Raw genomic sequence first — 144179 nt, 5'->3', positions numbered from 1 at the left:
CGCTGTGAGACCTGTACCTGCTTCGGTTCAATGAACTACTCTCGGGTTCACATGCGCTCCATCACACGCGCACACACATGCATCCACCCGAATCTCCTAATTGCACACACACTAACATGCACACTACTTCCACTGAGGTGTCCTGCAATGTATCATATACGGAAGTGTGTGTGTGTGTGTGTGTGTGAGATGAAGCAAAGACATGCATATCCGAAGTGAATATCTCAGGTAACCACAGTATGATGTTCTTCAGCTGTGGTCTGCCACAAGATCAAGTTGTCTAAGCATACAATTCCTCTCTTGCTTGACCCACACTTTGGATTGGACCTCTGTTGGTGAGTGTTGTGAAGGCTCTCCTCTATGCTACAGCAATGCGTGTGATAACACAAACGACGTAGCCACGAGGAGAAATTGTTTCCTTTCATTCAACAGTGTGTTCTGAAGATCTAGATAGTGTCAACACTGTGCAGAACAGAGGCAGCCTTTGATTCGAGAACACGTGTGTTTGCCATATTTATACATTTGTGAGGACTTTCATTTTCACGGTAGTGAGGAAATGCATTTATTGCATCATTTTCCACTTAGGGCTGCATTGGATAGGCATCTCTATAACAGTGATCTGTGCTTTGTTTATATTACAAATGTATGTGCTTCTAAATGTTTCTTTCCCCTTTTCTTGGCATGCAATACATGTAATGGAATTCCGTCCATATGCATTATACTAAATGGATAATAATGTGAGAGAAAACTCAGAGAGCACATTAATGCAGTTAGGAATAATCTGCCTTTATGGTGAGCTTATTTGTAGGCTGGTTAAACTGAAATCACCAATTTCCCCACTGTGTACAGCAACTAAAATAATTCTAATTGAGCAATGGATAATTGATATGTCTCATGGCATACATTCTGGTCATTTGTTACTATATGTTTTCATTTCAGTTTGATAAAGTGAGCAGGAATACAAAAGTACTACAAAACTGTTTTTTGGGGGGCAAAAATGAACATCAAATTTGAGAAAAAAAATTGGCAACACCCGCTCAAGTTTCTTTTTCTTTGACTAAGTGTAATTGTAAGTGTAAAGTAATACGCACCTCTTCATGGCTTATGTGATAAAAAGTTGACGTAAAAATTCAACAAGAACTTTAGCCTGAATGTGAGGAAAATGTTGAAAGCAATAATCATCCCTATGAAGTTTTCCTGTACGAAGGGTATCTTATTTTTATAAGCAGTTAAGTATGTTTTTGCTGCTGATGATCCAAGTCACTTGATTGAATATCAAGCAAAGTGTCCATTACATGGTGAAAACACCATCTACAACCCCAATTCCAATGAAGTTGGGACGTTGCGTTAAACATAAATAAAAATAGAATACAATGATTTGCAAATCATTTAATTGAATACACTACAAAGACAAGATATTTAATGTTCAAACTGACAAACTTTATTGTTTTTAGCAAATCATTAACTTGGAATTTTATGGCTGCAACACATTCCAAAAAAGCTGGGACAGGGTCATGTTTAGCACTGTGTTACATCACCTTTTCTTTTAACAACATTCAATAAGCGTTTGGGAACTGAGGACACTAATTGTTGAAGCTTTGTAGGCGGAATTCTTTCCCATTCTTGCTTGATGTGCAGCTTCAGCTGTTCAACAGTCCGGGGTCTGTTGTCGTATTTTACGCTTCATAATGCGCCACACATTTTCAATGGGAGACAGGTCTGGACTGCAGGCAGGCCAGTCAAGTACGCGCACTTTTTTACTACGAAGCCACGCTGTAGTGACACGTGCAGAATGTGGTTTGGCCTTGTCTTGCTGAAATAAGCAGGGGCGTCAATGAAAAAGACGTTGCTTGGATGGCAGCATATGTTTCTCCAAAACCTGTATATACCTTTCAGTATTAATGGTGCCTTCACAGATGTGTAAGTTACCCATGCCATTGCCACTAACACAGCCCCATACCATCACAGATGCTGGCTTCTGAACTTTGCGTCCACAGCAGTCCGGATGGTTCTTTTCCTCTTTGGCCCGGAGGACACGACGTCCACAATTTCCCAAAACAATTTGAAATGTGGACTTCTCGGACCACAGAACACTTTTCCACTTTGCATCAGTCCATCTTAAATGAGCTCGGGCCCAGAGAAGCCGGCGGTTTTTCTGGGTGTTGTTGATAAATGGCTTTTGCTTTGCATAGTAGAGTTTCAAGTTGCACTGACGGATGTAGCGCCGAACTGTATTTACTGACGTTGGTTTTCTGAAGTGTTCCTGAGCCCATGTGGTGATATCCTTTACATATTGATGTCGGTTTTTGATGCAGTGCCGCCTGAGGGAATCGAAGGTCACAGGCATTCAATGTTGGTTTTCGGCCTTGCCGCTTACACGCAGTGATTTCTCCAGATTCTCTGAACCTTTTGATGATATTATGGAGTGTAGATGCAATTATACATTGAGGAACATTGTCCTTAAACTGTTCAACTATTTTCTCACGCACTTGTTCAAAGAGGTGAACCTCACCCCATCTTTGCTTGTGAATGACTGAGCAATTCAGGGAAGCTCCTTTTATACCCAATCATGGCACCCACCTGTTCCCAATTAGCCTGTTCACCTGTGGGATGTTCCAAACAGGTGTTTTTTTGCCACCTGTCCCAGCTTTTTTGGAACGTGTTGCAGCTAAAAAATTCTAAGCTAATGATTATTTGCTAAAAACAATAAAGTTTATCAGTTTGAACATTAAAAATGTTGTCTTTATAGTGTATTCAATTAAATATAGGTTGAACATGATTTGCAAATCATCATATTCTGTTTTTATTTATGTTTAACACAACGTCCCAACTTCATTGGAATCGGGGTTGTACTAAATTGTACTCTGCATTGGTGTGCAGACGGTGCATGTGGTAGCTGGTCTCGGGTGAAGGTCAGACCTTGAGTGAGCAGAGACCAATAACTTGACAGCCAAGGGCCCACTAAAGCTTTGGAAGAGGAACATCACTTCCTTTCCCACTCGGTGTCTCTCTGTATCCCTCTAGTGGAGGTCTGTGACAGAACATGGAGTGCTGACAGGAGAAGATATGGACAGGACCAAAATTCATGGACCTAACTCAAGACAGACCAAAAGGTTCACATACATCATTCCTAGCTAGCGCACCTTAGCAAGTATCGCATTGAGAATAGAGGATTATGGGTAAAACCTGACCTAAATCCTCCAACTCTCTTCAAGTCATCTTGTGTCTAGATGTGCTTGTTCTAAACTACACTGATGCTCGATGTGGCCTTTGTTTGTTTGCAGTCATTTAGGGGAAGGGAATGATGAAGTGAGTTTACAAAAGTTTACCAAATAGTTTCAATCTGCAGCTGATGTTAGCAACACACGATGAACTTTGGAACCAGAATGCATCTAAACACTGGAATAGGGATTCTAGTGCTTTCACCCCACTGCACCCACATCTGATTACTTCAAAGTGTAATGGCTTCTGTATGTTTGTAGCTTTACAACATGAATACACATTGGTAAAATGTATAGACTTTTGATGGTGGGGACCATTGTTGTTATATTATTATTATCGTTCATCCATCCATCCATCCATTTTCTTCCGCTTATCCAATGTCGGGTCACGGGGGCAGTAGCTTTAGCAGGTATGCCCAGAATTCCCTCTCCCCAGCCCCTTCATCCAGCTCTTCCGGGGGGGCATCCCGAGGAGTTCCGAGGCCAGCCGGGAGATATAGTCTCTCCAGCGTGTCCTGGGTCGTCCCCAGGGTCTCCTCCCGGGGGATGTGCCCGGAACACCTCACCAGGTAGGCGTCCAGGAGGCATCCTAATCAGATGCCCGAGCCACCTCATCTGGCTCCTCTCAATGTGGAGGAGTAGCAGCTCGTGACCAAAGGTGAGGGTAGGAACATAGATCAACCGGTAAATTGAGAGTTTCGGCTTAGCTCCTTCTTCACCACAACGGACTGATACAAAGTCCGCATCCCTGCAGATGCTGCCCCCATCCACCTGTCTATCTCTCGTTCCATTCTTCCCCCACTCGTGAACAAGATCCCAAGATACTTGAACTCCTCCACTTGGGGCACGAGCTCATCCCCAATCCAGAGAGGGCATGCCATCCTTTCCCGACTGAGGACCATGGTCTCAGATTTGGAGGTGGTGATTCTCATCCCAGCTGCTTCACACTTGGCTGTGAACCGCTCCAGTGAGAGTTGGAGATCACGGCTTGATGAAGCCAACAGAACCACATCATCTGCAAAAAAGCAGAGTTGCAATACTGAGGCCACCAAACTGCACCCCCTCTATGCCTCGGCTGCGCCTAGAAATTCTGCCCATAAAAGTAATGAACAGAATCGGCGACAAAGGGCAGCCTTGGCGGAGTCCAACCCTCACCGGAAACGAGTCAGCCTTACTGCCGGCAATGCGGACCAAACTCTGACACCAGTCGTACAGGGACCGAACAGCCCGTGTCAGGGGGTTCGGTACCCCATACTCCCGAAGCACTCCCCCCCCCCCCACACACACATGTAGACTGGTTGGGTGAACCTCCAATAGACCTTACCAGGGAGTTTGAGGAGTTTGATCCCCCTGTAGTTGGAACACACCCTCCTGATTTTAGCAAATGGGTGCAATATAAAGAGTGAAAAATTTAAGGGGGTCTGAATACTTTCCATACCAACTGTAAATGTTCATGGTCCTGTGAACACACATTCCTTCTTATATATATATATATATATATATATATATATATATATATATATACACACACACACACACACATACACCCACCCACACACATATTTGAGTTGCGAGTTATGTGTAAACTGAATAATATTTAAATCAAATCATAGATTCCCACGCAACCAAAAACACCACCAGTTTGGGCTGCTCCAATTTTTTGACAACCTATATCATTTTTAGCATTAGCACTATTTGTGTAACTTCTTTCCAGTGGAAGTCCCATACGACAGAAAGGACTGCAGAGTTAAAAGTGGGCCGACATGCTGGTTCTGATTAGCTTGTTTGCTTTCTATGCACCCGAGACACGGAAGTTCCCCTGCAAGGGCTCAGTGTCAACAGGCCACCCTTCTCTGGTTTGCAACAAAGTCTGCCATGGTGTTGGAAATACAGTTTCAGGCAGGTATGAAAAAACATATGCAAACAAGACAGAGGGACACAAGTGTGGACTCTATTACCGCCCTACTGTTGTGTCTCTTCTACCAGACAAGGTTAAAACCCCGACTAATGTTGGAATCTGGTAAAACATGCCACAAAAGAGCCACAAATAACCACTAATAGAACTACCCATTATCCTTACCACTGGAATGTGCATCTAATGCACAGCGACCAGAGCCAGACCCAGTTAACATACTTGTGGTGGTGAACGGTTTAAAGCTGTTGGGAGTGTGTATTTGTGTGTGGTTTTTTTTGGTTACAAGAGCTATGGCTGGGAACAAATGATGGGAAGAGTATTTGGAGAAAGATGACGTGAAGGCTAATTGCTACATGTATCACGAGCTAATCAGAAAGCTGATGTAACTTTATTGGCGCTCTCTTGCTAAATAAATAAATTATATACACATATATATATATATATATATACATACTTATATATATTCTCATTCATTCATCTTCCGTTCCGCTTATCTTCACAAGGGTCACGGGCGTGCTGGAGCCTATCCCAGCTATCTTTGGGCGAGAGGTGGGGTAAATGGTAAATGGACTGCACTTATATAGCACTTTATCTACATCATCACACCGCGCAAAGTGCTTTACAAAGCCTCACATTCACCCACTCACACACACACACACACCAATGGGTGACTGCTGCTATGCAAGGCGCTGCCAGGCCCACTGGGAGCAAATTTGGGTTCAGTGTCTTGCCCAAGGACACTTCAACATGCGGACAATCATAAATAAATAATCATAGATTTGAACTGGTGCCAGCAACTGAGCCACAGCCACCAACCCTGAAGTGGTGGGCAGCCAATCACAGGTCACATATAAACAAACAACCACATTCACACCTGCGGGCCATTTAGAGTCTTCAATAAACCTACCATGCATGTTTTTGGGACGTGGGAGGAAACCGGAGTACCCGGTAAAAACCCACGCAGGCAGGAGGAGAACATGCAAACTCCACACAGGCGAGGCCGGATTTGAACCCGGGTCCTCAGAACTGTGAGACAGATGTGGTACCCATATCTATGTGTGTGCGTGTGTGTGCATTACACGCACACACAAAATGGTAAAAACCATAGACTAGCAAATGGAAATTTGCCTAGACACTATATGGTAATTATAAACTGCTACATTAACACAGATGGAGCAGCAACACAGAAAAATAGAGCATACAACAATATTCACGGGCAAATATTCTTTTTGCTCTGTGGGAACACTGATTTACTTTTACTGGAGCTTAGTTGGACACGGGGACGTCCTCTACTTCTTCTTCTTCCTCTTAATGAAATGCTGCTTCTGTTCCAGCAGACCTGAGTGATGCCTGGCATTTTGCGGCTCAACGTTGTATTACACTGACGGCGCACGACTCTAAATTTAGACTTTTCTGTATACTGTAAAATCCCATAAAAATGATTGCTTAAAAATCGGCCATATAGTGGGGTCGCTAACAATGAAATGTGATACAGCGGGTGTTCACTGTTGTGGCACTTCAAGTCTTATAAATGAGCAGTAAAGGTTAAAATAGTCTACAAAAATAAAGGCTAAAGACTGCAGCTGCATCAGGGCTCCATCCTCCATGGACAGTGATAAAGGTGATAAATACTCCTCGGAAGCTGTTCTCTTTGAATAAACAGCTCCACAAGGTGGTCAGACAACATACTGCTTCGAGCCTTATCAACAAACCCGACTAACCAATCGCAGACAGGCCTGGGATACATCATAATCGTCGTTTTGTTGCATCCTTACACTTCCAACATCCTGGCATCATCTCGCATTCTGCTCATCGTGTTCTCATGCGATCTTGCCCATGCCGGTCCCACCCGCCCTCTTATTCTCTGTGTTTATTTTGCACTGTCGGTGAGATGGCGTGAGGCGATCACTGTACGCCTGCAGCCCGAGTGCACAAACGGGTGACCACAGATTCTCAAAAGGGACAAAGACATTCTCTTAACCGATCATCAGGAAAGTTAACAATTATTACTATATTCAATGGTCCATACAAATTTATATTAGTTATATTCCATCCAGCGGCACGGTGGGCGACTGGTGAGCACATCTGCCTCACAGTTCTGAGGACCGGGGTTCAAATCCCAGCCCCGCCTGTGTGGAGTTTGCATGTTCTCCTCATGCTTGCGTGGGTTTTCTCCGGGTACTCCGGTTTCCTCCCACATCCCAAGAACATGCATGGTAGGTTGATTGAAGACTCTAAATTGCCCGCAGGTGTGAATGTGAGTGTGAATGGTTGTTTGTTTATATGTGCCCTGCGATTGGCTGCCGACCAGTTCAGGGTGTAGCCCGCCTCTCGCCCAAAGATAGCTGCGATAGGCTCCAGCACGCCCGCGACCCAAGTGAGGATAAGCGGTACAGAAAATGGATAGCTGATTTAACTTATTGGTAAACTACACTCAAAAAGCAAAAAGGCGTTACTTCCCGAATCTTAGAATGTCACATATATGCAAATGTATAATCTCACTAATACAAATATTTAAGGGATCAAATTCCACATGATTGACAAATGTCAATTATTCTCCATTCCTAATCCCCACACTGTTGGCAGGGTGACAAAATGCATAGCTCTATTTTCTAAAGAGGGTGTCCCTCTGCTGATTTGCCCAACTAACAGTCAATCAAGGTAAAAAGAAACAGAGGTTATTCCCAACTGCACACATTTTGCTCGAGACATGATTATTGCGGTGCTGTTTGTTCCATGTGTGCGGCTTACCAAGTGATTTCCTGCCTGATCAACCCTGAAATCCTACAAAGATGTTCATTTCGGTAATTCAAAGTCTCAAACCACAGCCTCAAACCAACTGTCAATCTTCTCCAAAATCACTTTGGACAGTGTGAAGCTCATATTTCATTGACACAATGTCTGCCTGTAATCACGCCAATGAGCAGTGACATAGTGAAGCAGTAAAGGGTTCATCACTTGAAGTCATGGAGATAAAGGAATGCATCATTTCAAAAGTTGAGATGATGAATTATGTCATTGCACTTCATCAAAACAAACATGAAATGACAACACAGAATATATGGCTATTTGTGAGAACTTCGGTGAGGTATGAAAGAACAGTTGAAGATGTGGTGGCACTTTGCAGAGGAGTGGAACAAGGCGATGCATGTGGTCCGACGGATGAGAATCGCATAACGATAGCGTTTAAGGAAATGGTCAGTTTTGATGAATGTGTGTTGAGGACACATCTGGCTAACAGATGGTAACCCAAAACCCCAAGATTTTCAATGTTTTTTTTGAATGATTTGACACAATATGCATGTGGTTGGAGAAAAGTCAGACGAACGAAACTGCTCAGAAATGAAAATCATAGGACGTGCACTTTAAAAATATGCTTCTGGGAAGCAATTAATAAGAGGGCCAAAAGGAATTGCGCTGCACAGCACAGAGCAGATGCAGAAATAACAGGAACTGAATTATATAGACTCTTCGACAGCGTCTTAGTACAATTACATCAATTACTGTCAGGAGAAAAATTTATGACAAAATACTTAGGAAGCCATTATTCTAACAATTGTCACATCGATTATTGGAGTAATCAGATAAAAAAAATTATTTTGCATTATTAAACAAAACCAATACAAAATATAACTGGTGCTGGGCAGAATTCTTGCATTTCTAAAGCCATCACTGTTCAGGAAAACAAAAAAAACATTGTTTGAAAACCATTGTATGGTCAAAGAGAGCAAGTAATTTTTAACATTTTAATTTCTTCTTCTTTTCCTTTGGGCTTTTCCCTTTAGGGGTCGCTACAGCGCGTCATCCTTTTCCATGTAAGCCTATCTCCTGCATCCTCCTCTCGAACACCAACTGCCCTCACGACATCCATCAACCTTCTCTTTGGTCTTCCTCTAGCTCTCTTGCCTGGTAGCTCCACCCTTATCATCCTTCTACCAATATACTCACTATTTCTCCTCTGGATGTGTCCAAACCATCGAAGTCTGCTCTCTCTAACTTTGTCTCCAAAACATCAAACCTTGGCTGTCCCTCTGATGAGCTCATTACTAACTTTATCCAACCTGGTCACTCAGAGAGCGAACCTCAACATCTTAATTTCCGCCAGGGGGAAATTTAAGGTGGAGGTGGGACTGGATCAGGGATCAGGGCTGATCCCTGATCCAGTCCCACCTCCACCTTAAATTCATCTGTCACACCTACAGCACACCTGACCGCTGTTCTGCTGCCCTCGTACCTGGCCTCGTATTGGCCTTCTCTGCCAATATAGACTTTTGCATGCAGTACCACAGTTCCTCTCTGGGTACTCTGTCATAGGCTTTCTCTAGATCTACAAAGACACAATGTAACTCCTTCTGACCTTCTCTGTACTTTTCCATCAACATCCTCAAGGCAAATAATACATCTGTGGTACTCTTTTCAGGCATGAAACCATACTGTTGCTCGCAAATACTTACTTCTGTCCTGAGTCTAGCCTCTACTACTTTTTCCCATAACTTAATTGTGTGGCTCATCAACTTTATTCCTCTATAGTTCCCACAGTTCTGCACATCACCCTTGTTCTTAAAAATGGGCACCAGCACACTTTTACTACATTCCTCAGGCATTTTCTCACGCGCTAGAATTCTATTGAACAAGCTGGTCAAAAACTCCACAGCCACCTCCACCTCCACAGTAAGGTCATCAGGACCAACTGCCTTTCCATTTTTCATCCTCTTTAATGCCTTTCTAACTTCCCCCTTACTAATCATTGCCACTTCCTGGTCCACCACACTTGGCTCCTCTACTCTTCCTTCTCTCTCATGTTCCTCATTTATCAACTCCTCAAAGTATTCGTTCCATCTAGCTAGCACACTGCTGGCACCAGTCAACATATTTCCATCTCTATCCTTAATCACCCTAACCTGCTGCACATCCTTTCCATCTCTTTCTCTCTGTCTGGCCAGCCTGTATAGATCCTTTTCTCCTTTTTTAGTGTCCAACCTGGCATACATGTCATCATATGCCTCTTGTTTGGACTTTGCCACCTCTACCTTTGCCCTCTGTCACATCTCAATGTATTCCTTTCGCCTCTCCTCGGTCCTCTCAGTGTTCCACTTCTTCTGAGCTAACCTTTTTCCTTGTATGATTTCCTGTACTGTGAGGTTCCACCACCAAGTCTCCTTCACTCCTTTCCTGCCAGAAGATACATCAAGTTCTCTCCTGCCTGCCTCTCTGAGCATCTTGGCTGCAGTGGTCCAGTCTTCTGGAAGCTCCTCCTGTCCACAGAGAGCCTGTCTCACCACTTCCCGAAAAGCTGCACAACACTCGTCCGGTCTCAGCTTCCACCACATGGTTCTCTGCTCTGCCTTCGTCTTCCTTATCTTCCTCCCCACCACATCATCTTACACACCACCACCTCTCTCCTACCACTACCTTACAGTCGGTAACCTCCTTCAGATTACATTGTCTGCACAAGATGTAATCCACCTGCGTGCCTCTACGTCCGCTCTTGTAGGTCACCCTATGTTCGTGCCTCTTCTGGAAAAAGTATTCACTACAGCCATTTGTATCCTTTTTGCAAAGTCTACCACCATCTGTCCCTCCAAGTTCCTTTCCTGGATGCCGTACTTACCCATCACTTCTTCATCACCCCTATTTCCTTCACCAATATGTCCATTACAATCTGCACCAATCACGACTCACTCTCTGTCTGGGATGCTCAGAACTACTTCGTCTAGCTCCTTCCAGAATTTCTCTTTCACCTCTAGGTCACATCCTACCTGTGGGGCATAGCCACTAATCACATTATACATAACACCCTCAATTACAAGTTTCAGCCTCATCACTCAATCTGATACTCTTTTCACCTCCAAGTCATTCTTAGCCAACTCAACTCACTTCTAGCCTTACTGCCTTTCCACCTGGTCTCCTGGACACACAATATATCAACCTTTCTCCTAATCATCATGTCAACCAACTCCCGAGATTTTCCTGTCATAATCCCAACATTCAAACTCCCCACATTCAGTTCTAGGCTCTGTGCTTTCCTCTTCTCTTTCTGCCGAAGAACCCGCTTTCCACCTCTTCTTCTTCGACTTCGACCCACCGTAGCTGAATTTCCAACGGCGCCCTGCAGGTTGACGGTGCCGGTGGTGGATGTTGTTAACCCGGGCCACGACAGATCCCATATGGAATTCTTTGGATGAACGCTCATATTTGTTTGGCAAAGTTTTAAGCCGTATGCCCTTCCTGACGAAACCCTCGCCTTGGGACCGGGCTACAGTTTGCACTGGCTTGTGCCCCCCATAGGGCTGCATTTTTAACATTTGAATTTGGTCAATTAAAAATAAATAAATAAATAAATAAATGAACAGACCAATGTGGGGACTGACCAATAGTATCGATTTGTGACAAATATAAAATTGATCAAATTTGGACATGGGAGACTTTAAAAGGAAGGGCTCGGTCTGGTGAGTGACGTGGGAGTCAACGAATGAGAGTAGAATTGCCTGTTGTGAGCTCAGGTTACCGGCTGGCTACGGACAGCCGTTTACCATTGAATTCACTTTAAAATACATCAGATGTAAGATGGGCTCATTTTGAAGCCACATGAGAGAGAGGGGCCAGCTTTAAAAACCGTCTTCCCAGGAAACCTCTTGTTTTTCTTGGACTTTTTCCCTACTCCATCCCTTATGAAGTAAATTGTAAACAGGAGAGAGAGAGCATGTGATACTGAAGCTGTTGACAATGATGAGCGGGAACAAGTGGGCAGCATGAGTGATGAGTTCCGTCCATCTCGGTTTAATCTAGCTGGGGATCCAAAGCACTGTCTTCATCTTGTTTTCGGGAAACAAGCAATGTTGCAAACAAGAGGGTGAGGATAATGGAGATCCTGGATGACCTGCTTTGACAACCGGTGGAGAAGACTTAACTTGACGATGAAGTATATGGATACAAATAAACAAGGCAAACTGACGGCCTGCCAACATAACCTCGGCGGTCGAACAGCTGTTTCAGGGGTGCTGGTTGACATGATTTATTAATGTACCAATTTTCTTTTTCCAAAGGAAACAATGACAATAGAAACAATCTGTCACCACCCTACCACCTTAAACTTAATTGTGCAGGAAAGGTCGTCACTGTTAAAACCGAAAACAATAAAACAGATAAAGGACGAACAATGATGCTCGCTGAAGTGAGGTCTCATTGAGTATGTGGAAGATCACACGATCGTTTTTGTATGACAGATTAGTATTTATGAACAAGGTATTAGCATTCTCTCCCAAACTATGGTTACCTTTGAAAGTGTACACCCATATAGATGTTTGACTTTAGTGATTTCGTTGATCACGGAAGAAAAAGCAATGATTGATCATATTCAGATATCATTAGCATCTGTGTGCTGGTGTCAAGTCACAAATATGGAGCATATTTGCATGAATTAGACTTTGAATGCTCTTTGAATTTAAGTTATTGTGAGGTCCACATCAGTTTGTATGGAATTTGGTTTCATGACAGTTGTTTGAACAAAGTTTTGTGCGACTTCAAGATTATTATTATTACTATTACTATTTAAGGTTGCCTGTTTCAGCAAAAGCAATAAGATTTTTTTTCCTGTAAATTGTATTTCTTCTTCATTATCTGTCTTAGATCTGTTTTTTTGCGGTGCATTTTGTACATTTCAAGGAAGAACAAAATGTCTCAATGGATCACCACTTTGACTCCAGCTGGTCCCTACCAGAGAGGTGCAGTGGGTGGGTGGGGGGCAGTCATGTTCTGTCCTTGGCTTGAAACACCAGACATCATGACATGTCCCACAGAGACTGCAGACGTACGGTTCATGTTTCATGCTGACAACGTGCAGACACATAAATGCATGCAATGTGATCAAGGAATGCATGTAGGGATCCTTTCTACAGTATTTTTTGGGGAAAAAAAGATCATTGTGGTTTTCACCATCAGGATGGAGTTCAACAGATTCCGCAAAGTAGCTCACATCATTGCCAACACCATTATCTTTGTCAGACTAGAGAACAATACAGTATATAGTATGTTAACAACAAACAACTCCAGGCCCAAAACCCCCTCTGATGTCAGTAATTGATTGTCCATCCTTATAGGGGGCTCATCTTTCCTCCCCTGCAGCGATGATGTAATTCACTTAGGAAGAATGTAGCCAACGTGGCTGGTATTGGGAGGCACGCAACGATGAGTAAAACAAGGTATGCGTTTTCCGGCTAGGTCAGAGGTGTGGGAATGGTCTGGGAATGTCCGGCCAGGGTCAAACCGTTGACACAGATGGACAGAGCGCAGCCGCCTCTTCGAGCAAATGCAGCATCCTGTTCGTGGCTACAGGAGATACAGAGGTTAACTCTTTGGATGTCAGAGTTCAAGAGGGCAGGTAACCTCACCTGTCATTCTCTTCAGTTGCAGCCAGTGGAACAAACCTGCTCCAATGCTTAAGGACAAATGGTTACAAAGCATGCCACGCTACGCTGCATATGGCCACTGGTGCAAGAGATACTGGAGATACACTATATAGACTTGATTCTTAGAACACACCTCTTAATTGATTCACCAAACAGTGGTTGGACTAGTCTAGTTGGTTCCCCCTGAATCTTAATTTTCCATCTTCTAGCCTACCTTTATGGATTTTGCTTTGTGCACTTGGAACACAAAAGGGTATTGTCTCTCTGCTACCAAAGTTGGAAGCATACAGTTGTCCAAAGTATCTCAACTTTGGATTGATTAAGGGGTGTTCTATCATATTCGACCTTGGCATTTGCAGGGAACACGGACTACCTGAGGTTGAGGTACATCACCTTCTACAGTAGGATATTAAGCAGTGTTGTGAAACTTCACGTGTCCACGTCCTGCCCCTCTCACCGAACCGAACTGGTCCGACATGTGCCGGTTCAGGGCGCCAGAGATAAACAAAAATAAACACACACAAAAAAAAGGCCAGCTGTCACACAGATAATTGCAGCGCAACCAGCAGCAGATCCTTTTTCATCACCTCTGCCACAGGCAAACTCTCACAGGAGCACAGAGTAAACACGGAGAAGCCAGTGAAAACTGTACTCGCATTGCAGAGTGAACAAAAGTTACGAAACAAAACAAACAAACAAAAAAAACTATGAGGCAAATACCTCTTTGGTCTAGTCAGGTTCTGGAGACAGCTCTTGATCTTTATCTTCTTCTCTGCAACTTTCAATCTGACACACTTATGAGATTTTACTGTTATTATTCATTTTACTACAAAGCAGTGTCTTTCATCATTGTGTTTGTTTTTCCCGTTATGAGGGCTTATTAAATTGGTACCAAAAGCTCATTTAATTTGAAAAGTCCTGCAGTGATAAACAGGAACATGCATTGCAGTTCAACCCAAACACATACACACGGGGGGAACTGATTAGATATGCGTCCAGTGTGTTTTATATCCTATATTGTGAATTTTGTGATGCACAGCATGTAAAGTCTGGTGCCACTTGACAGCTACATTTTATTTGCTTTCCAGTATAAAAACAGCATCTCAGCTTTCAACCTCGAAGGACTTTGTGGCTTACACAATAATGGACAACAAATTTTCTGAGGAATTCCTGTGTAGTGGTGCCAGAAAAGCTGGAGGTGCTCCGAGCTCAGAGGAGGCATTACGGTAATTAAGGAGTTAGGGAGCATAGAAGACATTGCATTCAAATGGATCCACGCCAACCTGTCGCTTTCCCCATTCTCATCACTGCAACTTTTCAATATCTGCTCATCGCTATTTAAATTGCTTTTTCTTCCGAGAAACTGCAACAGATTTTCAAGTCAGGAACCGAACAAACTGCAATTATTTATCAACATCCTCATCATTGTGGGGAATGAAATGGTCTTTAGGGAGCGACAATTTGCACCTCTCAGACTAGGCGCCAATCCAAAAATTGGCCGTATTTTATGATCAGCATCTGTTGCAAACTTCTTTCTGGTCATGTTCCTGTTTATCAATTTTTCTAATGAAATGTCAGACAGGAAATAATGTCAACAGCTTCACAAAAGCAGAGAAAAGTGCACCTCTTGTTTTGAATACATTTTTATTAGTAGGAAAATCGAAAAATTTGAATGCCCTACTTATTTTAAAATTCAATATTTTCAGGAAAAAATTGCCTCTTTAGTCGTACAAAACTCCAGAGGTCAAAAAGACCAACATGTTGCATCTTGTGATACTCCCGCTCAGCTAAAGACCAAACTCAAGTCTTTTGCTTTTTGTTTGGCTTTTTATGATCCCACCAGGGATGGGTAGCAGTTGATGTGGACCTATGGCCACCACAAACGCACACATGTCCTGACCGCGACTCACCTCACAAGCACAAGTAATCTCCCTCAGCACATTTGTCACATGTCATCATTCAAGGGTGAATAGTTTTAATCTCTATATTAACAGCGGTTAACTCAATTTCTTACCTGTCAGACGAGTGTAAATGTTAAAATGGGACTTTTGCCTGTAGCTACAGTTAAATGATTGTATGTAGTGAGAGTTTGACCCTGGGATTATTTCAATTTCCATTATTTTTTTTATCGGATTTTTTTCCCTCCCCTTTTTGGAATCCAAACAAATCTGATATTTACTTGCATCTTGGAATCGATTGTGTTCGACCTTGGAGTAAAATGAATAGGGAGGGTCCTCCCACAACTCACAAAGTAAAAGTGTGCCTCCCTCCATCAGCAGCATCTGTGACCTTCTGCTTCCAGCCAGCCCCTCCCTAAGGGTGATGTTGGCTAACGATGCCTGACAGGCCCTCAGATCAAGTGTCCCTTTTACCCTGCAGGAGGAGGCTGTGCCGAGGTGACCTGTAGACTGAACAGGAGTCATCTGACATGGGAGATCAAACAGTGGCACATGCGCCTATGTCAGCACTCACCTATCTGCGACATCTGAGGGGTTAAAGCCCCCCAAAAATGTTTGAAACGACACGACTCGCATCTTATACTGTTACTCGATTCACTGTTTGGTTTTGGATCACATTCAGCTCGAATAAATCTATTTCTAGAGCTACTCACGCTTCAGTCAAAATAATCCACAGCAGGAAAGCAGATTGGGTTACTTATTTATATATCTTATTTTTGATTGCATTGATTTCACAAAGTATCAGAGTTCAGTATGGGATTTGCACCACTGGACTGAATCTCATCACACAACCACTTTCTCTTTACTGGAGATACTCCAGCTTTTTAAAATTACAACTGTGGTTTTGATAAATATATGTATTCATTCTTGCTTGGAATTTTTACCATTGTGATGTGAAAGCAAATTACACTGTGCTGAGTGAAGAAAAAGATGTTCAGCATGTTGAACTCTTCCATGACAAAAAAGAAGAAAAATGTTGCCTTATTTCTTTTCCTGCTGGGGAGCGTGATTAAATACAGACAGAACTGGCCTCAAACTAAAAATAAAACATTATTATCTGGAGATCAGATCATCAGTTTGATAGCTACCATTGCCATAAAACGTTTACCCTCAATACATGAGTGGAGTAATTCAACCCTAAAATAACAGCCTTAACATCTTTTTGATGGCAAACTGGCTCATAATAAGGAGAATCTGTCATTGTCATAGCGACCAAGCGCTCTTTATTTGTGAGTCAGCTCAGACAACTCCCTCTCACGTCATGTTATTGTTCAGTCGTGTTCACTGCTTGTTTAAATGATATTCCAAGACATTATGACCCTGACATATTTTGTTTGCACCTAGCTTGTTCATTGGCTTATATTCTTTAGTTTAGGAATATATCTTTGTAAACAAATGGTAAATACAATGCTGCCGATGTCAATCCGTTTTAACTTTTTACACACTTTGCAGGGAAAAGGCAAAAGTCACTTCTTCTATGGACACTTTACAACTGCAGGGGGAATTCTAATTGTGGTTAAAAGTGGTTCTTAAACTTTTCATCCCAAGTACCCAAAGTAAGTAAATAAATAAATAAATACATACATACAATAAAAAAAACATACCCGGTACTTGACTCTCCAAGCACTGCCACAATGTACTTGAAAGGTTCAATACCACTGAACTGTATTTAAAAAAAATGCACTGTACTGGATTACAAAAAACAAAAAACAAAAAAAAACAAAAACAAAAAAAAGTTCAACCACCCGTAACAGGATGCACAGTTTGAACATTTTATTCAGTCTTTCATATACCACGAGAGGGAGCCTGTCTACCACTCGTGGTACCCGAAACACACTTGAAGAATCACTGCACCAAAGGAACCAAATATTTCAGGAAATTACAGTATGCCTTAAAAGTTAAACACGAAAAAAATGGAGGACCAACCATCATTAGAGTATATGATTTTGTAGGAAATTTAATACACTCTATACACATCTCGTTCATTATTACACTGCCTGGATAGGTAGAGGTTTCATGATGGCCACGGTTTTACTCTGGAACAAATTAATAACATTATAACTGTTGTTTTTTAAAAACAACATTTGACGTCAACCAACATCACAGAACGGATTGTGATCTGTATTCCTTAACACTGCCTTGGGATTCACACTTTCATTTTCAGGTCCGGACCATTGTGTGTGACGAAACTCAGATTTGCAAATAATCATGGTACCACATGGGTTACATATGTTCACTGTTTTTTTGTGTGTGTGTTTATATGCTTGTATTGTTACTAGCTGACATGTTGTGTTCACATTTCAGCTGGACTAACTTAAACCGCACTAGAGTTTGTTTGCAAGCAGACCAGACCCGCCCTTTCAAGCGCTCTCGAGCTCTAAGTGTAGTTGTTTTTGCACTTCGTTCCCATATTCTACTGAACCTTGCACTTAAAATCAAGGTAGGTACTGAAGTTTGTGCCTAGTGATTATAGATTGATATGGTTTCACTTTTGATGTAGAGTGGAGGTTAGGGAAACAATACCATGTTCTAATCACAGGTGATTGTGAATGGCTTTTCTTCCTCTATCTTCAGCCCAACAGCACCACTTAAACATCTCATCTCATTCCGGGTCACTGCAAACGGCGCAGAGCACAACTGCTTTGTGCACCAGCTTTACAAACCAACATGCACATGCTGGTAAAAGGAGTTACAGTATTTAATCATAAATCAACTGGCAAGTGCACACATAGCCACTAGGTGATGCTCAAGCACCTGCCCTTTTTCCTGAACCAAAAAAAGTTGGAAAAACATTTTTTTTTTCCTTCAGTCATCAATTAAAAAATAAAACAATTTCACAGGCATTTATTTAAGCCCTTGGGTGAATTGTACACATGATCCCGCCTTGCCCGCAGCCCTCCACCTTCTCCTTCCAAAAACAGGGATGTGTTGACTTTTTACATCCACCGTAGCCCCCCTTCACCTCCTTTGTTAATAGTTGTATCATTGACTGTTTTGATTGTGTCAACAGAAATGAATACACAAGTTAAATACATACTACTGTTTTTTCTTAATTGTATGAATCATTTTGGCAATGAGGGTCCAATTTCTGGCTAGAGCACCTGCCCCCAAAAGGTTTTGTGCGCGTTCCTGCAAGGCAACTTCTACTGTAACATGTCAGACTATTTTAAATGTTACTGTGCTTCAATGCAAGGGGAAGAAGCCTCTTATAAGAGAGAGGGCCCAGCCCACATGTTTGTACACCAGGGAAAGCGTGTGCGTGTTTCAGTTTACGATACAAAATGAGTGGAAACATGTTATTGAGCAACATCCACCCTGTCCTCCATCAGAACACTGTGGGAAGGTGAAGTGTCATCTTCAACGGGACACAAATGAGCACTAAGGAGTCTTAATGGAGGACAACCTCACTAAAGACAAAGTACACATAACACAGCAGCTGGCTTCAATCTGGTCAAAGGGATTTTTTGCCCATTTGTAGAGAATATAAGAAGGAATTCTGCATGTGGGTTACTTTCATATAATTTGATCAATAACAGTAAAGACATGGCCCACTGAATTTGCTTTTGATAATTAATTTTACTGATATTGAGTGATACTGAGTGTTGGAATTATTGGCAGTTATCCATCAAAAGGTCAAAATTGTTTCTTAAAAACATTTTTCAATGGCAAAATGTCTTTACCGTTAGTTAGTCATTATTTGCAACATGTTTCCTGAAGATGCCAATTATTTATTTATATATAGGATTTTTTTTGTGCTTAATATGCCTTTTCCCTTCACACAAATGCGTCGAATGTCTTCAGAGTCCCTTTTGTTTGGCACTTTTACAAATGTTTGTCATGCAAGCTGTCTTTACCGTTAATGCCATTGCAGAGAGCCTCATTATGTTGTTGCAATACACCAGAGGTTTCTGTTGGCTGTAGTGTGCCAGGATGAGGCAGCATTCACACAATAGAGAGCAAAATAAGTTGGGCTATTTCTGAGATATGAATATGTATGAATTTGTGAAAGTGTTGGAACTATTGCATGTCTTTACCGTTATTACAATTCTATAAAGACAAGAGTAATAAGTGAGTATTTAGGATCATTTATGCACTTGTATCCGCAGCGTTTGAAGGGCAACGCATGCAGATTGTTCAACTCACACAATTTTTATGAAGCTCTTCGTCTTTACCGTTATGCAAGAATTGTATTTCAGTGGGCCACCACCAAAATTAAATCGTCAATAATGTTTTGAAAATAGCGCTTTAAGCGTAGCTGTGTCAGCATGGGAGACATTTACCCATATAAAACCAAGGCGGCAAAAACAAATTTTAAATTTGATATTTTTCTTTTTTTTACAGTTATTGATGAAATGATGTAAAAATGCCCCAAATAATGGATAGTACAACAACGCTACTCTTCATACTGCAAGGTCTGTTACTAATTTCTTACATCTGAAAACAAAACACAAAGCTTTTTCTTCATTTATTTATTTATTTTAAAAAAAAAACTATCTGAATATACCCATTCCTGGAGAGAAAAAGTCTTACAATGACCCATACAAGTGTAACAGCAGATACACTGTTGGCTGCATAATGTTTACTTTTAAGGACTGGCAACGGACACTACTTTTTATTTAAACTCAACATTACATATGTTAATGTAAATAACGAAAAGAGATGTGATATTTAAATAGCCAAAATTTGATGAAACGGGGAAAGATTGTGTTTTAATGACCAAGTCTACAACCACAGCAAGGATAGTGCTCATATCTATATTGGCTTGAGCAACTTTAAGAATGATTAAAATCCCACTGAGGAAGAAGATGGAACAAATGCAAAGAGAATTGTTCTTTACACACCAGTCTGCCAGAGCCGTAAGACTAGAGTTACATATAATGTGTAGTTGCATTTGCGTTTTAGGGTTTGAATAAAGTCTAATCAAGTTGAGACTAGTCACTTGCCATTAAAAGGCATCACAACAAAAATATCCCAAGAGGCACGTTCTTATGAGAATTGAAGTTGACGCATGCCCACACCAGATCCATGGGGTTTCTCAATTCATCACATTTTGTGGTAGAAAACAAACATCTGGTCATGAACAGCTGCTGAGCCAGTGTATCAGTGTGAAGTCACCGAGGTTAATTGCACCTTCCGATGTTGTTCTTTGTCTCAGCGCTACATAAACATGCATAATTACACTCTAAGGGCGGGTGTTTTCTATCAAGGGTAGTGTCGTCACTTTAATATGGGTTTCACACTTTTATTTACTGTGACCACTGGAGTGCTTCAACAGAGCAAACATACAGTGCAATGTGAGAAACAAACACTGTACATGCATGCTCCAGTATGCACAGTTGGATCACAATAAGGTGCTTCTTTGAGGGGAACAACCATCCAGGTACAAATTAGTCATCCTTCTCACACGCATAGTGACTGACAGTTCAACTTATAGAAGTGCAATTGTGCATGCAGAAAAAAAAGAAAAGAAAAAAAACTCATCTCCCCCTTAGCTTCAGTGCAGTGGGATGTACAATACATAATTTGATACATGTTAAGTCAATTTGTGGATGCATTGTACTCGTAGTAGTTTTAATACAACATTTTACTATACTACAATGTTTTTGATAAGAAACACTTCTACTCCATTACAATGAGCTACATTCGGCTCACTACCTTTATTTTTATCTACAGTAGCTATTATTGCTTGCATAAGCTATTTGTTTTGAATTATTAGGAAGACTTGTTACATGACTTTCACCAATCCAACGTCATCAGAGGCAACGTTTGACTCCACTGGACCAGAATACCGATGTCATGCGCTGTCATCTGAGTCTGCTTAAAAAGCTTAACATTTCAGCCTTTCACCAGCGTAAACAAAGTTCATTGAAGACCATTACTTGTGGCTGAATTTTCCTGAGTTTATTTTATAAATATTTCAGTTATTATTGTTTTAGTGGGAGGCGGCACGGTGGACGATATGGTTAGAGCGTCTGCCTCACAGTTCTGAGGTCCGGGGTTCAATCCCCGGCCCAGCCTGTGTGGAGTTTGCATGTTCTCCCTGTGGCTGCGTGGATTTTCTCCGGGCACTCCGTTTTCCTCCCACATCCCAAAAACATGCATGGTAGGTTAATTGAAGACTCTAAATTGCCCGTAGGTGTGAATGTGAGTGTGAATGGTTGTTTGTTTGTATGTGCCCTGCGATTGGCTGGCAACCAGTTTCAGTTCAGTTTATGCAATTTCATAAAACACATGAAGTACACATGGTTAAAAAAGCCAGAATTAGCCAGAAGGCTAGTTTTCATCTGTAGTCCCCTGGCCATGATGTAAAAAAGCAGTAAAATACATCTACAAGACAATATAATACAGGATACATAATCAAACTATACTATTAAGAGAGAATAAAACCATAATTTTTTTGATCATAACAAAAAGACAACATAACATACTTGTCTTTTAGTGTTGGCAGCTATAGGTGTTAACTAGCCACATTTTCAGTTTTTTTGTGAAGGCCTTGTATGTTGTAAGCAGTTTAACCTCCTTAGGTACTGAGTTCCACTCACCAGCGCTCCTCACTGACCAGGCTGACTTACTGAAAGTGCTCCTGCGCAGAGGAATGAGACAGTCACCTCTGACAGAGCCTCGAGTGACACGCTCAGAGCTGTTTCTTTGGCTGATGAACTCAGCCAGAGGAGCTGGGGCCAAATCATGCAGTACTTTATAAATCAAATTTAAATCTGCAAATATGTGAAGACGGTCCCAGTTTAAAAGACTGTATTTTTTTTAAATTGCACAGTGATGATAGTGCCTTGGTTTTTTATCCATCACTTTAATTACTTGTTTGTACAAAACTTCCAAAAGTTCAGGGTGTACCCCGCCTCCTGCACGATGATAGCTGGGATAGGCTCCAGGGCGCCCGCGACCCTAGTGAGGAGAAGCGGCTCAGAAAATGGATGGATGGATGTTTTAGTGGGAGTAATATTGTTGGGAGTATCTCACTTTTCACATAGCTATTGTATATTTATATCTACAGTATTTGACGTTCATCCTCTGATAAAAAAAAAAAAAATAAATCAGATGTTACACACCGGTTTTTCAGTACTTGAGCATTTTTTTCACTGAATAATTATTTGGAGGATGAGTTTTTTTTTATTTTACTTAAGTCATGCTATTCTAAATTAAAAGTGCTATTTAGTACTTAGCTATTTAGCTTGAGTAAAATTTGCTGGCTACTCTACCCACCTCCAAACATAACTAAATATGTGCACTACAGTATGTATTTGGAGCTGGCTTATGTGACCTGATGATCATACAAGGTTCACACTGAACTTAATATAAACATTTCAAAACATGTACTGTAACCTCTACATCGTGCATGTCATTACACCTACAACATATGATCAGATGACTAGGTGCATATTCACGTTTGACCTAAATGGGGCTTGATCTAAACTGGAATATGCAGAAGCTGCATAAGTAAAACAATATCTTGTCTCAAGTGGGCAGATTGTAAATTGCAACGACTGCTGTGACCGTTGTCTTATTAGCAGCAAAAAAAAAAAAAAAAACTTTTTTTCCCCACTCAGCCCCCCCTGTCATGAGCTCACAAAATAAGCAAATACAATGTTCCGTAGCTGTATCGCGATTCACCTATTGTGGATTATGTGTATTGCAGATTTTTTTTCATATTCATATCGTGCATATAGTAATTCGCCATATCGTGGGATTTTGAGCGAATGCTGTGATTTTTTTTTGTGGTAAAATAAACGCTTCTTAGTTTAAAACAAAACTGTAAAAAAAAAAAAAAAAAAAAAAAAAAAAAAAATAATTATTAAAATGAATATTGCAAGGAATAAAATGTGCACAGTGCAACTGTGCATTACTGTATGTTTAAGAGTTTAAAATGTGTTTACAGGTAGAGAAATTGTATGGTAGAGGTTAATAGCAGTGTGAGGAAGATTAATAAGACTGGTGAGGTTCATACAGCTTTAAAATATGTATAAATAAAAAAAGATATCTGATTGTTACTTTCACCTATAGCAGGGGTGGACCAGAACCTATCCCCTGCGATAAACAAGGGGTTACTTACAATGCATGCAATGTATTAAAAGCATAAAATGTGACTTTTTATTTTTACTTGGATTTTCTACATTTCTTTCAGCTTTTTTTAATGCTATACAGCAGTGCAAACAAGCTAGAGCTTGGTGGTGAGTGAATATGAGGAACATACATCAGCGCCAACATAAATATAAAGCTGTACTCATGTTTAGTGAGCAGGTTTTGGATATCCTCAAAGTTATCACCCTGTTAAAACTGAACGTGTCCCTGAAGATAATCCAAAACAGACACATTGTAACAAAATATAGTAGCATGATGTGGAAGCCTTAATAGCCATTATATATTATGAGCGTCATCCAAGGCAAAGCGTACAGATTCAAACTTTATCTCATCACATAAACATCGTGCATGCAGTGTAGGAGCCGCTTTAAAGACAATCTCGGGTCTCGTAAAGTGTTGAATATGGTAATAATGTGAGGGCCCCTGTGTGAGCAGGGCCTTTGACAATGTCCAAACTCTCCTCCTTCTGACAAGTTATTGCATACTGTGAGTGTTTCCATGCTGCCCCTAAGGTCCTAACATGGTAAATATAAAGTACGTACACCAGTGTGTTCTTATGAAATCCAATACAAGAGATGTTGAAAAAAAATCATGCCTTTACAATTAAGCTTTAATTTTGTCGTTTCAGACAAGTACTGTATAAGAAATCTGTATTACAGTTGCTACAGAAAGGTATTACGGTAGTTAACAATATGGGTGGTATAGAGCTATTATTTATTAATATTTTAAACTGATTATATTAACTATTATTGTTACTTATTATATTGTCATAGCCATTTATTAATTCAGTAATTATATAATTCCGGTGCATAAGAACCTGTAAATTGCATGCACATAGCCAAGTTTATCAAGATCATATGGGAATCTCTTCAATAAAGATAGGAAGAAAGACACAATGGAAAGAGAATGACAGTAATTTGTGACAATTTTTGTTTTTTTAAGCTCATGAAAGTCTTCACTGATGACCACAGTGTGATTTTGTGGTCAATCCTGGCTCCAAATGCAATGTAGACTGGCTTTAGTAGAAAATTCACACAGAATTCAACCCATTCTTACGACACACACAATCACGGACCGTTGACACACGTGAGGCGAGGCTTGTTTATGCAGAGCATTCCACTGTGACACTTCCTCGGACTTTAAAGAGCCCCCTGGCAAGCCAAGCTGCGCCCCCTCCCCAGCACACATCCGCTAGGCCAGGGTAGGGGGTCCTATTTGCTTTATCACTTTTATTTGGATTCTACAGTCACTATCCAATAGTGACCAGGAGTGCTGGCCTCTCAGTTTGTTGTTGTACTGTATGGGCAGCCTTTTGAAGCGGCGGGTAAGAAAGCGTGTGCTCCATTTACAGCACAGCAGAGACTGTCACTGCTGCATGCAAATATGGTTCTCATCTGAGGTTCAACATGTTGAATACGAATGGTGGCCCAGACCCTATGCATATTCTAACTTGGCATCAGAAGCTGAGAATCAATTTCTGAAAATAAACAAGTGACTGTCTTACGATCTTTACAGAATAGAGCAATGAAGTTCCTATTCTGTCCATTATCATGAAAGAGCTCAACAACCCACAAGTTTAATTATATTCCATACTTCACCAAGCTTGTATTGCGGATTATAGATCATATTTTAGGAAACTATTTGGATAGTAAGGTCTTAAAATATTGAAGTCCATCAACACTGACTTTCTGGAGGAAAATTCGCATGGCTCTGTTTTAGTTCAACCTAAATGTGTTTGAAGTTCTTCCACACAAAACTCATCCCATTGTATATCTAAACCAGTGCAGAGGACTACCCTAGGTTGCACTTATTCTAATTGATCAAATCAAGACAACTATTTCCTCAGAGAAAGGCATGCAGTAGGATATATTTATCGATGTGGTGAATAAGTGCAGCGTCACCGTATGAGCAAGAGTAACTGGAGCAGAAAATAGAAAACGCACAAAGACTGGAATAGTTCCTCAGTCGCATAAAACACTTCCACATGGGAGTGAGAGCCAATGGAGCCAAAACAGGACCATGATTAATACCATTTACTGGCACATTGTCAACATGCAGACATTGTCGTGCCAACCACAGCTACGGTATATGGTCATGCCCATGTGTTGCCTTGACATATGTGCCCCCAGTCCCCCCCACCGGGTCCGCTGCCTCTGGTCTGGATCCTTGATGTATGTTGATGAAAGCATGTCATGGGCATCTTAATATTAAGACCCCTAGAAACTGTTGACATTTTGAAAAAAAATGCCACATTAAGGGGTTTTTGACTTTCATTATTTCAAAAGAAACAAAATGTTCTCTTAAAAAGGCTTTTGGCTACAAATGAATACATTTTGTCTGTTGCGCAGGTAAAATATTGACTTATCCTGAAGGAAATATTATACACTGTTAGCGCAAGTGACATGATATTGCATGATGGCAGTAAAGTGCTCCACTACTTGCCTCCAAGTAATTTACAGGCAGCGGAAGATAAATGTTACTTTTTGTTCAAGAGGTTTGTTCTACACTTAAGGATTTAGTTGAATTGGAATTTTCCCAGATGCGGAACACAGTGACATAACCATGAGCTCAGTATGGCCCCTCGTCCTGCAAATAACAACATTGCTCTAAACATCGGATTGCATAGCTAAACATCTGGGTGAAATTGGCCCAGAGTTGCTGCTCTCCTCCGCCTTCATGCTGCACTTACTCCACATGCTGTTTCAGCTCCAACATTCACTTGGAGAACATCAGAGTGCACTTTTATTCTTCCTTGAAGGGACGTTCGCTCTTCATCTCCCGTGGTGCATCTATTAATCTTACTCTAGAGGCCCCTCTATTGTAAGATTAATAGTTGCTGAGTCAGTCATCCCAATGCTCAGGTTGTGTTCATCAAAGTCAGACATTTGACAGAATTTTGAAGTATCTTAATCATTGAGGACCAGGTGAGATCTGTGTGCATTTCTTCCTCAGAACCTATTCAAAAGCAAGAAACCAGAAGCCTCTATTCCTCAACGAGATATGAGGACAAATGCGCTCTAATGACTCTAAAATTGGGAACTGACCCGTCGCCAGACTTCAGTCTTAAGTCACTTCGAAAATTGTGCGGGACGGCTGTGAGCCAACAGGATGAAAATATGTGAGGTTATGTATGCCTACGCATTACACACTGGGCTAAACTCCCCCCCAACCCCCAATAAAACAGTGATAGGCTGTTGCAGATTAGGTTTCCATCAATCAAAAATCATACCATTGTTTTTTTTTTGTTTTAATATTTTTAATGTCTTAGTGGAAAAAGAACCCAACATTACAATTTCTTAACTCAAAATAATAGCCAATACGATAAAATAAAATACAAATTAAAAAAAGTTTGTTTTCAGAGATCTGTGTCTCATTTGGGGGGCACGGCCCACTATTGCCCGCCTATGCCAATGGGTGTGATTAGCAATAACATCAATAATTCCAACTTTTTAAAAAGTATGTAAGCTGTTTTAGTAGCAAAGTGAAATGGGGCTGGGGACCAACTCTATATTTTCTTCAAAGAATGATGTTACGCTTCCACTTTGACATGTATAGATGTAATGGCCAGGGGTCTCAGTACTTCCCAAAGCTGTTTCCTCAAACACACAGCCTGGACAAGAAATTGCACGTGATGTGATCTAAGGGGAAACATATAGACATGTTTCTGTGGAACTTGACGGATAACCGCAAAACCTTCACAGAAGACAGACATGAGAAGTAATCTGATGTCCGAGGTCGAGAGGACACCTGAATGCAACGTCGGCAGTAACTAATAATGGTGAATATTATGGACTGCAATCTCATAAAGTAAATGAAACCACTCCTCTTGCCTTCTTTCATATGACACTTCAAGGGCACGCTTTGGCAACGTAAGGACTCGAGTTGCCCTGCGTTCGCCAAACATATTTGACAGCAGTTCTCTTTAGAAAAAAAACATCTGCACATTTGACACATACATAAACATAGATTAGTTATTATTCCTTGCATAATCAGAAATAAGACATTAAGACGAGTACACAATGTAGGTGTTAATATTGTAATATAATCTGGTTAACTTTTAATTTGACATTTGGATAAAAGTTAAGAATGTTAAAAAATGTGATGTTTGGATAAAGTATCTATCTAGCTAATTTAAGGGCGAGCATTGTACATGATTGTTGTATAAGACAGTATATAGCGGTTAACTTCCTTTTTCTTTATGACAATAAAAAAAAATGTCAAACCGTTACTTAAACATTGTCCGTACAAAAGGTTTTGTTATGGCGACAGTTTAATTTCAATTTATTTTTTTCCCCTTTAAATCCAACAACTTAGCGGTTGACTACAGCCCCTGAACAGACTGTGTTTGACCACGGAGGTTCCATTGTAGCTGATGTTGCACTACTAATTGGCACTTGCGATGAGCAAGATGGCAAGGTGCACGTTACAGTACGAACACGGTCGTTAGATGAGAAAAGTGTAACATTAAAGCACTCATTAACCTTCCCGCAAACAATGGAGATTGGCCAAAAGCCCAGTGAGATTCTTATCACCTCTCTTCCTTCTCCCCAGAGGGCTAAAACAACAGGGATCAACATGTGACCCGTTTTTATTCTGCACAACAGGGGGTCAAAGGCTGAGCAGATCTCAGAGATAGAAAGTGGTTAGCTCACTGATGGCATCTTTGCAATTGGCTGGCGGGAGGGGGGGAGACGCCCTCAGTCGATGGGAGCAAACATCTGTGTTGGACAGCGTCTGCAGTCTATTACAAACTTTTCTAATAAATGGCGATTGCCTTTCTTCCCTGCTGCAAGGTTTTTATGAATTATTGCATGCTCTGACTCATTTTTGCTACAGTAATTAGAAAACATGAATGTGTGTGAATGGGAAAAGAATGAATGAAGTGCGTACTTTTATTGCACATTATGTTGATAGTGGAAAGAGGGATGACGGGATGATGGAATAGCTGCTTGTCGGTGTCCCGTTGCTCCCCTCACCGACTGCATGTGAACTGCAGATGGATAGCCGAGGTTTTAATTCAGCATAGTGACCCCCCCCCCCCCCCAACCCCCCCCCCCCCCCCACACACACACACACAGACACACACAGCCAGCAATGGCTGCATGCACCCTTGTTTATTCTCATGAGGAGCAAGCTGAGAGTCAGCTGTCGTTCTTATCACAGGGAGAGGAGCCATGGGGTCGCACATCTGGCAACCCCTGGCAGTGAAGTCCCGCTGCCCGGCCTCCTCCATCATCTGCCCCGTTTACAGCGCTCACAAATTGAGCTCTTTCGCTGGCTTTTACGCCTCCTGTAAAAATAGAGTTGAGCTAAAGCGGAGCTAAAATCGCAGAGAGGAGGTCTGGGTTTCATCTTAGCGCACATGCTCTCACTCAAGGGCTTTTCCAGAGCTTAGAGTGCAACTTAATCAATTAATAACCACATTAAATCCTCTTTAATCACCTCACTGCTTGGCTGTTTGCGTTTTTTTTTATTTTTTTTTTTAAACAAGACTAATCAGGGCGGTGTTGTCGTTCTTCTAACTTTCCCACATGCCTCTGTTTCCTCCCGTCCCTCCAAAGCCGATGTGGGTCACCCAGTTAGTGAATAAAAGAGCTGTTTTGGAAAGCGGTGCGCCAGCCTGTCGAGATAATGCTAAGTCCTTATCCTAACAGAACCTACCGGGCGAGCGGAAGGCCGCTAATCTCCCCATAGATACAGCCTGCAGACTCTGCAAGGACCAAAAACCCCAGAGTATTGCGAACTGCTTAACACAAAGAAGTAGATTAGTGCTTTAAAAAGGGAGCACTGGAGCGCTATATGTACTGTGTTGAATTTCCCCAAAACAAATGTAAGGTTGTTGGGTCAAAAAGATTTATTGATCTTGCATCACTGGTTGACACAACACAGGTGTTTGACAGGTTTTTACTGTACATCTCTATTGAGACATTCCAAAATCCCATGTCACATTGTATTCTCATTACAATAATTCAGCATATTTGCAAAAGAAAACATGCTTCCCAAGTGGAGTCTTGAAATACTCTAAATTTGGCATCTCACATGGCATTTAATTACTGCAATTGGCTCTCGGGAGGTTTTTGCAAGTAAAAAAAAAAACAACTAATGTGGCTTTGATTACGGTGCATAAACCTGTGCGTGTGCGCGCTTGCATCTTTACATGCCTGGGAAGACTTGCCAACACCGTTCTGGCGTCCAACAGCATGATGATTGGCACTCGCAAAAAGCATCTGGATTTCGAAGCTCAAACTAAATTCAACTTGACTCAAGACAATCAGGAAAATATCAAAGACAACATAGACAATTTTCAAAATAAGCTGACCTTGAAGTGGAGCAGCAGTGCAGTGTAACGTGAGCACAAGGGAGCAGCACACCTTCAATTGATTCGGACAGTTCATTTGTGAATTAGGAAGTCTGCATGTACACTTTTATGGCAGGACAAGAACAAAACTCTCCACTCGAAAAAGCAAGATGGTTTGCAACATTGAGAAATTCAAAAGAAAAAAAAATGGCTAGCAAAGACAATGATTTAGAGATTGAACCATGATTCTAGTAAAAGCCACCATTTTACAGCATCAAATTGCCCCCCCCCAAACAAAAGAATTTTGATGACCTGATTTACGTTAGAATCCACACAGCACTGTTACTCCAAAAAGCCACAGTATATTTTCATTCAAAACACCACTCGACATATTTTGGTTAACTTATTTAGCTATGAGAGGGGCCAAAATAATAGAAACAGCTGTCAGCCGCATCTTTCCAGAAAACTGACAAAATAATAAACAATCAAAATAAATGAAATCTGAGCATTATTATCAATGTCAAAGCCGGTTGGTTCATACAGCTCTTGTAATGTACTTGAGTGTAGACACACATCCACATACGGATACTATTTGAGTATGTATGAAGTTCTCCCACGAGTAAATATAAATATATATTGTCTTTACAGGCACACATTTTTTGTTTTTACAAAATTTTGGGCTTTACTTCTGCAAGTACAAGCTGCTTGCCTTATCACAACGCCCATACTTGGCCTCCGTTCGTTGTGGTAAGGAAAGTCTGACTTGCCAATAACCCAGCAGTCATAGACATGAAATTAAGACACCTGAAAACAGTTTTAAATGTGGATAAAAAAGCAAAATCTGTCCCCCTCAACACATTTTAGAGCAACAATAGGTAGAATTCAGAGATGGTCATTGTAACAGATTAGTCAATTAACCTGGACATGAAAATTCTAACACTTGTGTACTCTTGATCCATTATTCATGTTGCAAAGCAACTCCACATGCAAAAAGACATGCACTACTTGGCCGCAATATGCAGACCAGGCTCAAATAAATGTTTGCGCTCTAAAGAACAAGACAACATAAGCTATAGGCTACAGCTACGTCGACCATTGCTATGACATACTGTAACCGTACCAATTGTTTGATCAGTACAAAAAAGGGATGGGAACAGGAGCTCGGAACATTCAGCAAGAGATTCTCCCCATCCATCGATTTTAACCTTACATACTGATGGGAAGTGCAAAGACTGCGTTTGCCCAAGCTACTGTAACATGCAAGCTAGTGAAATTAGCATGTCAGCATCTTCACACTTTGTTTACATTCACTCGCCTGTTCAAGTTGACATGCAACAACAGAACCAGCCAGCTGTTGGAAGGCTTCTTCATCTTGTTTTATGTGGCGGGTAATGTATAACATGAAGAGCTTTAGTTTGGCCTCACACAACTGTTTTTCCATCTTCTGTTCCATTTGTTCCATGATTTGGCAAGCTTACAGAACTTTGCGTCAGAGCTTGAGACGCAAGGGAAGGTGTGTGTGCAACTTGACAGTGCGCGCTACACAGAGCAGATTGAGAACTGTCTGTCAGAGTTTGACAAACGCTTTCAAGCATTTGTTTTATTGGAGCCAGTCGCTACATTCATGTTACCCTTTCCAGGAAGATGCTGAAGTTGATTCACTAGCATCTAAAATTGCAACATTGTTTCACCTGAACTCTTCTGGAGTGGAGGATGAGATTTTGACACTACAAACTGACATTGAACTTAAGTCCAGGAAATGTGCTGCCTTCTTGACAGCATTATTCGGCTCCACTGATTTATGTGAGTCAGCCTTTTCCCACGTGAAGATTATTAAGTCCAAATACCGTTCCACCATGACTGATGATCATTTGGAACTGTGCTTGAGGCTGGCTATCAGCAGCTACTGTCCAGAATATGAATCGCTGGCTGATTCCATTCAATGCAAGTCATCAGAGTAAGTTAATGACAAAGATGTACAGAGTTATATTGTGCAACATGGGTTCGTTCCGTTATGCAAGGTACACCAACATATACTGTACATATGAAGAATCTTCAAATTATTTCTCAATAAATATATGTTTTGCATTTTTATAATAATAGGTAGACAATTTTAACTCGGTAATTTTATAAGTAGTTCGCATCCTGAAAAAGAGTGCGCAACCCTGGTCTATACCAAAACAACAGTGAATTTAAAAAAAAAAGCAAGCGAGGATTTATGGTACACGAATCAAACTTATCTGATTGCTCTATCACTGAAACAGCAGCTATACCTCATCAAAGACTGTACAGTGGGTACGGAAAGTATTGAGACGCCCTTAAACAGCTCTTCTCTCTTCTTCTCTTTCACTCTTTGTTATATTGCAGCCATTTGCTAAAATCATTTGCCCCCCCCCCCCCCCCCCCCCAATGTACACACAGCACACCGTATTGACAGAAAAAAACGGAATTGTTGAAACTTTTGCAAATTTATTAAAAAAAGAAAAACTGAAATATCACACAGCCATAAGTATTGAGACGCTTTGCTGTGATACTCGTATATTTAACTCGGGTTCTGTCCATTTCTTCTGATCATCTTGAGATGGTTCTACACCTTCATTGGAGTCCAGCTGTGTTTGATTATACTGATTGGACTTGATTCGTCACACACCTGTCTATATAAGACCTTACAGCTCACAGTGCATGTCAGAGCAAATGAGAATCATGAGGTGAAAGGAACTGCCTGAAGAGCTCAGAGACAGAATTGTGGCAAGACGCAGATCTGGCCAACGTTACAAAAAAAATCTGCTTCACTTAAGGTTCCTAAGAGCACAGTGGCCTCCATAATCCTTAAATGGAAGACATTTGGGACGACCAGAACCATTCCTAGAGCTGAGCAACCGGGGGGAGAAGAGGCTTGGAGAGAGAGGTAAAGAAGAACCCAAAGATCACTGTGGCTGAGCTCAAGAGATGCAGTCGGGAGATGGGACAAAGTTCTAGAAAGTCAACCATCACTGCAACCCTTCACCAGTCGGGGCTTTATGGCAGAGTGGCCCGATGGAAGCCTCTTCTCAGTGCAAGACACATGAAAGCCTGCATGAAGTTTGCTAAAAAAAACACCTGAAGGACTCCAAGACGGTGAGAAACAAGATTCTCTGGTCTGATGAGACCAAGATAGAACTTTTTGGCCTTAATTCTAAGTGGCATGTGTGAAGAAAACCAGGCACTGCTCATCAGCTGTCCAATCCAGTTCCAAAAGTGAAGCATGGTGGTGGCAGTATCATGCTGTGGGGGTATTTTACAGCTGGAGGGACAGGACGACTGGTTGCAATCAAAGGAAAGATGAATGCGGCCAAGTCGAGGTATATCCTGGACAAGAACCTTCTCCAGAGTGCTCAGGACCTCAGACTGGGCTGAAGGTGCACCTTCCAACAAGACAATGACCCTAAGCACAGAGCTAAAATAATGAAGGAGTGGCTCAATGACTGTTCTTGAATGGCCCAGCCAGAGCCCTGACTTAAACCCAATTGAGAATCTCTGGAGAGACCTGAAAATGGCTGCACCAACGTCCACCATCCAACATGACAGAACTGGAGAGGATCTGTAAGGAGGAATGGCAGATGATCCCCAAACGCAGGTGTGAAAAACATGTTGCATCATTCTCAAAACGACTCATGGCTGTATTAGCTCAAAAGGGTACTTCTACTAAATACTGAGCAAAGGGTCTGAATACCTACGGCTGTGTGATATTTCAGTTTTTCTTTTTTAATAAATCTGCAAAGATTTCAACAATTCCGTTTTTTCTGTCAATATGGGGTGCTATATGTACATTAATGAGGAATAAAAATGAACTTAAATTATTTTAGCGAATGGCTGCAATATAACAAATTACAGGGGTCTGAATACTTTCCGTACCCACTGTATGTGTTGTTGTAATGCAGGGTTTTGAAGGTTTAGGTGAGCCAGCGAGGACTATTTTGGTATAATACTGACAAGAACAAGAGCAAAAACAACTAATCCATGTGCAAAAACAGAGCCTTTTATTCTAATTTACAGTACAAGACAGGCTAGAAATTAGGTGCCCTAACAGTTATCTACAGGTCTAAATAACAAGAATGTACATATGACTGGGGTTAGTTGTGTTTCTCTAGCAAAGTTGTAAAAGTAGAGATTTATTTAGACCACAAGTAGCTGGATTTCAAGAGAGCTTATTGGCTTAAAGGGCAGTTGTCGCTTCCGTGAAAAAGTCATCTGAAAGGAGGAAAGCCAGTCGTTGCACAGCGACCTGCGAATCACCTTTAACATGTTAATGCTCCTCGTTCTAGTTAAATGGAAACGAGCTTCAACAGCTGGGGGAAAAGGAAATGTCAAGTTGGACCACAAGTCTGAAGAATGAGTTTCAATGGGACATTCTTTGGATATTTGAATGTGAGAAACTATTAGATTCAATTGGTTTAATATTAATATTTCTTGTTGTTTCCCCACAGATTAACATATTTATTGCTCTTGAAGCAGAGAATTCCGCCATAAATCACACACATTCGGTACATGTGTCCTCCCACATTCAGCCCACATTCGGTACATGTGTTTTTAATACTTCAATATTTTCTTATCAACGTCGCTAATGTTTGTGGTCAGTAGTTTTTGAGTTGCTGGTGGGATGTTGCCAACATTTCCTACTGATTCATGCAGCATACATTCAGTAGTCCACACACAGACTCACATGCACACGCGCACGCATGCACACAATCCGATCTTTTATTTATCCAGTCTTTCAATCCAATGTTTCATTCATCCAGTCTTTCATTCCGAGAACACACTGGCAAAGGCTGCAGTCATAAATTCTTCTCAGTAGCCCGCAGGGTGAAGTTCTTGCACTTTTCTATACTTAAACACACAAAATAAATGGCAACTGGGAAGCTGTGGTCAAAATTGCGCCAAACACACAAAATAAATGGCAACTGGGAAGCTGTGGTCAAAATTGCGCCATAGCAGTTTCTAATCTATTTAGAAACTAGAATCCGATAACATGGATTAACTAAAAAAAATGTTTAACTTGTTAAAAACATTATAATCCTTCAAGCGGAAATGCAACTCCACTGTATATATTTTTGTACATATTACACAGAGAACTAGATGGTACACACGCAGCCACGGAAGGAGAGATTGCAAAAACAGTTCTGCACCTCATGAGCTAGTGGGAAGGCAGGGGTGGGGCGGTGCCTTGCTCAAGGGCACCTCAACAGTAGATAGGAAGCAGATTGTAGCATCTCTTCATTTTGTTTTTTTGTCTGCAGTGGGACTCAAATCGTGACCGCCCCCCCAAACCCCCACCCCCTGTTCCAAAACCTACGTGTGTACAGATGAGCTCCTGCCTTTTCTCCAGGTATCGTGGCCTCCCACATTCCAAAAACCAAAAACATCTTAGGTTTACCAAGGCTGTAATCAACAAAATACTTCAGAAAAGGTAAAAGCACCATCTGCAATAATACAGGAAATAGCATGGAGCATTATTTTATTTCTTAATTTTTTTCACTTCCTTTTTAACTGTGGTAAAAGAGGTTGATTTTAAAATAAGTCCACAGACTCGTTTACAAGCTGTCCTCTTGTTGTAACTATGTGAGTCTTGGCCTCCAATAGGCAACTTGGCATGACATCAAGTAGAACACAGTAAGGAGAGGAACTCCCCCATAAAACTTCACTAGGATATCCCTATCTTTGTTTTTTTTCCCCATTTGCACAAACACATCCATCTGATTGACAGTCTTTATAATGTTGTATCATGTTTGAATTAGCGTTTTACTGCGCAGACTGAGATGGGAGAAGATGGCGGGTGCTCAAAGTTGCTTTAGCCACACAGTAGGCTCTTCCTGCCTTATAACAACAAACCTCTGGCTATTGTCTGTGTGTGGTGGCCCTTCAAATGCGCATGATTGTGTTCCCGCTCATGTGCTAACAAAAAAAAAAAAAACGCATGCTGGGTGTGCTGACCGTAACGAATGAGCCGTGTCAGAGCAGCACGGCCCTCTGCTGCCACCCGGCCGGCGTGCCCCGCGGCTCCCTCAGCTTCCCAGAGGCCCAATCTAAACGTCGCGTCAACCCACCCACCTTTTGACCCTGTTAGTAAGCGCGCTGATTAAGACTTCATCAACGCGCTGCGGCCCTCACAGCTGCACGTTGGTACACACACAAGCCTGGCTTTGTCCGTGCACATACACAAGGCTGCACACACCATGCTGACCCACAATCATGGGAACCAGCAAACTTGGTAACCTTTCGACCTTGATGCCAAGTTCCTTAAGCTCCCCTCCCCTGACCCTACTACAGTATGTGTGTGCGAGAGGAAATGAACATACAGACAACACAAAGCCAAAGTTTCATTAAAAAAAAATCAGTGTGGCCTAATGTTGCTTAAATGGAAGACGTTTGGGACGACCAGAACCCTTCCTAGAGCTGGCCGCCAAACTGAGCAATCAGGGAAGAAGAGCATTGGTGAGAGAGGTAAAGACCCATCACTGTGGCTGAGCTTCAGAGATGCAGTCGGGAGATGGGAGAAAGTTCTTGAAAGTCAGCAATCACTGTTGCCCTACACCAGTCAGGGCTTTATGGCAGAGTGGCCTCTCCTCAGTGCAAGACACATGAAAGCCCTCATGGAGTTTGCTAAAAAACACCTGAAAGACTCCAAGATGGTGAGAAATAAGATTCTCTGGTCTGATGAGACCAAGATAGAACTTTTTGGCCTTAATTCTAACCAGTATGTGTGGAGAAAACCAGGCACTGCTCATCACCTGTCCAATCCAGTTCCAACAGTGAAGCACGGTGGTGGCAGTATCATGCTGTGGGGGTGTTTTTCAGCTGCAGGGACAGGACGACTGGTTGCAATCGAAGGAAAGATGAATGCTGGCAAGTACAGGGATATCCCGAATGAAAAACTTTTCCAGAGTGCTCAGGACCTCAGACTGAGCCGAAGGTTCACCTTCCAACAAGACAATGACCCTAAGCACAGATAAAATAACGAAGGAGTGGCTCCGTGACTATTCTTGAATGCCCCAGCCAGAGCCCTGACTTAATCCCAGGTGAGCATCTCTGGAGATACCTGAAAATGGCTGTCCACCAACGTTCACAATCCAACCGGACAGAACTGGAGAGGATCTGCAAGGATTAATGGCAGATGATCTCCAAATCCTGGTGAAAAACTTGTTGCATCATTCCCAAAAAGACTCATGGCTGTATTAGCTCAAAACGGTGCTTCTACTCAATACTGAGCAGAGGGTCTGAACACCTATGGCTGTGTGATATTCCAGTTTTTCTTTTTTAATAAATCTGCAAACATTTCAACAATTTCGTTTTTTTTCTGTCAATATGGGGTGCTGTGTACATTAATGAGGGAAAACAAGAAAAATGATTTTAGCAAATGGCTGCAATGAACAAAGAGTGAACATTTTAAGGGGGTCTGAATACTTTCTGTACCCACTGTACAGTGGTGTGAAAAAATATTTGCCACCTTCTCAAATTCTTATTTTTTTGCACAGTCTCCTGACTTTAATGTTTAAGATCATCAAACACATGTAAATATCAGACAACGATAACCCAAGTAAACATAAAATGCAGTATTTAAATGGGGATTTTATTTATTAAGGAAAAAAATATTGGCCCGCTGTGAGAGAGTAATTGCCCCCTTTGTTAAATCATAAATTAACTGTGGCGCAACACGTTTTGGAAAACTGAGTTCATTTTCACTGACTACACCCAAGCCTGATTACATCGAGACTTATGCAATCAAGAAATCACTTAAATAGAACCTGTCTGACAAAAGGAAGTCGCCCACTAGTGCATTTCAAGTTCATTCTGAAATTTCTCACGAAAGCCCAATATCCCTAACTTTTTGTGAGTAATGTCCATCTTCCTCTGCAAAGGAAATGTCTTTATGTTTTCTAAATAGTTGTTGTAGTATGCAATAATGTGGAACTATACTGCATCATAATGAGGTGTTACTTTATATAGGTAACCTTTATATCATACTTCATACTGAAAGAGCTCTGTGTTATGTAGAGAATTTGTACACCACAGCAAAATACAGCTACAATAATCAACTCTGATCATGCAAAAACTGAGCATATTTAACCTAGCTTGTTGCTGAATAAGGTAACCAAACTATTAGAACCACTGCAGCATTCTGCAGGTGTACCTAATGTTGGTCAGTAAACACTTTAATGATAGCATCATAGAACCACTAAAATCGGAAACAGAGCAACATTTGGAATATATCGTAGCCTGTTGCTTCATTGTGAACGCTAGTGTTTTATTTACAAGCATCCTGATTGAGGATAAGCACTGCAAGGATGTGAGCACTACAACGCGGCATGAGCATGTACTCCAAGGCTGCAAAGAATTATCACGCAGGTCGGCAGGACTTATTTTCAGTTATATCTACTTACATTTTGATAGCAAAGCATTGGCCACGAGTCATTGAATATGCTCATTTCACAATAAAAGAAGAGAAATAGATGTAGTGCACAATCAATCAAGATCAGCAAGAAAATGATCTCAGGCTTTCCTCAGATTATGAGCAAAAGAAAAAAAGAAAAAGAAAAAAACAAACATAAGCAGCTACATTTTCCACTCCCCCATTGGCAATCCTGACGTCAGCAAAGCGCCGAGCCCTCCACCTGGCTTTTTAAAACAGCATGACATTACATTACCCAATACAACTTTATCTCATGTAACCTGAAGACAAATGTGCTCTCACACAGATATACTGGGACGACACACCCACCTGCCACACATGTGAGGCCGGATAAATGGCAACATAAAACACAATGCAGATGCCCCTCCAGCTGAAGGAAGCATCTGTCATCCAATGTCGGGCTTGTTCATATGGCGGGAGAAGGTTTGAGGGTTCACATGTTTTGTCAGTCACTGTCAACTAAAACCATCAGCGGTAGGGATGTCAAAAATACATAAACACAATTAAATAAGAATCTGTGACCTAAGTGAGCCAAAAGGCAAAATCTAGTTTCACTCAGATTCAGAATATAACAAGATCCAATGTAGGCACAACAAATTACAACCTGTTATTATCAGATATGACAGCGGTATGTGCATCTGATCATGCAAAGTGGCAAATGCAAAATCTGGATCAGACCTGATCAGATCACGAGTAAACATGGTCTGGCAGAAACGGAGATTGTTTAATTGACTTGCTTGAAAGACTCTGTTAGGTTATTGAGAATAAATACGATGGAAGCCAACACAATCTCTTTTGATTTGTCTGGATTTCCTAACAATCTTTCCCATACGAATGAATAGAAATATAAATAATCATTTCTAGGGTCAAACCGTATTAAAATAAGGGTCATACAACTATTAAAATAAGTGAACAAAAAAAGAGTTAAACTCAATTGAGATTTTGTGATGAATGCGGAGAGGTCTTGCACATTGAAGTTTCGTGCGACAGGGTGTAATTTCCCAAAAAGGTTGGTTGAAAAAGTTTAATTGTACGAACTCCAGGACAACTTTGCTAATGATATAATGTGTATATATTAAATAATGTATATGTATGAAAAACTGTATTCAACTCAATTTTACCTATAGCGCAAACTGAAAAACAACCTCAGCTGAGTCAACGTGCTCTACATAAATACAAATCAAATACAAAATATAAGACACTTGAACATAATTTAAAAACAAAGTGAAAAACTAAAACAACTAAAACAAGGGCAGATTCTTATGCCAAGGAATACAAATGAAAGCCAAGGACTAAAAATGGGTTTTAAGAAAGGTTTTTAAAAAATGGACAGTTAGGGCGATTGTCTAATTTGCACCGGGAGGTCATTCCATAGTTTGGGACACGCAGTAGAAAAAGCTATATCCCCCGGAGCTTCATCTTAGACTTGGGTATCTCCTGAAGCAGCTGGCCAGCTATCTTGAGGCACCGGGCAGGAGCGTAAGGATGGAGCAGGTCAGAGAAGTATGGTGGGCCAGACCGATTAGAAATAGCTGAAAACAAAAGAGCTGAATCTTAAAATGTATTCTAGACTGCACGGGTAGTCAATGGAGGGAGGCCAGAATAGGAGTTGTGTGCTCCCTCTTACGTGCTCCAGTTAAGAGGTGAGCAGCAGCGTTTTGAACCAACTGAAGACATTTGAGGGAGAACTGGCTGGCCCAAAGTAAAGTGCATTACAATAATCCGGCTAAGATGTCTCAAAGTGTTCTCTGTCAATAGACTGTCTGTTGTCGTACTAGAGCGGCTCCAACTACCGGAGACAAATTCCTTGTGTGTTTTTTGGACATACATGGCAAATAAAGATGATTCTGATTCTGATGTGATGAAGGCATGTTTAAAAGTGCTGCTGTGTAACGTAAGGCTGCCTGCTGCCTGAGATGAAAAAAAGCTTGCTCTTAACTTTTGCACCAATTTGCAGACCCAATTTGAAATCACTGTCCAACTTAAAACCCACAACACATCAACAACACAAGGAGTTTAACCCAAACAAATACTGTTGCCAATGAAAACATCGTCTCTTTTGACAAAGGTAATGCTCATTGATGATTATTAACAGGAAGTTTGACAATGTCACATAGTCGCAGTCATTAAACACGGTGTAAAAAAAAAAATATATATTTATTAACAATGCGGACAATGCTTTTCAGATTGGCTGGCAACCAGCTCAAGGTGGACCCGCCTCTCGACAAATTCAGCAGAGCTAGGCGACAGCTCGACCGTGACCCGAATAAGGACAAGCGTGATTGAAAATGGATGGATGGCCAATTCATTTCAAATGGTTGCAATTATCCATGCTGATCAGACGGTAACATCAACTTCCTACGGGATTTTGATGAAAATACATCCCAGGTATATTCTCTCAAGGATAGAAATAAGATCTGACTCATTGAGTGGACGCACACCGAGTGTTTATGTACTGTATAAGAGTGTGTGAGTGCGAGCGCCTGTATCAAATCAAATGTGTGTACTAGGTAAACAGCCACTAGAAACAGAGCAGACACAAACATTTATAATAACAGATGTGTTTGACTTGGGATGAATAAGGTCCGTACACGGAAAGAAAACATCCATTCACATCCCGTCATCATTGCCATTAAAACAGAGGAAGTTAGTGCCGCTATTCACGACCAGTCAGATTGTTTTTGGCTCGGTTGCTGGGATTGCATAAATGTGGGATCCATCATGCACCAGGCTGATATCTATATGCAATATATATATTGGTACGACAAATGACAGTAGGCTTTAAACCCCAAGCATTGAGTTCAGTACAGTAACCGTTCAAGAACATGCATTTAGTTTGAGTTCTTCAAGAAGGTTTCACTGTTGAAGCCCTGAAAACATACAGTACATCACCTGATATGCACTTTGAACCTTGCTATTTCAATTATCAAGAGAGAGGGCTATTACTTTACATAGAACATTGACTTCAACACACTACTGTGCACTCAAAACTGATTGAAGAAAGCCAGAATAGATTTGACCTCAACACTAACGTAATACTGAATGTGTTTCCGCTGAAGGAGATGACCGCACTCTGCATTGAAATTGGGCATTGACATACAGAGAACGTACGAAGCGCGCACGCTCCAGGTGAAATTTTAAGATGAACCTAAAATGCATTCTAACCGATACAGGTGAACTTAATTTGACCTTCTCTTAACTTTTCAATGCACATGTCCAGCTGTTCAGTGTTTCAGTGCTTTTTGCAGAACTTGCAGTTCTCTAAAATGGAGCTGAACAGCTAAATTCATAACAGGTGTTTGATCCACGAATTGACCAACACATTTCCTGGTTTAATTAGAATTGGTGTTTAAACAGTCCTCTTCATCATGCTGTTGACATTTTGACATCACGGACAAGACGACACCTAACAATTGATCAAAAGTAGCTCGCCGTTGCGAGGATTCAAACAATGGCCACTGAGCTTAGAGTGTCATCAGCAAGTTGCAACAGAAATACTGGAAGAGTCACAGAAAGGCACAGAAGTGGCTGTCCTTGGAAATATATAGTGTTAACATGAAAGGTTTTCCATCCCATTACAAATTCAAGTGCATTTCTCTAGACATCCTATGCAATTTGCATATAGATTGACAGTTGTGTCCTTCCCAAAATAGGTGTGATAAGATGGCAGTTCTGCCCTCGCCCCAAAAAAACATTTTACTTAAGGTGGACAAAAATTAAGGAAACTCAAAACTAATTTGTCGAGAAATATTTCATAGCATCAGGTGTCCCGAGGCTGACGTTTGTGATAAGAGATCATCAAATGCAAGAAAGTAACTCAAAGGAAGATAACCAGGCCACTCTCACAACAACAACAACAACAACCTTCCACCAGCCTAAAGTGAAAACAAACTATGACTTTAGTGAGTCTCATCTGCTGCAAACCCATTACAAGCTGCTCTGGTTCAGCCATATATATGCAAATCGATCTTATCACGTGCAAGGTATTTCCCGGCAAACAGGAAATGCTTGAATTGGATTTTTATTTATTTTATTTTACAGCAAAATCAGGCAGGAGAAGAGTCAATGAGCTTAAATGTACAAAAAGCCATTTAATAAAAGAACACAAAATAAATTCTACTTAATTATTTGTTACGACCTGGAAATTAATTTGTTAATCCTTAGAAAACTTTCTTTAAATGCTCCTTGGAAGCTGTATTACTCCAGATAAGTTTTTTGAGCGTGGATGTGCATCATTCAGTCTCATCATACGTTGTCTCACACACACTTAGCCAATTACTCAAACCATTGAACCATCAACTATAAACACTAAAGGGAAATTCCCAGCTAAACATAAAAGCAGCAATGACACAGCTTAATATGAGCTAATGACACTGGTGGCTTTAGTTTCATGGTCAATAAACAGCCTCTCAAAGTTTGCGTGCATCTTAATGGGAATTTTCACCTTTAGCACCAGGAAAGATTAATGAGCAGCAAGTCAGCTCCTCCAAGCACACATTCAGAAAACAAACGTCTTAATTGCCTCAGTTAGACCACTCTCCTCGTTGATTATTATGATTTAAGTGCGCTGGCAAAGCGCTTCATTTGCGTGCGATGGGAACTGACCGCAACATCAGCTATGTCTCCAGTTCCCGCACCGCGCCATCTGTGCTGTGGAACCTCGTCGAGTCTTGCTTCACCTTCCACACATATGACCTGTGGCATGCCCTCTGACCCCAAACTCTGTCCCTGCTCCATCACTTATCACCCACCAGGAAGCGCAGGTTGTCCCGCAGCGAGCAGATTAGACCGGCCTGTTGTGGCCGGTCTCTGGGGAGGATGAAGGTTGATTGAAAGGCTTGGAAAAGCGGAGGAAGAGATCAGAACTCGACTCAGTCGGAGACTCTAGTACTGGGGGAACGCAGGGTGGCTGGGTGGTAATAGTGTTGCATTGAGACAGCAGTGATGAAGAAATGTGATTAATATTTTAAAGAGAAACTGGATGTGATGGCTTTCAACGCCCGAACTTTCTGAATACAGTGACGTGTATGGAGGCACAACAAAAATTCACGTGTCACCAATACATAAAAAGCAGAGCGCTAGGAAGAAGACGGCAGGAACAGTCAGACAAGCATGAAGGCTATACTCCAAAAACAGTAGACCTCCTGTATATTCTAAATTTCAATTGAATCATTACTCTCAGAAATAAATACAATATATATTTTTGTTAACCACTGTACTATCTGCGAAATGAGCACATGGCATGCAAGATAAAAATAAAACTTTATCAATATTGTCTGGTGGTATCCGTATAGATTATTTCAGAATCAGAATCATCTTTATTTGCCAAGTATGTCCAAAAAACACACAAGGAATTTGTCTCCGGTAGTTGGAGCCGCTCCCGTACGACAACAGACAGTCAATTGACAGAGAACACTTTGGAGACATAAAGACATTGACAAAAAAAAAACAGTCACTGAGCAGTAAAGGGTTGCTAGTTTTCTGGTAATGCCGGGACAATTTTTTATTTTTATTTATTTATTGACAATTGTGCAAAAAGATGCAGAGTCTTCTAGCACTTAGAGCAGTTTGAAAGACTAATATTGCAATAGTCCGGTGCAATGGCCATTGTGCAAAGGACGCCAAGACTTCAAGGACTGTATCAGAATCAGAATCATCTTTATTTGCCAAGTATGTCCAAAACTTGTATGCAGTTTAAAGTGACTAGTAGCGCGATAATCTGGGACAATGTTGATTGTGCAAATGTTGCAGATACTCCTTAGTCAGTGTGCAAGTGGAGCAGATGCTACTCTGGCATGAGTGGCCAGTATTGGTCAACAACAGATATGCAGACTACTACAGTGAGTGCACGAGTAATGTATAATTGGCCCAACAGAAATGGGACAACAAACTCAAGGAAAAAAAAAATGCCAGCATGTAACAATGGAATTGTAGGTTAGCTGTTTAAGAAGTTGATTGCAAGAGGGAAGAACCTGTTGGAATGTCTGCTAGTTCTAGTTTGCATTGATCGGTAGCTCCTACCTGAGGGAAGGAGCTGGAAGAGCTGGTGACCGGGATGTGGAGGGTCCGAGAGGATTTTGCACGCTCTTGTGGAACGGTGGTTAGGCGGGTACCGACAAACTTTTCAGCAGTTTTGATTGTCCGTTGCAGTCGGAGTTTGTCCTTTTTTGTAGCAGCACCAAACCAGACTGTGATAGAAGAACACAGGACTGATTCGATAACCGCTGTGTAGAACTGCCTCAACAGGCCGTGCTTTCTCAGAAGCCGCAGGAAGTACATCCTCTGCTCAGCCTTTTTGAGGACGGAGTTGATGGTGATCACCCACTTCAGGTCCTGAGAAACTGTAATCCCCAGGAACTTGAAGGTCTCGACGGTTGACACAAGGCAGCTGGACGCGTTACCTTTTATATTAGAGTAGTCAGATTACGGTTACTTTTATTTAGCTGCCAACAGTTACTTTTTTGTTCTCAAGAACCAGCGCTTAACATGCTTTTGCATACTATGATATTTATCTTCAGGCAGCAGATATTTATTATTACAAACAACAGTGTTTGGGAACATGAGCCAAGTCAATAACCAGGACACCGTGACATTCAGTCACGGTGCATGTCATAAGTGAAGACCAATTTTCAGCCTTTGTTTTAGTAATGACTAATAAAACAGACAAAACACACTATATTCTTAACTATCCATAACTAAAATGCACACAATGACGAACTACAATATTGAAAAAAGGCAAAATATTTACGGAGCCGTCTGGGGCAATGATGTCACGTGACGTGTTGCACATTTTCCGAACATAGTCAACTCTCGTGTACCCCAGCAGCCAGCGGTGCAAACACAGTGGACGCCGACGAGGGATTGCCATACTTGAACTGGAAATAGTCACTACTTCAGAGTTTCTCTAAAGAGGACAATACGAAGGTTCGATGTACACTATGCGCGCGTGCGCACACACACACACACACACACACACACAGTTGCCCTCATGAACCCCCACACAATCGGTAGGGTTGCTACAGTCTGTGTCTCTGTCTGTCTATCTATCTATCAGTTAAGAGTCTTTAAAGAAGTGTACTGAGAATGGTGTGCTTGTTAATATTGAGGTGGCTATTTGGCATGTCAAGTCTGCTCTAAGTTGCTCACTTATATGTGGCTTTAACTACACTCATATTTAAGTAATTTTTTTCATGTTGACTGTAACTTGTGTGGCGTACATTACCAAGTAATGGGTACGGTTAAGCTAATGCTTTTTTGTACTGTCGATAAGTGATATTCCTGCCACTTGATAGCTGCTGAGAGTAACTGAAAAGTTACTTTTTTCTAACTTAGTTACTTTCGAAATCAAGTAATCAGTAAAATAACTAAGTTACTGACCATGCTCGTAACTCAAAACACTTGTTTCAAATAATTTTTCTGCATTGAAATGAATGGAAATGCCAATCAGTCTCACCCTCCCCCCCAAAAATCCAACAAAAATGTGTGTGTTTTCTATCAAAAACGTAGCACTATATAAGATTGTATTTTCTGAAAGATACAGTAACGATACAAATCTATAGAACGTACTGAAATTGAACTTACTTTTTTTCCCCAAATGTTTTGCTTCAATTCATTGACCATTGTGATGATCCTTCTGATGCAGACATACAGATATAGTGGATTACATGGAGATGTATAATATGGAGAGCTGTTTCTATTAATATGTTCATTTATCTTTGGCCAAAACTAAGCAGTATCTTTGAACATTTTTGATACAGCTCTCTATAGCTTGTGCAGGTGTACCTAATGATGGGTCTGTGAGCGCAGAAGCAACAAAGGACAATTGCAGCTGGAAATGGCAGCTGTATACAAGGGAATAAGTTAATTGAAGAATTTACCAAAATTCAGTGTGTAACTAGCTTGAATGTAAACTCCACACACACACACACACACACACTCACACAGTTCCCTCTTGACTAATGTGCTTATGTAAGACACATTAAAAGGATTTCCCTCTGTTAAGAGTGGAGCATCACCACTCTCACGCTCCGTGAACATTTTTTTTCCCCTCAAGAGGACCATTTGTGTGCATGCGTTGAAAGGAATGTATCATCCTGTCAAACAAGGTTGAATGATATCTATGAATGACTTCAACATTGTTTGCAAAGACAAGTGTTCTCTTCTTTCCATTTCTTGAGTAGTTGAGGAGCACCTTGTCCTATTGATGTGTGTGGGCCCCTGCACACGAGTGGTGTTTCCATTTCTGGTAATGAACTTTCCCTCAGCGACTGGGGCAGAAAGGTCACCAGACTTCTACCAGTTTGACATCGGCCAGCAATTATAGCTCAATAGGCATGTGGATGCATACTTCCCAGCAGGAACCTTCAGTGGATCAAGCAGGAATATAATCCTGAATAATAGGGTTTATGCATCAGAATTTGCAATGTCAGCTATGTATTTATATTGCGCTAATAAGCAAGGTCTTCTAAACTGCACCACAGGGATTCAGCCTGTGCATACACACACGCGCACACGCACACAGACACTCACACCCCGTGGCACTTCCCCTCAAGCCAGATGTGAGGTCATGTTACTGAGAAGATGATGAGAAGTAGCACCCATCTGTCTTCACAGCATCATAAATTTTTGTGTGTTTGACTGTTGAGAGGTGAGGCCATGACGACGAAAGATAGCCTCGAAGCCCGGTCCACAATGCACACACGGAGGATTGATGGTCTCGGTGGAACTGTCATAATGGGCCTTTTCTGTTATTGACATTGATGGAAGTGGAAGGGGGCAGTGTGGTGAAGATGAAGGCCATTATGGGTGGGTCATGGATGAAGGTAAGACAGGAGGTAAATATGGCCATTTTAGAGCACACATTTAAAGGGGAATTTGCCATCTGTGGCAGGGCGCAAATGCCAAGAGATCTTAATTTTAAATAACTGTGCTAGCTGTGTGTGTTTGCCAATTTTGCGGACCAGTTTACGCCAAGCTGAGTGTTCCAGCGCAGTGAGGGTGTTTTATTGGCGATGCGCCTGGTGGCAGAAAGTCTGTCTATACTTCACCTGCTCGGACCACATCTAAGTCCTGGCACAGAAAGTAGACGGCTCGTCTAACGCCATTTTGGTGAATTTGATCAGGGCACCGGCGGACAGATTCTTAGCTCCCTTGGGGATGTGTGGTGGATGCCAGACGTAATCCATTCATAAATATGTGAATAGCAGGCATCAAACTCTCTGAATCATTGGAGAAATCAATTCATTGAACACATTATTCTTATTTTTTTATTATTATTAAACCCACATTGGCAGAGCACGCCCACACTCTGATGGGCTGGTCCACGAAATTACCAACACCGGTTTAACCGCACACAGTTGCGCTGCTCACTGCGCCGATCACGAAAATAGGGCCCGTAGTGATATAGTAACGCTCCATGACGAATAAGTCGTTTTTACAGTGCATGTTCCATAAAGTGCACATAAAGTGAGGCGCGTGGCTTTAGTCAGACCATGGGGGGGCATTCAAATCTCGCTGCCAATTATAAACACTTTTACACTCATTATACATTATAACACTCTACATTTTAAACTCTCTTATTTTTAAACTCTCTCTCAAATTGAACAGAAGATGAGGATTGGGCATGTTTGGCAACAAACTGGAGCCAGAGTGGGGCGGACGAAGGGGGCCAGTGTCCTCCTAACAGCACTTCAAAAGCATTCTTTTAAGTGTACACAGACATTACAATCTGACAGATACTAAACAACAACAGGTTACGGGCGAGAACATGGTGATCCACAGGCTAAGACTAATTTACAAGGAAGTATCTCATAGTGGGTATCAACACTAACTGGACGAAAGTATTCAGACAAATCCTCTTATTAACAAATCAGGGTTTGCTCTCTATACTCGGGGAAGACCCTTTTCTGTTGCAGAAAAGTGAGGTCCCTAAAAGCATGCTTGGATGGATCAAACACTTTTGGGATAAACTAGAAGACAGAGTGTACGGCCTCCTCTGGTCATCCTCTGACCTCGTGATGTTTTTTTCTGGGTCCATTGACAGCAAATTCCCATAGCCCTACTCCAAAATCTTGCAGAAAGTCTTTCCAGAGGTCTGAAAGCTGTGTGAAAGGGATTCCCCATCTCCATTACTTCTACTTCTCATATCAGTCGCTAACACTAACCAAAGACTGGCTACTACTTTTTAAACAAAGGTAGTTGTAGTAGTGTTTATTGATTTTACATTTTACAGTGGTCAACGCTTACAATTTTCTTCATGTATATAGATTTAAAAAAAAGACTTAGCTTTTATGGCATCCTCTTCATTTGTCATTAAAGTTAAAGTTTTTCATGTTAAAATGTTACTTAAAAATACTGCCCTACAGCAAATACATGTTTTTACAATGTCGACAGTTCAACTTTTAGGAGATTCAGGACATTATTTCAATTTCAATTATTTCCTCTGGGAAAATTATTTGAAACCCAAACAAACTGGAAGTCAAACAGAATCCCATAAAGAATTGTGTCCAACTTAAGAGGTGCCACTGTAAATAGGCTAGAAGAGAGATGCAGCATAATACAACATTGTACAGGGTGATGCATAGGTAGAGCGTGGGAAGAAACCCTCAGCCTAATGTCATACACAATCTGCGCCAATAAATCATCCGTTAAAAGCATTTAAGGACTTGATTCAATTGAAGTCCCATCTGCAGAAGAACCACTGTTTACCGGCAAACATCTGCTTACCCTGTAAAGGAGTATACAAACTTAACCTGGCAACCGCCCTACACACATTAAACAGCACTTATGCTCATTAATACCTGAGAAACTTATAACGGCGGTGACACAGGAAGTGAGGTCTTGTCTAAATGAGCCAAAAGAAATAGACCATATGGCAAAGAAAAGTAAAGACGCAACAAGATAAACCCTAAATTGTATGCTATTGCATTTTCATGCCTAAATCTGTGTGTTTATTTGAATACGTGTGTGTAACCATAGTGCGTCCAAAGATAAACGTGTTTTGCTCAAGGACTTTTCAGGCCCTGCTGGAACTAATGACACTCCCAATCACAGTGATAGTCATCAGAGTGACAACACGCCACACCACCGTCGGCACACTTTACAAGACCATGCCAAGCCACACATGGGTAATAATTTGTAATTTCCTTCCAAATCCTGTGCACTTTGGCTCAGCGCAATCTGTTAAATCAGTCCCCAACACAATCTGGATAATCACTGCAAAAAAATACTTCAACTGAACCCAACAGCATTCTACTTAAATGCACAAAGCCAAGCCTGGTTGTTCGTATGCAAAAATACCTCATTGAAAAGCATATTTTTCGACCACCTACTTTAGTGGTCAACCCACACACCGATAACACCCAGTTCTACGGCGTTGCTCACGGTGTATTCATTTTGGAAAACAATATCGATTTAGACCAGGCTACACTTTCTTTGAGTGACGAATTAATATAATATCATGGCACTTATATCTGTTTTTGCAATTTCCCCTTTAATAACACAGCGATTTCACCAAATCAGGAGCAGGTAATTGCCAATGGCTTAAAAGAGCCCCATTGATGTTGATTCTTTTTATCTGATTAATCACAAAGAGCTCACGAAATGAAGCTCAGCCAGAGCAGCCTTTATGGGCCTGATGCTGACAATGAGATAATAGCCAAAACAGTGGTGAAGATTCCTGAGGCTTTTCTGTGGAATTTGGAAAAGGAAAAAATGTTGACACGGGTGTTTTTAAAAATACAAAAAGCTTCGGAGCGCAAACCACAAACAAACTCAACAGAGACATCCTGTAAACGTATATTTTACGACATATAAACTGACATTGACAAGGACATTAAGATCCAGCCTCGGTTTTCCTTGACTGTTCTTTTGTGACCTCAACCAAACCACAATCACATTACTGCAGTCCCTACAAAGTGACAGGATGACAAAGAACTTGTGTTTACTTGTGATTGCAGGCTCTGCTTTTCAGCACTTCGTCAATCCCACTTTCCGAGAATAAGAATCCTAATTTGAAAGGTATCTGATCCAAGATGGCCTCAGTAGACGAGGTCAAGAGTTCCAATCCATGTTTCACTGTCAACAATTCTCTTTTTATTGTCTCTAAACTTTTAAAGATTATGGGCATGTCAAATCCATTGTAATGTAATTATAGTCACTTCTTTTTGCTGGAACACAGTCATGCAAGACATCCATTTTCTAGCACGTATCCTGATCAGGGTCACGGGTGAGCCGGAGCCAATCCCAGCTAACTTTAAGATACACTCTGGACTGAGTGCCAGGCAATAGAAGTGCACCGATACACAAAACCATCCACTCACATTCATTCTCATCCTGGATGGCTTTCATCAGGACACTTCATTATAATTTCAACCAACTTGTGACTCAAATTTGAAAGAAAAAAAGAACATGAATAGTATTACAAACCAAGTAAAATTTAGAATTTCTAATGAGTACAACTTTGTATTTGGAGGTGAGGTAAAGTGCGGTACAGCGACACAAACCTCCCCAAAGGGAAAGTCATTCTAGTCAGTCAAGCGATGGCTGACCACACACAGCGTGCTTTGCCCGAAAAATTACCCCTATCTTGGGGGACATTTAAGTCGATTAGGGATCGTGCATTCAGCAGCACAGCAGAAATAACAACAATGGCAGTCAAATGCATGTAAGGTGATCCAGCTTCCACAATCTGCCTTCCAGTGTGGCATCAACTTATGTGAACATTCGGACCAGCATAACTGGTCATAACATGCTGTATACATGCATGGTTAGAGCTATATGCACATTTAAATTTAGAATGGTGCCTTGACTTTTGAGTTGAATTTGTTTCGTGACCACGCTGGTAACCAATCACATTTTATCTCAAATCATTTTTCCCCATTGAGAAGAATGGAAATGCGATTAATCTGTTCCAGCCCCACATAAAACACCAACGAGAAACTTAGTGATTTTAGTTTAAAACACTCTACTCTCTCTAAAAACTACTGTATGTTTTTAATAACATACAGTAGTAACACGATTAAATGCGATGTAAACAAATAAACTGTAGTAATTAGTAGTTTTCCCCAGAGGATAAAGAATATATAACTGTGAGCAGGGGCGTTTTTAATTTTTTTTTTTTTTATTATTATTATTATTATTTTTTTTTTTTATTTATTTATTTTTTTTAAAGCGTGAGCGAGTCTGCGTAAGCCTGTCTGGGACCTTTCATCAATAAGACGTAATGTAACGGTGCTGAAAAAAACGTAGCAAGGTATTAATTATTAAGAAAGTTCTAAGCGTTTGAAAAGCATGTGTGCATGAGAGAGGGGAGGGGCTGTGGCGAGTGAGATTCACATTTATGTGACATAAAAGTTTCACCAGAATCCGAGGCGCCGTAACAGAGCAGGGCAACAAGGTACCACTGATTATGTCCCCTGCTACCCCTTACTCATACACACAAACACAATTTTACAGCCATTAAAACTATAGAATTCATTTTCAACATATGGTTTCACGCATTTCCAAGGTGCTCTTGCATTAACATCTCGGAGATCCAGATATGACATGGGAATGTTATTCTGGCCACAATGTAGTTGTGACATGCACACAAAATGCTAATATGTGACCACAAAATAGGTGTAACTTGGGCACAAAAGATTAATTGGTGGGTTTATCATCATTCCCATCAACAACTAAGCAAATGGTGCGCACCTTTGCTAGAAACTGTAATTCCGGTGTCCTTAAGGCAAGTGTTTTTTCTTATTCTGTTTTCATAAATAGCCTGCAATGCTCTGCTAAGCCATTACAAACTCTTGTTTCATGTGCCCCCCTGTTAACTTTAAGCACATGCCCCTCCAAAGGTCTCTGCACCCCCCTGCCTGTCAGTATTGTTATATCGTCTGTCGACATGATTTGCTGCACCGTTTGGGTTTAAATATGCATTACTTAAGGGGTTTTAACACCCCGACATCGATGCTAGTTTTGTGTTTTTGCATTGTGTACTAGCATTAAGCAAGCAGACCTTTGTCATACTAAGTTATGTGATGTTTGGTTAAATACGTAATGTGTAATTTTCTTTGTTTTATGTTTAGTTTAACAATCTTTAACTGAGAGTGGCAATAAACAGGAAGAATTGTTCACTATCTGCCAAACTGCCACTCGTAAAGTTTGCTGCCGCCACCTAATGCTCGTAACTCTAAATCAATAAATCAGCCATTCGACAGCTTGTATCTTACTCTTACTTCAGGTCACTCGTAGGTCCAGGTACCACAGTTCGCGTATGTAAGAGCACTGTGATCCCAAGACCAGTACATGCCTAGCTTAATCTGGTAGGTGTTATTTTAAGGGTATTGGCTGAGCAGCCCGGCTGCTTGTTTATTTAAAACAGCAGGTCCTGTTGGTGCAAGGTCACAGTGTCCTTCCCAGCTGATGTATGTTTATGTGCACAGAAGCCAGGAAATGGATGGCACAGTCAAGGTGGGTGTGACGCAGCGATCCGATTCCAGTCGCGGGCTTGTTGGTATGTTTTTGCCCCCGCAGAATTGGGAGGGGATGAAAGGAATGCAAGTAACCCAGTATCCCACTTTAACCTGACACCGCCATCACCGTACCAGCGGGACAACAACGTGCCAATGCATTCCAACGCTTCTCCAAACAGGGCTTTCGCTCCTCTGGTGCAAGACACGCCTCGGCTTTAGTGTTCTCAACAGTGAGCTATGTGTTACACCAAACATGCTCTGCACTGCAATCCTCTCTTCACCTCTTTCAAGTCCAAATGGATTTTTCTGGCTTGTCCATTTAACAAATATGGGCCATCCAATTAGCATACTCAGACAATCGAGAAGGAAGCCTTAATCCCAACAGTTGTGATAAGAGCATGACGGATACAAAACACAAGGTCTGCGTTCTTCATGCGAAGGGTATAATTGATTGATAGACTCGTCCTGGAGACGAATGGCTCCACAAATCCAAACCCATGATTACATTCCGTGAATCTTATTTACCGTATTGACTTGTGTTCACTGATTGACATTTCGGAAAGGGGTTTAAGTCATTCAAGTAAGCGAAACTAATTAAGATGCCAGACTTGTGTCAAAGTGGAACGTTTTAAGTCGAATGTACTGCCTATTATACAATTATTAATTCTGCTGAAGGTTTCAGGAAAAATAAAACTCCAGAATTTGATAAATATCCAAAGTCTAACTACCCTCATGGAGGATGTGTTGTAATACTTCAGCTCAGCGAGCTGTTTTGTCTTTTAGTCTGCTTTTTTCGTGCTTTTGTTATTGATATCTACTGTATTCCAAAGACCAACAAAGAAGAATACCAGTACCAGCAAGCATTATGGTACGGTCACATTGGACGCGAATTTGACTTGAAGACTGCTTGTGTGTAGAAATGGGCCAAAATCACACCAGTGCAATGCATGCGACTAGTTTTTCCATACAGGAGGAGTCTTGAAGCTGTCATTGCAAACAAAGGCTTTTGTACAAAGTATTGAATAAATAGCAGTTGGCATGTTCAATACTTTTTCCCTGTGTCATTTCACATTTTTACAATTTCCGAGCTTATTTGTTCCACTTTCTTTGTATGCATGTATTACTTGGGCTGTTCCCAACATCTGGTGAAATTTTCAGGTCAAGAGCCCCTTTGGAAGTATATTTAGTGAGAAAAATGCTAACATGTTAAACACTTATTTCAGCCGCTGTATGACACCAGCACTGCCCTAAATCAGGACCAATCAGAAGGAATAAATGTCGGTGCGACAATATTTGCATGCAGGGAAGGAAACAGGCTTCAGTTAAAATAGATTCTATTTCTACTTTTTTTTTAATTTACACAATAAATGCACTTCTTTTACATGTTCTTCTTGACTTTTTCAAACTAAAATACAGTTAACATGAAAACAACAAACCTATGTGCCTTTTATGTCATGTTTGATATTTTAGTTACATCAAAAGTTCAAGTGAGTTTCAGGTTGATTTCTATATTTATCTCCAGTGTACAAATAAATTGGTTAGATGCTAAATGCTTTCCATACATTTGCCCAGGGCTGGCCCTAGGATTTTAATATACAATTAGATCAATGAGAAAAAAGTACATAAAAATGAATAGAAATATAAAATACTTTATTTGGCAAAAAATGTTGATCCCCATTTAATTATTTAGAATAAAATTGCAAATAATTATTCATTTAAAAAGAAAAAAACTGTTAAATGTATATGTTTTTAATTTTAGGAATATTTAACCAATCAACCAATTAATGACAGACATGAATACAAAATACAAAGTGGAAAATATACGCTCAATTAACCCATTTTAGGACAATTGGCTAAATGAACTTAACAAACAGTGACGCTTGATAATGTTAATTCTCAACTTAAATAATGGCAGTGTCCCCTGTATTTCGAAAACCCCTGAATTGGACTAGTCCCAGTTTGAGCAGCAGCAGGTCTCATAATTTAACATATAAAATATGCATTCAGATAAGTGATTTCACATCCATAACGTGCAATCCTGACAACTTATTTTTCTTATTCTATTAAAGCTACTCCTCTTCTCTGGTTTCTGTGGCATGAGTGACGCAAATGAAGAAATAAACACCGGCGATCAAACTCTGGCGAGTGATAAGAGGCGAAACTTTTCTTTGCATCTGGTGTGATCGTATCATAAGAAGGACAATGGGATGACCAAGCATAGAATGAAACCTATTGAGACATGTAAAGCAGTCGAAAAGGAAAGTGAGTGGCATTCCAAGCAGTAATTGCATGGCTTGCATCATTTCAACATTGTTTATTAATATATATTTATTTCACATTTTAATACTAGAATGTGACTTAATGATGCATGCCAGACTTTTTTTCACAATTTAAAAGAGTTCCCATCTTAAAACCCTATAATGCCAAATACATCAAATTTGATATAAGCATTTCTGAGACCTATTGCATCACTTTATGGTAAAAAAACGTGACTCAAAGGCCTCTTGTATCCAGTCTGATACTTGTCTTCGACCTCCTGGTGGATACCTTTATCACTACAACAATTCAGACAGTACATGGGACAATCCAAAATGGGACCCTTCTGAAAGTTTCCCACTCCCTGGATCAAGGTAAAGAAAATTATTTTTTTTACAATTTCCCAGTGACATTTTCAATGAAGTGTTTAGTAATATTCTAACATGAGCACAAGTTATAATTACGTATTTTTTTGCATTTTAGTATATAGTAAAATTGTGCATAAAATTTGTGTTCAAATTTGATACTACAGGTAAAAAGTGGAATTTGGTAGTAATTCCCTCAGTTGTCATTATCTTTTTTTTCTTGGTGCAATACGCATTATATTGATCATTATGTATCATAAAATGTTTTGATCAATCAATTACACAAATTACAGATTGAAATGTGATCTTTACAACAAATAATTCCACTCTAAAATTTATAAACCTATATTTCTGTACTTTAGATGGCTAAATGGTACACTGCTGAAGATGTCCGACGCTTCCTTAATGGCAATTTAAATGACAGAGGAGTTGATGTCTGCAGATGATAAAGATTGGACCCCTAATGCAGACTATATAATGAAGAGAACTCTAGAGTACTGGTAGATAAAACTCTTGATGATATGCTTGAAGAGGAGGGTCTAACAATGTCACAGGCAGCAAAACAGTGGTAGAAGCAAAGTGAAAAGAAAAGAAAAGAGAAAGGCACATACAGCTGGTAAGTCTGATCAATGTAATGACCAAATGAGTACAGAAGAAGAGGGTCCAACACCATCACAGGTAACCAAGCAGCGTGGAAGAAGCAAAGCAAAAAGCACAGAGAAAAGGAGAAAGGCACATACAGCTGCTGCTTGGCCCCTGTACCGAAGAGACCTGAAGGCACTGGACCTAGAGAAAAACACCATGCCCTTGAGAAGGCATCAGTTGGCTTTTCCTTGGTAAGTAAAAGTCAGGGTTGGCAGACCACTCTCCTCTCCACCACAATCCTCACCAACACAATCACCAACACCACCACAGAGGAGGTGGCGATGGACCAGCGTGCCTCCGGATGTGAGGAGCGATATGGTCAACCACTTCCCGTCCTGGGAAAAGCAACAAAGGTGCAAGCACTGCACAGGACACTTTTCCTATGCGCGCTGTGGAAAATGCAACGTCCAACTCTGCCCGAACAAGGACAGGAACAGTTGTCATGATTACCACATGGCATAATAAAAGAAAAAGTCACTGGAAACAGTCACAGTTTTGAAAAATGAAGTGGCTGATGTTATCGCCTGAACTGCTGTTTTCATGCTTACTACTGTTCATAATACAAGAAAAAGTTACTGGAAAAGGTAGCAGTTTGAAAAAATAAGAGGCCAGTGTTCTTGTTGAATAGCCTTAACAGCTGTTTTTTAATAATAAAATAGATCATAAAAGAGAAAAGAAGAGGCCTAAATAATCAGATCTAGTACCGCCAGAACTGCATGTAATGCCCAATGTATCATGTACGATACAAATGAAAAAACCTATATGAGATAAGATACACAGAAAATGGATGGATGGGTGGATGATAGCCAATTGCGACATCACAGCTTGTTCAGAGACACATTTGAGCATTTTACATTAAACCCTTTGCGTGAGACGTTTAAATGAATGGAGCTCTGCAAGATGCGAGTCTAATTGCAAAGGCAGGCGTGGAAAATGTATTCGGCCATTTAGTCTGGCTATTAGTCACTGTGGAGCAACGCTGCAGGGTCACTGTGCTCACAGGGGGTGGGGGGGTTGGGGGGACTAATAGAGTCTTCAAGGCCACTAGCTTACTCCCTTACGTTTCTCAATTATTTTGCACACACACACACTCAAAACACAGAAAATGCAGGTCACTGTGAAAGGGCATTCGGCATTCCCAGCATTCCCAATGGTGCCTGGCATCCTGGCCTCCATCACTGAAGATATGCCAGGTCCTTCTGCACCACACACAAACACACACAGTCCACTGCACACACAACTTCAAACCATGCGCTTTTGCATCACAATAACACCCTTCTAACCTCGATCCTCCCTTTCTTCACTTACTACTATTGAGGCGGAGCTGGGAGCCACATGTGATTCTCATTTGGCCTTTGAGATGTCATGTTTAAGTAGGACTGCACATTGCTCTCCCAAGATGCTGATTTATTGGAGTGTTTTGTCACTGAGGTGTCACTCGCTGATTTGGGTATCAGGTGGTATAAAAGCTCCAAGTGGGGAGTAAATGAGGGGTCCCTAACAAATCCTCCAGCATGAGCTAAATTATTGGCGTGAGGTGTCAAAGGGTCATTGGTGTGCAATGAGACCTCCACTATTTGAAGTCAAATCTTCCTTTGCAACTTCTTTGTTTTCTCAAATGTGTTCCCTAGTACATCTGAAGCTCAATCATTGTACCCCTGAGGCTTGATTTTCACAGCTTTGGAGCATACCTTTCCGTAACCTACCCTTAAGTGGTAGATTTAGCCATGTGTATAGTTAAATTGACTTCATCCCGACATTATCTTCACGTCATGTAGGCAGGATGGAGATCGCTGCATTGGCCATGTACAATAAATGGCGTGAAATCATAGCAGTGAGACACCGTATAACTGGCCAATTATTCAAAACCCCAAAAATAAACATTGCATATTTAAAAAACAAAACGTTCAACCAAACCATACAATTTTGTCCAACGAATGTCTGCTGGCTCGGTGCCAATATACTGTGAAATGCCATAGAGGAGCTAACAGAAATTATATTATGATATCATCATCATTATAAACCTTCAAACAACAGCTACTTTAACACAAACGGCGCAGTGACACATGCAAATAGAGCAGAGGTTCTCAACCTTTTACAACTACGACCACCTGAATAAATATCTGAGTACCAGGATCATGACAAACATTAGTAGCAGCAAAGAAGGCCTAAGTCTACACCATAAATGAGACAAAGGTTGTATTCTTAAAAAGGATGAGCCACTGTAAAATTATGGACAGTTTGAACATTTACAATGGGCTTCAATATAGGAAAAAACGACTTCAATGATGATTCAATTTAAATATGTTGCACATTAATGTTAAATAAAAATGTACCTAATCAGTTTAAAAACAGTTCTTAAAGATTAAATTCCAAATTTACTGTACTTAAAAGTTAAATACAACTAAACTGTAATCAGGCGATGATTCTTGTACATAATTGTGGTAGTCATGGCTTACTTTGAGAATCGCTGAAATAGAGCATACAACAATACTCACAGGTATACTGCACATTAGGTCAATTGAAGACTCAGGTCTGGACCGAATCACGGTTTCATGTGGTCTCATGGTCAATTGCCGATATACAAAGTATGTGCGCCCTCACGCCATGTTTTTTTTCTCCCACGGGCTACTGTAACAGACCGTTTACAAGCTACACGCAGCATTAGCTCCTGTCATAATCACGTGACCATAATGAGCCAATCAAACCGTTTGTTTCTTAGATTTGCAGGATTTAGGGGAGAAGATGCTCCATGTTGTTTCAAAGTTGATTCAAAAGAGAGTTTTTAAAGAATGAATGGAAGGACCAGTATTTTTCTATTTCTCCAGAAGCTGCCTCAAAACTGTTTTGTCTCATGTTGGGCTCCAACAACAAGTGATGGCAACGAATTTCATTATCGATTCGGTGTGTCGCTAGATTCTTATGTCAGTCACCTGCTGCATCACGCGAATGCACTGCTGTGCCACACAGTAGTGCGGTCGATTAGAGCGAATCCAGTGTTTGTTTGTTTGTTTGTTTTTTAAATATAGCTGGTGCAAATGAAACATTTGAGAACAGTACACAATACCAGACAAAGTGCTGCTTGCAAGGTTGGAAAAGTAATGGTGTCATTGAGGAGGACACAAGCTCAAACTAGTCACTCAGCTCAGAGCGGATGAGGGCAGTCTGACAAGCAGACACCAAATAAGAGGTGACTGGCTGCCGACCATTTCAGGGTGTACCCTTCCTCTTGCCTAAAGTCAGCTGGGATCGGCTTCAGCACACTCACAACCCTGGTGAGAATAAGTGCTACAGGAAATGGATGGATAGATTTCATTTCTATATTATAAGAACTCCACTAAGACTGGATAGATTGACACACAAACGCATGTTGATATGTGATCCGTTGTCTTCACTTGTACCCCGTGCAACGCTACAGCGATGGCATCCATCCTCTACACCTGTCAGGGGTCACAACCCCACTGATCACTTTCATTTCACACCTCCAGCTGTCCATCATTCTGCCTTGTCTCCCTCTCTGCGTATCCTCATGCTTCACTCATCGCTGCATCTGTTACCGGCTATCTGTCTCTTGGCCGAGGTGATGATCTTTTTCATCATCTTTGGTCTCTGGACTTGCTCATCACAGTATTAACCCCCCCCCCCCCCCCACACACACACACACACACACACACTAAAGCCTCTGCTGTCCGCCACACTTGTGTCTGCTGTCTGACGATGGAGGAGGAACTGAGACATGCGGTAGCTAATGAAAGCCTAAATTTAACCCTGCTGCGCTCATCCCTCCAGTGAGATACAATAAAAAACTATCTGAGGAACGTGGGGAGAGAATGACTTGGCATGCCGTTTGACTTGCATGCCTGGATGGAGTCCCTCCACGGAGGAGAAGCAACATTTGGGGGGATGTGTGGGCTACAAATACCCAATGGGAAGAGCAGAGGAGGGGGAAATGTAAACGGGTAAGTTTAGCAGTGGAACACAAGTGAAAGAAAGTAAATGAGTAAATATTTCTTACCATAATACTGTACACCTACAGCACATACTGGTAAGAAGTGAATAAAGTGTGCAGCCACGTTACAACCTCGGGTGCATTTTGACTGTTTTTAAACTAAGGCTTACTTTAAAGTGTCACAGATGGTTCAGGCATTTTAATGTGGACATGGTTAGTTCTGAGCCTCAGGTACAGCAGCCTTTCCATTCCTGATATCCTTTTGTTTCACAACAAGCCATATAATGTTGAACTGTAATTTCCTCTTCAAATAAACCTTGGAATAAAAAAAAACGTTTTTTTAGCATTTTCTGCTAATACCAACTTAAAAATTTAACAATGTAAGGTAGATTTCATCCAACGCATTTTCAAGGAAAGGAAATGCTAACAAATAAAAACAAAACTACCACATTAAAATGTGGATGTTCAGACAAAGGACACTGCACTGATGTTTATACATATTTCACATGTACAGTCAATATGCATATTAACATATACGGTTTATACAAGTATGTATTCATGCCTCTCAATTTGTACTCAATGTTCAAATATAATTTCAATTTCATAACTGTGGGGCAGGGTTGGGGGTGGGGTTGTTTAGAGGATGACATTTTTCTTCCAGATTTTATGTCGACGGCGGGGTCTGGGGGTCCGCCATCCCCCCCCCACACACACACACACTAAAATGCTCAGGGAGTTGTCCCTGCCCCCAGTTCAACAACCCTGTATACAGTATAGCCTACCTTTGTCATACTGTATACAGTATCACTGTCAATATTATACTACTTTGCTCTTGCACTAACCATATAGATCATATATGTCAAACTCAGGCCAAATTTGGCCCACAAAACCATATCAAATGTGCATTAGAGCTGGCCCACCAGTATATAGCACATGCACCACTAATATTAAAAATCCCAGAATGCTTTGCTAGTGTGTCGGCCCATCAGTCTAGACCGCCGAGCGCCCCTTTCCTTTCTGTTGCAGTCGTTAGCAACTATGCTACCAGTCTCCTCGAGCAAATTTACACTTCCCCTTCCGAAATTGGCCAAATGAAAGATGGAAAATGGTTAACTTCCAAGACAGGTGGGAGGCAGATTGTCTGTTCACTAAAGTAAAAGACAGACCTGTTTTTACAGTTTTGTTTATTCCAGATTCAGTGTTTAAGCAAAATTTAAGTTTGTTGTCATATGATAAACTTTAACACTACATTTCTGGAGAGGAGGGAAACCTGCACATCGCAGTGATTTTTCATTAAATATTGAGTTTGGCCCGCAACGTTGTCGCAATTTTTTATTTTGGCCCACCGTGAATTTGAGTTTGACACTCCTGATATAGATACTGCTCTAGCATAATTGCACAATATTACTTACCACAGACCAATAGGCAACAACCTTAATCTTCCGTTTCATTTTACTTCCTGCTTAAATAGATTGAAATTTCATTTCTCTCAAAAGCTGCTTCACTTTTTTGGCTGCTCCTATATTAGTGTAGATCTCTGAACATAGCTGATGTGATGTCTATCTATCTATCTATACCACCAACCCACACATCCATCAATAAGGGACACTGATCATGTAAAGAGGGGGAATTGGCGGAACAGGAAGAACAGCCTAACAGAACAAGAAAGGGAATATAGAATGTTTGAAAGGAAAGACTAGTTCAGGTCAGCTGATGGTTAACAGAGCATGGAGAATTTTACTGTCCTCTGTTTTATAACGCCATCTCCCTGACACAGGAGGGAGTAAATGGCCTAAACATCTGCTGCTGAGGAGAAGAATATAAAGAGGAAGAAAGGAGGCATGAGCTCACAGAATGAACAGCAACTTGTGAGTGGCACTCCAAAACTGGCAGGCAGGTTTGTCAAATAATGTGCTGCTAACCTAATTATGCTATTATGTTCAAGTCCGCTGCAACTGCAAACATCTTGACTGAATCATGGCTCGAACAACATGCGAGATCGGCTAAATTGGAAGTGACTCAGAGGTTTTGGCTGAGTCTTGCTCAAGTTTGCCCAGTCAAACAGAGGATTTACATCTGAGGTTTAAGGGGAGGAGGGGGGAAAAAAAACAACTCATGATCGGGATTTTAACAATCAATATAAAGCCAGATGCCAAAAAGTAAATTCTTCATATAGAGACCACAGGAGAGGAATAACATGAACATTTATTGTTTTCAGACACTGTGTCCAATTATGTTTATTAAAGTTAATACAAAAATGACAAATGAAGGGCTGCATTGCATTAACCCTGCTACATCTATCAGGCTCGATGCAGGGAAGGGGGAGTGCTGTTGGTTCATATAATTTGCAGGGGCTTTGAAGCCCCGACTCCCCCCCCCCTTCATTTTAAGTTTTGCTCGACATAAATATATTATAAAGCAGAGAAGCATAAGGTGTTGTATTGTTTACAATGTTCCACAACTACAGCATTTGCTAGATTCTGAACTTGAAGGTAATGGGACTCTCCCATTTCTACATCTGTTAAAACATGAGCGTAGACATTTGAGAGATGAAGATGAGTTGAGCAGAATATGCGAACATGACAAAAATGTGAACTTCGTCAAACGTGTTCTCAAAAATCTTTATGTTACGCTCAAGGATACAAAAAAAAGCACCTTAATGAGATTTCAGTTCATTTTAATCAAAGCATTTATTCTATGCAGTAGGTTAAGACTTTTCCCCGTTAATCGAGGCAAAATGGAGTGCACTATATGGCTGCAACCAGCAGGGGTCCTGTTTACTCATTTTCAACCAGTTGCGACCTAAAAGAAAGACAACAAGAACGTAGACCTCAACTATATGGCACACTTGCTCAGGGGCAGTTTTATTCTGTTTCACGCAACAGTGGTATCAAAGCAGAGATTCAGAACATTCAGACATTCTCCAAAGCCATTAACAAAAGACACACCAAAAAAATTAATTGCTTGAATTTACCGTCACTGCTTTTACCCATATATTATGGTATTCATGCGTATGAACCCAAGCCTCAAACAGACATGTTGAGGAATAGCCTGCTCGCACAGTTCAAGAATTGTTGGAGGCACGTTCTTTTGGTCCAAAGAGATATTTCTGGTGAGTCTCTGAAGCTGACTGCTGTGCGATTCCACTTCCACATGCAAAGTTAACGTCATAACAGCCTGCACATATGGGCTCCACTTGCAGGAAAACAGAGCACACAGTGTGCACACATGCCTATTTGGACGGCAGTGTGTGAAAGTTTTGTGTGTGAATGGATTTCCATCTAAAGATATTTTAATCACCGAAAAGAGGAGCATCGTTTGCCCCCCCAATGTTACCACAAAGCTGCATCGAATTACACAACTATGACATTGAAGAAGCCAATACCACACGCACAATTATAACCAGCGAAAGCACGCTGGCCGCGTGGGTGTCAAAACTTTCCACACGTTTCATGTTTTTCTATGACTTTGTCTCTACTCTGAGGGGTTCTGTTGGTGCAGACTTGAAGCGCAGAGTCGAAGTCTTCGCAGGTTCACTGGGCTGAAGCCAGAATTTATGTTTCGACATCAGGCGCACATCTGGCTGCATATTTGGTGCCAACATGTAAGCAACTAAATACACCTCTGTGCACCTGTTTATATGTGCTCCTATGTTGATATGTATATGTTTGGTTTAAATAAGCAGGTAAGATGTCCTCCTCAGGCTCTGCTCAATGGCTAACAGGCAGCGTGCAGCTAACTGGATTCCGCTCCAACTTGAAGGAGAGGCAATGCAGCCAAGTCTGGTATCAGCGCCTGGGCTCAGGTATTGGTCTGAGGGCTTAGGGCTGGAGCCACGTGCGTGTTTGGATGCAAGAGACTAAGTGACTGATGACTGACAGTGGGCAGGCCCGTAAACAGACCAGCAGACTGACAGGTAGACAGACGGACACTTCAAGACCATTAAAGCAAGGTCATCTGATCTGTTTTTTGTGGAGGGCCATTTGACCTCATCGACCCCCACCCTCAGCATCCCCGACACTCGGGAGTTTTGCCTGCTGGCATCCCTACAGCCCCATCCAGAGATACTTTATTCCTTATATCATTCTTTCTGCACGAATATTAATGATCAGAATCCTTGCATGCATAAACGAATCGTCAAAAAAAAAAAAGCCAGCAAACATATTGCATTTTCTCGAATGTTGTTTCAGCTACGAGTGACATCATAGGCAGTCGAGACGCTGTTATCGCAGCGGCAATCAATTTATCCTTAATGCTAAATGGCAACTGTGCGTTTGAGTTATGTGAGTGGGTTAGATGATGCCCAGCCACATGGCAATACTTCCACTGTTTACCTAGCCCACAAGTCATTTGGTATTAAAAAGTGAATAGAAAAGTGAGCTTTTGCTTGTCGACCACAATTGATGTTGTAGCTCTATTCGTGGACCTCATGACCCCATCCTTTAAATTATACTGAGCATTTTTTTTGTCTCTTAAAAATTTGAACGCCACAAATTTGTTCACTTGTATGACCACTATGCTGCGATTGCCACGTCTCTCGCAAAAGTCAGCTGGGATAGACTCTAGCTCACCCACAACCCAAATGAGGACAAGCACCATAGAAACTGGATGGATGGATGGATGACCATTATGTTTAAGTTTCACAAAACATTGCTTGTACAGTTAGTGGGAACAGTTTCACCCTGAAACAGATTCTTTCCTATGTGAACATTATTATGAATGAGTTCAACCGGTGTCTGGAAATGGATATTGTTACCATCTTTGAGGTTTCACGCATCAGTGAACCTACATTTATCACAAGGGTGTACATTCCAAACCTATCCGAAATAGGTGAAAATCTGCTATCTTTTATTTAAAAGAAGTTTTCCGTCCCCCACACAAAACACTTTAAGCACATCATAATCGTATTTGAACACCCCAAAACAAATAAAGCATAAAATGTATAGAAAATACTGCGCTTATCGTCATGTGCGTGTACATGCATGTGTCTTTAAGAGGCGGGGCCTGGCGGGATTGGGTGTGATGTCAGCAAGTCTGCTTGCGAGTGTCTGGGTGTGAGCGGCGCCCGACAGCAGCATTGTGCGACTCTCCCGAAGTTCAATAAAAGTGCATCGGTGACTGTGGCTCTCCTTTCCCATATGCGGAGGCAGTACAGTAAGAGAACGATTTTATTTATTTTTTTAAATTTAAATCTGCTCTTTGATTGTCCAATGTCCGGTTTGCTATTATTTTCCTCCTCATGTAACCCACCTCATTCTTCTCTCCATCACTCGCCCAACTCTTTCCACTCCACATATGACTGGAGAACAGTGCAAGGGTGCTGATGGAGGTTTAGACGCCAGTGGAAAGAGGAGATGGGCGTAAGGTTTTAATACAGCTGGGGTGTGTGTGGTGTTGGAAGAGGCGGAATCGGGAAGGAGTGGGGGGGTTTGCGTTTCTGGCATCCTGTTTTGGACACACTAAATAGGACTTGTTTAGGTTTAAAGCTTACCTCGAGAGAGATTATGAAACTCCACTTGCAGGGTTGGTGGCAGAGGATCATTACTGGATGCACGGAGGGGGGATAAACCATACCAGTAAGGCTCTACGGAGGCCTGCAAGACACTAGTCTTTTCAAGTGACCCCCAGAATGGCCTTAGTTTAATGCAACTTATCAGATAGTGAAATCCAGTCTTGCAATAATATTTGAGAATGATTCTGCCATGTGTGATCCGTCTTACACAGCAGACTATTTGTAGATGGGGCTCGAGTTAAATGAGCCAAAATAGACGTCAGCTCGCAACAACAGCTGTCTTTGTGTTGCCATATGAGCAAAGCTAAATATACACGACAATCATTCCAAGACATCACATGGATCATATTCCCTTCACGGCTTAATTTACACTTCCTCGTTTAGGTTATGAATTTTCATTTTTTTTTTTTTTTTTTTTTTTTTTTTAAAGGGGGGCGTGAAGCAAAATTGTTCTTCACTCTCGATGAATGGCACCGCCATGGCTTCGCTGGATGATATTAAAACAGGTCACGAAGGATAACAAGCACAGCTGCTTTGCACTGTTTTTGCTTTGTCTTGACCCACAAATGTAAATTCATTCAAAAAACATACACGTCCCTGTGGAGGGGCCTGACTTTGAAATGTTAGGCCTACTGTCATGTCTAGGACACGGCCCAGGGGAACACATGAAAAGCAATCAGTCACTTTGGAGAGGCTTGTATTAATGAACATGGTCAGAGAGCAGGGACGAACCAGAGGAAAGACATAGCATTAAATGTTAAAGGTTGACCCCACTTTACTGAGGCCCTGCTGAGAGGAGAAGGAAGACTGAGAGGAGGCAATAAAAGGTGAGACACCGAACAGGAGGAAAAATGAGGAAGCTCCAAACATGAGGATATTGCTTGGAAAATAAAGAATAATGGTGAGGGCTGCAAGTGAAACAATTGGTCAATGCAGGAGAAAGGGTGGCAGAGAGGACTGGAGGAATTTGAGCAGGCAAGAAAAAAAAAGGGTCAACTCAGGAAGATTTTCAGCTGTGCCCCTCCATTCTGATCTTATCTGACTTTGCTGGATTGGGGTGTGCAAAAAAAAAAAAAAAAAAAAAAAAAGAAAACGCTTTCCTACCTTTGTAAATTATCCCGCCAGTTTCACCTTCACCTGACAATGCACACACACACTTGCATGCATTCAGACGTGCACCCAAATAATAATAAAAAAAAAAAAACAAAAAAAGAAAAAGTCTAGGAAAAGAGAAAAAAAATGCTTGGGAGTAATGCTGCATGTACGGGACAACAAGGTTCAAAGGAAAATCAAATACACTGATCTTGTCCGCAAATAAATTGGAGTCCCAGACAGATACATTAGCACGTCTGTCTGAAAGGATTAACACAGATCTTCCGCAGATAAAGCAGCTGGGCATTTTGTGCCAATAAAGTCATCCCCTGTGACATGTGCTTGTTTAAAAGGATCAGCAGGATTCACGTTGGCCAAAATGTGCTTGGTCTGAGTTCAAGTGTAGCAGACTGTGTAAAAAGTGATGAGAAAATGTTTGGCTGGGAGGTGAGATTAGACTTTGAAAAAGGCCACCATTAGAGTTGTCGTTCTAGCAGTGTGATAATGACCGTACAACATTGTTTACTCATATGTTTGTTAGTTACCGTAGGTGGCTACTTTCCACTTCATGGCGGTGGATGAAAAGAAGTGCAGTACTGGTACCATTGTGATTATCTGTGGTGTACGGTTTAACTGATGCCATTAAAAATCCCGGTATCACACATTTATTACACATTTTCTTGTTATCCATGTTAAAAAGTGAGCATACAGTACATAGGTCACTTTTTAAATCCAAGCTTTCCAATGCCAAACAATGTTATTATCATTGCTTGTTCCCAGTGATAAAATATACATGACAAATTGCAGCATTACCTTTCATCAATATGTTCAATTCTTATATTTCGCATTATGAGAGCCACATTGTACACATCAATCTGTTTCCAGCATGCACTCATCCCCGTCTCTGTCCTTGCCTCTAATTGAAACAATCACAACCACATGGAAGTGGGGGGAAAAAAACAAAGATATAACCATCTCTGTTCCGCAAGAAGCATCACTTATGTCTGGATCGAAGAACAACAAAAACAGCTAGCCAAACAATGACAGTTGCCATTAAAAATACACCGTACATACTGTATCAATGTGTGCGCTTGTGTGTGTGTGTGCATTCAATTCGCTTGTAGCTGATACACAATTACACACAAATGCTTAGCTGGATGACCATTAGATCACTGCAGTGAAGGCTAAATGTCTTGCATCAAAACCTCCAGATGTGCAAGGAAATATAAGGACAGATGCAGGAGGTGGGGACACATTTGAGGGCAGCCAATAAAAGATGTCTGCCAAATAGGTTGTCCACATGTTAATGATATGCCTTCAAAAGACTGAGCCAGAAATACTCCCCGCCTACAAAAATACTCATGTATAATTTTTTAAACAATGAGTGTATAAAAAATGCCATTATGCAGATACAAAAAAAAGACTGAGATGGGCTGTGTATCGAGAAATGTAGGGATGTTCAAGCATGGCACTGGATATGCCTGAGGTAATTCAAGATGCAGGTCCACACACACAACCAAGTTAGCTTAAAATGCAAAAAATGATCAAAAGTTTCAACTTGTCTCGCATGTTCCAGGCATCTGCTTCATACCAACCACATTTTTTACTTCAAGTTCTAAAAATACATAGTTTTTGAAAGCTGTTCTCCAAAGCTGACACCTCAACAAATCTCATGAGACAATTAACTATGAGTGCATTTTGCTTTTCTTGAGCGTGGCTTAGTGAGGTCACAACAGAAGGGCATCAGTGATGGAAAAGGAGGAAAAATCTGATTCTAACAATAGCACCAAAAATTGAACCCTATGACGACATAGTGGAACACCTGCCTTTCCTCATTGCTCAGTGGAAATGTTACTTAGCGCAGAATATACAGCGCATCATGTGTTCAGTATAACATTGTGTGTCTTCATGGAAAGACGCTCACCTCTCAAGCACCTGCAAATAATGCAGAGAACACAATTGATACTTTTGAAGTGATAAATATACTGAGTGTGAAAATGTGATATAAGAAGTCAACTCGCCTTCAGCAAGTCTTTCTCCACTTGTGTACCATCCCTTACGGTGCTGAATCGATCAACCGCATCAAATATCGATACGCTTTCTATTCAATGAAAATCAAACACGTGTGCATTTACAAATTACAATGATTTTTACATTTTGACATGAATGCATGTGATCTGAGCAAACGAAACAAGGTGGCTTCAAAACAGCAAATCAGCAGCCTCTTTACCCTGCAAGTACTCCTCTGTGTCTCCCCATTTCTGTTTACAACATATGCTACCCCCACACCCACAATGCAGGCTGAACTTATCGAATGTTTATACAATGGAAGATGACTGGTCACAATATGGAAGCATTCAGGAGCCAGATCCCTGGCTGAAAAGAGTGGAGTGGAAGTTTCGAACAGTTAATAAATGTTCGAATTGACAGTCGTACCAAAAGATAATCATTTTCAAATTTTTAGTAGATAATAAATAAAAATTGTCCAAACACTGAAGCAACAATGTTAGTGAAACACAAATTTGGAGTCCCTGCCAAAACGTTTGGCCACAATGTACTTGGCTTTTTTGTTTTCTTCTTTTACTTTTATTAACAACAGAAAAGTATAGACAACCAAGTAAACCTCCTCCTTTTGTTTTGCAAATGTAATAATAGCAACAGAAAACAAACTCCATATTTTGTGGACAGAAAATACAGAGTAGCAGCCAGAATTTTTGACACGTGTGCAAGTGTACCTAATGTTGTGGGTGGTGTGTACAGTCTTTAAATAGATAGAAAAGAGACAGATTGGAAAGAGAGAGAAAGAACTGTCACTACAGGATTTAAGGCATCTGGAGGGGTGGGGGGGGGGGGGGGGGAAATGAGGTAAAATTAGGTGAGAGATTTTGAGAGGTCAAAGTTAGAGAGAAAGCAGGCGCACCACACAAACATGAACCCTCCTTCCCATACACTGGTATTAAGTTGTTGAGAGTCATCCTAGCCCCAATTCCTCCTTGCTCTTAGGGCAAAACAACACAGAGCAGTGATGCTGAGGGCTCGTTCAAAGGTCTCCGCATCATTTTTATGAGGGCTACTCTCATTAAAGAGGAGCGGGTAGAGTGACAAGCCAGTTGGGCTAAAGGGGGAAGGTGATGGGGGGGGGGCTTTCACATTGCACAGCAGCACCGACGTTGGTCAGGGGGCGGAGGGGGGCGACATCTGGATCGCCAACCTTCACACTTCCAGCAACTCGTAGCTCCAAAAGACAAATATCCTGAGAAGTTGCCACTCCAGGAGAGATGAAGGGATGAATGACGACCTGTGCTCCAAATCTGCCTTTTTGTTTTCACATCACTGCTTCTTATCTGTCCGGTAAAGCCATCTGAGGCCCGTAGTGCAGCTGGACTCAGATGCACTACATTCCTAATGCACTAAATAGATTGTAAATAAACCCCAAAGGCCTGATATGAAATGCATTTCCATGCGTACGCTCCGTGTTGGACATTTTAACAGATGACGGAATTTACCTCAAAGGCTGTTTGGGTGCTTTGCAACTATGTTGAAGGATTGTCTGCATTGCACCAAAGTGCAGAAACTTGATTTTTACAGTTCAGACTGGCTGTAAATTTAAAGAAGTTATGAGCAGTAAAGCAGATGACTGTGTGACCTTACAATGGCATCAAGCAGCAAGAGGGTCAGTGGCTGTGTTCCACATTTGTTTCGCTGTTTAACTTGTCACCTGCCACTTGTGATAATTAAAGACATCTTCCAAAGAGTTTCCATATTCACAAAGTGTCTGCTCAGCACTGCTCAAGAGAGGCCCGCCTTTCTCACGTATTCTCAGGGGAAACATTTTGGGGCACCCACATTTAAAATTTCTCTTTTTTTTTAATTATTATTTTTATTTTATTTTTTTTTTTAAAAAGGGGGTTGAAAGGAAATGTATTGTAACAGACGTAGTAGTTTTTTTTGTTTTTTTTCTTTAAATTCAGAGTAGCAACAAGCATCTTGACAGGAACGGCGCGCTCTCCCCTCATTTAAGAGTCCCTGTCCGTCATTATCCGTCAGCTTTGAGGTCTCGGAGATCCAAAGCGCAGATGGAGGTTTGCATTAAGTGCAAGTGGATTAAATACGGCAACTTAAACAAAAAACAGTGCACTACTTGTCTGCAATGCTATGGCACAAATCCTCCGGGCAACATTACTGTGCAATGTAAAATTAGCTGGCATTGAAAAAGGCGTTCCAAACAATTACAAAAAGTATCTCGGATACCATTAAAAATAAACAGATTAAAAAGAAATCAGTTACTATAGCACCAATTTCCACATAGTCAATCAAGGGATTTTAATCAAATGTGAAAAAAAGTGCCAAACCGCTTTGTATAAGAAGCATTCCTAATATTTTTATTTTCTAACTTACCTTAATAAACCAAAATTAAAACACCCCTCAGTACTTGAATGATAAATAAATGACTTCACTGTCTGCCATAGCACCAAGCCAAAACAGAAAACAAATATTTTTTTAATTTTTTTTATAAAATCATTGGATAGTAATGCATCCAGCAGATGATGTGAAAGTGTCCTAACCATACTATGATCATGACTTTGTGTGTGTTTGTGTGTGTGAGGGGGGACACATCCAGACTTCCCGACTGGATGCTCAGCCCTTTGCTCCTTTGTGCGTTTCTTGTGGGCCCTTGAGGCCTTTCGCAGGCTGCGGAACGGCCGGTTTGGTTCTGACTGTTTATTTTTCAAAAATGTCGGCCTGACTATTAAATGCACGACGCAAACTTTAATAAGACTGCTGATGAGAGGCCGAGGGGCTTTGGGTTCTGGATATGGTTTGTGTGCATGTGCGTCCATATGAAAACTGTTATTCCTGAAACATATACATTTTGTAATTTAGGAACACATTAGGGTCATACCTGCAACTGCAACTTCATGTTTACCATTACGGTTATATGCAGCAGATGTTTCTTGGCGGCTGTGTGGGTTTTAAGTCTGTAACACTATTATTCAGTTGCAGCTAACAGGTTAGTTGGAATTTGATCAACCCTTACAAAAACACACTTGTGTCCAAAACAACTTCCGAGACAGAGACACCACCAGAAACATCTCCAATATGAATATCCTCAACTGTTCAAGCGGTCCCTTCATTGTCTGCACATAAACTGCAATTACACGCGAGAAAGCGTTCCAATATTCAAAATACAGCAAAAAATAATCAAGATAAGCACATCATTTTCATTGCCCTGAAAGCAGCCAACGTACCATCTGAAGCAGTAAAGTGACCTCGTGGAAGCTACTTTCATTCTGAATTCTTTTCCCCTTCTTCCACACAGAACTTACAGAAGTGTTCACACAGCCAATTCGGCTCCGCGCAATTAGATAATTACACGACATTGCCAAAAGGATTCTCTCACCTGCCTTGACTCGGATATGAAATTAAGTGGCATCCCATTCCTAATCCATAGTGGTCAATATGACGTTGGTCCACCCTTTGCAGATATAACAGCTTCAACTCTTCTGGGAAGGCTGTCTACAAGGTTTTGGAGTGTGTTCATTGGGATGTTTGACCATTCTTCCAGAAGTGCATTTGTGAGGGCACACACTGACGTCAGACAAGAAGGCCTGGCTCTCACTCTCCACTCCAATTCATCCCGAAGGTGTTCCATCAGGTTGAGGTCAGGACTGGCAGGCTAGTCAAGGTCACCCACACCAAACTCTGTCACCCATGTCTTCATGGACCTTTCTTTGTGCATATTGGAAGAAGTAGGGGCCAGCTCCAAACTGTTCCCACAAAGTTGGGAGCATGGAATTGTCCAAAATCTCTTTGTATGCTGAAGCATTCAGAATTCCTTTCACTTGAACAAAGGGACCAAGTCCTGCTCCATAAAAACAACCCCACACCATAATCCCCCCTCCACCAAACTTTACACTAGGCACAATGCTGTCAGACAAGTGCCATTCTCCTGGAAACCACCAAACCCAGACTCGTCCATCAGCCAGATGGAGAAGAGAGATTCGTCACTCCATAGAACACGTCTCCACTGCTCTAGAATCCAGTGGTGGTGTGCTTTACACCAATGCACCGACACTTTGCATTGCACTTGGTGATGTTTGGCTTGGATGCAGCTGCTTGGCCATGGAAACCCATTCCATGAACCTCTCTGTGCACTGTTCTTGAGCTAATCTGAAGGCCCCATGAAGTTTGGAAGTCTGTAGCGATTGACTCGGCAGAAAGTTGCCGACCTCTTCGCACTATGCGCCTTTCACCGACAGTCAACGCAGATACCTTAGCCAAAGCATCCACAATCCATTCACATTTGGTGGCGTAACTCGCCCGGTGTTGCCTCGTAGTCTTAGTAAAGCTGTGTTCGCCATCTGTCATCCATCGCTCCTACGCCGCTTCCAACTTCACTTTGAACGCCCTGTTTACACTTATGTCCAGCGGTTGGAGTTCCTTCGTCAAGGATCCGGGAATGATGGCAAGCTCCGAGTTAATTTGCTGCACTTGATTTTTCACAGCGGCTGTGAGATGGGCACAAATGGAGTTACAGATCAACAGGGACGGTGATGCGTGGAAAAAAAGCATCCGGTCTACATACACGTCACTCAGCCACTCTCTCCTTTTCTCCTCGTCCATCCAGCCCTTTGGATTGGCCTTAACGATGACTTCGGCTGGAAACCTTTCTTTAGAAGAAAAACTCTTTACATCTAATACATAGGAATTGAATCCCTTGGTCCTTTTTTAAAATGTTTCATATATTTAAGTGCCGGGTTAATGTTCACACTGAGCATAATGTCCATCCATCAATTTTCTACACCACCTTATTCTCACTAAGGTCACGGGTTTATGGAGCCTCTCCCAACTAACTGCGGGGAGGAGGCGGGGTACACCATGAACTGTTGCCAGCCAATCGCAGGGCACATATAAACAAACAACAACTCACACGCACATTCATACCTACGGGCAATTTAGAGTTTTCAATTAACCTACCGTGCGTGTTTTTGGGATGTGGGAGGAAACCAGAGTCCATCCATCCATCCATTTTCTACCGCTTATCCGGGTCGGGTCGCGGGGGCAGTAGCTTTAGCAGGGACGCCCAGACCAGCCGAAGGACGTAGTCTCTCCAGCGTGTCCTGGGTCGTCCCCGGGGTCTCCTCCCGGTGGGACGTGCCTGGAACACCTCACCAGGGAGGCGTCCGGGAGGCATCCGAATCAGATGCCCCAGCCACCTCATCTGGCTCCTCTCAATGCGGAGGAGCAGCGGCTCTACTCTGAGATCCTCCCGGATGACCGAGCTTCTCACCCTATCTCTAAGGGAGAGCCCGGACACCCTGCGGAGGAAACTCATTTCGGCCGCTTGTATCCGGGATCTTGTTCTTTCGGTCACGACCCACAGCTCGTGACCATAGGTGAGGCTAGGAACGAAGATCGACCGGTAAATTGAGAGCTTCGCCTTTCGGCTTAGCTCCTTCTTTACCACAACGGACCGATACAAAGTCTGCATCACTGCAGACGCTGCACCGATCCGCCTGTCGATCTCCCGTTCCATTCTTCCCTCACTCGTGAACAAGACCCCAAGATACTTGAACTCCTCCACTTGGGGCAGGATCTCATCCCCGACCTGGAGAGGGCATGCCACCCTTTTCCGACTGAGGACCATGGTCTCAGATTTGTCTGGTCCCTCACCTCGGACCTGTTTGTCATGGGTGACAACTTAGCACCTAGGATCACTGGGACACACAAACCCCTCCACCACGACAAGGTGACGGCTCAAGGAGGCGGGAAACCAGAGTACCCGCAGAAAACCCACGTAGGTACGGGGAGAACATGCAAACTCCACACAGGTGAGGCCGGATTTGAACTTGGGTCCTCAGAACTGTGAGGCGGATGTGGTAACCAGTCGTACACCGTTCCACCGTGCATAATGTTACAGTAGCAAACAATAATATTAAATAAAACTTCTGCCCAATTTTGTATAAACATTTCGGCATACTACTGTACTATATTTTAATATCAGTCATGAGGGTGGTACTTCGAGAACCTAGTATTTTTTGAAGTGGTACTTGGTGTAAAAGGTTTTAGAACCACTGAGGTAGGAGAAGCACAAAACTCACATAAGTCTTTAAACAGTCATAAAGCAGAACAAATCTAAAGTGAGAAACCCAGAAAAAAACTAATTTCCTGCATTTATAGTTTTCAAATGGCCATTAATGACCCTTATTAGGCCCAGTGTATTCTTCCGGGGGCTAACTGCCTGATTTATTATGGCTTTAAAAACAAATGCAGCTCGGGGTGGGGGGTGTCGACCCCATCCTGGGTCTCAGTCTGCCCCTAAAGCTGTCTTTGCCTCCGTCTCCAACTCCAGGCAGGGGAGCAGGAAGAGCGCAATGCTCCCCTCTGGCTCAGAGGTGAGATGGAGACCAGAGTGATGGTTGTGTGCGCCCAGTATCATTGTGTGAGGCCAATATCAGCATCACACAATCAGTGTGGGGAGTCCACGTTTGTAGAAAACTTTATCTTATTTTCATATGTTGCGTGTCAAGGAACCCTGCCATGAACATGCCCTCTCCATTATACAAATACACACAAACATTCTTATCTGGAGGTTTGTGTTGCCATTCGGTGTGTTAATGAGCTCTTATCTGATGGTAATAGATCTGACCACACAGTCAGGGGTCTGACCTCATGTCCCCATGCATAGTAACACAAAACACTTGGTTGCCTTATCCTCACTGTGGAACTTAAACTATGATTCACAGGGATAGACATTTAACTATTTGAATGTCCTCAATCAACTATGAAAATTAAACATCACTATTTTTTTAAATATCAATTTCAAAGCGATTGGATAATCTCCTGTAAAGACCCTGTAAAGTGAAATCATAGACTTCTTTCTAAATACATTATTAGATCTTTGCTGAAGATGTGCAAACAACGTACAAAGACTGATAACCATGTAGTACTCAATTGTGGAAACACATTGTATAAAGTTAAACTGTTTTTCACCATTTCAGTTTTCCTGATTTTTTGGGGGGCCTGGCTAAAACAGTGGTTGGTGCCATTCTGTATGCAAAGTCAAACCTTTACATTTTTCTTTTAATAAAATATAGTGTGCACAGTGAAGTCGTGTTTTGCAGGTCTGTCTCACAGCTCTATTGGTTTGGAATCTCAGCTGGGATTTGCATATTCTTCCCATGCTTGCGTGGGTTTGTTCCGGGTACTCATGGCTTCCTCCCACAATCCAAAAAACAAGCAAATTAAGTTGATTAAAGACTAAATTATCCATAGGTGTGTCTGGTTGTGGTGCAGCAAAAACCACAACAAAATACATTGTGGACATTAGCCATCACTCAAAATCGTAGTTCAAGGAGCATCAGAGCAATCATTTTTTGCTTTTTCTTTGGCTTTTGGTAGCTCTTTGCCACAGTTATTCCGAAAAATGGTTAGCTACGGTTGCAAAATGGATTGTGTTCAATATCAGGGGCCGCACTGGAATGACTGAGAGTCATCTGACTGTTTTTTGAGAAGGGTTTTAACTGAATTTCACCAACAGCCAACAGTCACAAGTTACTGCCCTAAAATTATTAAAAGGTGCCTCTGAATGGCATTTAAAATTTGGATTTGTGCCCAAGAGCGGGCAGAGTCGATGCAGCCCGCTCTACCTCCACCCCCAGCTGAATCAAACCTGTTAAAGAGCTTTTAAAAAGCAAATGGCAAAATGGCAGCGGTGACAATACAGTCGGCGTACTCAGGACACGGCCAACGCTCACATGGTTGTAATTATCCCAGACTGGAACAGTGTTTTTGTCCACGTGCAAGTAATGAATATGTGTGTGCGCACATACATGTGTGTGTGTGGGTGCGCTTGCGAAGCGGGTGTTAATGGCAAACACCTGAAGCTTGTAAGAAGCGCTGCACTGTGTTTGACTTGGCGACTGCTGGCTGGTTGTTTGTGCAAGTGTAAAAGTGTCACAATAGCCTGAGAGCACACACAAGCTAAATCCTCCCACCCCTTCTTACCAAAGTAGTGTCCTCCTAGTTTTAGAACAGAGTGGCTGTTACTAACATCTTGTGCCAATGACATAACCAGCATCACTTGTGGCTTGCGATGTGGCTGAAATGCCGCCCCCTGTTGGTCCCGTTTGTTGATGCATGCTGAAAGGAGAGCACCCTGATGTTGGGGGGCAAAGCCGCCATGGGCAGAGAAGTAAATGCCACTCGTGCTGCATGTGGTGCTGTATCTCCCACACACACATCCAAGCGCAGAGGCTTCAGGTTTCAAATGGTGTGATCTGGTGCTAAAGGAGGATGAGGATCTCCTCTTACAGTGTCGTGTTGAGAGAGAAGCCCAGTTCAGCCTCACAAAGACTTTGCTTCAATTTATGAGAGGCACGCAAGGCCAGCAAATAAGCCTTGGAACATTTTCCACTTATGAGTCTCACAAATAAAAACAACGGTGCTCACGCACATAGTTCATTTCCCGAGCAAACAAACAAACACCACAATCTGCAGACAAACGCCTACAACGATTTATTGTGCAATCTAATTGTTGAGACATGAAAACATACCAAGTCCACAGGCACTGTGACGCACCACTGCTGTAAAGGTTTGAACAAAACAAAAGACTATAGCTAACAAACAGAAAATGATTCAAGAAAATTTCAATTAAGACGCTGAATTCTTGCAGTTACGCAACAGCTGAGTCAAAGCAGACAGACCTCTATTTGAAGAGCTATCAATCATTTCATAATGTGAATTTCCCCCTGAGCCAGATCCTGTCCTTGACTTATATTCAAAATATTTCAAATCATAAAAATTGTAACAATTAAATGCATGGGCAATTATATAATATCACAACAAGGTGATTAGGGTTGCACACAGAACATCTTAGGTAATGCTACATTTACATGGATGCCAGTACGTTCCCTCCAGGTCTGTCATGATCTGGTGGAGTCCCTCGTGTTTATCACAGTCTGGCATGTTTTACACATTCCGATAAGGCTCTCAAGAGATGAAACGTGGACAACGGGCAGCTTTGGTGCATGTTTGTGGCCATGGCAGCCAGGCGGGCTTTAAAACCCCTTTCAGACATCGGATGTCATCATATGTCAGACTGTAGTACTGTGCAAAGGTTTCCCCACTTTAATGTTTAAGATAATCAAACAAATGTAAATATCAGACAAGCATAACCAAAGTAAACATAAAATGCACTTTTTAAATGATTTTATTTATTAATGGGGAAAAAAGTATTCAAAGTTACCACCTGGCCCTTTGTGAAAAAGTAATTGTCGACGATGCAAAAAAAAAAAAATAATAATAAAAAAATACAAAACAAATGTAAGATGGGGGTAACACACCATATCTGTCGAGCCTCTAAACTGTCACACGTGATTGAAAGCGACAGAACAGAACCATACAACCTAACGTGGCAAAATGTGCACCAAACGCAGCAGAATGTGACAAAATCTGAAAGGACCGCAAGTTACCAGGGAATGCTTCCCTTCCCACTATGGGCCACCAAGTTTTGTTGTGTTCTTCACATTTTACGACAGTTGACTCGGTTTTTCATGCAGAACGTGACTGCCATGGATTTTTTTTGACTGTTTCAAAATCTGGCCAGGCATCCACTTTAATCACAGCGTGTCATTTTTGCCAATCCCGTCCTCCAGCGCTTTCTCTTGTCCATCCTATTTTGTCCACAGTGGCCTAAAACGTGATTGCCTTCAGACTCATACTAAACATAGTATAAGGGACAAGAAGAGGAAGTGCCTCACGCTCAAGCCACACGCCTATTCGGTAAACAAACTCAGTGCAGCTCAGATTCTGACTAACACACATCATGGCAACATGCTTTTTGGCAGAACGGCAAACGTGTTAACTAATTTTAAATGACATTGAAAATGGAAACGTAAGTGAGGTATGAAAAGGCAACATTCAGCGGCATTTAAACAGTCTATCAGACTCTTTCGATGGAGACAAAGCCATAACAACTATTGTTTTTTTTTTTTTAAATATTATAACACTTGTTCAAACTCTTATAGTGTCTGCATACAGCATTTCCTTAAAAGAAGACAAACACTTGATGTTGCACTTCTCATCCCCACCCTATGAGATCAATAAAGCCCTGAGCTGTATAAAGATGTAGTAATATTTGAATAAATGATAAAAAGAAAAAGAAAAAAAAAACAGGTTGGTTCGAATCAACTTTTTATGAGGCTGCATACAGTCGGAGCCACACTTGCGCTAAAAGCATCAGGAGCTTTGGCTGTGGCTGGTCCAGTCAGTCAGAGGCAGCGTTCCATCTTGGCAAACAACACCTCACACTTTAAAACAGAATGTGTTGACAACAGGCCAGAAATTCCACTTGTGAACACTTTCACCTGTTCCAACTGTTGTTGGACGGGTGAAAATGGGGAGCCATGAGTGGAAATTCCCAAAAACCTGCAGATAGCCATCTTAAAAAAATAAAAAATAAAAATGCACTATTTTGATATGTGCACAAAGTGCTTACTTTTGCAGGAACTAGGAAAATATACAAACAAACTTTAATCATGTCGCTTCACGTTAAAAGATACCCACAAAAACAGCTATGTCAGGATTTTCCAAAGCTCAAGATGCAAACCAGTGTAAATGTGGTTCCTTGCCAGGTTTAAAAATTACAAAAATAAAGACACTGAAGCATCTGAAGTCCAACACCCTTAAGGTTGTATAATTCGGAATCACCTAAATTGATTTTTTCGACACTATGCCGTAAAGGTGCACGAAACTTCAGGGTTCAGATTTACACATTAAACATCAGCGACCCTTGGAGACTTCAACTCAGCGACCATTTAAGGATCTCTGTGCTTTTAGGATTTTTCTTTGGCTTTTTGCAGCACACAACGACAACAACAAACAATTACATAAGTGGATTAATGTTAGTATTAGTAGCAGTAGTATTAGTAATACTCCAGGCAGCTCAAAAGTGCACTAGCACCTTTGTAATACTTCTGACCACACATAATCATTTTATGTAAAGGTTAGAGTAATACATTGTTGTACTATTACCGTGGTTAAGTTACTTTTACACTTGTATTGTGGTTGGAAAGGTCAAAAAGTTGCTAAAATTATTAGAACAGTACATAAAAGGTTCATGATAGCAAGAATTTGACCCTGCAAAAGAATATTGCTACTTCTGTTATTTCTTATGGAAAGAAATCTCTTCTTTCTTTTTTACTCCATTTCATTCATCATTTCTACTCTGGCAAAGGGAAGCATGCAAGTTAGAATTGTATTTGATGGTTGTTCTATGTCTGTTAATTCAATATGCACATGACGAACATCTTGAAATCAGATATAAGACCCTTATGTCCAGGAAGGAACTATGTTTGACCTTAGAGGTTTCACAGTAATGCATTGCAATATTTTTACATCATACGAGTAAAACGTTTGGACGTGCCTTCTCATTACATAGAATGAAAACATGTCCAAACTGTTGAAAAGGACTGTATAAACTGATGATGGATAAACATCAGAACAGACGTGAATCTATTGCAGTAAACATCCATCCATCCATTTTCTGAGCCGCTTCTCCTCACTAGGGTCGTGGGCGTGCTGGAGACTATCCCAGCTGTCATCGGGCAGGAGGCGGGGTACACCCTGAACTGGTTGCCAGCCAATCACAGGGCACATAGAAACAAACAACCATTCGCACTCACAGTCATGCCTACGGGCAAGTTAGAGTCTCCAATTAATGCATGTTTTTGGGATGTGGGAGGAAACCGGAGTGCCCGGAGAAAACCCACGCAGGCACGGGGAGAACATGCAAACTCCACGCAGGCGGGGCCGGGGATTGAACCCGGGTCCTCAGAACTGTGAGGCTGATGCTCTAACCAGTGCCGCCTGCAGTAAACATGAATCAAAAATTCAATTGCCAAGACAATGTGCGCCTGACAACGCTTACAGCATTGTTTTCTGACAACTGTAACAAACTGACCTGGGACACCAAGCATGTATAATCTAACATCGTGCTTTGTGAGTGCGGACCAGTAAATATCACAACTGGAGACAAAGTCAGGTTTAGTAGCATAAATTTGGGTCAATTTGATTAAATAAAAACATTTAAACCTCATCCATCCCCCATTTCTTCTGGTGTCCCCCAGAGCTCTGTCTTCGGCCCCCTCTTCTTGATCACATTCTACCTTCCATCCATCCATTTTCTGTACCGCTTATCCTCACTAGGGTAGGGGGCGTGCTGGAGCCTATCCCAGCTATCTTCAGGCGAGAGGTACACCCTGAACCGGTCTCCAGCCAATCGCAGGGCACATATAAACAAAAAAAACATTCACACTCACATTCACACCTATGGGCAATTTAGAGTCTTCAATCAACCTACCACGCATGTTTTTGGGATGTGAGAGGAAACCGGAGTACCCAAAGAAAACCCAGGCAGGGAAGGGGAGAACATGCAAACTCCACACAGGCGGGCCGGGATTTGAACACCAGTCGTCAGAACTCTGAGGCAGATGTGATAATCAGTCGGTCACCGTGCCGCCTACATTCTACCTATTGCCAATATTTTCCTTAAATTCAACTCACACATTCACTGTTATGCAGATGACACCTAGCTCTACATCTCCACCAAACCCACCATCACTCTTCCTCCTTCCTCCCTTACTGGGGTCCACAGAACTGTGAGGCAGATGTGCTAACCAGTCGTCTACCATGCCACCTTTCCCATATAATTTCCCATTTAATTGATGTTTTGTTATAGTTATTGCATTGATTCATTTTATTTTAACTATGTTTATTCAGGGACCTTGAGTGGCTTGAAAGGCACCAACGAATACAATTAATTATTATTATTTTTATTATAAACTGTTCATAAAATGGGTCTGATCATCTAAATCCGAAGACTAAACAACACAGTCTGCTCAAACTAATAGCACACAAAAATACATGTGTTCATATCTGTATAAAAAATAATATGTAAACATTCACAGGAAAGGGAGGAAAATCAAATTGAACCCTTGGATTTAATAATGGGTTGAACCTCCTTTGGGAGTAATAACTTCAACCAAACGTGTCCTGTAATTGCAGATCAGACATGCACAATGATCAGGATGAATTTTGAACCATTACTCTTTACAAAACTGTTGCAGTTCAGGAAGATTTCTGAGATGTCAGAATCCCAATCAGGTTCAGGTCAGGACTTTGACTGGACCACTCCAGAAAACGTATTTTCTTCTTCTGAAGCCATTCTGTTGTTGATTTGCTTCTGTGTTTTGGATCATTGTCCTGTGGCAACACCCACCCTCTTTTGAGCTTTAACAGTTTGACAGATTGCCTCAAGTTCTTCTGCAAAATATCTTGATAAACGTGGAAATTAATTTTTCCATTGATGATAGCAAGCTGTCCAGGTCATGAGGTAGCTAAATTCTTGTGATTTAGATGATCAGACCACATTTTATGTCAAATGTAAGTAATTCTAAAGGGTTCTAACATTCTTTTTCCTCTCGCTGTACATGTAACACCAGCCCAGTTAAGTATAGCACTTCACATTGAGTTCAGAGGGAAACAAGAGGGAGTTACAATGTGTGGATCACAACTTCCCTTTGCATCAGGAAGAAGCCCAATGGATCAAAATGAGCATCTCCCACTGGCAGAAGTGTGAGTGTTCGATTACCGATGTCACAATAAAAGCTTACGGAACATATTTGAAGGCTCCAACACAGAAAAAGAAACACACGGACCAGTGCCAAAGGCATCACTGGCAAACACACAATTGGCTTTCACACGGTCACTGATGTAAGAACCATTTGAGTGTTCAATTACTTTGATGAAGACAGAGAGAAACATACCTGGAGGACAGGCACATTCTTGCCCAACATCTCGAGTTGTTCTGCTTTTTGGCATCAGCACCATGACTTTCTGCGTTATACACAAACAGCAATACAAAGTTATTAGTGAATTTATGCTCACTAACCACTTCATTAGGCAGCAAAAGAAAACAATATTGTTCTGGTTAAAGCATTTTGATACAGCTCCTCTATTGGATCTCTTTTGTTTCTGTTCCCCCGATTACATGATTTCATGTCATCAGTAGCAGGCATAAGTGAACTCAGCACCTGCTTGGGTCCCTGCAACCAATAACAGTTAAAAGCCTCAAGTATTGAGGAAGGACAGAATAACATTAAACAGACATGACAGCGATACAACACTGCTGGAGTAAGTTTAAAGTAGGTATATGAATGGTCAATAACCAATTACTGGCAGAAATAGGGGGCCCCAAAATGTTGCTTAGGGCCCCATGCAGGTGAGGGGAAGCTCTTATCAGTGGTTGTCAAACTAATATTATGAGCTTCAACGACAGACTAATTGGACAAATGCAAGTGTTTGATTCCACACAGGGAATGTAATTGAGCCACGATTACACAAAAAAAAAATACATTCTTCATCCAGGTACGCAGCTTTTACGCACAATAGTCATCGTCAATGCAACCCAAAGCCTGTCTGTCAACGTGTTTTAAGTCACGACAAGTACCTCTTCCACTAGCTTCCCCACGGAGGTGCTCAGCTCCGGAACCAGACTGCCATCCTCGTCGAAGAAACTCCCGTGCGCCGGGTTGAATTGAGTCGCTCGGTCCAGTTCCATCTTCAGTCTCTGCTCCAACTGGAGAGTCTTGAAGCTCATCAGCAGACACACGCTGATTGAGCTCAGGGACATGAGCACGCACACGGCCACGGCGAGCCCGGGAGACCACCGGTGGACGGTGGGCTTGGGTGCGCACTGACATACAGACGACTTGCTGTCCCCGGCAGAGTCGTGCAAGGAATCCATGCTGAAATCCCTGTTTTAGAAGTTGAAAAAGTGGACGGAATGGGAATTACGCGTCTGGGTGGTGATACTCCTTAACAGCCTCCGTGGACTAAAATGGACGGGTGTGACACAGCCACATCATCCCTCCACAGGCTTTTAATGTTCTGGTATTGGAACAGGAGGTGTGCAACTGGTCCACGCCGCGAACAGATGCGTGCGATGCGGATCCCAAAGGGGTAAGGAGGTGCCTCTTGACGTGTTGCTTGCTGCGTTACAAGGTTGACTGTCTATGTCTTGCGCCGACTAAGTGCAACAAGCACTGAAGCGCATGCAATTGTTTGCCTCATTAAAAGTTGCACATTCAACTCCAGATAAGACCGCCCTTGACCACGTGGGACACCACAGATTGACAGATGATAGGTAGACAGCAAATTGTTCCAGAACGCCCGGTTGCTGTAGACCAAAGCCCACAGCAGCCCACGCCCAAATCAATAAGATCGCCTCAAGCGCATATTGACCACAGTATCACGTTCTTCGATCTTTGCTAATTATTTAATTTGCGGCAATGAACACCTACATGTCCCATGCCTAACAAATGGCAAATGAGTGAGTCTGGATCAGGTGCAATGTAGGCCTGTTTTAAGGTATGTAGGGACCATTCATGTCTCTGTTTTTTTTTTTTTTAGTAAGAGTAGATTTTAAACGTATATTACGGGTTACCGAACTGTAAATACCTCCCCGCCGCTTAAGACTGGGTTTCCAAAAGCATTTTGCTGCCACCTTACGTACCCGAGAGGCAATTGCATTGTCCTAAACAGAACGCAATCCCAGTGTTTGACATGTTTATTGAAAAAAGGGACTGCAAGACAGCAAAAAAATACCATAATCAATTCTATGTACAGTACAAAGATTTTTCTGCCTAATATAACTTTTTACAATACAATGCTGTGGAGACAATTTTTGTTTATTGACAATCAATGATACTACTGACTAGGAATTGTACAATGCAAAAAGAACAGACTGTTTGGACCAACAAGTAACAATACAAATCTACAGCTCTGCCAGAAAATTATAAATGGCAAATAAATAGGCATTAGTTGGTGATTCATTACATACAAATGGTGAGATGTGAATGAGTTTTGGCCAAGGACGGGAGAGGACTGATGCAGTCATGTATGTTGACCTCTCCTGGAGAGTGAGGATGTTGAGGCCGGAACTGAGCGCAGTGTTGAAGATGTCACATGACGACACACTTCAGGAGTTCAGTGCTTTTTGCTGGAGCTCCTGCTTGCACTGCTGCTCTTGTGGTAGCAGGAGAAAAATTGATGTTGGAGTGCCTTATCCAACGTGATGCGCTTAGCTGGGTCGTACTCCATTAACTTCTCCAGGAGGTCGAATAGCTGCTGGTGGTCCTCGCTTTGAGACACCATGTAACGCTATTTGGAGGAATAGGGGCAAAGATTTTTTAAATGTTTTTTTTTTTTTAGAATAATATGAAGGGTAGGTACCGTCAAACAGTGTTTCACACATTTATCTGTGGTGGGCCGCCACTAATAGATTTTGGCTTTTGCTGAACAGAGAGTTACTTGTGTGTCTCCTAATTGATACCACCGCTTTCCTTTCTTAGATGATACTGCTTATTCAGTACCTCAAATGACTGAGGTATCAAAAGTAATATTTACTAGACTTTAAACCGATTTTATCGGCCTTATCGGTATCGGCCGATAATTAACATTTTATGCTGATCGGCTTTAATGTCAATTCACCGATCCGATCAACCGCAAAAGACATTTACTCCGCGTCGCCATCGCGCACAGTATATTTTAATCCAAAAGCTTGTTTATTTTTAGCTTTTTTGCGTGTCCTGTAAATATCTGACGGCCGATAGTTATTTAACAATAAATAAATAAATAAATAAATAAAAAGTCGGCGGTGTGTCAGACAACAAGACAAATGCGCTCTTTCAAGATTGCACTGTCAGACTACTGCAATAAAATCTTGCATTCCGATACCACCGCATCCCGTTTTTTACGATCATTGGGCTTTATATTTTCAACTCAAATGCAACCGGATACACTCGTTACCGTGGAGACGACAAGAGTGGAGTGCGGCGACTTTGTATTATAAGGATAAAATGGGGGAAAACGTGTGTTGGTGGTCACCAGTGCTCAGGACAGGAGAGGCCGTTGGTTTAAGGTTTGCTTGAGGTATGCTCACGTACTTTTAATACGATACGGCTCGCAAGCAGGCAACAAAAACATTATGTAACCTAGCAATCTACTGACACTGACGGTTGTACGTAAACATGCCGCCGTTCTGTCGAATCATGCTCTAAAGTTTTGGTGTGAGTGAAGTCATTTAATTAAAAATAAAGTAATTTAATTACAGTAAGTTAGCACCCATTATTTCTGTCATGTAATGTTGGTTTGACCTGACTGAGCTTTGGTTCACTGCAGCTTGTAGCACCAGACGGAAAAAAAAATGTAGTGTATTTCAAATCATAGTTTCATACAGAATACAAGAAAGTAATTTATTTTTAATGACGTATATTGCGGTATCACTCAGGCACTTGTCGTTTTATAATACTGGGTGACTGAAAGTCAATATTTAACACAATAATTGCACAGGTTTGTCTATACGTCCATTTCAAAATTTTCATTTAACAGTTAGCAAATTAGACTAATTGCATATAGTAATATTTATTTATTTTTTTTACAGGTAAGTTTACTTTTCATACATATTTCTTAGTACATATTATTCCAAGTTCACCATGGCTGTTTTATCTCTATTGCTCTGTATAATTAAATGATTGGCTGTTTGTGGATGTGAAATAGCTCCACACATGACCTTGTTTATTGACTTAATGAGCTGCATGCCAATGCGCTAACACATTTACCCAGGCGGAAGAACAATTTGTTCTCACCGAGAGCATACCACTTAGAAACGATCACAATAGTTTACTTTCCACTGTGTTGCTGATATGATATACATTACCTCAAATAATTTGATTTGAAAATCAATTTTAGACTATAAAGGTCTGGTATCCCTATCAATATTTTAGTAAAGATCCGCACATCACTAACAATGTTAGTAATGTCAATGTCACTAATTTTCAGCTGGGTGACCTCACAGTGCAAACATGTCCCTTTAACATCGAGGCAACTGTATTCTATGTCATTTTGTTGTTAAGTGTCAACAGCATTAGCCATTGGCTCAGGACAAGACCGGAGATTTGAAAGCAAAACCAATACTTTTGCCCATGGAAGAAAAAAAGAAAAGGGTATGTTTGTGCCAGCATACAGTCTTCTCATTCTCACCCTGAGTGGTTTGCAGTGTTTCCTGACATATCGGCCACCGGAGCTGTCGACATCCCAGTCCAGCTTGCTACGGTGAAGATACCGCTGCTTCCTGTAGAACAATAACAGTTTGGGAAACATTCACCATGGTTACCAAGGGCAACACATCACAAGTGATTAGTTTTCTTCCTAAAGCTGTCGCTGACCTGGTTTTCTGAAGGAGATTTGCAGGAATCGGGCCCAAGACCCTCTCCATCATAGCAAGGTGTTCCTTGCTGTCATGAGTCTGAAGGTTAACAACAAAACGTGGTAAATGCTTTGGACAGTAACACTCCCCTTTGATAGTCTGTAGCCACACACCTGGAAAAGAGTTGAACCGAGGTAGTATTCAATGAGGATACATCCCACACTCCAGACATCACAGGAATGATCCCAGCCTAGGTCTGAAAGACAAAATGTACACTCAAGTAGTAGTCACTAAACAACATGTTTTTAGTGTTTTCTAAAGCACTGCTTGCCTAAAATGACTTCAGGGGCACGGTAATGACGTGTGGACACCACAGATGTGTGATGCTCATGTTCATAGGTAGCGTTCCCGAAATCCACTATTTTTATATCAGGTCTCTTCAATGTACGTTCATCTCGTTTCTATGGGTGATAATACATAATGTGTTGATCAAACTGCAGAATTCAATTGAATGTGAATACAATTAAACTAAATATTAAATATTAACATGCATGTTTACCTTTGTTGGATTGTAATCCAGATCATATTGTGAATCAATAAAGAGAATATTCTCAGGCTTCAGGTCTGTGTGAGTCAACTTATTTTTATGCAGAACTGAAAAGAGACGAGCATAAGACATGCATCAAACACACAAACACAATTGCAAGCAGTACGTGTCACATTAACTCACATCTAACAGCACGAACAATCTGATAGGCCATTTTCCTGATGTGTTCTATGGGGAAAGGAATGAAATTGTTCTCCTTGAGGAAATCATAGGTACTGAGGCCGAGCAGCTCAAAGGCAATGCAGACATGTCCGTGGTAGTCAAACCAGTCCAGCATGTGAACACAAGCGCTATTGAGGAAAGACAGCAATGTCAAGGATCGATCCCATGTGTCAATGTTACAAACAATATAGTGTGGTTGCTTACTATTTGCTCTGAGAGTCCAGGGACTTTAGATGTTCAAGCACAGCGACCTCAGACTTTGCTGCGTCGCGGTAGCGATCAATGTTTTTTATGATCTTCAGAGCCACCCGTGCACCATTACTGGAACACATAAGCAAAGCATTAAAATCTAATAATAAACTAAACAGCAAGTTATAATCTTTCTTACTTTAGGTGATCGAGGCATTCGACAACCTTCCCAAAGGCACCTTCTCCAAGAGTACACACAATCTCATCTACACAAAATAAAGAGCGAATGTCAGAAACTCAAACACTCCCTTTTGGCTGCGTCACTGCACTATATAGCTCCACTACTGTACAGGCTTGACAATAAGTGTCACAAAGTTGAATGTTTAATGTTACACGAGAAGTAGCAAACCTAAAAATAAATCTAACGCAAAATATATTTTCTATTTAATATTGAGAAATAAAGACCAGACAAGAGTGTGAAAGAAAAATTGTGAACAGTAGAAAAAAAAGGTATATATTCTATACATCTCGCTTTCAGCATGTCTCCATTGTGATAGATGAGGTGACCCTCGTCATCATCCTCAACACTCCTGGATCTCTTCCTGCTCCTGCGGCGATGGCTCCTCCTCTGCATCGGAACCGCCGCAATCCGCCACCACATCAATAACCCATCAGTCAGCACCAGGCCAGCACAACGCGACATCGTCATTCATTCAACCAGGCCGAGGGGGGAGTTGTAGGGGTGGATAGATTCGGCCCGTTCAGTAACACCGCCAGGCGATTGGACGGAGCAGCAAATTCAAATTCAGCCCCATCGAGAAATTGGGCGCCAGCCACCACATAGTGTGCGTTACAGAAGAAAAACATGGCAACAAGATTTTCAGATGAGACTTTCGCAGAGTAGTGCAGGAAAAAAATGAACTTAAGTGACAAGTCTTTTACATGTATGTCTTTGCAACTCTTGCAATACAGTGTCATTCATTATATTCACTAATGTTAGATCCTCTACCACAACAATAACGTTTCTAAACCGTTATGTTCCTACTTTTTATGGCAATAAAAAATTTGTATGACAGCTTGGCTAGAAAAGTGATAATGACCCTTTGATGGTTTGTGGTACAGGCAGAAGTGGAAAGGAAAAGAGGTTACTCGTACCGAGGAAGACCTGTGGCGAGAGTGGCTCCGCCTGTGTCTTCTGTCTCTGTGTCTGCTTCGTCTGCTCCTCCGACTCCACCCGCTGCGCCCAGATGACTTGCTGTAATGGTGCCAGTCACGATCTCTGTCCTTGAAGGTGTAGTCACGGCTGTCCTCTGCACAGGCTATGTCCGAACTGTGTTCCCAGGTCTCCCTGAACCTCGAGTCCTGACTGTAGTTTAAACTTCGGTTTTCCAGGAAGAACCTAAAAAAATATCCGACAACAACCCAAAGCAGTGAATAGAAAGGGGGTTAATACAGGGATATCCAAAATCCAGCGTGAGGACATTTGCAGCCCACTGCACATTTTTTATTGCCCACTCTTGAGTTCTAATACAACGATTCCTAAGCAGGGTGCCATGGCCCGAGTGTGCAGTGAGAGATCATCAGGGGTGGCGCAAGAAAGTTTCACTTAATTTTCAATTTGTTCATCCATCTATGCCAATGAAACGAGATCACCACCATTTCAGTATTTATATTTTTTGGTGTGCTGTGATAATTTATTTGGATTTATTTTTTTTTATGTAAAATGGGTGCGTTGGCTCAATAAGCAAAAAGTGAGCATTAGTGACATTTCGATTTACCCGTCATTAGTCTTGTGATGTCGGTGAGTTCTTCTGTATTTGTTTTCTCGTTCGCTGCTGTGCGAATCCCTGGCCTTCCGTTTGCGATACTCCATTCTTTCTTCCCAGCTGTTCTCGTCAAGCCAGACACCCAGGGAGTACACTCGCGTGCAATGGCGCATCTAAATATCAGAAGAAATGAAACCACAATACTCACTTTGAACTTGGTCGAGGAAATAACTGCACATAGTTACAAACATGTAGCAATAGTACATATTGAAACAGCGGCCCTTATATGCACTTAGCCACGCTCAACGCGGTGTTAAAATACCAAACAGCAGTTCGCAGATGCAGCATACAATGAGGCCTGCATCTTTTTTTTTTTTTATGTATTTATTTTTAAATAAGGAAGCTCGTATAAACAAACGTAATGAGGAATGCAACCAAAATGTACTACTTTTGTACATACTGGCATCTGGACCTAATCCAAATTGAGTTCGTCGAACGTTGTTTTACCGTTGTTTAAACACATTGGAATTATAATACAAAATTGCATGTAATCCGCAATGCAAAAATGTCCACGCAGATGTCGATCACATAAAGCCGTCAAGTAATTAGCTACGTTAGCCTTAGCTTAGTTTAAGCAAACAGCAGCCATGTTGGCCGTGCTGCCGAAGCGTCGACGTTTGGAGAAGCTAACTGGCTAAATTTAGCCTTCACGAACGGAATATGTCCTCGCCCGACCAAACAGGCACTTTATCACCATTTAATGATTAGGCTTACCTCAGTCGAAATGCTCGTATGTCACAATGGTTTACTTAAACGATGCTACGGAGCAATATTACTAAAAGCTGGAATGTATATTCGACGAATGTCTCTCAAAGATGGCGAATGCTGAGTATCATCGCCGAGTTGACCAAAGAGACTCCGTGACCGTCACGTGACACACAACTACGCCTATCAATACACGTAACAATGTCGCACCCTGATTTACAACTTCAGCCACTTAAAATTCCAGTGTATCAACATAAATAGAAGGGGAGCATTTTGTGAATATAAAGATAATATTTTAGGTTTGTTGTTTTCACTGCATTAAATTATATCTTGTGACGAATCCAACAAACTCTTGGTCCTGGAAGACACAATTCAGGGCTACATGTTCAAGCATTTGAATGGCGCATTGCCTTGTGGGTAAGCAATGTCTGCGCCCTGTTTGACAGTAAGGAAAGACACTTCACGTTGACATGCCCATATCGTACTTTTTAACGCGTGGGTCATCGTCGGATGTTTTCACATAACCCGGACCATGTCGGGAATCGTCGAAAAGGACAACGCCGGCAAGACGCTTTCACGAGCACTGACCGCCGAATTACTGGCAAAGAACTTCGACAAACTGCCGGACATTGACCGCAAGCTCTTCCTGTACGGGCCCATGTATCTGGCGGGGAACGGGGGACTTGCGGGGCTGATCGCAAACAGCTTGTACCGCCGAGCTCTGAACGTCACACAGGCGCCCATCACCTCCAGCCTTCCGATGGCCGTGCTGCCCTTTATGACGACATACGTTCTCTACAACGCCACGGTGTCAAGCCCTCTGCTGTCCGGGGACCTCAATTGCCCCACCTGCGCCCTCGTGCGAGGCGCACTGGTGGGTGTGTTCGGCGGCGCGGTGTATCCCGTTATCCTGGCCTTACCCGTCAACATCGGCCTTGCGTCCAGATACAACACGGCACCGATGCCGGAGAAGGGAAACGTCCTCCGGTACTGGATGGACCTCTCCAGGCCCATCCTGACGAAGATGAGGGCAGTTATTGTCCTCCAGGCCTTTTTCGGTACCTTCCTGAGCTCCAGGCACTTTGAAAGCTACAGCACACTGGCCAAGCTCACTTTTGGCCAGCACGCAGAGGCACTAAAAGACTGAAATGTGCAAAATTAAGTCAACCGCTGTTTTCCCTTCAATTCTCTTGTGTTCACGAGTATGTCATTTACGTCAGCTCAATGATGTGCTTTTTTTTCGTAATCACAAATGGGGTGTGGTTGCTTACTGAAGGGATGTTAGTGGGGTAAAATAAACATGCTTAGTCAATATGCCAATGACATATGGATAGTGAAATACGATTTTTAAAAAAGTGAAAGATAATGCTGGGATGAAAGATGTTTTTAAAGACCCTGCAAAATCATTAAAAAAAATGTAATACATTAAATATGTTGGAAGATAAAGTGTTGAAAATGTGGAAAGACTGAGACTTTGTCTTGTCAGAGTTTTGTTGAAGCATACATTTTACTTTTACTTATTTACGTTAAGAAGTAACTGTACTTGTACTCCATTACAATAATCTATATGCCGTTCGCTACTTTCATTTATCGATAATTGCATGCGCGATCTATTTTTTGACTTTGGTTTTCAATTTCCGCATCGGGCGCTGTTGCTCCAATCCACTGATAACCACCGATGTGACAGGCAGACAGTAGTCAAGACTTTTTTTTTGTAGATACAAGCAAGCAATCACAAAGTTGTCAATACAAATCCACAAAGCAGTTGTGTGTCACAGTATGTTATACAGTTCAAAAGTGGTGGTGTAAATAAAAAGCAGATGAACAACTGAGCATGGCTTACTTTATTAAAGGTTTTAAGGAACACACATTTTGCAGTGATGCTGGAATCAAAGGTTTCAGTTTGACCTAAATAAAAGGAAAGCACTGGTGAAGCCCATCTTTTAAACACACATCTGCTGTAAAATTGAATGCAATGGATGTTGTGTAGTCGATTGTCATCGAAATCACAGGATAAATGTAATCAGAACCGGTCATCTTAGGTTGCACGCCACATCTGTGGCATGATCTAGCATGGTTACAGGGAAGGTTTATGAATAAGGAGCAGAATTATTAGTCTTTCAAAGAGGAAATACAGACATCAAGCAATCATAAAGAAGAGGGTGGTTTTGAAATGCTTCTAATTACACTGGTTCTGCTCACTTCCCTATGAAGCCATCCTTATAAAGAGCTCCAAAAGCATGAGGAAAAAGGCCAAATACAAACGCACAAACAATCACACCTCACGTAAGATGGACCTGAATTTTCAGAACAACCAGTAAATTCGTATGGCACAATTTCCCTTCATTACGTAACACTGTCCTTCGTTCACATGTACTGTAAGAATGCATAATCATTATAGCTTGCAGTAATAGTCAATACAAGGTGAAATCGCTTCAATTCCCCTTTAAGAAATAACCCACTGTAACATGCCATATCACTTCATATTAAACAAAGGAAAAGTACAATATAAACAATACATCTGTCAGCACAGAAATCTCCATAAATATAACAAGACAACTGAACATCAGTCAAGAGAAAAGACTTCCTGAGGAACAGAAAGATGAGGGCTGAATGTACACATGTGGCTAAGCTAACTGTAGTTTTCCCGCATTCATGGCACAATACATCTGAGAGGAGTAAACACTTTTCCAACAGCACATATTCCCCCACCCTACAAAATATAATACAATAAATAATAAAAAAAAACCTAATGAAAGTTAAATAAAGATTTCCAGTCATTCTCATAAAAGACAATCTCAGTAGACATGGATGCTTCATGTGAAGAGAATGCATGCACACAGGCACAAACACACACATGCGCCCACACACATTTTAAAATACTTCCCAATCTTCCCAGGCACACGCAGTAATTCCTTCACTACAGTAGACTGACAGTATAAAACTCAACATCTGAAATGGGCAATCCAGCACCCGTCACATCATGGAAAGTTTCATTACAGTACATTACAATGTAAGAAAAACGTCAAATAAAATAGCTATCGAGGCTTTTGACCTAAGAGGGAGAGAAAAAGAGAGAAGCAAATACCAAAACAACAACAGCATCAGTAGGAATTTGATGTAATAAAGTGTTTTTCCCTGTAACTGTACTCTCCGTGGTAGTAACCATGTCTTCACAGAGTAAAATGAACATCTTCATCATGGTACTATGTCATCATTTGTTCAGTAGCTTCATTATTTTCACATCTTTTTTTTCTTCTTCATACCATATTCTTGATGAATCCTGTTCATCATTGTTTGTTTTTTTTAAATTCAACTTTTCTTTATAGAAAACACCTAAGTACCAGCTTGGTTCCTTCACAGTTCTTTATAGTGCAATGAGAACATGCGGTCCCTCGCTGGCGAGAGGGTAAGCTGCCGTCAGTGCCTCATGTCTTTCCTAGAACGTTTGACCTTCATGGGAGAACAAAGATGTTGAATGAGAGAAGCTCACAAAACTTACATACTCTTCAAATTTGACCTGAACACTGTGTAAGGCTTACATGGAGTTCTACAATATTTTGTTTAACTGACACCTACCTGAGAGCTTTCCACCTGTCCTTTTCGATCTGGTTCTCTGGACTCTCACTCTCATAGGATGCGAGGTAAAGTCCTGGGGAGAAACATTTTATTCGACATTTGAGTGTTTAATACCTTCATAAGGCACACCTGAAGAATTCACTGTTGTAACACGTGCAGAATGTGGCTTTGCATTGTCTAGCTGAAATAAGCAGGGACATCCCTAAAAAAATACATTGCTTGGATGGCAGCATATGTTGCTCTAAAACATGCATGTACCTTTCAGAAGTAATGGTACCGTCACCGATGTGCAAATAACCCATGCCATAGGCACTAACACATACCATATCATCACAGATGCTGGCTTTTTTAACTTTGCGCTGATAACAATCTGGATGATCCCTTTCCTCTTTGGTTCGGAGGACTCAACCTTCATGGTTTGCAAAAACAATTTAAAGCGTGGACTCGTCAGACCACAGCACAACCTTTCCAGTTTGTGTCAGTCCATCTCAGACGAGCTTGGGCCCAGAGAAGCCGGTGGCGTTTCTGGATGTCGTTGATATATGACCTTCGCTTTGCAGTAGGGTTTTAACTTGCATACGTAGATGTAGCGACGAACTGTGTAAATTGACAATGGTTTTCTGACGTGTTCCTGAGCCCACGTGGCAATATCCTTGACACAGTGATGCCGGTTTTTAATGCAGTGGCGCCTGAGAGATCGAAGGTCACAGGCATTCAATGTTGGTTTTCGGTCTTGCCGCTTATGTGCAGAGATTTCTCCAGATTGTCTGAATCTTTTGATCACATTATGGACCGTAGATGAGGAAATCCCTAAATTTCTTGCAATTTTATGTTGCGAAACATTCTTAACCTGTTGGACTATTTGCTCACACAGTTTTTTCACAGAGAGGTGAAGTTCACCCTATCCTTGCTTGTGAACAACTGAGCCTTTCGGTAAAGCTCCTTTTATACCCATTCATCACTCACTCATCTGTTTCCAATTAACCTGTTCACCTGCGGAATGTTCCAAACAGGTGTTTTTTGAGCATTTCTCAAATTTGCCTGCCCCCGTCCCACCTTTTATGGAATGTGTTGCAGGCATCAAAACACTACTCACATAAAGATCTTGTTTCACCACCAAGACTGAACTCTCGCATGATCAAATGTGATCTAACAAAACTGAAAAAGAAACACAGCAATGCAACAACGAAGAGGACCCTTATTGGTTCCTCAGTCAGGTCGCTACATTGGCTACATTCTGTTTTAAGTCACAATTCACAGACTCATAACACGGGAAGCGTCAACTTTCATCACTCACACACGAAGATTTTTGGTCGTAAATAGTGAATTTAATATTGAAGATTGTCGAACGTGACCCATTTCAGACCCTATAATCGTTGCAAGTTCACTCGTAACACACCTCAGATTGAAAGATAATCTTACAAAACATAATATAGTCTGGCATTTCTTGTCCTTGGTCGGGAAGGGGCAAAATCGTGACAAAAACAGCCTGATTATCTTTCTGCATGTCCCGGGCCTGAGTGAGCAGAATGTGCACAAGACATGACACATGCACTAACCGTCCTCACTGAAGATGGGGGAAGTGTGGAGGTAATGTAGGATGGCCTGGTCTTCCTCAAATGGACACTCCACCTGCTTCCAGATCATGAATTCCCCAACTTGCCTGGCTAGCTCCACAAATTTCTAAAACAAGTTCAACTTATTTTCAGAAACACATAGAAAGAGAATGTTTTGGGGGGGATGGTCACAATAAATAAGAGTATCTCACCTCAAAGTTTACGTGGCCATTGGGAAGTCGATTGGCGCATCCTTCATTCAGGAAGTAAATATCTTTAATGAGCAGGCTGAAAAAGGGGATCACAATCTGGGGTGGGAAAAGAAAGTGGTATTGAAGCAAGAGGTAAAGTGAGAGAAGCAGTGAGGCAACGTGGGACCAACCTTTTCTCTGTTGCTGTTGGCCGTCCGAGAGCGATGAGCGGCTCCCCTCAAGGCGGTCCTGTAGTTGTAAAAGTTTCCCGTAGGATCCATCTGATGCTGTCAAGGGAAGGGGCAACACTGTCAACTTCATATTAGGACCTGGAGGGCATTCCAGCAAGCAGCTTATGTGAAAACTCGGAGGAAGTTGATCCTGACATGGGGGAAAGCCTGATCAATCTGTTTCAAAGAGCTGGGGATGAAGAATTCTAACTCAGTCACTGTGGTAACGGACTCGGTGAAACTAACCTGCTAGGTATGCTCAATCCTGACTTTTTATGCGTTTCCTCCCACCTGAAGCAAACAAGGCTTGTCTGTTTCTCTGTGATCCCATCGACATTGAGGAACAACTCAGTCTAACATGATATGCTGGTACTGTATTCCCAGACTAATTTCTGATCGAAAACTATTGCTTTTCATACACAGTCAACACGGCGGATTTGCGATGAAACGATGTGTCCGCCGATGAGAAAAGTCACCATTGGAGCTAAACGACAGTTAACTGTAATGGTGTAAGAAAAATAGTAACACATGATTGTAAGTGATTCATGTACAAATCATTTACTTAAACATATTTTATGTTTTAGTAAATCATGATAGACATGCTGTGGCTCAGACTGGGACCAGTCTAGTTCAGGGGTGGCCAAAGGCCCCCTCCGTCGTTTAATCTGACCCGACGAGAATTTATCAAGAGTCACAAATATTTTTTTTGCATTAAGCCGATTTTCCTAAAAGTGAGATTAGATATATAGTTTTCAATGTATCTGTTTTGTAATACTTTGTCTCATAGTTGTTTGATTGATTGATTGAATAGAATACAATTAAATGCATATACATTTAACAGTGTTGTTTTCATTTGTAATAAATTGGTTATTTAAGTTAATTTCACTTAAATCTTAAAAATGAGAATACATTTTCTTTTTTTCATTTTTATTCATCATGATTTACTTTTAATTCATGTATTTAATAAATTAATTAATTATCATGTGTGGCTGTTACACTACTTTGCATATGTCCCTTAGTGAATGGGTGTGTACAATAATGTTATTACCTCCAAAATGAAGAATTTAGCAGTCTTGGCCTTGCCCCAGGTCTTCTTCAGTCTCGACACAGGACTCATATTCATTCCAGCTAAGGAGGGGAGACATTTGAATTATTAATGTAATGTGATGCTTTGAAATTCAATCAAGCATAACATTAGTGGACTCACAGATGATGGCCATGAGTGAGTTGAAGTTTCCGATGTTGAAACACTCTCTAGCCACATCGATAAAAAACTCTATCACCAGGGCCCTCTGCTTCTTTTTTGCAGGCTGCAATAGACAACCATAATAAATACAGAGTGAAATCGATCAGTCTGTTCCTTATTTTCTTCATACTCTAACTAGGCATTTCTTTCACTAAAGGTCAAATGGCTTGCTTGTCAATGAGTGGAAGTTTCCTGCCACAGAATAATAAAGGAACCAAACAGTATTTACATTTAAAGAGCTGAAATCGAAGCAAAGTGTCTTTGGTCTAAAACAAAACAAACAAAAACACATTCAGATCTGTTAAAATTATCTAAACGTGATTGCAGAAAGCCTTGCACAGAAGGAACGTGTGTATATACATCAGTAACCACTTGAGGGGGCTCACGGTTTGTACCAATTTTACTGCAAATCATGGTGACCAACCTCAGTTTAAACTGTTGAAAGAAAAATAAAACAATTGTATTAAAAATATACAATGTACCCACACAAGGGGATTTTTTTTTTTTACAAACTGTTGGTGCCATTAAGTTGTTCTCATCTGCAAAATGAAATACATTGAACAAAAAACATGAATTAAATACTTTCATTTCTGCTCCCATTTTTCATGATCCAAATTCAAAGAGCTAAGACTTTTTCTATGTACATCCCACTTTTCTTCAATATTGTTTGTTCACAAAACTGTGTTAGTGAGAACATCCATCCACCTCACGTGTGGCATATCTCGCTGCTAATTAGACAGCATGATTATTGCAAAGGTTTGCTTTAGGCTGGCCACAATAAAAATGCAAATATGTTGACATTTTTGTTCAGTATAAGTGTACCCATAGCCACTACTCACCATGCAGATCTCAGTCGCGACCAGGTAACACAGCCTGTTGAACCACCTGACATATGCCTCCAGGTTGGAGGTTTTCTTTTGGTCACTGAAGCATGGTTGTTGCTGATGCACAAAAATGTAAATACACATACACGCGCGCGCGCGCACACACACACACACACACACACACACACACAAACAAGAAAATACAAGTGAGTAACGGAAATGCTTCCGTAGGGAATTCCTCTAATGGTAATTAGCTTCCTGTCCACAGGACGACCCCCTGGGCGAGCACAAATGACAAAGACAGCAGCAGGTTGACAGCAGGAGTCACACGATCGATAGCGTGAGGAAGACCATATGCCGATTCAGAGACAGCAAGCAAATACTACAAAAAAACAGCATTCTACATTTATTTGTTCAACACCCCACCACAGATCTCACTGTTTGCTGGTTGTGACCTTGAGAGCCTTTGCGAGCAAACGCCGATTTGCCACATAGCACACCACATCCAGTTTATGAATTTACCATGTTAGATATGTATGCATTTTTTTTTAGCAAGCTAAACAAAACAAAGAAAAAAAACAATAGAATAAACACACAATCATACAATTAAAAACTTGACTAATGAAAACATACCCGGGTTCCATCTAGGGGGTCTTTTTGAACGAAAGCTTGAACAAACTCCTCCGGTCCAATATGACTCAAATGTTCCTGGAAAACACACACAAACACACACACTGGCATTAATAATGCTTTCATTTCAGTAATGGAAGTCAATCAATAGAGGAAAGTAATGACGCATTGACGTGACTCATTGGAATTGAGTTGGTCCAAAGGGGAAGCAATTTTATCATCTATTATGACAATATTGTCAGTATCGTACTGTACATGTGAAAAGTAAAATGACTCATTTGACCTATTGTCAACTCGTGCCACCATCAAAATAAAACCTATGCAACACACATCGTAAGGTTATTCGTTCGGCATTTACCGGTACTTGTTATGTCTCAAGGAAATCAATGCAAATTATTGTAATGTCAAGTGAGAGTGTGTGGATCCTTGTTTGATGTGTGTGTGTGTGTGTGTGTGTTTGTGCATGCGTGTGTGTGTGTATGTTCGGGGTGGGGGTGGAAGATTGTGAAGCTGTCACATCTAATACACTTACTGCAGCAGTTTATCCACGTAGTTTGCTGCCTCGGGCGCATGACTGACTTGTGGGGTGACGTCAGCGCTCAGACAAGGGTATAAACGCTGACACAACCACACGCACACACAGACCCAAGAGATTGTGCATGCAATCAGTGGTGCTCTTTTTGCCATGTAGTTTGTCTCACTGCATTCATCTGTTAAATGACTGCAAAAGTGAGTGCACTACTTCGCTGCAACCAACAGAGGCGCTATTGATTCAATCTCATCCAGTTTGCGGTCTAAAGAACAACAACATGACATCAGCTATGGGAAGTCGAGCTACACATGCTCACTACATCACTAGCATGGAAATAGAAATTCATAACGTTATCCCGTCTATCTAGCCATCTATTTTTCACACCATTTAACCTCACCTTCGTAGGGGAGCTGGAGCCTAGCCCAGCTGACTTCAGGCACGAGGCGGAGTAAACCCTGGACTGGTCGCCAGCCAATCTCAGAGCACATACACAAACAACCATTCATACTTACATTTCCACCTATTGACAATTTAGACTCTCAAATGAACCTAACATGCATGATTTTCGAATGTGGAAGGAGGCGAGGTGCCCAGAGAAAACCCTCGTGAGAGAACATGCAAACTCCACACAGGAAGGCTGGACGTGAGATTCGAACCATGAACCTCAGAATTGTGAGGCAGATGTGCCTACCACTCTTGCAACATACTGCCAGAGATTATCCCATCCCTTTCAAAAATTTGAAAAATAACAAATCTGCTGCTCTTCTTACTGACATCTCAACGTTGAATGAAAGGAGGAGACTTCAGTCTTGCTCCTCTCTCTCATCTACTAACAGCCTCACACATATGCAACAAGAGGGAATAAAACTGCACCTACATTATGCTGCATGCCAATGTAAAGGGAGCTCTTGTATATTTCAATTTGAAAACAGTATTTAATTTTGTTATTTATGATTGTATTAGTACTTTTGTTCTCTTTTGTATTTTATGTACAGCACTCTGTTACAGCTGCGGTTATTGTTGAAATTCTATAGAATTCTATTCGGTGTTGTGCTCAAGCTAACGCCCTTCCTAATATAAAAGTAATGCTTTAGCACCAACTTGGTGCCAAGAGACTATGTTTAAGTGAGGCAAGGCGCTTCTATTAAGACAGACCAAAGTCCTGTTTAATAGAATAGTAGTGCTTTGCTGCCATTTTGTGGAATCTATTGGCAATTTGTATTTGCAGGGGAATACTGTATTTTTTCTCAAGTTGCTGTATCTCCCCTGAAGTCCTCGGACGCCCTGTGGGGGAGCTGTGAATACTAAATGATGAATCTTAAAGTTAAGTGGCAGTTTGTAACAATACAGCCTGGCTAGTTCCACTTTCTTCTTTAAGACTCATCCCCTTATACGTTCCTCTCCAATCCTACATATGTGTTATCTCAATGCTTGACCGACATTGGTCTTCCCTCACAAATCTTCCACCAACCATTTCTCCTCATCCATCCTCATTATCATCTCATTTCCTGACCTCCCGCCACCCTCATCCCTTCCCTCACCAGTTCCACGTGGGTGAGCTGCTGTGCCAGTGTGTAAGGGTCATTGCAGATGGAGAGCATGTCTTTCTGGATGGGTGGGGGCTTGGTCTTGAAGGCCACAAGCTTGTCGGAGATGTGGGAGGCATTGAGAGAGACCTTGACGATGCTCTCCTCCTCCTGACTCATCAAGGCCAGCCTCTGGCTCAGCTTCTGTAGCACCTGGTTTAAGGTTTTCCAGTAGGCCTGCATAGAAGAAGAATGAAATGAGGCATCAGTCAGTAAGTCTTAATGAAGGACTTTGAATATTTTATCAGTAGGTTATAGATCAAGAAGTATTAGGGACGCACTGGAAGTAAAAGAAAAAACGATTACAATGAAGTCAAAGAGATCGAGGTATTAAGGCAAAGTATTATAAGAATAAAGTCAAATTTTGTAAGCAAAAGTCATAATTCTACAAAAATAAAGTTGTAATATTACAAGAATAAATGTCTGCATAACAATGAGGGCTGTTGAGGGTCTTGCCAAGTTGCAGTCCGTGTTTTGTCACATCAAGACCATCATCGGTATGATCTGTCTGAAGTGGTATAAACGTTTGTGTCTGTTATACACCGAAATCTCCTTTTGTTGGGTTTCTATCGTCTTCAGATATTTGTGTGGGAATTTTGATATGAAGTTGTTTATATTCTGACTTTATTCTTTCATACCGTATATATTTTGACCTTTTCCCTTTTTTTCTTTTAAATTCAGCATATTTTTCTCTTGGTATATGCAGGTTCAGTTAATTCAAGACTAAATTACCAATAGGTGTCAGTGTGTGTGTGAATGATTGTTTATATACAGCAGGGGTCACCACTCTTTCTGAAACTGAGAGCTACTTCTTGGGTACTGATTAATGCGAAGGGCTACCAAATTTACACACACTTCTGAAGTAAAATGTCCACAAATTATTTGGGGGTAAATCATCTCATCGTTATAGCTTGTCTCCACGAATGTTATGCTTTGGTTATATGCTACTCTATTGGAGGTATTCTATACCTTTGAAATACACTTCAAAAGAAAATTTGAAAATAATTAAAAACATTACACCAATGCAAGTGTGATTGAAAAAAAGAATTGCAACAAAACAAATACTGGTAAAGGTCATTATTATTATTATTAAGAATAGTAAAACTATAGTGAAAAAAATAAAAAATGAACAGGCCGGTGAGCTAATGTGATCGTTGGGGGCTACCTGGTGCACCATGTTGGTGAACGCGATCTACAGTGGACGTGACCAGTGATTGACTGGCGACCAATCCAGGGTGTACCCCGATTCTCACCCAAAGTCAGCTGGGACAGACTCTCACCGGCGACCCTAATGAGATGACGAATGGATGGATGGATATTGTTGTAATATTACAAATTTAAAACATTTTTTTATTGTAATATTGCAAATTAATCCTTGTAACTTCACAACGCTTTCCTTGAAATATTACTCTTTTTTTGTTTGTTTTTTTCACCAGCTATTGTACTGCAAAATGTTTATTATATTGTAGAACAAGTCTAGGCATTTCTAAAGTGGTCTTTTGGAACTATTTCCACAAAAATATTTCAATGGCCGGGGGTGGGGGGGGGTGGGTGGGGGGGAGGCGGGGTGGGGGGGGGGGGGGGGGGGGGAGTTGGGGGGTTAAACATACGAGATGGGGGGAATCTGTGGGTTTAGGGGGATATATATATTATATCTGAGTATATAGATAGAAGGATCAAAAAGCGTATCTTGGATATTTGTTGCTCAGTTGTGAGAATGTTGGATAGCGAGAGGTGCGTAATAAGTGTAGTGGATGAAGAGCGTGGTAGGTATATGTGATGAGATTGATGGCGTTTAGTACATGTTGACTGTGTGGTGTGATCTTATATGATGGGTGTTGTTATGAATACATCAAGGAAAAAAAAAAAAACCAAATGCACACAAAGTCGTGATGTAGTTAAGATTAGAGTTTAGTAAGGTATATAGATATGAGCTATTCAAGATAGTCTAAGATATAGGGAGGTAGAGAGGTGTGAATAGAGTTTATTAGGAGGTAAAGGGGGGGCTGGAGAGGACGAAGAGAGTACAGGGAGAAAACAGTGAAATGTGTGAGTATTTCAATTGAACAGAATGGGTAAATAGTATGTCTTAATGGGGGGAATAAGGAAATTGAGAAGGTTGCAGGTTATAGTATTATCTGATATGAGAGGTGCTTAAGATAATAATATGTATAAAAGTAAGGAATTGTTTTTATTTTGGGTGAGGGGGTGGTGGGGTTTTTGGTATAGGGGAGGAAAGTAAATTAAGATATAGTATAGAGGGTTGTATTACTGGGTTAAAATGATAGGATGGAAGGTGGATAAGTGTGTAGTTTGGATGTGGGGGTGGTTTAGAGGAGGTTGCGTATTAGTGTTATTGAGATTATTGGATTTTTATGGAAGATTTATATGTTTGTTTGTTTGTGGTTGGGAGTAATATGAATGTGAGTGAAGGGAGGTGGAGGGTTGTGAATTAATTGGGAAAATGTAAACAAAAAAAAAAAAAAGATGCAAGTTTGTATTATTTTGTAGAAGAAAATAGGTATAGATAAGATGGTAATTTAGGAAAATGGGGAAGTTTGTTGAAAGCAATCATAAAGATAGTCCTATAGTTACATGATGTCCTCTCAACCCTGTGCATGTAGGAGCGCGGTGTTTTTTTTGTGGCGCTGTACTGACCGTATCAAGTGGGCTCTGGTCCAGCTGTTGCTGCTTGATGCACAGCTCACACACACGGGCCAGTAGCTCCGGAGGAGGGATGAACAGACGGGCGCTCAGCAGGAACGTAAACACATAGGCTTTCTGTCAGAGGACAGAAGGAAACATTATTTCCCATCAACAAGACCTGCGCCCACGCTTTAACATTTCATCTGCAAAGTGAATGACTGAATGATTTCAATTGTTGTACAGTGAATTCCCGCTATATTGCAGTTCATTATCTACGCCACCGCGATATTTCGGATTTTCAAGTGATTGTTTCTACAGAAAGGCCAACCTATAAAAATTTTATTCCAGAACAATTTGTCCAAATTGCTCTGCATTTCCATATTTTCAAAATTTTGTCAAGAAAATTTCCGTGCGACAGTCATAATCATAATCGTTAATAGATTAAGGCTTCAATATTTGTCATTTTACATGACCCTTGTAATGGTGGACACAGTTGCAGCCTCAATTAAAATGCCAGTATATGAGATTTCGACGTTCCATCATGAAAAATGTGTCTATGGATTAATTCCATCCACCCATCCATCCATTTTCGGGTCGCGGGCGTGCTGGAGCCTATCCCAGCTATCTTTGGGCAAGAGGCGGGGTACACCCTGAACCGGTCGCCAGCCAATTGCAACCATTCGCACTCACATTCACACCTACGGGCAATTTAGAGTCTTCAATCAACCTACAGGTTCAATCAAACCTAGTTTTTGGGATGTGCGAGGAAACCGGAGTACCCGGAGAAAACCCACACATGCACGGGGAGAACATGCAAAATCCACACAGGTGGGGCCGGGATTTGAAACCCGGTCCCCAGAACTGTGAGGCAGATGTGCTAACCAATCGTCCACCGTGCCGGCTCCATGTATGCAGATTACCAGTAATTAGATCTCAAATGTCAAAATTAAAATTCACCACTATTTTGCAAACAAACAAATAACATTGCTGATAGATTGAATTGGAGAGTTTATGTATGGATCATAGTTTTGGTTTCTATTTTCTGCTTCTTGTACGTGTGACGACAACAAGAGTGGATTGTGCCGATTGTATTCTAAGGACAAAATGGGGGGAAACGTGTATTGGTGGTCACCGGTGCTCAGGACAGGAGAGGACGTTCGTTTCAGGCTTGCTTGAGGTATGTTCACGTACTTTTAATACGATACGGCTCGCAAGCAGGCAACAAAAATTTTATGTAGTCTAGCAAGTGAGTGGTAGCAGCAATGGTTGGACGTAAACATGCCCCCGTTCTGTCGAATCATGGTCTAAAGTTTTGGTGTGGGTGAAGTCATTCACATAAAAATAATTTACTTACAGTAAGTTAGGACCAATTATTTCTGTCATGTAATGTTGGTTTGACCTGACTGATTAGAATACACAATCTGACTTGAAAAGTGATTTCCAGCCTTTATGGAGTCAAGGAACATATTTTACAATTGAAAAATCTCACAGCACACCAACAAACAAAAATGTCACAAAAAGTGGATAATTAATTACTGTATTTACTTCCTGCCATCTAATAGAAGAGCATTCATTTGTTCTGTATGTCACTATGCCTCACTGGCATAAATAGAGGAACAAAGATACATTATTTATTGTAATTATATTTTTTTGATTAATTAAGTACACAAGTATATACAGTAAATGAACAGGTCATTTAAATAGACACGTTCCTCCATCTTGTGATCGGATCGGTGATCGGTTATCGTTTTTTTAAACTCGATCGGTGATCGGCCCCAAAAATCCTGATCGTGTAAAGCCTAATATATTTATATTTCCTATATCCACAATTGCATCTGAAACGATGCAAATTTCTCCATTGTGGGAATAATAAAGGTTCTTATCTTATCTTACAAATATTTATTAATAATAATAATATACTTTTAACCTGCCCACATTCTTAAGTGACGTGAGCAATGACGTTACAAATTAATTTCTGGTTCAGACACGGCGTCCTGTGTGGATGTGTATTATTTTATATTTATATCTCTAAGCACATTAATTGGCCTGTTATTTTGTTGTTCAAAGTTGGTATTTCTCCACGAAAACGCAGTTCCAACCAGACCTATGTGACAAGCGTACTGTTTCAGCAAATTACTTATTTCGATGTTTTGCGACTGCTTGTAACAATAGCTCAGCAATTAGGACGTCCTCACCCATCCTCTCCTCGTCCTCCCTTTCTAACACTTTTGTAAGAAGCATTGAAAGAAGTGTAGCTTATTCGCTACCCTGGAGGTGATGATCAGTGACTTACAATGTGTTGACACCGGAGGTAAAGAGAACTTTTGCGTCCGCAGATTAGCAGCCAGGCAGCTGTTCAATGTGGACGCGTCGGTAATGTTAGAAACTGGATTTGTTTTTTTCAATATCCAGAACAATCAGTATTACGGCTGTAAGGAGTAAACGTTCAGTGATTTCCGTAACCAAATACGGAAGTTCTGTAAACATTTGGCAGCTCTGGTTTTATGAGATATTACAATATCCAGGTAAGTCAGAATTTAGTGTTGCACACCTTCAGTGTAGTAGCACATCATGCCAAGCAAAACTGAGGTCTACTGGAAGAGATGCAGCATAATTAACAGCAAGAAGAGGAGGACACCCCTTCAGTGAAACACAGTACCACATTTTGCCCTTTTAATTAAATTGTGTTGTTTCAACACATCAGAGAAAATATATGCCTGTGAGTATTGTTGTATACTGTTTGTATATATTGCCACTCTGTGTGTGTTAATGTAGCAGTTCTTTGAAGGTTTATCATCACTGTGACATCTATGGTAATTTCCGTTTATGGTGTTTCTTCTTATATGTTAGCATTAGGTAGCGGACTTTCATTAAGACAAGTACATGGTTTGGTTGAACATTTTTGTGTTTCAATATACAATGCTTGTTTTTTTTTTCTGTGTGTCAGTTTTACACTAAACCTCAACTGGGAGTGAACATCAGCTTGAATCAAGCACGCTTCGCCTCTTATTTGGAGAACAGTACAAAATTTGGAGAACAGTACAAAATTTTCGTCAATTAAACCACAACGAAACTGAGGTAATTGTTTTTGGCAATAAAGAAAAGAGAATTGCTGTTAGTAACCGTCTTTAAAAACCAAAGACCGAGTCCGAAAACTTGGTGTACTGATAGATTCCGACCTGACTTTCAACTGTCATATCAAATCAATTACTAAACTACTAAACAATTACTAAACCTTCTACCATCTGAAGAACATATCCAGAGTGAAGGCTTGCATGTGCCAAGCAGAGCAGGAGAAGCTCATCCATGCTTTTATCTCAAGTAGACTTGACTACTGTAATGGTCTTCTAACTGGACTCCCCCAAAAGAGCATTAAACAACTGCAGCTCATTCAGAATGCTGCAGCTCGGATTCTGACCAGAACAAAGAGGTCAGAGCATATTACTCCAATTCTAAAGTCTTTACACTGGCTCCCAGTCAGCTTTAGAATATATTTTAAAGTTATGCTACTGGTCTATAAATCACTAAATGTTTTAGGTCCTGAATACATGAAAGAAATGCTAATGGAATATAAATCAAGTCGGGCTCTGAAATCTATAGACTCAGGTCAGATAGTGGAGCGTAGAGTCAAAAGCAAACACGGTGAAGCAGCATTTAGCTATTATGCTGCACACAAATGGAATAAGTTGCCAACAGAAGTGAGATCAGCCCCAAGTGTGAATGTTTTTAAGTCCAGGTTAAAAACTCTTCTTTTTTTCCTCATGCTTTTTAGAACATTTCCACTTTTAAATGGTGTTTCTGGCACTGTACGCTGTTGTAATTGTACTTTAATTTTTCTCTTTGTTTTAAATGTTTATAAGCTGTTTTTTTTCTTTGTTTTTAAATAGTTCTAATCATATAAAACACATTGAGTTACCTTTTGTATGAAATGCGCTATATAAATACATTTTGTTTTGCTTTGCTTTGTTTTTTTGCCAAATGAAATATGACAGATTTCTTTGCAGGCATGGAATATTTTGTTCAAGCTGGATACGATTTCTGAGAGAGGCGGCTTGGTAGACAAGTGGTTATCATTTCCACCTCACAGTTCTGGGGTTCACATCTCAGCTCTAGCCTTCTTGTGTGACGTTAGCATGTTGTACATGTTTACGTGGGCTTTCTCCAGGTAATCCGGCTTCCTTCCACGTCCCAAATACATGGACTCAAAATTGTCCATAGGTGTGATTGCAATTATTACCTTCTTGTATCGTTTTGTGTTTGTTTTGCAGAAAAATATGAAATTCTTGGAAGAATCCCAATTTATCATAAAATAAATTCCACCTTTTGCCGCACTTTCTATCAACAGATCCACAAAGCTGATCATCACAGTGGCACTGGCAGCATCTCTATTTCAAACTAAATGACAGTTACGTCACAAGGCGAAGAGACTTTATTTATTTATTTATTTTAAATAAGGCTCACTATCACATTTTGCTTAGGTTCTTGGCGGCACGGCGACCGACTGGTTAGCACATCCGCCTCACAGTTCTGAGGACCGGGGATGAAATCCCGGCTCCGCCGGTGTGGAGTTTGCATGTTCTCCCCGTGCCTGGGTGGGTTTTCTCCGGGTACACCAGGTTTCCTCCCACGTCCCAAAAGCATGCATGGTAGGTTTGATTGAAGATTCTAAATTCCCCACATTGTGAATGTGAGCGTGAATGGTTGTTTGTTTATATGTTCCCTGCGATTGGCTGGCGTCCAGTTCGGGTGTACGCCGCCTCTCGCCCGAAGATTGCTGGGATAGGCTCCAGTACGCCCGCAACCCTAGTGAGGATAAGCGGAACGGAAGATGAATGAATGAATGAATGCTTAGGTTCTTAATAAGCATGAATCCTAATACATCATGAATTAATGCAAATGCAGGAGGTGCACAATTTGGTGCTGATCCCAGGTAAGTTTATTCTGCTTGGTGTTAGAGCTCAGTGCTCTACAAAGTGTAATTCTAGTGCCCTTTACCTCGGGATAGTAGTCAGCAGTAGGCACGAGATTCTGGATGAGCGTTTCCAGTGAGGCAGAGCTGATGGGGGGCCCATCAGCCAAGCAAGCCGCCGGGCCCTGGCCCTCCTGTGCAGCCTCCTCCTCCTCCTCAGGCTCAGCGCAGGCCAGATGGGGGCTGAAGCCACTAGGAGTGGTGAACATGGTGCCTGAGCACACAGTTTGGGGCATTCCTGGCTGCAATAGAAAGAAATGCACATGAAACTATATTGTTATTGTTATATGTTAGGGGCGAAAAAAGGACAGAATGAGGAATGCATGTTAACTACAAAAATAAAAGAAAAAAATAATACATTAGTAGACTTTACACCAATTTTATCGGGCTGATCGGTATCAGTCGATATTTAGCATTTTATGCTGATCGGCTTTAAATAGAGGACCAAAGATACATTATTTATTGCAAATATCATTTTTTGAGCAATTAAGTACACAAGTATATACAGTGAATGAACAGGTCATTTAAATAGACACATTCCTCCATCTTGTGATCGGATCAGTGATCGGTTATCGTTTTTTTAAACTCGCTGACCGGTAATCGGACCCAAAAATCCTGATCGTCTAAAGCCGATACATTAGTTTGTCAAGAGGAGCAGTACTGTATACTGTATGATGCACTGTTTTTGGACCTCTAGTCATCCAACCAGGGCATCATTCACTATTCTTGTCATTGAGGGACATAGGAACCCCCGCCCTAACAGCTGTGCTGTCTCCCACATGACAGAAGACCCAATGAAAATATGGGTCACTCAGTCACCAAGGAAACCGGCTGTAAAATGAGTTGCGTGGCCTCCATTTCCAGTATGTCTTTCGCTGTACGAAAGCATTGGGGTTACACGCTTTAAAAATTCAACATGTTGCTTCCTTCACTGGGCTGACACTGCATCTGAGCACTTAGTGAACGTTTGTGTAAACTGTGAGCTATGCACAGATACAGCACAAATATATAGTCTAAGGTTCCTCTTGGTAAAACTGACATCAGAAGAAAAAAACAAGCTGACAGAGAGATCTTGAGCAACATGTCAGAAGTTATTAAGATGTTGACAATGCCTATTCTTCCTCCTGTCTGTTAGCCAGAGGGCAGGGCACACAAACTACATTGTCTTCCAAATTATTAAGAAAATACAGTTTTTATTCATTGTTTTAATAGTCAATGTAATTGATAATGAATGACTATTTTTGCTCATTACATTACCTTTTACAATAATGGGTATTTTATTGAAAACAAAACAAAACCACCAAGGTAGCAACAGTATTTTTTTAAATTATTATGCACAACGTCTAAAAACAAAATATGTCTTATTTCTCTCATTACATTTAGATATTTTTTTTTATTATACAACAAAAGTTATGCTACTTTAGGAGGCTAAGTATAACTTTGTCATCCACTGAACTTGTAACTCTATGGTTAGTCTTCCTGTATCTCATTAGAGGATGCAATAATTGCCTCCCAGAATATTAAGGACAAAGATAAGGACAATTATCGAGAACAAAGGCCAGCTAATGTAAAAAAAAAAAAAAAAAAAAAAAAAAAAAGACAGAGACAACTAGAACAACAGGAAAGACAGCATAACATACAGTAAGATCATTTTTAATACTCATTTAAAGCTGACTCCACAGTTTAATTCATCGAAGGGATTGTTTATGTGACTTGGCAGGTGCAGCTGTTTTGGTGAGCAACTAGGTTCAGCTGACCAGTTAATAGTTTAAAGCTTGTGTGAACGGGTGTGTAATGTGATCGTCTCGCAACCAGAGGGATGTGGGTTCGATCCTGTATTCTTGAGAACTACTCAATCCCAAAGCCCAGTATCGCTATTCATTGTGTGGCTGGGAAAATGAGGTGACAGTTTAAAAGCACTTTGAGGACCTTGAAGGGTGGAAAGCGCTATACACTTGTAGACCCGTTTACCATCTTGGAAATTACAGGTTGATACTGCACATGAAACACTGTTACAAACAAATAAACTCAAGCAAATGATGATACTGATCAACTAGACACACTCTTGTTCCTGGAAGAAACTTGAGAACGGCATCGTTTCATCTACAAGTGACCTTCAGGTTTGCCCCCCTGCTGTCAGTCACCTCAATAGAGCAGGGTCCCGGGTGCCTGGGGTGAAAGGTCAAGCACTCGCTGGCGTGCAGAAGTGCATGTCTCGAGTTTCCGGTGAGAATGGCTCCCATTTCTCTTTGTTCTCCCCCCCCCCGTCCTTTTCTCCGACACAGGATCACTGCTTCATGCATGTGTACACACCTCGACCCAAACACTCACAGACAGGCAAACAAAAGGCTAAGGGGGATGGGTGGTCTTACTAGCTTTTTGAAACCTGCAACTTTGTCTCTTGTATGCTGTTATTTTCGAGAAGTAACATCTTCCTGCCCATAGATTCTAGAAATCACCGCACTTTTGCATAGACAGAAGGGTTCCTTCTTTAGGTTAATAAAGTTACCTGGGATCAGCACCAAATTGTGCACCTCCTGCTTTTGCATTAATTCATGATGTATTAGGATTCATGCTTATTAAGAACCTAAGCATTCATTCATTCATCTTTCGTTACGCTTATCCTCACTAGGGTTGCAGGCGTGCTGGAGCCTACGCCGCCCCCCCCAAAAAAAACATTTATAGACTTTATACACTGGAGTTTGCATGTTCTCCCCGTGCCTGCGTGGGTTTTCTCTGGGCACTTCGGTTTCCTCCCACATCCCAAAAACATGCATGGTAGGTTGATTGGAAACTCTGAATTGCCCTTAAGTGTGAATGTGCGCGCGAATGGTTGTTTGTTTATATGTGCCCTGGGATTGGCTGGCAACCAGTTCAGGGTGTACCCCGCCTCTCACCCGAAGATAGCCGGGATAGGCTCCAGCACACCCGTGACCCTTGTGAGGATAAACCGGTACAGAAAATTGATATTTTATAACTGTCTGGAATTGGATGATGATGCATTTGTTTATTTTGTGGTGGTAGTCTTGCAGTTTAAAATAAATCAAACTAGGCCCTTATCTCATGTTTCCTTCTCAAAATGTGATGTGTCACTATCTAAATTAGTTTCAGAAGTTGGTGGTGCCCTTGCAGTAACCTCCATTACCACAGAGACGTGGCCTGATAAATGAGAAAAAAAAATCAAAATTGGAAGGAACTTGACTGTCTTATACGTGAAGCCTAAGAGTTGAAAGTGTTTTTGTAATATCCAACATCTATAAATCATTCCACGGACGCAAACGCTCCCTGACACAATTCATCTTGCACTTATTCTACACGCTACTGTCAAAGACTTCCTGTATCATTTGAGATAATCTTCAGTTTACTACAACCGTCCCACCTCCTCAACGGCAGCTGTCTAAGTGTGATTCACCATTGCGTCACAGCCATCCTTCAGCTACTACAGTATCTCAAAGTCTCTGTCGAGCAGCCCCTCTGCACGTGAAAAGCAGTCATCAATGTCTGTACGTGAATGACACATCAGGTCACTCAGTAAATTCGCATGCAAACAATAGAAATAAATCGACTGAACCCAAACATTTAAAAAACACTGCAAGTGGCGACCACATTCAAACACTTTGCAGCGACCTCTACCATGTTGTAAACGCAGAGAGACTGAACTATGTCAGTAACCGCATCGATTTGTGCATGTAAACAGTCACTGACACGTGACAATGTTTGAGAGCAGCTTTTAGGGTATAGGAAATCAGACCACGAACAGAGCTAAAATCCCGAAGTCTGATCCAGGCATAAGAGCGAAACTACCCTTACACTGAGTCAGATACTTGGGTCACAACAGGAATAAATTGTCAGTAAAATATGGGTTATGTTCGAAAAACGCATTTACATGAACCAGTCCTTCCCCCGCTATACTGCGGTTCATCATTTACGCCCCCGCTATATCACAGATTTTAAAACGATTGGTTTTGTTTTGATTTTTTACAGAATACTGGCAAATCCGAATTTAAAGTTGCCTGCCTGCAGTGTAGTACCTTGTTGTGCCGCATCATGCCGGGCAGCACTGAGGTCTACTGGAAGAGACGCATCGTAATTACTGAAGAAGAAGATGCAGAGAAGGTCCCCAACTAAACTCCAGTAAAAAAAATCGCTTTTCTGACGGAACAGAGAGAATATATGCCTATTAGTATTGTTGCATGCTCTGTTTGTATGGGTTGATGCTCTGTGTGTGTTAAAGTAATAGTTATTTGAAGGTTTATAAACACCCTAACATCTATGCCAATTTCCGTTCAGACGGTTCACCAGCACCATTAAGCTAGCTGACTTTTATTAAAGGAAATTATATGATTTGGTTAAATATTAGGGTGTTTAATTGTCTTTTGTTTTATTTTTCAGTTTTACAGTAAACTCCAACTGTTAGTCACAAATTATTAGCTTGAAGTAAGCACACTTTGCATCTTATTTGGAGAAGTGTGCATGAGAGAACCAGTGCTAAAGAATACTTTAAAAAATGTTTTGTAATACATTTAAGTGTGCTTTAATAAGAATAAATGTATTTAAAGAGTGTGGGAGGGGTAAAGCTATTAAAAATGTTTAAGAACAGGTGAGTGTGGAAAGCGCCATTGGCCAACCACAGCAGCCCTGCACTGTCTAGACTGAGAGTGTCATTGTTCAAACCCCTTACAGCACGGATGTGCGCGTGCACCTGTCATCTGAGCTTCACTCGGACTGTTATCGTGATCATCACTTGCTTTGTTCGATTGCGATCAACACAATGGCACTGTCTGCAGACAGTCATTCTTTATCAGCACCCCTGACTGTCTAGTCGTGTGCACGCATGCGTGTGTGTGTGTGTGTGTGTCTAGTTGTGAGCGAGTAAAGCAGGTGTGTCGTCGCAGTGTTCATGAAACAATGGCCTTAAACCTGAAGCCATCAGACGGCTTGACAACATAGTTTCTCTTCTTTGGTTTCCGAGTCATCTGTGAAAACCTGTTTCACTGCATATAACTAGCATGACACACACATACCCGTGTGTGTGTGTGTGTGTGTGTGCGTGTGCATGTGTGCGTGTAAGGAGTAACTTGGTTTAAAGCAGTAGACAGAAGAGGCTTAGTCAGTCCAAATCTGACCTTTGTCATTACAGCGTCAAAGGACAAAGGTGAGGCTCGAATGGTGTAGATGGAGAACAGTGGCATCTTTGTTACCATCCATCATCACTGAGGTCATCTTTTAGTGAAAATATTGAAGGCTACATATAAGCTTTATCTACAACTGGGAATTTTTGGAATCTGGGAAAGAAGAATTGTAAGGTCATTACATTAATATTCACAGAAGGAATCCTGTCAAAGTGTTTTGCCCACCTCAGCTAATAATATACTGTCCATACGTATTTTTATATTACAGATGCGTATAACAATGGATGAATTGAACTGATGGTTAAGTTTAGCCTCACTGTCCCTATTTCGACCTACAGCCTTGCACCACTTGCACGCCCCTCCATTCATTGCCCAGTCAACATTCTGCTTCCCTATTGGGATGCTTTTGTACTCCAAAGTGTGAAGACTGAATGGTGGTGTACAAGTGCAGAGCTAAACAACGTATAATGCACCCATATGTTCACCCGGCTCACCATGGTGTGTCTGTTTGAGGAGGAGCGAAACCCACAAACAAATGTGTTCATTGTGCCTTGAAGAAAAAAATAAACTTGCATGCAAACTTGCACCCACACAGCAGCCCAACATAGGATTGAGTTACCGCAGAGGCATTCCAGCCCCAACCCCCACCCATTTCCCCCCCAGGCTATGGTATGGCACATGTTGGGGAATCACACTTATCAGGGACACCCTCCCCGACTCCCTTTCTTGTCACGAATGTGACTCCACACAGGTTGTCGCGCGGCACCTGTTCCGCACCCACAGACTCTATCCATCCAACTCCAAAGACCACTGACAATTCTGATCCACACCCCACAAGCCATCATCCTCATTCTTGAGCGAGTTTGGACACAGTTGTGTGCATGCATATCTGGGTGGGTCATGTGTATGGGCTTGTATAAAGGAGCTGAAAGAGCTGGGAGTACAACTTTGTCACACCTTCACTGTAAGTGCAACCATCTGCGCTACTATTCAGCAATAGAGGAGGAGGGTGATATATCTTTCAGAGGCTATGCAAAGGCAAGCTGCGAGGTTTGAAGGGTACCAGATGACGACCTACTAAAACTTTTTCTTCAATGTGTAAGTTTCACTCACAGAGGACAATGTTGTCAAGACGATCCCCATTCATTAAAAATGAATAAAAACACTGTAATATATACTACTGCCGTGCCAGTAGTTGGCAATGGCTCTTTGTAAAGAAACACTGAATGAAAACACGATACAAAACATCATTGAGTCAAGACATGGTGGAGTCAATGTATCCAATTCAATCCAAATGTATTTCTAGAGCATATTTAAAGACAACAGGGCTGACCAAAGTGTTGTACAAATCATTTATAGCACATGGGATGCAGAGTGGATATTTGAAGTCGACACACCCCTTTTCAAATGCCAGGTGTTTGTGATATAAGAAATGAGACCAAGAAAATCGTTTTAAACCCTTTTCCACTATTAATGTCACTTACGACATTTAAAACTCAATTGAACAGAAAAAAATATATATTTTAGAGAGGGGAAGGTAAACATAAGCAACTGAGATAATGTGGTTGCACAAGTGTGCACACCCTCTTATGACTGGGTACGTGGCCATGTTCAGAATTAATCAATCGCATTAAAACTCATGTTAATTGGGAGTCAGCACCTTTTTTTTTTTTTTTTTAAGTGCCTCTGAATAACCTTAAATATGTTCTAGTAGGATTTTCCAGACATTTTTGTAATCACACTTTACAGCTCAACCCATAGTCTGCAGAGAGCTTCCACGGCAATCAGGGGGATGTCATTGTTTCAAGCTTTTTGGTCATAATTCCAAAAGGTACTGTATATTTGGCACAAACGCAACGCTGCTCGTCACCAAAAGACCTCCACACCTCCAGTGAAGCATGGTTGTGGCAGCATCTTGCTTTGGGGCTGTTTTTCGGATTTTCAGCTTGAACTGGGGCCTTAGTTAAGGTGGAGGGGATTATGTACAGCTCCAAATAGCAGTCAGTGTTAGCAGAAAACCTTCAGGATTCTGCTAGAAAGCAAAACATTTATGGAAAGCCTACTGGAAGAGCTGAACTTTATTTAGGGTTAATCAGAAGCATTTTAAAATGGTGGCAGTTGTGTGGTTTAACACAAGTTTGAATGTGACTGGTCAATTCTGATCACAGTCACATCTTGTAAGAGGGTGTGGACACTTGTGCAACAATATTATCTTGGTTATTAATTTTTACCGCCCCCCAAAATTTTTTTTTTTTCCGCAATTGTGTTGTGCAGGTTATAGGTCACAATCATGGTGGACAGATTTCAAAATGTTTGCATATTTAGGCTCCATAGCGCAATTGCCATATAAACAAATAAGGCAAAACAACACAGCATTCAGTTGAACTTTTTTTTTAACCATAATAAAACGTCACTTATATTGGACTGAAGGCAAAAAAAGACAAGATGATCAGCTTAACAGAAAGCGTATCATTATCATTATTGTGAAAAATTACACTTGCATTTCTTTTCTCCTTTTTGATGGGCTGTATAATGACACTCAATTAAATGAGGGTATCTGACATTTGCTGTGTCTGACCATGCATGAATCTTATTTACACATAATTGGCGCTGAGATGAGGCGGACTCTTAACGGCGACAATGCTGATCTGAGAGTGTCATGAATCTGCCATTCACAATGGGGATACACATCTTTGAAAGGGAATCATGGATACTTCCAAATATTTCAATCTACAACCATCCCTGAAATCAGCATAAGAGGCAATTTTCTCTCTAAATATCAATATTTATTCTCACTTAAGGGCTAGAGTACAGAAGAATCAGGGAATGAAACGACAAGTGGAGCAGAGGCTGAAACAAACTATACTACATGTGTAATACCTCAAAGGGCTCATCTTAATGAGCCAACTCAACGACACCAATCCAAACACAGCAAACCTGCGCAATACGCTGCCAAGACGCTAACAGATGCAAATCTAAAAATCAGACGTCTACAAGAGTCATCACGGCTGCCTCCTCTCGTGCAGATGTGCTATCTATCTGCTCATTATGACTAGCGTGGGCAGATGCCGTGCACTGTATTACTTTTGATGTATGATGTCAATGCGGCATAATTAGTGCTGGGGGAATACGCAATCTGTTCTGATTGTAATTCTTGCCTCATATTCTCTCATCTTATTAGAGAAAGCACATTTAATTAGTTGGCTCAACTGAAGAAATTCTTTACCTTGTGGTTCAATGTAGCGAAACCAAAATCATTTATCTATTTACACTGTATACTGATTGCATCATTGATCTTTGGTTAACATGCTATAGATGGGATTTACTATACAACAATGCCTAAAGAGAGAACACAAGATTACGAAAAGAAATTACACCTCTCAAAAGTCACTGATGACAGGTAACGAACGTGTAACTAGTGGTCTGAGCAGCCATAACATGAATGTGATATATTTATACAACTAAAATGATATGGAAATTGTGCTGAACCTGTGTGCGATGTGAAAAGATGCTTAGATAAGGGAGATAACAGAAGAGTCCGAGTAGGATGCAATCATATTCCGTTCCTTTTTCATCCCAGCCAATCCATGTGTGTCAATAGGCATGTGGTGGCAAGCAAGGGTCGCTCCTACTGTGAATGTGTGAAGCGTTTCCATGGAGTCAGGGTTCCTGTTGGGATGTAATTGGATGCTTGTTGAATTCCCCACTGAGGCTTCCCGATTTCTCTCCTTGTTTTCTGTCAAAATTCCTTCTTGTCCCTCCTGTAGCCATGCAAATCAGTCTTTTGACACAGTGACTCTCCTCATCAAGTTCACCAGTAAGAGGACATCATGTAAGACTTTGTCAGGTGCACCATCAAAAAAAAGTATATGTTCTCCTTAATAATCCATGAATCCATTTTCTATGCCACTTAACCAGTTCAGGGCCACAGCATGATACATGTCAGCATGTCAGAACCACTACACGACAAACTCCGACCACCCAACACACAGTCTTATTTAATCTGACTCGTCTACAACAACTGTCAAACTGAAGTGTTTCCCCATTGAGCAGGAACACTCGGAAGATGTTTTGACGATGAGATGAAAATGCACACTGGGCATTTTTTGGTTTTATTTTGCACCATATATATATATATTATTCCTTTCCGTATTATGCAATTTCCCCGCATGAGACCTCCTGAAAAGATTTCAGTTCCTGTCTGACATAAAGTATATGGACTGGAATTATTGCAACACTTGACCATTCCATCTACAGGAAGTGAAAATGGATGAAAAATAAGGAGTCAGTCATTCTTTTGGCTTTGTCAATACATCCAAAAGAACCTTTGTGAAGTCAGAGAGAGGGCCCGGCTCGAAAGCTCCATAATAGTTCATCTCAAGGGTATGTGATGGGGGTCTTCAACACCACCAACGCATACCTTCATGGACCTTGCCGCGGTAATATCATCCTAGAACTGTTCGCACAAAGTATGGAAGTAGGGATGGATACACATCCATCCCTTCATTTTCTTTTGTGCGGGCAGCTGTGGCTCAGTTGGTAGAGCAGGTCGTCCAGTGACCGAAGAGTCGCCAGTTCGAATCCTGGCTCCGACTGTCTGTATGTCGAAGCGTCCTTGGGCACGACGCTGAACCCTAATTTGGGAGCGCCTTGCACGGCAGCAGCCGCCCATTAGTGTAAGAATGTGTGTGTGAATGGATGAATGAGAGGCTTTGTGAAGCGCTTTGGACACTGTGATGGTGTAGATGAAGCACTATATAAGTGCACTCCATTTACCATTCACCATGTTCTGCTTGACCTCATTAGGGACGCAGAGGAACCAAAACCTATCCCAGCTGACTTTGGGCGAGAGGTGGGGAACGCCCTGGACGAGTCGCCAGTCAGTCACAGCATAACTGATTAATGAATTGTTTAAGAGGACTACCAAGATCCTTCGGGGTTGTATCAATCCCCTGTTAGATTGTTTCTATATTGCTGTTTTGACTGCTCTGCCTCAATACCGTGCTGGAATTATCTCATGTCTGTGGAATAGACGATTGGAATTCCTGCATTGAGGCACACTCACACAAACACGCACAAGCCTCCCCCCTCATACATTGCGCACCACAATAAACCTTGTGGCTGCAATAAAGCTGTCAATGCAAGCGGACGACTGCGTCTCCCTGCCCCAGACAGCGAAACAGACCCTGCCCTCTTCTTACATAAACACTGAGAGACCTCCTGCTCTGCAAACCTGCCTCATACTCTAATTAACAGCAGCACACCTGGTCTTCTTCGCGGACCTAAGTCAAGTCGGAGGGAACACGTATTGCAGGTAACGCCTATGCCAGTACCTGCACACTTGTCGTGACTCATGCACACTCGAGCATTTCAGGAAACAAGACAATCAAATTAAATGCTTGAAATGGAGACTTAGGCCATCATTAGACAAGTTAAGGATAATATCAGGAATTGAAAAAACACATCCATATCTACAGACAATTTAGAAGTGTTGTAGAAAATGGATGCATGGATTGAAAAAAAAAACAGAATATTTGGAGGCCCCTTCCCCTTACACAACTATTTTTCTTATGCATCCGAGGGGTGTTCATTAGAGGCTGACACGGAAGTGGATGTTGACGCCCGCTCCCTCCCACTCCCACAGAGGTTGATCCCACTCCCACCCAATCCCGCACGTAAAAAAGAAAAGAAAAGAAAAGAAAAATATCCCACCAAATCCCGCTCACTCCCACTCCCACGGGGATTGAGCCCAATCCCGAGTGAGCAATGTTTAGCACAATGCTGAGGTGAAATGTTCAAATATCGATTTGATTAAAGTTGAAATAAAATTGAACTGCATCATGTTTTCCGCTCCCGTTCAGTCCCGGTGACTTTGTTATCACAATTCCCGCTCCCGATGACTTTCACTTCCACTCCTGCTCAAGCATGTGATTGATAGTAAAGTTCATTCCCACGGGACCCGGTGGAATTCCCCAAAAAGGTCAGCCTCGAGTGTGCATTTCCATCACTGAGATTGAAGGATGGACATTGAAATACATTTTTCCGATCACCTGTCGGGGTGGTCGCCAACCCTTTTTGCGCCACGGACCGGTTTCATGTGCAGCAATGATGATGATTAATCTACAAACGACTCCACCGACCACCGACATCAAGGGGGTGAAGTGAGATGCTAACTTCTGACACATTTCTAAGTACAGGGGCTCCTCTAGTCCAGGGGTCACCAACCTTTTTGAAACAGAGCTACTTCTTGGGTCCTGATTAATGCAAAGGGCTCTAGCACTTTGATACATACTTCTGAACTGGCTCAAATTACCATTAATTATGTTATTAATAATTACTTATATTTATCTGTGTGAAGTCTGATCATGTTAATGATTTCTCACAATCATTATCAACAATTTAAAACGGTAGGAAAAAGATGCATACCAACATGCAACACTTAACACACATAAATATCTGCAGGTGTTTATATTTTTAAGGGATCAATTTTACAATACTGAGCAAATCACAACATCCCATCACTGGTGAGCTGTTTTTAAAACAGGCCTGCGGGTTACACATGTGGCCCTTGGGGGCGACCTGGTGCCCGCTAGCACTATGTTGGTGAACCCTGCTACAGTCTATCACAAACCTGCTTCAAAAGCAGTAGTAAAATCCTAATTACTGTAAATATTGGCTTAAAAAACACTTCTAGGACATAAATAGCAGAATCAGAATCATCTTTATTTACCAAGTATCCTAGGCTCAAACCCCATGTATCTCTTAAATAATCTGCTACAATTATTTTGAAGCCTTAATGAGGATTGCTTCTCTGTCCCATCACTAAATATTACACTTGTAGATAGCATACAATGAAATGTACCGGCCATTCCTCAAGGCCTCTTTATAATCAGCGCTCCTCCCGGTTCCACATATCGCCTTCGCCGCCGCCTTCTCGGTCGATTTTTCAGCAGAATTAAACGCATCATCTGGTCATCTAGCTCCATTTGTTCTAACAGACTCTGTTCCACGGTCGCCATTGCTGTTGTTGCTTTGTTCCCTGTTACGGAAAGGAAAGTAAAAACGGGAACCGGAAATGGCCCAAAAAAATGGAGAGGAAACTCCACCTTGTGGCGTCCTAGCCAATACCAGCCGTAGCGACACCCCCGACTTGGAGGTGAACTGCAGTACATTTTCAAACTGCGCGCGTGGGTTGCGCTCGAGTATAAAGGCGAACTGCGTGCGGGATAGCCGCAGTGACGTCAGCGCGGTCGCCGTCCGCGCGAGTATAAAGAAGCCTTAAGAGTCTGCATGACAGCTACTCTACTAGTCTCGACAAATTGCACAACAATGTCAAATTGCAGGAAGCTGCCTGTCAAGAACCTAAACTGAATGGAACTGTAATTATGATGGCATCTTTCCCGCCATTGACTGCTTCATCATGTCAGTATGACTGTTGTGAAAAGGGCCATTTTTGCACAGCAGTTAATCAATGGTGGGTGAAATCAATTCAAAAGGCATGTGGCGCCTACGAGAAGAACACCCTGCCTGTGTAGCTGATCAAAAACACAATATTCAGGGTGGCATCCTAAGCTGGAGGAAGCTGTAAAGATCCCCAAATGTGATGAGAAGCACAGAGAGGAGCTGAGGGAGTGGGACCGACGCATGCAAGTGGCTTGACTGGTAATAGCAGCGAACCTTACAGACTTCCTCCCCACCCACCTAACTGGTTTGTGACAGAGCTTGCCGAGCACTTGTGCACCTTGCAGTAAGCTGCCGAAGACGGATAACAAATCCTTTATAGCTCACTTTGCCAAGCTGCTACATCCTGACTGAAGCCAAAAAAAAAATATATATATATATATATATAAGTGCATCATTGTGATTTTTGCAATCCCACCAATGCATCTGTCCAACGTGACACACAACCCGCTAATATATTATACACCTGAACAATCAAATATACAGAATATTCAGTCCAAAATACATGTGCAAAGATATCAATGCGCTTGCTAATTGATTCTCGCTTGTTACTGTGGTTGTCGTAGTGATGTAAAACTGCACTGCATAATATTTTGCCACTGCAAGTTGAACCAAAATATTAGAACTCCCTCTACACACAGCAGTAAGCATGCATCAAATTGAACTGTCAATCAAAAACGGATAATATTTTGCTGTAAAATCGGTAGTATCGGATACAGCTCTCGCATTGGATCTCATGAGACCGTGCAGGTGTGCCTAAAGATGTGGCCAGTGAGAGCATGGTAGAGCAGGTATCACGCATCTACTCACCGATGATTACAACAACGACAAAAAGAACGTTTCAACTCCGAGTGGTGTGATATTTACATGAACGATCAATGGCCACCAAGACCAATCTTGACAGACTCAAATACTGTGGCAGCGTCACATGGTCAATTAAGGCAACCAAAGCAGGGTGCGGGGTTCCCCTCATTCGAAACACACTCGCTCCAAACACACTAACGTGCAATTAATTCTAATTGTCATCGTTTTTTTTTTTTTGCTGTTGCTGTTGTGTTTTTTTTTTTGTTTTTTTGCGTGAGTCTATTACAATTACAGTACGTTGATAAGGATAATGTCAGGTTGTCCTTTCTTACCACCACTACACAGCGAGCCCCATTCTTGATCCGACGTGTAGCTGTCCGACGAGCGATGAAAACACGAGTGGACCTGCGAAAACCACCCCCGAAATGATTGACGTCCACGCAGCAGTCCGATCACACTCCAAACAGGCGCCGCAGCGTGCGTGATTGATGTGCGTGGAGAAAAAGGGAGGAATCCTGCCACGGTGGAAAGAACGGACCCGTGTCAGAGGCTCCCCAAAGGCGTGGCGACTGGCAACCGGTGACCGTCCTGTTCCGCGCTGAGACGAGACACCGCGGAGATTAGCAGCACCGCCACAGGACTACTGCAGGAGGTCGCACCAGAGCGCACACAAGTACTCGCAGACGGCAACCGCCTGGAATAACACGCACAACATCCGGTCCACACTTTCAAAACAAAACGCTACCGGAAGACAGGGCTGCGAAATCAACAATAAAAGTTATTTTATTTACTCTTTAAACAACATGTTCTTATAGAATAAAAAAAGACCTCATCAGCGGGTTTGACCACATTGTAAACCTTGATGATGCAAATAAGAGATGTCAAGCTTTTAATTGTGCAGTGGACAATGCTATCATTATAGCTGAGTGCTTCCCAGTCTTTCTAACGAAGGAAAGGTCATTAGGGGTGCCACGGGAAATATTTATCTGAAAAATATTTATTCAGTGCAAATCTTTGTTCATCAAGCTATGCCAGCAACATATAGTGAAAGGCAGAACAATGAATTGCTCGTTTGTTAGATGGGAGAAATAGAATCCATTGCCATTCGTACTGTGCGACAAAATAGGTCATGGCTTCCGTCGGCTTTTTGTTCAATTAAACAGACCCAGATTTCACACTGAGTACGTACATTTATGAGCAAATTTACTTCATCAATTATTTCAGTATTCATACTTTTTGTGACATTTTTTGTTTGATAGTGTGCCTTAAAATTAAATAGCTTTTTTTCTATAGTATTGTTTCTTCTTTTTTCCCCTTAAGTCGAGTTTTGAGTTTTGTGAAGCCATTTGAGACTCTTGTGACAAAGGGCTATACAAATAAACTTGACTATTGATGGTTTCTATATGAGATGTGATACTGGTACCGAGAGCTGGATTATGTCTGATAATTCCCCACCGAAGGCCCAGGAACCAAATGCACAGCCCGCATTATATTAATATCATAATAATTGTATAATCATGTACAATTTGGGGCAGCATGGTGGGAATTGTGGTCAACACATCTGCACCACAGTTCTCAGGTTCGCGGTCCGAATCTCAGCTCTGGCCTTCTTTTGTGGAGTTAGCAGGTTCTTCCCATGCTTGCGTGGGTTTTTACCATGTGGTCTGATTGCCTCATACTGTATTAGTCGTGGAGGATACACAATTATGGTTACTTTCCCGGCAACGATTCGAAAATTAACTTGCAAAAAATGTGTTGCTGGTGTTACAATTAAGGTAAATGACAAAATCCCTTGCAATTCACTGTGACGAAGGGAGCAGGTTTGGGTCCTCGGATGTCCATGTCACGCATCTTATCCCTCAACAAAATGCCATTATCGGCAACAGGACTAATGAAGCGTACAAGCTCTTAGGTTTGACACTGCATTATTCTGTCGTTACATCTGACGTTTGCTAAAATTCAATCCAATCTCAGTCATGGCTACTGTTACACACACAGACACACGCACACATGCTGATGGCGTGGCATGGCTTTGACATAAAACATGATTGACTGACTAACCAATTCCATCACCCAATCAGCAAAAGTGATGCAAAACGGCGATACACAAAACATTGGTGGGTAGATTAAGAAACAGTCTTTTTTGTTTGTAATCTCTCGGCAAAGCTTCCATGAGCACGGTTTGAGTGACGCGGTGAGGGTCATCTCTCCAATGAGACCTTGACATTTCGAGACTGACGATATTTTCACTGAAATTACAGTTAATGAATATCATTAACCTCATTCAAACACAACAATGGGGCAAAGCGTCCTTCCTAAGAGGAGAGGAGAAGCCGGAGTAATGAGTTAAGGGAGTCGGGCGACCAACGGTTTCACACTGGCTGCTAAAGTCGCGGTGGCTCTTATGAGGACGGTAAGGGGGGAAATTAATTTGCAGGGAAGTTTTGTACAGTGATGGGCTGAGAGGGAAATTATTAAGCACATGAGCTGCAGTAGGCGGCACGGTGGACGACTGGTTAGCACATCTGCCTCACAGTTCTCAGGACCCGGGTTCAAATCCGGCCTCGCCTGTGTGGAGTTTGCATGTTCTCCCCGTGCCTGCGTGGGTTTTCTCCAGGTACTCCGGTTTCCTCCCACATCCCAAAAACATGCATGGTAGGTTAACTGAAGACTCTACATTCCCTCTATGTGTCAATGTGATTGCGAATGGTTGTTTGTTTATATGTGCCCTGCGATTGGCCGGCGACCAGTTCAGGGTATACCCCACCTCTCGCCCGACGATATCTGGGATAGGCTCCAGCACGCCCGTGACCCTAGTGAGGAGAAGCGGTGCGGACAATGAATGAATGAATGAGATGCAGTGTGGCAAAGATCCCTTGTTGGCACACGAGCGACCATGTTTGTGAACTGTCTTGTACTTGAAGCCTGTTTCTGGGCCTGGGCAGATATTGGGCATTAGATTTTGCAAGAATAACACTCTCTCCTGCGCCACAACATATTTTAGAGATGCATGCAGGTCACCAAGGTTCAAGCTTTTCTTTTACCCATTGAAGCCGATCTTTTGACTGTACTGTATGTGCCTGTGAAAGGACAGACACACACACACACACACACACACACACACACACACACAAATACACGCACACTCTCTCAAGTGTTTCACATCCCTTCTCTCCCCTCAGATGCTGAAATTATACAGCGAGGGTGTTGCTACAGTACCCGTGACAGCGTTTTCACACTTACAAAGTATCAGTGCTTGTTTGCTCTTTTCTGTTTTTTTTTCCTTCCACCAAGTCGATTTACATGGGGAAAATAACACCCACATTTCACCTTTATCAGAAGCATGGGGAAAATAACACCCACATTTCACCTTTATCAGAAGCTGTGGTGCTTCTACATGGGGAAACAACCTGGAGAAAAGCTATATACAGTACATCTGACAGCAGTGAGATTGCTGCATCAATTTTACAATGCTCTTTAAATCAAAGGGCTTTAATAGGCAGAGACGACTGCAACTATTTAGGATGCGCAGAGCTGAGGATACAGTTTATGGTTGTTTGCCGCAGAATTTCATAACATTTCAATATAATTTCTTTTCCCTCAATTAGTGAATGCATGAATCTTACTGACATAATTGAGGCATATGCGGGAGACAGTTATTTATGAAGGTGTACAATTTGGTGCTGATCTAAATTGTGATTAACAATGTTATGTGTTATACTGTATCTATGTTGACTTACGACTAATGAACTTTCCTGTTGTTTCCTCTGCTTTTGGCCTCCCTGGCTTCATGTCACATGTAGTTTTTCTATCACTGCATATATTTTCTATTTCTCGAACAACCTTGGCACTCCTGCAGGCCCAAACGCACCTCATAATATATTCCAGTGAAAGTGAGCCCAAAATTACGGGAAATTGTAATTCCATCCGCTACATGTTTGAATCACCTGTGAAATGGGCTGTAACAAAGAGAAAAGAAATGAGGTGTCAGTCAAACAGTGTGAATTATATTCTGAGTGACAAAATGGGTTGCCAGTAACAGTCTTTAAAAGATGTTATGTTCAGCTGGCGTGACCTGTGCCAAGCACAGCAGGACAGACAGACAGAGTTATTGTTTGGGAGCGAGGAGAGCAATGAAAATAGATGGCAGTAATGAAAAGCTTGAAGGGCTTCAAGAGCTTCACTGCAACGAGGTCTGGATGAGAGAGGAAGGACATTTTCAGTCCACTTGTTTCGCGCACAAAACGCTAAGGAACTACATTTGCCATGCGACTCAGTCACGACTGCCACCAATGGTCATTCACTCCTCATTTTCCCCAGGCGCCCCTCTGTCGCTGAATGTCCTGGCCCGCCGTTCTCCCTTTTAAAAGATAGAGGGATAAACAGCTAATGTGACAAAAAGAGCTGTCTTTTGGGGCGGAAGAGGGGGAAAGGGAAGCTTGGTGGACTCTGCCAGCCTTGCCTGCCCCCTGAGCTAAGCACTTTGGACTTTGAGAGGAGAGAACAGAAACCACAACAAAAATAGCCAGAATAGTCTGTTCCATGCCAAGTGAAAGAAGGTTGAAAGAAAAAAAATTATGGAGTCACTGATGGGTCAATTAAAATCAAACAAAAAACACCACCACCACCAATTCTAGAAGCTATCAATACAATACAAAAACGTGAAATGACAGTATACGCGCCTGTGCAATATACTGTACATCATCATGAGCAGTGATTTATCTCATAACATGACAAAATTATATACTCCAAATAAATATACATCATACTCACCTGAGATGCTGATTATTAAATGTATTAATGTGAGCAGATCACAACAGACGTGTCTTCGCTAGTTGTTGAACTGGGTTTTCTCTGGCCAACCAATCAGAGGACATTAAAATGCCGACATCATCGAGGACCAGCCAGCTAACATTCGGAGGATGAATTTGAAATGTGATTGGTTAAAGAGAGTGACTGTCTCTTTGCTAATCTAGTTGAAGTTACATCGGACAGCACCACTAATTCTGAAGGCCCTGGGCAGATTAGATTGCCATGGCGACACATTGAGACTGACATTTGATTGGACAAAACAAAATATAACATCCTCATCATACATGTACTGGAAGCAGTGCAGCCACGAGAAACGCTAAAAAAAGAGACTAGCCTGATGGGAATAAATTAACACAATTTCATGGAACAAAGTCACACTTTGTAATCAGTTAGCTAATCAATCGGGAGTTACACTAGACCCCTTAAATTTCTCTGCATATTAATTATTCCTATTAATATAACAAGACACGTTAGACAATTCTATACTTCCAACTTTGTGGGAACAGTTTAGGGAAGGCTTTTTTCTACAGCAGCTTAATTATTCTTCAGCACCCAAAACAACATTCATAAAGGCATGCTTGGGTGAGATTGGTGTGGAAGGACTTGAATCCCCTGACCTGACCTCGAGCCCAGTTTAAACACCTTTAAGGATGAAGTCGAAAAGACGGAGTGAACCAGGCCTCTGGACACTGAATGTTGTGTCAGGCTCAGGCTGTAAGTTTTCAGATGCACAGATGTTTGAGTTGATTAAAGCGATTTACACCAGTGATAATGGATGAACTGAGATTGGGCAACAGTATGTTCTTTCATAAATCCCTGCACTCCATAAACTAAAATGGGAAGGCCCTGCTACCTCACACTCCATAAATATGATAGTCATGCTGCGTGAGAAATTGTAATATTTGTCTTCATTTATAGGGTACGGCAGGCTTAACTGTGTCATGACCCAAAAAAGAAGTTATTTCAAGTAACCGCCAAGAGTTGTGTTAAGTTGAGCTTTCTCCCCTTCACATGTTGTAGCCTGTCATGAACAACCAGAGGGGATATCTATTCAGGGACTCTCTCACAGCACTCACACTTCCTCTTCACACGTTACTGTCTCAAATATGCCTCACACACTGAATCTCCAAGCAGAGGTCCTCTTAATTCTCAGATTCCCTACGGTGAGCGGGTCTGTTAGGTGCTTCATGGGCCCAGAACAGAACAATATGCTGGAGGCCTCTGCCACTTTCCCTGTGGTTCATGGACCAGCAGGATGCAGGAGATTACACGACCACATGGAGGAAAATGTGTATAGACTTCCACCAAAATACACTACACTTACACTAGCTATGGTAAATCTGAAGTTAACCTCTATAAAAATAGTTTGAAAAGAATTTATAGACTCATCAGGGCCAAGGATGTCAGCTTCAATATTTATCAAGCCAAATGGGGGCAAATAACGTACTGTCTTGTTTGTCAAACAGCCATGTTGATGTATTTAATTTTCATACCAATAATAATAATACATTTCATTTCATGTGCATTTCAGTAAATTGAAAGACAATGAACAATTAAACAAGTGGTTAAAATCACAGAAATAAAATAATGAATACTGTAGTATATGCATGCACTATGCACATATATACATATACACATATACACACACATACACAATAAATAAATACAGGGCGGTGGAATTGCAGTTTCAGAATAGGGAGCAAGTGGTTTGAACTGAGGAGTTTCATGAGCATGTTAGACTGGTGTTGAATGGTTTAATGTGTCTGACACTTTCTCACGTGTGTCACGTCTGCTTGACATGGATAGAAAGGATGACTGGATCATAAAAGGGCACAGCAGAATTCTCGCCACCACTGTCGGCGGTTTTTAATCCATCATATCTCTCCCGAGACTAAAGTGCATGTGAACATATAGGCGTCGTGTCCCACTGGCACTTATTAAACAACACATCTTCCAATTGAACACAATATTATTCAATGATGCATGAGATTTACTCATGGGAATACAACAGAAATCCACCCCTACACGATTAAAAGAGTCATCCATTTTGAATGTGACTGAAGTTACCAAATGTGGTTTCTTGCCGAGTAAAATCGAACAGAAACAGTGCACTCAACCTTTTGTCGGGTCCTTCAAACATATTTGGCATAAATCATGGTATGATTACTTTTAGTATAACAATGTACTTCCTGCAAGCCCAAAAATGTAAATTCTCATAATAACAGTAGTGGTAATGAATAGGGAATGATTTGAATTGATGGGAATTGAAAATTGGTTATTTTTCAGGACCGGTTCCCAGCATTTGACTTGTAGGAATTGTTTGTTTGCTTGCCTGCCTGACAATTCCGCTTGTGGTTCCTCTTAGGTCACAAAAGAGTGACGACTTCACACGTGTGTATTTCGGTTGTGAACTTTTCCAATATGGAATCAAGGCAGAAACACTGTAACGTTTGGCTTTATTGCACTGGAAAACATTTGCAAAGCTTTAATTTCATCAAAGCTGGGGAATACTTCCAATATGCGGACAGAAACATTTTTGTATTATCATATCTTATAAAGTTATATATAATGATAGTGAAATCAACTATCTCATATATAATTTTTATTATTTCATTCCCTCACCCAATAAGAATCGATACGAGAATGGAATCGGAATCGCTCAATTCTAATCAATTCACATCCCGAGCAATGAATTAGAAATCACTAAAAAAGGCTTTTCTGGCTAAAATGCTTTTGAAATAAATAAATTCACGATTAGAACATTGGTTAATACATCACACACTATCATAGCAAACCCCCCTTATCCCAGGGGCTGTAACCGGTGTAGGGGGAATGACATCACAGCAATCTAATTGGATGCTAAGTAAGTGCTCTGATTGTGCAGTGATGCCATAACGTCATAACCAAAGTATTGGCTGTCTGTTAACGTGTTATCAATATTATAGACGTCTAAAGAAGTTGTTCCAGGCTCGCTATGACAATGAGACAGGCACCAGTCTCCTTATAATAAACACAGTAATAAAACTTGTAATGGGGCATTTCTGAAGTGTAAATGAAAAGTGGGGTGACTGATCCTTCAATACATCTTTCCAGACATAACGTCTCGAAATAAGTCCTTCTTCCAATCAATGCTTGCCTTCTTACCAAGCTGCTTTTCATTTTCTCACTTGCCAACCATGCAGGCTGCTGCAGACAATGAGATTGACAGGCCTCTGCTGGATAATATCCCACCCGCCGTCCCCCGTTGCCAGGGTGACAGATGGGTTTTCTTTGCCGAAACGCTCCGTTTTTGTCCATTCTTGTCACCCTTAGATCGGTGATTGAGGAAGAAGAGGGAGAGCGACAAGCGGCAAGTAAGGACCCGGCGTGATATTTCCCATGACAAACGATGTGCCCATGAAAACTCTCTGCCTGGAGGCTGCAGAGGACCAAAAGAGCATGCATGACTGTGATTCACTGTCATTCTCCTGCAGGACATTTTAGTGCCGACGACATTTTCATGCTAGTTTCAAAAAGTCAGATTCTATTTTTTTTTTCTTCTACATAAACCATGAGCAGGTAAGCACCATAAGGCTGCATGATAACAAAAAAACTAAATCCTTTATATGTCAATAAAAACGAGAACAGTATAAAATCCAATTTGTTGCCACTACCATAACATACTATATATAAAACTTGAGATGAACATAATATATAATTCTGTGCTAGTGTTTTTAATTTTATACCTATTAGAGCCTGCCCTATTTTCTAATCATCATGTCCCATCCTCACAGGGTGTAGCACTGACTTCCCAAGATATAGATAAAATACAACTCCCATGTATTGTTAATTTTGTCATAAAAAACAATAGTTCTCTATTTTCTCTGTGTTTGTCCCCTTCAAACTTTTTCTGTCTGACTGAATCTCCACTAAACATTCGTCTCAATACAAATAACAGGGAGTATATAGAACTCTTCTGTTGCATATCAAAACTGTTCCGGCATTCAAAAAAAATGAAAATAAAAATAAAAAGGCACACAGATGCACCATACTGCATGACCTAAAGAGCCAAACAAACAAAACTAAACAATGCTATAATGACCGATGATCATTTTTTTGGTAAGGCTCTTTCCTAGAATCCATTTTCTGAGCCGCTTCTCCTCACTAGGGTCGCGGGGCTGCTGGAGCCTATCCCAGCTGTCATCGGGCAGGAGGCGGGGTACACCCTGAACTGGTTGCCAGCCAATCGCAGGGCACATACAAACAAACAAACAAACAAACAACCATTCGCACTCACAGTCACACCTACGGGCAATTTAGAGTCTCCAATTAATGCATGTTTTTGGGATGTGGGAGGAAACCGGAGAGCCCGGAGAAAACCCACGCAGGCACGGGGAGAACATGCAAACTCCACACAGGCGGGGCCGGGGATTGAACCCGGGTCCTCAGAACTGTGAGGCTGATGCTCTAACCAGTCGTCCACCTTGCCGCCGTCTTTCCTAGAATTTCATCAGAAAATGAAGACAGAGGTTTGACCTCCCTTTTAAACTGCACTATGTGTACCATAAACTTGTATAATTTGTACATCATGGATGACGTGTATCTGAGGACCAGCCAAAAGATTCTGCATGTCAAACAAAACTAAAAACAAAAAATACATAGAACTAACAATATACTAACAACAAATATAGTGGAGGGCAGGAACCATTTTTTTTTTTTTTTTTTTAAATAAACTGAATGGAACACTAATTAATGGAATTTCTCAACTGTATCTTTGTTGTACCGTTTTTACTATGTCAAAATAATTGCTGGTGGCCTAAAACTTTGCCTTCTATAAACTTTTGAGAACATGACAAAGAAAAGCCCAGTGATACACAAAGTATCTTTTCCAAGTACAGTATTTCCAATGAGTTCCCTATAGATAGAGGGTGAAGCGTTGAGCGAAATTTGTTTTATTTGCGTCCGAATTGCATTTCACTCCGTCGTGTTCTCTCTTGTCACCAAGCATCAGCTCTCACAGTTGATTGTTGAACACTGACACTGCCCTAAGCCCAACTGGGCCAGAGGCAAGTGAGACGGATGACATCATCCATTGTGCATGCCGCCAATGCCGTCAAGCTCCTGTGCACTAATGAAGAGCCCCGGACATGATTAGCTGGAACCCATGACATCATGGTTCAGCCAGTCTCCCTACGGAGGCACTGACATCATCCTCGCTGAGTCACTTATTAGAATCGCTAATGTCTAATAATCCGCCAGCTCTTGGCTTGTAATGATTGCGAGTGCAAGTGTGCTCCCGAAAGAGGGATCGCTTATCGCTCCAAAACAGATGTGAGGTGTGATGAGCATGACTCAAAGCCGCACTGTCAATATTCTGCTACTGTTGATCACATGTGCACAGCTGAAACTGCTCTCCAGCTTTTTCTTTAACACAGCTATTTAAGTCCAAGGATTTGCAGCCCAAGACACCATAAGACCACAGTGATGTGATGGTAGTATCAGCTCCACCAAGGCCTGTGTAAACATCTGGGACAACATGGCAGCTTGTATAAAATCCAGGTGGATGCTTTTGCGATGTGTTCATCATGACTCACTTGCAGGTAGGTCTTTTTCTATGCTACAATTTCATTGCATTTTAACCCTACATAGGAAGGATTTTTTTTTGTCTCTAAATGAACAACTAGTCTTGATAAAATGTTCAGCGCATAAAGTGCTCTAGTTGCGAAATTCTCATAAAAGCACCGAACTCTACAACACGTAATATTATGAGAGAATATCAGAGCAATCCCCAGATAGCACGCATTAATTCCCCCGCAAGGTACTGTGATCACCATGACATCAGAGCAAACTGATTGGATCTACTACTGTATAAGTGTAATTTAATTTATATAGTCCAGCACAATGGTGGAGTTGCTAGCCCACCTGCCTCACAGGCAAGAAGTCCCATCTTGCAATCTCCTGTGCGAAGTGATCGAAAGATGATAGATCTTAGTCTCCTCGTTACAAAGCACTGCACCATTAAAAAAAAAAAATGTGGAGGTTTTTTATAAAGGTAAAATGATTGTTTTGTCTGCTATGTTCTTGTGCTCATGCCATCTTCATTGATAGAGAATCTCTTTTCTGTTCATCTTACCTTTGATAGTTTTTCAATATTTCAAAAGCCAAAAGCCAAGTACAGCATTAATCGAGACAAAGATTTTCTTCCTTGACTTCAAATAATTTTCTAAATGGAGCTATTCTGCACCATTAACTCATGAAGATTTTTTTTGTTGCAGAATAACATTGTAGCATTTAGTGGACCCCTTCATTTGTCATACAATTGTTCTGCTTTGTATTATACTGTACAGTGGTACCTCGACTTAGGAGTGACCTGATGGGGTCAGCCAAGTGCACAACAAGCAGCAGATAGTGAACAGTTCAAGTGCTTGCTTCAAGCTGTTTATTGCCACTTCCAGTTGAAGTTTACTGTAAAACTAAACATAAAAGAAAGATAATTTCACATTGCGTATTTAACCAAAATGCATAACCTTGCATAACGAAGGTCCGCTGGCCTAATGCTGACATGCAATAAAAAAATGCCACAGACATGTTAATGAAACTAGCATTTCTGTTGCAGTAGATATAACCCTTTAAGGGTGCAGTACGCATCTTTCAAACTGCAACCTCACGCATTCCCCACACCCGCACCCTCGCATCTCTGCCCAAAGAAACGCCCCGAAGCTTACTAAGGGGCAGGCCAAACAAAAAATGTTACCAGTTTAATTTTGGATGTTTTTGCAATGTACAATAAATAAAAAAATATAAGATTGTTGATCAACCTGATGGGAACAGTGACGTTGGAGGCGGTGGTTTTCCAAGCTCAGCAATATTCAGCTCTCCGTGTATAGGACACTACGGATATGCTAACCCTTGATTGGAAACAGAGCTGACCAATTCCTTTTTTTATTTTTTATTTTTTTTTAACTTTTGTTGCTAATCGGAATTAAATAATACAGCCAAGAAACTATAATAGTATCCTTTTGCGCAAGGCTGCTGTGTACCAGCAATGCTTATGAGCATGACGTTGCATGTGAGCAAATTATTGACCTTTGTTCACTCACGCGTCCTGTCGCTGATTGGCTACTCTTGTCCGTCTTGTCTTGGCCGATAACAATACTCACAGGTTTAAATGTGTTATCCTCTGCAAAAAGCGACCAATATTACTGCAGCTTATTGAGTTTAGCATATATCTTCTTCTTTGTGTGTATTTTCTGATATTATAATGCCCCTTGGTCATCAAGGCGTGCACATACGAGAAGAAGGACAATGACAATGGGCATTGAAGCATGAAAATGATACACCAAATGTTTCATTCTTTACATTCTATTTAATTTTGTTATTACTGTATGTTTTCATAAAGTACATTTCTGTAGAGTGCTATTTGTCTTTTTAATACACTGGATTTGATTAATGGCATTTCCTTTCATTTCAAGGGGGAAAGATGATTTGAGATGCATGTTTTAAGTTACGAGCATGGTCTTAGAACAACTTAAAGGTGTAAGTCAAGGTAACAATGTATTAACAAAGTAGATAGTTCACCTTCACACAAGCACATGAAATAATTTTGAAATAACGTGTCACTATATGGGATTTAAACAAATTTTGCTTGCAGCTGAAGCAGAAAATGGCCTCTCTGTCAAACATGAGTGTGTTGTAGTAAGATGTACCTTTACAGGGTGGATAGAAAGTGGAGCCCCTCCAAAGTGACAGGTACCTTTGAGGGAAATTTGTGCTCTAACCTTTCTTCCTGCCCCCTCGCCTCCCGTCCTTTCCGTAATTTAACAAGAGGCGACGACTCTCTGCTCCTGTGCTCCTGTTCACTAGAGCTCTCGGCTCTCCCCTCCTGACAGGCTCTCTGTGGACACACACACACACGCACACAATTTCGGCATCAGGGCAATCCTAGAATAATGGAGTGTGACATCACCTCATCGGACATAAGCCACAAAGTGCACACACAAACACTCCAGTAAAGAATGCAGTCAGAGTCTGTGGAGCCTATCGACTTCCTGGGGTTACCTCACCCTGTGGATGTTACACAAGGCCACCAACTCAGGAGCCCCAGTGGGCCACACAACCCCACACTCAGTTTCGGTTATGCAACCTCATTAAGTGTGAAGCAGTCATCTCATCCAGTACCTTTTTTCCTTCCACGCTTCCGTTTTTTCCCGTGAGGAAGCAGACACAGACATGCGATACAACAAGCCAGTGGCGCTTTCAGGTCGGGTGTTGGTGATAATGAAGCACCAATTATGAGGACCAATGTGGCTGTTGCATTAGTCATGTTGGAAAGAATGCACATTTGCAGAAGTACATAGCATGCAGCTGAACACACCAATTGATGGATGGATGGAATATCGAGTGATTGTTATATTTATTGGATGGATGCATCAATAAATTATTGATAGGGAGCTAGATTACCAATAGATAGTAGATGAAGATTTTTTTATAGTCATTGTCAATGTGATGAAAGTCGAGTCAAAGTCGATTGTTTTAGTTTCATCTTGCGTTCCATAGCATGGGTAAGACAGAACATTAAAAATTTTACATTTCTCAGTTTCTATTTCACTTGGGCTTTGAATGGATTCCAAGATGGACTTGCATGTTTTGCAAGTGACGATGCTACCGGTCTCATTTTTGATCAAATACTCACAGATCTTTGGCAACTGTGGACTTGTGAAGCCCTTTGAGACCCTTTTGTGATTAGGGGCTATACAAATAAACTTGACTTGACTTTACTAGCTAGATGGCTATATGTTAGAGGGATCGATTTGCAATGGATGGATGGATGATAGCTTTGATGGATGGATTTGGGTAGGCATCTAGACAGATAGACAACAAGACAGATAGATGACTGCAGTAATGCGTTAAGTCACTGCTTTAAGTGAGGAACATCTGCAGGGGGCATTGAGTGGGTGTATAATCGCAGAAGAACCATACATTATGCAAAAGAGTTAGAGGACTTTGAGAATACTGATATGACTCACAGACAGTGCTGCCTGGGTTATTCTGTGTGTGTGTGTGTGAGTGTGTGTGTGAGAAGCCTGCATGCATGCGTTAACCAGACCAACGCACCAAAAAAATACTGTTGCTTAGGCGAATGTTTACTCTTTATTATGCCGACAAGACAAACTTCAGCATTAATTTGAAAAGTAACTTTAGCCAGAAGACTCACCTTACCTGCAATTGGCTGACGACCAGGCCAGGGTTTACGTTGCAGATGCTGCAACCGATCAAGTGACTTACTGAAGTCCTGATGTAAATGTCATTTTCTATTTTTCTGCCTCTTTGGTCACTCTCTTCTCTGACACTTCAGCCTCTGTCTCCCATGACTTCTCAACCAGTGACCCTCCAGGAAATCACACGTGACAGCAGAGGCAGCAGTTAGGAAAGCAAATGAGGGAAAGGTTTTTGTGTTGAGGCTGAGAAACCAACATCAACACTAATGCTATCATATGACAGCTGTTTTTGTCACATCAAGAAGCTGCACCATTGCTGAATGATCCAAACTCATTGTTAGTACATTTTTACTTTATGAATAGCCATGAACGACAACGATGCCAAAACAACAGTATACAAACAGAATACAGCACATGATCCAATTTAGTTATAGTGAGTGTAATAATGCATTACTCAATTCTTTGTCAAGTAAATTGCAAATAGTAGAGATACAGTAAATGCAATATATGAGAAGCAAGATCCCTTTTTGACAAACTTAATAAAACATAGATAATAATCTGTGTTCATTTGCAATCTCACTCACAACTGTTTGACCAACAGCTCTCGACATCTCCATTATCAGTGACATTGCCGTTGTCCAAGTGCTGGGCGACATCAAGACTAGTCAGTGGTACTGCTATGGACATAGACATGTGAGGCTACCCAATGACTGCATAAACGGTGACTGAAAAGGGAGCAAATCACGGAACAGTCCTAACACAACAAGACGGGACTCAAAACGCAGACGCATGCCACAATGAAGTGGATGAATTCAATTCGTGCTGACTGATGTGTCCTTGGTAGCGCCGGGAAATAGCTGTTAGACCTGTGATTGACTGGTGACCAGTCCTGGGTGTATCCTGCCTCTTACCCAAAATCAGCCCGGATAGACGCCAACTCACCGGCGACCCAAATGACGACAAGCGGAATAGAAATGGATGGGAGAAATATCTCTTGGCTCATACGGTTGTTATTCACTCAATACTTACATACATTTAGGTACTAAAATCCTGGCTGATTTCTTTTTCAGGTTCCATAAAGTGGACATGTCTGGGCGTTTTTTTTTATTCTCACTGTATACTTATAGTGTATTTTTTTAATATATATTATTACATTTTTATTACTATTATTATCAAAATGTCTAGTTTTTTGTTTTGTTTTCACCTTGTTGATGGCGCTGTTTTTTCATTTCGAATATGTCAATGTACTGTATACTGATGTATTTGGAATGTTGACTAAAAATCTAGAAATAAATCATAATTGAAAAAAAAAATTAAATAAAAGAGTGTGTCTGATCACAATGACTCATCAAGCGTCTAGTCAGATGGCTTAGATGTCATCTCTATACTGCTCTAATGTAACCTTCATCCTCAACTAATTTCCTTCTTTGGAAATTTGTGGTCAGTAACAGCATCTCTAAGCATTCACATGTAATTTCTGAGGAGACAAACATTGGAAGAATGAGAATAAGTGAGAGGCAAAATGATAAAGGGTAGGAGAGATGAAAGAAGAAAGAACAATAATAGTCTGTCACCGGTGTGATAATTAACTCCAGAGTTGCCCTTATCTTAGCAATTATTGACAAGCTGCTCCATCATAATGGGAAGGATACACACCAGATAAAGGCACAAAGAACCCTCACATGGCTCTTCTAATCTACCTGCTTCAGCTCGTGTTGTCTTTATAGCCGTAGGTCCGCCGCACACCAAGCGACGTGACCGAAACCAGCTGAATTGTTGCGAAGTGTGTGTGGTTCGGCAACTAGTTTTCATGAGTGGCCAGACATAGGCCGCTGGTTTTACAATTCAAAAATTTAAATAGCCGGTGAACTGTGTCGCAATGTTGCAGATTAAACAGACAAATCAAAAATGCACAAGCTTTCACAAAAATGTACAGTTGTAAGCATAGTTGAGTTTTACAGTACTACTCAACAATATTAATAATGTCATATGAACCTGTGGCGAGAAAGCAAAGCGCGGAGAGTCTCTGTGGCCGAAATAGACGTATGCAGTCAGTGAACTGGGTGATAGATCATTGTTGACAGTCTCTCAAAATATCATCTCGCTCCTTTGCCCTTTCCTCTCTTTGTGGCAATCCGCTTCTTCCTTGTCAACCGTCCATCCATCCATCCATTTTCTACCGCTTATCCGGGTCGGGTCGCGGGGGCAGTAGCTTCAGCAGGGACGCGCAGACTTCCCTCTCCCCATCCAGCTCTTCCGGGGGGATCCCGAGGCGTTCCCAGGCCAGCCGAAGGATGTAGTCTCTCCAGCGTGTCCTGGGTCGTCCCCGGGGTCTCCTCCCGGTGGGACATGCCCGGAACACCTCACCAGGGAGGCGTCCGGGAGGCATCCGAATCAGATGCCCCAGCCACCTCATCTGGCTCCTCTCAATGCGGAGGAGCAGCGGCTCTACTCTGAGATCCTCCCGGATGACCGAGCTTCTCACCCTATCTCTAAGGGAGAGCCCGGACACCCTGCGGAGGAAACTCATTTCGGCCGCTTGTATCCGGGATCTTGTTCTTTCGGTCACGACCCACAGCTCATGACCATAGGTGAGGGTAGGAACGAAGATCGACCGGTAAATTGAGAGCTTCGCCTTTCGGCTTAGCTCTTTCTTGACCACAACGGACCGATACAAAGTCCGCATCACTGCAGACGCTGCACCGATCCGCCTGTCGATCTCCCGTTCCATTCTTCCCTCACTTGTGAACAAGACCCCAAGATACTTGAATTCCTCCACTTGGGGCAGGATCTCATCCCCGACCTGGAGATGGCATGCCACCCTTTTCCGACTGAGGACCATGGTCTCAGATTTGGAGGTGCTGATTCTCATCCCAGCCGCTTCACACTCGGCTGCAAACTGCTTCAATGAGAGTTGGAGGTCACGGCTTGATGAAGCCAACAGAACCACATCATCTGCAAAAAGCAGAGATGCAATACTGAGGCCACCAAACCGGACCCCCTCTACGCCTCGGCTGCGCCTAGAAATTCTGTCCATAAAAGTTATGAACAGAATCGGCGACAAAGGGCAGCCTTGGCGGAGTCCAACCCTCACCGGGAACGAGTCCGACTTACTGCCGGATATGCGGACCAAACTCTGACTCCGGTCGTACAGGGACCGAACAGCCTGTATCAGGGGGTTCGGTACCCCATACTCCCGAAGCACTCTCCACAGGACTCCCCGAGGGACACGGTCGAATGCCTTCTCCAAGTCCACAAAACACATGCAGACTGGTTGGGCGAACTCCCATGCACCCTCGAGGACCCTGCCGAGGGTGTAGAGCTGGTCCACTGTTCCACGGCCAGGACGAAAACCACACTGCTCCTCCTGAATCTGAGATTCGACTTCCCGACGGACCCTCCTCTCCAGCACCCCTGAATAGACCTTACCAGGGAGGCTGAGCAGTGTGATCCCCCTGTAGTTGGAACACACCCTCCGGTCCCTCTTCTTAAAAAGGGGGACCACCACCCCAGTCTGCCAATCCAGAGGCACTGTCCCCGATGTCCACGCGATGTTGCAGAGGCGTGTCAACCAGGACAGCCCCACAACATCCAGAGCCTTTAGGAGCTCCGGGCGAATCTCATCCACCCCCGGGGCCCTGCCACCGAGGAGCTTTTTAACTACCTCGGTGACCTCAAACCCAGAGATAGGAGAGCCCGCCTCAGAGAACCCACACTCTGCTTCCCCATGGGAAAGCGTGTCGGTGGAATTGAGGAGGTCTTCGAAGTATTCTCCCCACCGACTCACAACGTCCCGAGTCGAGGTCAGCAGCGCCCCATCCCCACTATACACAGTGTTGGTGGTGCACTGCTTTCCTCTCCTGAGACGTCGGATGGTGGACCAGAATTTCCTCGAAGCCGTCCGGAAGTCTTTCTCCATGGCCTCACCGAACTCCTCCCATGCCCGGGTTTTTGCTTCAGCGACCACCAGAGCTGCATTCCGCTTGGCCAGCCGGTACCCATCAGCTGCCTCAGGAGTCCCACAGGCCAAAAAGGCCCGATAGGACTCCTTCTTCAGCTTGACGGCATCCCTCACCGTTGGTCCTTGTCAACCGCGTCAAGTTTTTGTGGTTCTAAAAAAAATAACAGTACAGTATACTTTTGTGGACCTTCAAAACCCTATAGAGGATTGCAGTCTTTCAGTTGCAGCATGACGTTGAGGTATGTGTGGTGTAAAATTGCTCGGTGTGCGGTGATGTAGTCGCCAACTGTAGTTTTTTTGTTTTGTTTTTGTTTTTGCTATGGTTCATTTCAATTGCATTCTGCCTTGTCGCTTGTGTGTGGCAAGCCTTAAAGCTGCCCCATCACATCGACACGTCTGTCTTTACTGTAACTGTGCCTCACTCCTCATGATTCAGCAATTATATTTTCAGGCACCAGCATCAGGGAAGTTTATTGTTTGTAGAGGAAAGGGTTTCCTAGCAACAGGTTTGTGTGAGGGCCTGAGTGTGAGTGAGTGGTGTTCTGTTATTGGACTTATGTGCTCATCACGGATTGTCCATAACGAACACCATGTTCAAGTATAAGGGTGTCCATATGCGCACTTGGCACCAGGACACCCTAGGCCGCAGTTCGATGATAAACTCTGTGGTCGTGTCATCGGACTTGCAGCCGCATATCTTGGACACTCTGAGAGCGGCGGATCTCAACTGATCACCACCTGGTGATGTGTTGGCTCCGATGGTGGGGGAAGATGCCGGTCCGACCTGGCAGACCCAAACATATTGTGAGGGTCTGTTGGGAACGTCTGGCAGAATCCCCTGTCAGAAGGAGTTTCAACTCCCACCTCCAGCAGAACTTCACCCACATTCCAGGAGAGGCGGGGGACATAGAATCAGAGTGGACCATGTTCCACGCCTCCATTGCCAAACGGAGCTGTGGCTGTAAGGTCGTCAGTGCCTGTCGTGGAAGCAACCGCCGAAACCGTTGGTGGACATCAGCGGTGAGGGATGCCGTCAAACTGAAGAAAGAGTCCTATCGGGCCTTTTTGGCCTGTGGGACTCCTGAGGCAGCTGATGGGTACCGGCTGCCCAAGCGGAATGCAGCTTTGGAGCTCGCTGAGGCAAAAACTCGAGCGTGGGAAGAGTTCGGTGAGGCCATGGAGAAAGACTTCCTGACGGCTTCGAGGAAATTCCGGTCTACCACCCGGTGTCTCAGGAGGGGGAAGCAGTGCACCATCAATACTGTGTATAGTGGGGATGGGGTGCTGCTGACCTCGACTCGGGACGGAGAGTGTGTTCCAACTACAGGGTGATCACACTCCTCAGCCTCCCTGGTAAGGTCTATTCAGGGGTGCTGGAGAGGAGGGTCCGTCTGGAAGTCGAATCTCGGATTCAGGAGGAGCACTGTCGTTTTCGTCCTGGCTGTGGAACAGTAGACCAGCTCTACACCCCCAGTAGGGTCCTCGAGGGTGCACGGGAGTTCGCCCAACCAGTCTACATGTGTTTTGTGGACTTGGAGAAGGCGTTCCATCGTGTCCCTCGGGGAGTCCTGTGGGAGGTACTTCGGGAGTATGTGGTATCGAACCCACTGATACGGGCTGTTCGGTCTTTGTATGACCGGTGTCAGAGTTCGGTTCGCCTTGCCAGCAGTAAGTCGGATTCATTTCCAGTGAGGGTTGGACTCCGCTAAGGCTCGAGGCGTAGATGGGCTCTCACTGGAGCCGTTCGCAGCAGAGTGTGAAGCGGTTGGGATGAAAATCAGCACCTCCAAATTTGAGACCATGGTCCTTAGTCGGAAAAGGGTGGAGTGCCCTCTCCGGGTCGGGGATGAGATCCTGCCCCAAGTGGAGGAATTCAAATATCTTGGGGTCTTGTTCACAAGTGAGGGAAGAATGGAACGGAATGGATCGACAGGCGGATCGGTGCAGCGTCTGCAGTGATGCAGAATTTGTATCGGTCCCTTGTGGTGAAGAAGGAGCTCAGCTGAAAGGTGAAGCTCTCAATTTACCGGTCCATCTATGTTGCTACCCTCACCTATGGCCACGAAGCTGTGGGTCGTGACCCAAAGCACAAGATCCCGGATACAAGTGGCCGAAATGAGTTTCTTCCACAGGGTGTCTGGGATAGAGTGAGAAGCGCAGTCATCCGGGAGGGGCTCAGAGTAGAGCCGCTGCTCCTCCACATTGAGAGGAGCCAGATGAGGTCGGTGGGGCATCTGTTTCGGATGCCTCCCGGATGCCTCCCTGGTGAGGTGTTGTGGGGACATCTATCTCTCCCAGCTGGCCTCGGGATCCCCCCCGGAAGAGCTGGATGAATTGGCTGGGGAGAGGGAAGTCTGGTTGTCCCTGCTAAAGCTACTTCCCCCGTGGGCCCCGAAAACCTTAAGCGGAAGAAAATGGATTGATGGATGGATTTCTGTAATGTTTTAATTTAAAATGTCAGCAGAATAAATCATTATTTAGCGTGGTAAGAATTGTCAGTTAATATTTACCTGTTAGCCAGATGCAGTCGTCTAAAGAGCCACACGTGGCTCGCGAGCCAGAGGTTCCCAACCCTTGGTCTGTAATGTGGATCCCAACCCTTACTCTGTAATGTGGATTTTCACTAGTCACGGGTGGATCAGGAACATATGCCCCACGATAAACGTGGGCTCACTGTAATGACGCGACACTTCTGTTTTGTTGCTATGATTCTGTAGTTAATCAAAAAGTCCTATCTTATATGATACAATGTGTGACAAAAGGTGCAGAATAGTGGATGAGTCAGATCTTGTTGGCCCAGTACGGGAGGAAAGAGGAAGAGGCGCCTATATATAGCGAATGCCTTGTAGCAGGCTAAAGACTTTGACAGATTCAATACCCAGTTGATTATATAGCAGCATAGATCTGATAACTGTATCGAAAATGTAGATGACACACATAGGGTGATGCTTCACATCATGGGGTTTTATTTTTCTTTGAAGATTCTACGCCCACTATTAAACCCACACACCAATTGGTCAGAACAGCTTATCCAAAATACTACTGCAACCTACTCATCATGCTGGCATGTGCGCACGTGCATATGCAGTAGTACATTGGCCAGTACACAATGTACACGCATGCATGAATGTGTGAGCAAACGAGATTAGCAACTACAGTGGTGCCTTGAGATATGAGTGACCCAATTTACGAGTTTTTCGAGATACCACACATCGTTTGCCGAATCATTAACCAATCTTTAGATCGACTCATCATGAACTGTCTCTAGTGATTAAGGATGGCCATAAGAACGGTCGATTCCATCCCTAAAGCACAGTGATAACGAACAGGGTCGTTACTAAAATGAATACAGAGGTGCCTTGAGATACGAGTTGAAGTTGTTTCGTGACCATGCTCGTCTCAAATCTTCGTGCACGTCTCAAATCTTCCCTTCCTGTTGAAATGAAGGGAAATACACGTTCAAGTCTTTCCCCAAAAAACAACAAAAATATTTGTAATGTGTATTTTAATGAGAAAAATATATCACTCCCTAATACTGGACTATATTGGATAAAAACATTCAGTAATGAAATAAGTAGAATTAAAAATGAATTCAACAGTTTTTGCCATACTACATCAATTGATTGGGCCATTGTGCTGCTCTTTCCACTACTGTCTGAATTTTAAGCAATGTAGCGTTATAGTGTATAGGTGCCCGTATCTTAAAAATACTCATAAATCGAGGCACTTGTATCACAAGGCACCACTGTACTAACCTTACTTATGGTACAAACCAAATGGGGGCACCAAAGGAGGGTCTTGCACAGCGCACCATTCAAGATAGGACTGCTACTACTGTAAAGTATGTCCTTGTTTGTGTCTGTCATTCCCAGTCTCCTCCTTACTTTGTCTTTGGTACATGACTGTTGGCCATCTATATAGAAGCGAGATGTCAGTTTGCCTACAAATCATGTAAGCTATTTGGTGATTGTTCTTCACAGCCAACTGGGAACTGATTAAGTGATGTAGACACAGTGGCAGCTGTTCAGTTCTCTTTTCGAGGCTGAGAAAAACACATGCAGTGGATTATGAAGGGTGCCTGCACTAGAAGTGGTTCCCAAACTGTATTTATGCAGCTAATATTGTTTTGGTTGTTGTGATGAGCCAGCATTTTTTAGGCCTCTAACTTCTTCAGAGAACAGGGAACATTTTAAGTGGGTACCCCTTTGTTGCATAACTACACAATGTCCCCATTCTGATCCATTCATGGTTTTCTGAGAAGGATTAAACCTCATAACACGGGGCTTTGTTTGCTTGTGTATCAACAATCCTAAAACAGAAAACAAACACAATAGCAGAAAATGCGTTGTCTCTATTTTCCCATTTTGCGTTATATACACTCACCAACCAAAACATTAGGTACACGTCAACTGCAATCTAGTGAGCACAGATCACAGCTGTAATT

At 41.8% G+C, this 144179-nt stretch overlaps 4 protein-coding genes across 6 annotated transcripts; 1 reads left to right on the top strand and 3 right to left on the bottom strand.

The window, feature by feature from the left end:
* Positions 1-39368: 39368 nt before the first annotated feature.
* On the bottom strand, positions 39369-83931 carry LOC133484367 (uncharacterized). Of its 2 annotated transcripts, XM_061786795.1 has the most exons (4): positions 83132-83931; positions 82449-82518; positions 44365-44744; positions 39369-39875 (listed from the first exon to the last, which is right to left on the bottom strand). In XM_061786795.1, exons 1-4 carry the CDS (start codon positions 83426-83428, stop codon positions 39798-39800), a joined length of 825 nt encoding a protein of 274 aa, XP_061642779.1. In that variant the 5' UTR covers positions 83429-83931; the 3' UTR covers positions 39369-39797. The 2 variants fall into 2 exon arrangements, with proteins under 2 accessions (XP_061642779.1, XP_061642780.1); XM_061786796.1 differs by lacking the exons at positions 39369-39875; positions 44365-44744 and adding an exon at positions 69539-73130 and having other exon boundaries at positions 83132-83915.
* Positions 83932-84235: 304 nt separating this feature from the next.
* On the bottom strand, positions 84236-90548 carry LOC133484363 (dual specificity protein kinase CLK2-like). Of its 2 annotated transcripts, XM_061786790.1 has the most exons (13): positions 90389-90548; positions 89627-89787; positions 89004-89247; positions 88374-88476; positions 88048-88114; positions 87864-87980; positions 87621-87787; positions 87450-87544; positions 87222-87351; positions 87064-87146; positions 86910-86989; positions 86725-86815; positions 84236-84843 (listed from the first exon to the last, which is right to left on the bottom strand). In XM_061786790.1, exons 2-13 carry the CDS (start codon positions 89785-89787, stop codon positions 84670-84672), a joined length of 1512 nt encoding a protein of 503 aa, XP_061642774.1. In that variant the 5' UTR covers positions 90389-90548; the 3' UTR covers positions 84236-84669. The 2 variants fall into 2 exon arrangements, with proteins under 2 accessions (XP_061642774.1, XP_061642775.1); XM_061786791.1 differs by lacking the exons at positions 88374-88476; positions 89627-89787; positions 90389-90548 and having other exon boundaries at positions 89004-89144.
* A 194-nt stretch (positions 90549-90742) lies between these two features.
* On the top strand, positions 90743-92211 carry tmem126a (transmembrane protein 126A). Its single transcript, XM_061786797.1, has one exon. The coding sequence runs from the start codon at positions 90912-90914 to the stop codon at positions 91524-91526; it is 615 nt and encodes a 204-aa protein (XP_061642781.1). The 5' UTR covers positions 90743-90911; the 3' UTR covers positions 91527-92211.
* Positions 92203-122453, bottom strand: LOC133485219 (ras-GEF domain-containing family member 1C-like). Its single transcript, XM_061788635.1, has 14 exons — positions 122098-122453; positions 108395-108610; positions 103412-103534; positions 101165-101261; positions 100709-100971; positions 98639-98713; positions 98021-98122; positions 97143-97245; positions 96984-97063; positions 95897-95992; positions 95727-95822; positions 95518-95641; positions 93959-94031; positions 92203-93832 (listed from the first exon to the last, which is right to left on the bottom strand). Exons 2-14 carry the CDS (start codon positions 108602-108604, stop codon positions 93808-93810), a joined length of 1467 nt encoding a protein of 488 aa, XP_061644619.1. The 5' UTR covers positions 108605-108610; positions 122098-122453; the 3' UTR covers positions 92203-93807.
* Between the last annotated feature and the right edge of the window lie 21726 nt (positions 122454-144179).

This window comes from Phyllopteryx taeniolatus, chromosome 10, assembly GCF_024500385.1.
Source record: "Phyllopteryx taeniolatus isolate TA_2022b chromosome 10, UOR_Ptae_1.2, whole genome shotgun sequence".
NCBI classification, from domain to species: Eukaryota; Metazoa; Chordata; class Actinopteri; order Syngnathiformes; family Syngnathidae; genus Phyllopteryx; species Phyllopteryx taeniolatus.
Note: the sequence above shows the minus strand (reverse complement) of the source record. Positions and strands in the feature narration are given on the sequence as shown.

Coding starts and splice junctions, on each gene's coding strand:
- LOC133484367 (XM_061786795.1), bottom strand. CDS start 83,428: ATGGATTCCTTGCACGACTCTGCCGGGGACAGCAAGTCGTCTGTATGT. Junction 82,519..83,131: donor TGGGGAAGCTAGTGGAAGAG/GTACTTGTCGTG, acceptor TGTATAACGCAG/AAAGTCATGGTGCTGATGCC. Junction 44,745..82,448: donor AGAATGTGCCTGTCCTCCAG/GTATGTTTCTCT, acceptor CTAATATAAAAG/GTAACGCGTCCAGCTGCCTT.
- LOC133484363 (XM_061786790.1), bottom strand. CDS start 89,787: ATGCGCCATTGCACGCGAGTGTACTCCCTGGGTGTCTGGCTTGACGAG. Junction 87,981..88,047: donor GAATGCCTCGATCACCTAAA/GTAAGAAAGATT, acceptor TATGTGTTCCAG/TAATGGTGCACGGGTGGCTC. Junction 87,147..87,221: donor TGCCCCTGAAGTCATTTTAG/GCAAGCAGTGCT, acceptor TTTGTCTTTCAG/ACCTAGGCTGGGATCATTCC.
- tmem126a (XM_061786797.1), top strand. CDS start 90,912: ATGTCGGGAATCGTCGAAAAGGACAACGCCGGCAAGACGCTTTCACGA.
- LOC133485219 (XM_061788635.1), bottom strand. CDS start 108,604: ATGCCCCAAACTGTGTGCTCAGGCACCATGTTCACCACTCCTAGTGGC. Junction 97,246..98,020: donor TCGCGACTGAGATCTGCATG/GTGAGTAGTGGC, acceptor TGTCTATTGCAG/CCTGCAAAAAAGAAGCAGAG. Junction 95,642..95,726: donor ATGGCCACGTAAACTTTGAG/GTGAGATACTCT, acceptor AACTTGTTTTAG/AAATTTGTGGAGCTAGCCAG.